Raw genomic sequence first — 140,782 nt, 5'->3', positions numbered from 1 at the left:
AAAAAAAAAAAAGCTGGAGCTAGTTCTGAAAATGAGTCAACTGCCAGTATTGATCCAAGTGTGAGTAAGTGCCAAATTCAAAGGCAATATGGCATCTTAAAAAAAAAAAAAACCTGCCAGTGATTATGAGGCAAAAAGAATATTGAAAAGTCATCACCACAGGTGGCAAAGTATACCAAGGTATAGAAGAACAGATGATATTGTTCCAATAATCAGGCTTTTAATAGGACAGGGAAAATAACATGAGCATGAAGTAATCTCAGGATGACAAAACCATGAAATATCTTAAATGTTTATTTTATAAAACTGACAAAGTGTTGAGCATTTCAGAGAATGTCACCACATAAGAAAATGGACATCCTCAATGAATAAAGAAATTCAATTTTAAAACAGTCTTCAGAAATCGTTTCTCTCTTAACTACTGAAAATATTAAACTGAGTATGGTAGGCCTCTGAGGGAGAGGCAGGTTTACCCTAGACTTTGCTGCGGGCATAGCATCAATTCAGTACATCTGCAAAGGGCACTAAGAGGACCTATGAAATCACTCACACTTCTGGATCTGGTGATTCTGCTCTGAGGCTTCTGCCTCAAATGAATAATCCAAAGGGAAAAAATAACGCAGACAAAACTATCCATAAGAACAGAAACAACCTGAGTACGCACGAGTATGGAAATGGCTAAGTGATGACACATTTACACAAAGAAACAGCACATGACAGCCGTGTGGTGTGGCTAACACTCCAGTGTCTGTCAGAAATCACTCTGGAGGAAGCACACGAATGTCCCTGTGCTGTGGTGCTGCGCTCAGCTGCTGAGTTGGTTCTGATTCTTTGTGATCCCACAGACGGCAGCCCGTCAGGCTCCTCTGTCCATGGGATTTTCCAGGCCGGAATACTGGAGTGGGTTGCCACTTCCTACTGCGGGGAATCTTCCTGACCCAGGGATCAATTTGTGTCTCCTGCGCTGGCAGGCGGCTTCTTTACCACTGCACCACTGGGAAGCCCAGTACTGTATATCATATATGATGGGAGTGAATAGCACTGTGATCTGACAAGGTGATCTAGAACCTCGAGCCATTCTAAACTCTGCTTAGTCATTACATACGACAGCTATCAACATGTACTGCCTGACGCACGGGCACTAACTATATCATCATATGCAGAAACACACGCCCATTATAATTGGAAGATGCACATAATTCTAACTTTAATCATTACATTTATAATAAAAAGTTACTTAACTACTTGTTGTTCTTGTTGTTTAGTCGCTAAGTCGTGTCTGACTCTTTCACGACCCAACGGACCATAGCCCGCCAGGCTCCTCTGTTCATGGGATTTCCCAGGCAAGAATACTGAAGTGGGTGCCATTTCCTTATCCAGGGGATCTTCTCGACTCAGATATCAAACCCACATCTCCTGCACTGGCAGGCGAACTCTACCACTGAGCAACCAGGGAAGCCCTGCTTGCTGAGTTTTAAAATATCCAACTATTTTCATTCCCATGCCCAAACTCTTCTAAATTCTTCTCAGAACCACAGGATCTTAGAGCAAGAGAAATAGCTCCCTTTGTATATTTTAAATACAAAGAAACAAACACAGAGAGGTTTCATAATTCTTTCAAAATGAATTATTTGCTAGGACCACACAGCAATTTTTATACAGCTTTTTTTCCCCAAAAATTACTGTTAATAAGAAAAAAAAATTTTTTAACCAACATGAAGGACCGTATATGGAAAAAAAGCATAGAAAAACGTAGTCAGAGCTTTCAGACTCATATCACATTTATAAGAATGTCTGGAGCTTTCTTCTCATAAAATTTTATAAAAATAATTGTCTTCTCAGAGTGAAAAAGGAAAAAGGGGTGGTGGTGGGGCGAGGAGGAACCAGTCAGGGATGGAGCATCTATCTATGCCATCATAGATATATCAGATAATTAACGACTGCTGTTCTCAAGCCTGAGGAGTATTTTGTTCTGTAAGATTACACTCCACAAAACGCAAAAATTAAAAAAAAAAAAAAAAATAGTCAGGCTCTCTTACCTGTACACAGAAGTCCATCTTTGTAGTAAAGTGCATACACTCTGGCACTGTGTCCAATTAAAGATGAGGTCTCAAAGGCTTCATGGTCCTCCAGTTGCTTCATTCTCAGAATAGCCTTCAAATAAACCTTCTTCCAGTGCAAAGCGTCCTGAACAGAATCATCTATCTGCCAGCCCAGACTTTTACAGGCGGTCTGCCACACCTCCGTGCAGGCACTTATCACCTTATTCCACTGTTTAGAGACGAGGCAGCATGTGAGTAACGTCTGAGGGTCGAGCCATTTTAACAAATAAAAACTGAGCTCCAGGGGAAGGAGTTTGAGGAAGTCCCGCTTGAGCAGAGTCTCCAGGTTATTGGAGAGGTGTCTGAGCTGGACTGCCCCACTCAGACTAATCAGGTGATCCAGAGTTTCATTTTTCTGCAAGTCCGTCAGAGAAAGAAATGTAACAGAAATGTTATCAAGCCATGTCTCAAAGTCCTTTCTCTCCATAAGGTTATGGAAAAATTTACCTGTGGCACATCAAAATATTGTATTAGTTCTGCTCAAAAAGACGGTTCAAGCAAGACTGCTAACAAATGAAGTATTAAAAATTAGTGCAAAAAACTGTTACAACTTTAGAGCTTAGTTACATTACAACTTTACAGTTAATACATTGTATTTATCGGAAATAATTTCCATGGCACAGAAGAAAACATTTGAGAAAACATACTTTAACAAATCATGACCTCCAAGACATAACTCAGTGAAAGTACTTCTGGTGTGTGCCTCAATCCTCCTGAAGTCTAGCACGAGCTACGCATCTTCACAGTAGAAGATTTACAAAGTATCCATTCTTTGTGAAACAGTGTATTCTGTATAATAGAACCCCATCAAAATCAGCATGACACCATTTTCTTAAATACACTCTATTTGGGCACGAAAATCACAAAAATAAGCACAAGGATGTGACCCCCAGAAAGTCAGTCTCTAGGCCAGTAACTTGAGACATCAGTTACCAGGCTAGGTATAACCTGACCTGTTATAGGAATCACAGAACTGACTACTAGCTTTTGCAATAGATGCTTAGGCAAAAAGGTTTGGGGAAGAAAAATAAGCAGATGCAATAAGTTATATGGCTCAGGTGTTCTGGTTCTTCCACTTCCTTTATGGCATTGCCTGTTAGAACATGAATTACCAAAAGCCTTATCTGGCCTTACATGGTCTGTTTTAACAAGGTTAACATGAGCTGGTGACATCTCTTAACCTCACGTGTCCCCAAGAGCCATGAGGGTCCTGGAGGTGTGCACAAATAAGACAAATTAGTCATCTTGATGCTTACAAGACGCACAAAGAAAGGTACCATTTCCTTCACTTAGCACATGAGGAAGCTGCAGGTCAGAGAAGGTAAGTGATTTGCCTACAGCCAACAGTGCTATTAAAATAGCAACATAACAGACCGAAAGCCAGTGCTCTCAAGATCAGGACTCTTCCAGACACACCAAGTTGTCTCTTATGAAGCCAGCTACCATCAGGAGAATCACAACCTGGTGATAAGATCTGGGAACACTGAGTCCATCAGATTATACCATCTCCCCCTTTAAAGCTAACTGGAACCCCCCCTCCCCCCAAAAAATAAAAGTATCCATCAATCCACATTATGCCAAGTGTCTACCCACTCTTAACAATGGGGACTAAACTAATGGGAAGAGAAGAAAAAGTAAAGCAAATCTGTGAAAACCATCTTTCCCAAGATCAGCCATGTTGATAGATACTAGTGCTGGGCAGTAAGTACATGGGGTTTTTTTAAAATTAGATTTTCATGTGTTGGAACATTTCAATGATTAAAAAACAAACAAACAAACCTTCCTTGTAATCTGACCAGTTTCCCATCATACTGTCATACTAATTTAAAAACCTAATGTCCAAATTAACATGAAAGAGGAAAATAAATTCATTTATCAGTTCAGTCACTTAGTTGTGTCGGACTCTTTGCAACCCCATGGATAGAAGCACACCAGGCTTCCCTGTCCATCACCAACTCCCGGAGCTTGCTCGATCTCATGTCCATTGAGTTGATGAAGCCATCCAACCATCTCATCCTCTGTCGTCCCCTTTTCCTCCTGCTTTCAATCTTTCCCAGCATCAGGGTCTTTTCCAGTGAGTCAGTTCTTCACTTCAGGTGGCCAAAGGACTGGAGCTTCAGCTTCAGCATCAGTCCTTCCAATGAATATTCAGTACTGATGTCCTTTAGGATTGACTGGCTGGAACTCCCTGCAGTCCAAGAGACTCTTAAGAGCCTTTTCCAACACCACAGTTCAAAAGTATGAATTCTTCAGCGCTCAGTTTTCTTTATGGTCCAACTCTCACATCCATACATGACTACTGGAAAAACCAAAGCTTTGACTAGATGGACCTTTGTCAGCAAAGTAACGTCTCTGCTTTTTAACATGCTGTTTAGGTTTGTCGTAGCTTTTCTTCCAAGGAGCAAGTGTCTTTTAATTTCATGGCTGCAGTCACTATCTGCAGTGATTCTGGAGCCCGAGAAAATAACATCACTGTTTCCACTGCTTCCCCATCTATTTGCCATGAAGTGATGGGACGAGATGCCATGATCATTTACCAGGTTTACACAAATAGTCAGATCTCACTGTCCAACTTCATTAATATTAAGGTATGTAAAGATCATTTTCATTAATTTCCCAACATCAAACGTGGCAGGAACATTTGTTATCAGACAAAAAGCAGTTAAAGCAAACAAACCACTTCTAATCACATCATCTGGTGTCTAATGTTATCGAATAGTGAATGGACTTATTTTAATAAGTCTCAGGGTCCACGGACAGGGGAGCCCGGTGGGCTGCCGTCTATGGGGTCGCACAGAGTCGGACACGACTGAAGCGACTTAGCAGCAGCAGCAGCAGGGTTTGGGCTAGGTAGGATTCATTAATTTAAGGATTTACTTGGCTGCCAAAAACTAATGAGTTCATGGCAAGTTATATGAACTTAACACAAGATAACAGTGTCCTAGGAATTTCTTGGTTGCCCAATGGTTAGGACTCTGCATGTTCACTGCCAGAGGGCCTGGGTTTGATCCCTGGTCAGGGAACTAAGGTCCCACAAGTTGCTTGGCACAGCAAAAAAAAAGCCACCAACAAGATTAACAAGCCTCCTTTTTCTGAATCCTAACAACCTTTTATCTGTAATATTTCTGGAAAAGTTTTACTTTAAAAAAATCATTCACAGCAAGACAAGAAAAAAGTTTCTGTGGACAGTCACAAAATGTTGCCAACAGCTAATTAATCCTGGCCAATTAAAAATATAACCAAAACACGTGCCCAGGAATCATGTTTTACCGTGAAGAAGTGGGGGGAGGGGCTTCTTCTATCACATCTGCCCGGCCACACACATCAAGTGTGCCACATACACATCTTAGGAATACTGACATTTGTGTACAATGAGCTGTTACTTAAATGGACACAAGGCAAATTTATAATACCCATGAAAACAGTATCATTACCAATAACTAAGAGACATTGTAGAGCACACCCAATCAATGAACCCATGACACCACAGAGATTATGGCATGAGTTTGCCATTGAGCACCTTTAAAAACCCAGGCATTTCTGAGATTTACACATTCTCCTAACAAGAATTTTTCTTCCAACTCTTAAAGACTGCCCTTTAAGCTACTGAACCCTTTATGGGAAGGTCTTATCCAGTTCTTCATCTCTCACTCTCATGAAAAAGGCATCTTTTAAAAATACAGTAGGACCCATTAGCTTTGCAGAATGCACTATTTTTTTTTCTTTTTAAATCAGCTTTTGTTTCTCTAAAAAATGAACTGACTCTGGAGAGAACTTTCTTAAGGTCATAGGTCTAAACTGAACTCTTAGAGAGCCTCTAGGAATATCACGTACTGGCAGCACAAGGCCCCACAGGGAATACTTCAGGAAGTGAGATTTCAATCCAACTGAAGGAGGAGTTTAAGCATCAGAGTGTCCCAATAACGGAGCAGCTGCCTCCAGGGCGGTGGGCCTCCCACTACCGGGGTAGCCAAGGGCAGCTAACTATAGAGGCGGACTGAGGCGAAGGAAAATGCTTGGAAGTCAACCAAATCTTCCGCAGATTCAGCCACTTCCTATGTGATTATGGACATACTCAACTAACTTCTGAGCTTCAGTTCTGTCATCTGCAAAATGGAAGCCAGCTCATCTTGGGCACTGCATGAATCACAAACAGTAGGGACAAGCTTAGAACACAGCCCAGTAGGGTAACTCAAATGGCACTTTTTGTTAGTTTTATCACTATGAGTACCTGGCAGGAAAGCTCCAGTAACATCCCCTTCAACCCCAGCACATTACCAGTTTCTCTTTTTGGTCTGTTCCCCCATCCCCCACCCCCATGTTTCTTAAAATGGATTAAAATATACAGGAAAAAAAGAAAAACCTTAAGTGCTCAAACTTACTGGGAATTTAATTTTATAATTAAGGGCAGTTACTGACATGAGGCTGATTTCCCAGGAGAGGCATTCTCTTTCCACCCTCTCCACACTCCATGGTGTCCCATCCTTCCCCCACAAACCCCAACTTCAGACTAAACATAAAACGTGCCCTTTGGCCCTCAGTATTAACAATCACAAAGCGCCGAAACAGATGGATGTGAAAAGATTCCTAAACTGGGAGACGGGAGACGTGGGTTTGGTCTCTGGTTCTGCTATTAAGTCCCTACGTTCCCTCAGGTAACTCTCATCTTTGCACTGGTTTGAAACACCAGAGTACTACTCATAGATGTTACCTCATGTGATTTTCATGACCTCGTGGAAGGTATGAGAACTGCCCTTAATAAATGAAGAAATTTACGGCCCCCAAAGTGGAGTGACTTTCCCTGGGTCTCACAGGAAGGAGCAGGCATATCTTGCCCAGCCCCAACCCTTCTCAAAGTAGCAAAACAAAACTTATACTTCCAGGTCTTACTAAAGATAAAACACTCCTGACTGAACATGATGAATGCAGTTTACCTCTCCTCTCTCAGGACCTGGCCTAATCAAGAGAGAAAACAAGACATTTGCTATCTTTGGGAGGGAGGCTTCATCCTCCCTCTCTTTTCTTATCAAGCACAACCAGGGTTAAAGAGAACAGAGGCTCTGAGCTTATCTAAATAAACTTACATATACATAAAATATCTTTTGAATACTCAAGAAGCTGGTTAATACTGGTTGTTTCCAGAGAATACTGGAGGGTTGAGGAATAGGAGTGAAGGTCTCTTTATGAATTTAAGACCGTATGAATATCTGATCTGTTTATATACACCTTCAGTTTTAAGATGAATTTTTAAAAGCTTTGAAGGAATACAAATAGGGTTTCTAAAACAGGGCTTTGCAACCCCACTTGTTGCTGGGTGACCCTGGGCGAATCACTTCACCTATCTCAACCCAACTTCCTCACTGGTAAAAGGTAACCACTAACAGCATTATCTCCAAGTGTTTTTACAAGGAATAAACGGGATAATGCACATAAAACGTTTAGCATAGTATCCGCACAGTGGAAGCCTACAAGAATGCTGGTTACCACCATTATTTAACATTAACCTTGCTATCTTTATTGCAAGCAGCTCTCCACATACACACCTGTTTCCATGGCATACCCACAATTATGGCGCAGTCCCGCACATTAGTACAGCGTTTAGTACTTCATAAACCGCCTCTCCACACTGCTTCATCCTTCAAACTCATTGACAGCCCTGGGACATCATGGTTAACTCATTTCGCAGCTAAGGAAACTGAGGCTCCAGGAGGCAATCACTCAATTCTCCCATCTCTAAATCAACTCCAGATCCCTTCAACCCGTTCGCCGCTCCCAGGTCCCCTACTCCCGGAGCCGTGTTCCGCGCGGCACTGACCTGAGCGAGCGCCCCGGGGCCCGGGACCTCGCGCCGGGCTCACACCAACTAGGCGCGCTCGGGCCGCCAGAGCCTCGCAGCGGCCGGGTCCGCTCCGCAGCCATGGCGCCTGCAGCGAGAGAAAGGCAAACAGCCCGAGGCGCGGCGGGTCAGCAGAGGCGCGGGCGCCAAACAACCCCCTCCGCGACCCGGCCCCGCCTAGTACACAGACCTGGACCGGCGGCCGCCGCTCCGGGTCCGCAGCCTCACAGGGGAGCGGCTTCCGGTGCTGCCTGCGTCATCTCCGCGCGTCCCTCCACCCGCGGCGCCCAGCGGACGCGGCTGCACTTCCGGCCCCGCCTTGAAGCGGAAGTGTGAGGGCAGAGGATCGTAGAGGGAAACGGAGCACGCGCCGGACGCCTTAGACCTGTGGCACCCGGCCCGAAGTTTACTTCCAGGCGTTATAAACAAATTGTCCAGTGAAGTTATGTCCGTCACCCAATCTGATCTTGCACCGACTGTGCGACACTTTTTCTCATGCTCGCTTTACGAGGAGAGGGGGAATGTAAGAGACGCGTCCAAAGAACAACTACTCATATGACAGACAGTCGTACGTGCAGTTAGTGGTAGAGCAGAGCGAAGGCTCCATGCGTCCGGAGTACATCTAGGGCACTGAACACGTGGGAAATAAAAAGTTGATTCTTTGTGGTGGTGGAAACTAAGTATGGAATTCAGAAAGTCAGGTCTTAAGAGAGTTGGTTTGGTTTGGTAGACAACAGGAAGACAGAACTTCTAAGGCAGCGGGTGACTGATGATGATATTACAGGAAAATTTAGGAAGACTTGAGTTGACATGTCAGCTTGGGTGAGCTTTATGAAAGAGAAGGCAGTGCTAAGGTAATCAAGAAAACCAGGCACTTCTATTTGCAGCAAATGATCTCAACCCTAATACCCTAAGAGTTTGCTGAATCAAACTGAAAATTCTAGATGGAGCTGGCCCAGAGATAATATTGTATGAACCTCTCATGGACAATGTAACCAAACTGTCTCAGTTTAAGTCCAGAGGATATCCTGGAGCAAAATTTATGGCTCATTAAAAAGTGAAAATTGCAAAATGGAATTTGTATTTAATGAAATCCAAGACCCATGTAATCATTCAATTTTGTATAAGTAAAAAAATTCTCATTTGAATTTTTTTAGGATATATATTCCCCACTTTGTAAAAAATCTCCAAGAATCCACAATGATTGTTGAGAAAACAGCCAGCTTTAAAATGGCAATGAATTTTTTAAAAAATGCAATGAATTATTCCTAGGCAAATAACTACAAAAACTGCTATGAATGGCAGGCAGGAAGATCAACATGCAAAAAGAGAAACATGAAACATAGCCTGGCATAGGAACAGAAGGTTCAGTGCAACTGTTTGTGACAGGAACATAAAAATATGCTGGATGTTGTTTCTTTCTTTAATACACTTGCTGATCAAATGGTATTTGGAGTAATTTCTACACATAGAGACAATAGAAATATTGCAAACATCAAATGCTTAGTTTTTCCAGTTTAGGCTAAAATGGATTACAGGTTGTTTTCTATTTTGAGATAAAGTTGCCTGGGAGAGGTAGATGGATGACATAACTGATTTAAGAACAATCTTACATGGCCTACACTAGGAATTCAAAATCCTTCCTGATGAGACATGTATCAAACTACACCATAAGTTTCTTTGGGTAGAAGAAATGCACCCACCAGGGATGACAAGGACCCACTGATGAAGAAAGGTACCCACCAGGGATGACAAGGATCCACTGATGAAGAAATACACCCCCAGGGGTGACAAGGATCCACTGATGAAGAAATGCACCCTCAGGGGTGACAAGGATCCACTGATGAAGAAATGCATCCCCAGGGGTGACAAGGATCCACTGATGAAGAAATGCATCCCCAGGGATGACAAGGACCCACTGATGAAGAAATGCACCCTCAGGGGTGACAAGGATCCACTGATGAAGAAATGCATCCCCCAGGGGTGACGAGGACCCACTGATGAAGAAAGGTACCCCCAGGGATGACAAGGACCCACTGATGAAGAAATGCATCCCCCAGGGGTGACGAGGACCCACTGATGAAGAAAGGCACCCCCAGGGATGACAAGGACCCACTGATGAAGAAATGCATCCCCCAGGGGTGACGAGGACCCACTGATGAAGAAAGGCACCCCCAGGGATGACGAGGACCCACCGATGAAGAAAGGCATCCCCAGGGATGACAGGGATCCACTGATGAAGAAAGGCGCCCCAGGGGTGACAGGGATCCACTGATGAAGAAATGCACCCCCAGGGGTGACAGGGACCCACCGATGAAGAAATGCACCCCCAGGGGTGACAGGGACCCACCGATGAAGAAATGCACCCCCAGGGGTGACAGGGACCCACCGATGAAGAAATGCACCCCCAGGGGTGACAGGGACCCACCGATGAAGAAATGCACCCCCAGGGGTGACAGGGACCCACCGATGAAATGCACCCCCAGGGGTGACAAGGACCCACCGATGAAGAAATGCACCCCCAGGGGTGACAAGGACCCACTGATGAAGAAATGCACCCCCAGGGGTGACAAGGACCCACTGATGAAGAAATGCACCCCCAGGGGTGACAAGGACCCACTGATGTTTAACACATCTCCTGCACGCGCATGTACCAGGGAGCAGAAACTACTCTGTTTAGTGTCTTGAGATACATTCCCTGTGTGATGATGCTATGGAGACGTATGTGTGAACTGTTCTTTCAACTCCCACACATACTTCACCAGGAACTCCATATAAAAACAAGGGGTCAGCTTCAAGAGGCACACAAGGTTGGAGGCATTTAAAGAGGTTTGCTTTCTATTCTTTGTTCTGGATTCACTGTAGCTGTAACATGATCAGCGCTTGCTCTCCTATAGAGCTAGATAGAAGGTATTCTGGGACAAAAGCTCAGGTTGATTGATAAGAAACCTTATCCTGAAGGTCTCAGGCACGAGGTACTGTACTTCAACTGCCGTTAGACTGAGTGATCCTGAGATACATTTGGACACACTTTGGCATCTGGGCTCAATAATTTCCGAAGCCCCCAAATTGTTCACAGAGAACATGCAGGTAAGTTTCTTATAATCTCTGTAGCATTTTATATCTACTAGAATAAGCTTTTGAGTAGGCTGAAGTTTCTTCTTTGTGTAAATCATCAGATGAACTGAAAAAAAATGGAAAGGAGTTCAGATTATAATTGTGGCAATTTGTTTTGCTTCGTTGTTGTTTTCTTATTAAAAAGACATAGGGAAGTAAAAGATGGACTTCGGGAGTTTCTAGTGGTTAAGAGTGAGCTTTGAAACTGACAGGTCTGAGTTCATATCATGGCCCTATCTCACCCTCTTCTTACTCGCTGAATGATCTTGAGCAAATGCCTTAACCACATGGATGCTCAGTTTAAGTCTGAAGATAACCTATCTGAAAGGGATATTAGCAAGACTGAAAGAGTTAAGGCATGTAAAGTGTGTAGCACAGGGCCTGGCTCACAGCCAGTGCTCAGTAAGACGTTAAGTGTCACTATGGGAGTCTTTATTGATTGAAGCTCTGATGAACAGAGACTAAATTCTTCTAATGTCTCTGGCTCTGTTATATTGCAATACTATATTGTATATGTTCTTCCAGATGGAAAGTTTCCATCTCCTTGAATGAGATGGAATAAGCTTGGCATCAGGTATGTCCTAGATCTCGGAAAAGGTTCTGCGCAGATAGCAGGAATCTGCCCATATTGAAAAAGACATTAGGGGACAGTGTCAAAACAGATAATGTCAGAATTCAGTATTCAATTGAAAACTCTTACTAGAAGAATGTAAATGTTTGAACATAGCCATTGGCAGTGGTCAACAAAAGCTGCCACTCCACTGTCAAATAGCCTGGACCTTTGGAATCAGAGAAGAAACTGACCCAAGCACACTGGTTCTGGAAAGGACGGTTGTGTATTTCCCAAAAGTTTTTAGCCTAATGACACCAACTGTTACTTGATATTCACGTGTCTACGTCTGATTCCTGTTTCCCCAGTGTCTAACACAGGTGCCTTGAGTATGGTGAGTAGGGTTTCGTCCAAGCAAGAAAACAGCCAGCATTTTGTTCCGTTTCCACTTCGTGCTAAATACGGGTATGAGTAGTACTGGAGAAGAGAGAGGCATTATGTCCAGGGGACCAAGATCTAGTGAGAGAGGTAACAGAAACACTAGTAATAAACACTTAAAATAGTGTACTGTTACGTACTTTCAGGTGTACACACAGTGTTCCGGGAGTGTACACACAGAAATGGGGATGGAGCTTGAACGAATGAATGTGTTCTTTCATTTAGGTGACTTTCTGCAGACTTCGGACTCACCAGTGGTGTTTCATCCTGTTTAATGTTATTCTGTTTCATGCCTTGCTTTTTGGGGCTGATTTTGTGGAAGAATATTTTCTGCATGCTTTGCCTTATGTAGATATGAAAATTCTTGAAATTAAGGATAAGGCAAGAAAATTGAACATGGAGCCCTTGAGAAGCAATCTTTCCAAATACTATATCCTGAGCCAGTCAGAGGTGTGTAAAGGGAAGAGTGTATTTTTGCTCTCTCTTATATTCAGTAGCCCAGAAAATGGAACAAGGCGGGATCTCATCAGGAAAACCTGGGGTAACGTGACCAGTGTCGGAGGGCACCCCATTCTCACACTATTTGCTTTGGGAATGCCTGTTTTGGTAACCACTCAGCAAGAGATAGACAAAGAGCCCCAAAAGAATAATGACATAATTGGAGGCATCCTCTTGGACAGTGCTGAGAACCAGACTCTGAAGATTATTGCCATGACGCAGTGGGCTGTGGCTTTCTGCCCAAATGCCCTGTTTGTCCTGAAGGTTGATGAAGAGATGTTTGTCAATATACCAAGCTTGGTGGACTATCTTCTCAATCTGAAAGAACACGTTGAAGATATCTATGTTGGAAGAGTTATCCATCAGGATACGCCCAACAGAGACGCTAATAGCCAAGAATTTGTCCCTTTCAGTCAGTACCCAGAAAAATACTACCCAGATTACTGCAGCAGGGAGGCCTTTGTTATGTCCCAAGATGCGGCTCGGATGATGTATGTAGTTTTCAAAGAAGTACCCATTATAGTGCCTGCTGATGTGTTCATAGGAATTTGTGCTAAGTCCATTGGCCTTATACCCATCCACAGTTCAAGGTTTTCTGGGAAAAGGCACATCAGATACAACAGATGTTGCTATAAGTTCATTTTCACATCCTCAGAAACCACAGATGCTGAAATGCCCCGGGCATGGAAGGAAATTAACAGTGGAAAAGAATGTACGCTGCTTGAAACCTATTATGGGCTTGTTTCCTGCAAACTTCTGACGTATCTTGACAGCTTTAAACGCTTTCACATGGGTACCATAAAAAATAATGCCATGTCTTATGAAGATTAGGATTTCTTTTTCTTCAAAGTGTGTTTTTTTAAAACTACCTCCAACCGTGTTACAGAAAATGTCCCTCCTTCCTTGTGTTTTTATGTAGTTTCTCTGGATCTTTAATTGTACTCAGCAAGGTACAAAGTGTTTTATTGATCTGATGTACTACACTGAATTGAGATCTCATTTTAAGAAATTTAAATTGGTGTAATGTGATTCTCTTCAAAATAAAACCTTCTGTCTAGAAAAGAGAGGACATAAAATTGAATTGTAACTCAGAAGTCTTGTTTCATTTTTATAATTAATGGGTTTCTAAAAATCACATTCTATGGAACTGTCATGACTCCAGTGATCACAGCAGTGACTGACCTTTTAGAATGCTCAGTATTAAAGAGAAATAATAAATAAGGAATTTAACAAAATGTTCATCTTGTCTGCAAGCAGGAAACATTTTTCGTAATCTGGATGGTGGGATCACATTTAAAAGTTTTAGCTATCTAGTATATATTAACCTGGAGAAGGAAATGGCAACCCACTCCAGTATTCTTGCCTGGAGAACCCCGTGGACAGAGGAGCCTGGGGTCACACACAGGTGGACACGACTGAAGCGACTTAGCACGCATGCATGCATTGGAGAAGGAAATGGCAACCCACTCCAGTGTTCTTGTCTGGAGAATCCCAGGGACGGGGGAGCCTGGTGGGCTGCCGTCTCTGGGATCACAGAGAGTCAGACACAACTGAAGTGACTTAGCAGCAGCAGCAGCATATACTAACTATTTCACTACCATAAAGACTTGGCTGTCTTGGTTAAACAATTTCCATCAAGTCCTAATTAGGCAGTGTTCTACAAATGGGATGCAACAAATACACACCTCATGTTATGTAGACACTCTATTGGGCTTCCCTGCGTGGTTCAGTGGTACAGGACCTGCCTGCCAATGCAGGAGACGGGGGTTTGATCCTGGGTTGGGAAGAATCCCTGAAGAAGGAAATAGCAACCCACTCCAGTATTGCTGCCTTGGAAATCCCATGGACAGAGGAGCCTGGCAGTCCACAGGGCTGCCAAGAGTTGGACATGACTTAGCGACTAAACAACAACCATGTACTCTGTTAGTTTCCTAGAGGTGCTAAAAGAATGCAACAAACTAGGTGGCTTAAAACAGCAGGAATTTCGTGGTATTAGCAGCAGGAAAATGGCCAGTATGGGAGCGTGGACAAACGGAACTAAGGGACACCAGAGATGGTGGAAGACAGATAACTAATCTGGGACAAGAAAATTCCAGTCACTTGAGAATCATTTTGTAACAGAGCAGGGCTGGTTTATCTATGTCACCATGGCTTGAAAGAAACCTATTTCTACATTCTGAACCATCACACTCCGATAACATATTCACATAAAAACCTCTGGACTGGTGACTGCTTTGCCATTTAGAGAGCAGAACACTAGAAAACAGGTGGGAACATTTTTTGTCAATGAAAAACAAGTGCATCCTTTGTTAATCAGTGAGACAGTATCCTGGTTTAGGCAAAGGGAGCCTTCCACTCTGACCCTGGTTATTAGGAGTCAGTTTCCCTCTCTTTGATCAACTCAATATTGACCTGAACCTCATAAATTAAAGGTCTCAACAACGAGGACCACCAATAACTAAGATGATAGTTTGGGGACCTTTCCAGTTTAGCATGTTATCACTCCCTCCCGCCCAAAACCACAACGGAGTAAAATGCATTGATAAACAGCAAAAAGGGCATCAAGGAACACTAGAAACATCTTCAAAAGATGTATTTTTTATTTTTCAAAGGAATAATAGTAACAAAAAATCAAGAGATCTTATTAAAAGAATTTATTCTTAGTATAGGGAACATAATTTTAAGATTGCATATTACTTGTTTTTCAAAGAACATTAAATATCCAAGACTTTGAAAGTAGAATCAGTAGGGAGAAAAGGAACCCTCTCTCCCCAAAAAAAAACCCGAAAAAAGGTGAGGGGGCAGGGATGAAAAGAATTCAGAAGCAATTTGGTTCCATTTTAGTTAAAGTGAATTTTAAAATAAGACAGAGAGTAAGTCCATGAAATTTCTTTGGGAGGAGAACAAAACTTCCATCTTCTTGCAGAGACTAAGGCAGTAAAAGGAATCTGAGAAACATCTGGTTCAATTATGACTAAGTCTGCCTGCTTTCCTGGTTTTACATTGAGTTTCAACGCGGAAAGACAACAAATGTGGGTGATAAAGTTACATTAGACACTCCATGATAGTTCTGGGGGGCGGGAGCAGCTCTGTTTTGAAGAATACAGATGGAGTCAAATGCCTTAGGAGAAATTTTGGTCAATAAAGGGTCTAGGCTCTGGAAGAAGTCATTCTGCTCCTTCCACTGCTGTTGTGGAAATAGGTTTCACGTAGTACGGACCTTCACTCAGGTAAGTTCTGAGCCTCAAGTAATTTGGGTTCCCAAAGATTTCTGCAATTGTCTTGGAATTGGCAAGTGCTTTCACCAGTTCATACTTAGCATCCTTTGAAGCTTTGTCATGCTCCACGGACCGATCCATCACATACTCTACAAAACCTGGACTGTTAAACATAAGCTTCTGAGCCCAGGGTTGGTTTGCAATGGCCTGAAATGGAAGGGGGAAAAGAACACAATTCCTCTGAGCCTTAAGAAGTTAGGTGTGTTAATGGAATGGCACAAACCTTAGAAAAAAATCTGGTAACACAAACATTAAAAATGTTACTTTTTACCTAAGTAAATTCCTCCTAAAACTCTAACTTAAGAAAATACTCAAAATATTTTTTAAAGTTTTGTATACAAACATGCTCATTACAGTGTGAAAGGTACACTATAAATCCCTTATAGTGGGAAGATGGGTTAGTAAATTATGGTATCTAGCAATAAAAAATTAAAAATTAAGTATATATTAAGAATAATGTTTATAAAGATAGGTAAATCTGTTATATGAAAAAAATAGATCCAAATTACACACATGGCATAATTACAACGATGGAAAAATTAAAGACTAGAGAAGAAAAGACTACCCTAAAGAAACTCATTCACGTGCGTAAGAGTGTATTTTCGAGAATGTTCATTGTAGCATCATTTGTGATAGATGCTATCTAAATCTTCATTTACTGGAGAATGACACATTGCGGTTACACAATGAAATGCTGATGACTTTCCAACTGCCTCTTTTAGTACAGACAAATCTTAAAAACAATGCTAAAGAGAAAAAGCAAGTTGCAGAATGATATGAAGAGCATGATAGCATTTGTAAAGTTCAAGAATATTTGAAATACTGTATTTTAAGGATATATGCATAAGCAGTAAAAGTATGAAATCACACACACACTTGTAAACCCTGAACTCATGACAGTGCAAACACTGAGAACGAGAGGCAGCAGAAGTGAGTCAGGCCGCGGCAGCAAGGTGTGACCGTGCGTCTCAACGTATCCCCAATACACAGACAGACTCTAACACCAACGCTGACACCAGCACTGAGACGAAGCACACCAAACAGGTGTGCTGTGTGCTTTAAAAACCTGCTACGTCTCAATCTTTTCCAAATTTAAAAGTAAAGAATAAGCAACTTTTATAATTAAAAATGTTTTTTAAAACCTCACTACTATATTTTAACAAGGAGCAATCAAGTTTACAGCCTGTCTCTTCCCTTCAAAAGGTGCTCCGCAGCCCATCAGCATCAGCTGGGAACTTGTTAGAAACTGAGGATCTCAGGCTGTGTCCCAGAGCCGCTGGCTGAGACTCTGCATCACAACAAACCTTTCAGTGTGAGAATCATCAGCCTGTTCAACAATATTTGAGGATAGGGGGTTTGAAATAAAAACAGCTGCCCCAACCAGTAAATCAAAAATTATTTCTACAACTATGGCTGAATAAGTGAAGCATAAGGTAGAAGACTAGGGGAAAATAAAGCAATAGAGAATGGGCTTCCCAGGTGGCTCCATCAATGAAGGAGATGTGGGTTAGATCCCTGGGTGGGGAAGATCCCCTAGAAAAAGAAATGGCAACCCGCTTCAGTTTTCTGCCCTGGAGAATCCCATGGACAGAGGGGCCTGGCGAGTTACAGTCCACAGGGTCACAAAAGAGCCAAACGCGACTTAGGGACTAAAACAAGAATACCAGTGCAAGAGCCAAAGTGCCCATCACAGTGGCTACTAACAAGAGTGAAACAGTCTAAAAACTGCATTCTTGAAGCTGGCAGGTATTCTGTGTTCTTCAAGACGCAGACTGTCTCACATCCTGGAGGACGCCTTCCCTGTCTGGCCGCCCCCTCTCCTATTCCTTCCCTCTCCAGGCCAAGCATGCTACCTGAGATGCCATTGATAAGATTACTAAAGGGCGTATTACCACATTTCCACCAGCCCAGGGAACCACAGTAAGTGCTGAAGCTACAAAGTTAAATCAGATATGGTTCCTATTTTTCAATAAACTCTGTTAACAGGTCAACAAATAAACATTTTCAACAAGTGTAATAAATAAAACACAGAGGCATAACCCTCACCACAACTATTACAATTAACTATGTATTTACTGCCCAGGTCCCTCCACAGACAGGGAGCTACACGAAAGGAAGGCCTTGTCTATTTTGTTCACTGTTACATCCCCAGAACCTAACACAGAAGCTCAATAAATATTTGCTGAATAAATTAGGAAATGCAAAGTAGGAAAGTCAGCACTGCTGAAGTCAACCTTATGAGTTTGGGCAAAGCTTGCTGAAAAGATATCTGAGCTAGCCCTTGGAAGAATAAATAGAAGTTAACAAGCAGAGTCAGGGAAGAGTGCTGCCTGCAGAGAATGTGGAGAAGGCGATGGCGCCCACCCCAGCACTCCTGCCTGGAAAACCCGTGGACGGAGGAGCCTGCTGGGCTGCAGTCCATGGGGTTGCTAAGGGTCGGACACGACTGAGTGACTTCACTTTCACTTTTTACTTCATGCATTGGAGAAGGAAATGGCAACCCACTCCAGTGTTCTTGCCTGGAGAATCCCAGGGACAGGGGAGCCTGGTGGGCTGCCGTCTCTGGGGTCGCACAGAGTCGGACACGACTGAAGCGACTTAGCAGCAGCAGCAGCAGAGAATACATGAAGGTCCAGAGATATGATGGGAGCAGTCTCTTTGTCACCAGAGCATCCAGGACCAAAAGGGAATGGCAGGAAATTAGGCTGTGGGAAGACCAGGGCTAGGACAGTAAGGGCTTGCTTGATGGCAGGTAAGGAATCTGGAGTTAATTCTGTGATCCCTGAGCACCCCCAAACATTTGCCACAGCACCTAATAGCTTTCACTGAAACCATCTGTTCACACATTTGTCTCCCTCATTAGTCTGCGCTAACAGCAGGGGGCAGAAACTTATGGGCTTACTGTAAGTACTCAAGTGCTGAAGGAGCAGAGTCCCAGAAGGGCCTCTGGAACAGAAGAGGCTGCCTACCGTGAACACTTTTAAGGCAGCACAGTGTAGTTCAGGAAAGGGTTGATTACTGATGCCACGGAAGAGCTCCAGTGGGTCCCGAGATAAAGAAGAAAACCAGGACTCTGTCATCCTCAGGAGGTCGTCAGTCTGCTGCTCAGGCTACATGAAGCAAAAGGAAAATCTCAAGACATTAGGAGTGAGGAGACCTGGGTTCAGATCACACCCTGCCATCAACCAGCTGTGTGGTCTCTGCCAAGTCTGGAGCACTCTTCCCCAAACACAGCCCTGACTTCCCCAGATTTGTTTTGGCTTGCTTTTTAATTTTGTTTTGATGGGGTTGATTAAGCAATCTCTAGGGTCCTCTCCAGCTCTAATACTCTATGATTCCACTTTAACTTAAAAAATGTCACTAGTCATATAATGAAGGATATCTTCTTTCACTAAGAGTGAGAAAGATGGCATTTATTTGGTCGAAATTTAGAGTAAGTTAACTAGTATTATACAGATTCATTCTCCCCCAAATATTCCACTGTCCTTTGTTAATTTCCCAAACCACTTACTGGTAAGTAAAAAAGAGATGACAACGCATCCAAACATCTAATCTTGAGCTCTGTTGAGGCATTCTTCGCTTGATATCCTATTTTCATGAGCAAGCGTTCAAAGCGAGTTCCTGTGAAGAAAAACAAGATACTTTTTATTGTGGTAAAATACATGTAACATAAAATTTATCACTTTATCCATTTTTAAAAGGATACATTCACATTGTTGTGCAACCATTATCCCACCCACCTCTAGAGCTTTATTATCACCTCAAACTGCACTCATTAAATAACAACTTCCCTTTCCCCGCTGCCCCATGTCCCCTGGTAACCACTATTCCACTTTCTGTCTCTGTGATCTGACTATTCCAGGTACGCTGTGTAAGTGGAATCACACAGAATTTGTCTTTTGTGCTGGCTTATTTCACTCAGCACTGTATCTTCAAGGTTCCCCGTGCTGCAGTAGGTGTCAGAACTGCATTCCTCTTAAAGACTGAATGACTCTCCTTTGGATGTGTATGCACCACGTCTGTTTATCTGCTCATTCATCAGTGCCTTGTTTCTACCCTTTGTGGTTACTGTGAGCAATGCTATTAATGAGCACAGGTGTATCTATTTAAGTCCCTGCTCTCAATTCTTTTGGGTGTATATACCTAGAAGTGGCATCGCTGGGTCATATGGTAATTCCAGGTTTAGTTTTCTGAGGAACCACCATAGTTTCCACAGCAGCTGCACCATTCTATATTCCCACCAGATGTGCACACGCTTCCCATTTTTCACATCCTTGGTATTTTGTCAATACTCATTTTGTTTAAAAAAACAACAATACAATAGCCATCCTAATGGGTGTTAAGTGAACAATGAGATCTCATAATGCAATAAAAGTACAGAGATCTGGGATCAATGGACCTGGATTTGAGTAGCAGCTGCCCCACAATCTGAATGATCTGAAAAACTTTTCTCAACTTCTCTGAGTTTCAGCTACTTTATCTGTAAAATGAGAGTGACAGCAGTGTGTTCTCTGCACTATTGTAGCAGGATTGTATGTTACAGGTACAAGCACCTAGAAAAGGACATATAACATGGATACTAGCTATGAAACACAACAGCACATGTACTAATAATTTTTAACATCTATTTCACAAGGGCTTTAACAGTGTTGTGCATCTTTTGTGTGTGTGGAATTCACAGTACCTGCAAGATACCCATTTCACAAGGGCTTTAACAGTGTTGTGCATCTTTTGTGTGTGTGGAATTCACAGTACCTGCAAGACACCCAGGGATGTGCCAAGAAAGTATCACTCTTGGCATAAAATCTTGTAACATATTATTGTTTACCTTCCTTGACATATAAATATTAAACAAACGTGTCTTTTCATTAAATATGAACAACCCTGAGAAATATTAACAGCTGTTATGCTGTTTTTATATATGAGGAAAATGAAGCCGCGAGCAGTGAAGTGAGTACGAGAAGCTGAAAAAGCTACGTCAATGTTAGAACTGGGACATAAAGCCAAGTCTTTCTGACTCCAGACTACAGTCTCTGTACCATGAATACTACTTAAGAAGATGTAGAAGGGAAACAGTATTTGATCCAGCCAAGCTAAAAAAAAAATTCAGTAATAATTATGAGACTTTTTAGGGGTTAGTCGCAGGTCATGGTAAGAAGACTGTCCTATAAAAGCAGCTTCTACAACGAACTTAAGCATAGCAGCAAATAATTCTTATTTTTAAAAAAAGAGCGCCTTAAAGAAAACCAAAACAAGTCATACCAACCTGTTTTCTGTAAAACTTGTTTTCCTTCAACATTGGATCCCAGAATTCCAATCGTGTCCACTGCTACACCAATCATGGTGGGGTCTTGACTTTCTGTCATTTCAAAGACCTTTTCCATAAAGATAGGATAACGCTCACAGATCTGTTGAGGACTATCCATTATGGCCAGGTTTCCAAAGAACTTCACAAACCCTGAAGATATTTAGAAGAATGTATTTTAATAGAGAAAGAAGACAACACAGATTGTGGGCCCCACATTTTCTCAGGACAGTAACAACCTTCAGGCCAGAAAGCGGAGAAAGGTTATGGTGCTGTGCTGCCCAGAAATCAGACAGGCCACGAGAAGATACTGAAGGATCTGTGGGGTCCTGACGGAACAGAGACCCAGGGTGTCAGCTGATCTGAGTCTGAACACTGAAGCACTGTCATCGGAAAAAAGGAGAAGAGAGAACGAGGACCCATGGAATCAGAGGAAGGCAAGTCTGGAGTCATTTTCAGGAAGAAAATTTTAAACAGAGATGTTCATCAATGAAATAAGCAAGGCTCTCTAAAATAAACCTTCAATTTCTGAACGTGCTCAAGAAAAAGTAACCAACCATGTCCTACAATAGAATGACTAGAACAATTCTATATTAAAGACTTCAACTCAAGCTTTGACAAATCTGTGAAACATACTCTAAATGTCATTCTGGTAGTTTTATTTATGACTCTTTTGGCTGAGGGTCAAGGGAAACATCCTAATGCTCTAAATAGCAACATTTCTAGAAAATCAGAATCAGCAGCATGTGGCTCCCAGAGCAATAAATTCCACTTCATTAAGGGCCCGTGGGCATCATTTAGAGGAAACTGGCTCTAAAGAAAACAATTCTTGGCTTCCCCTGTCAAAGATTAATTCTGAATCAAAACACAGGCTGTCATTTCCACAAGTATTTCTTACCTGGCAAATAGAAGCTAGAGAAAGGGTCTGCATCTGCCCCAACAATTATGTTAGAAATCTGATCAATGACTCCTTCTTGAGCAAGGTACTGTCGTCCATGATGAGTACAGGCCAGCGATGTCACCATTTCTATACAGGTGGCTCTGAAATGCCAAGGTTTTGCATGTGACTGACAGTTTATAAACTGTTTTCATACAGGTTATTTAATTCTTCCCACCAAACGTGAAAGGTCAATGATCCTGGATCTCCTTTTCAGATGAGGACAGAAGGATGAGAAAATTGTAACTTGTCCAGAATCACAATCGTACTGTTTTTCCAAGACAGTTATGACTCAAACCGAGCTCTTCTGATTCAAGGCCCACAGCTGCTGCTTGTTTCCATTATGACACAACCTTCCTCAAAGAGTTTCTAAACCTGTGTTTTATTTTGAAATGTCAAACATGACTTTTTTTAACACAATTACCTCTACCACATATTTAAAAAATAATTCTTTGGTATCATTTAAAGCCTAACCATGAACGAATTTCCTCAATTAACTAAAACAAGTATTTTTATAGCTGATCCTAAGGTATATTAACTGACTACTTGCAAGTTTTTTTCCTATGTCACTAACTCTGATACTAAGTTAAAGAAACTTAACAAAATAATTTCCTTATTGTGAAAGCTCTGAAACAATGTAACTCCAATGCTTTGAGACAGGGTTAACTGAGGACTAGCTTATACATGTGAGTTTAACAAATTCAGTCACGTTTAAAGAACAGAGGACAATCAGAAAATCATTTAAGAAAAGGAAAACAAAGTCCTGTGTACACAAAGGTAACTATAGTACTCTTATAATAGCAAAATATTTGAAACAAACCAAGTGTTTAAGAGTGAGGAGGTACTGGTAAACTGTGGACTATCCAAGGAAACACTTGGCAGATATCAAAGGGGACTCAGGGAGGAGTAGGGAGCTGGGAATAGAGACTGGAATTAACATTTCTCAATATAGAGCCTGTATCAGCCATTGTACTGGTCTCTATGGTTAATTCACTTAATCCTCATTTTCAGAGTTGTCATTGACATTTAATGTTGTAAATGACAACATTTACAGAGTTGTCATCAAGTTCAGTTCAGTTCACTCAGTCGTGTCCGACTCTTTGCGACCCCATGGACTGCAGCACGCCAGGCCTTCCTGTCCATCACCAACTCCTGGAGTTTACCCAAACTCATGTCCATTGAGTCGGTGATGCCATCCAACCATCTCATCCTCTGTCGTCCCCTTCTCCTCCTGCCCTCAATCTTTCCCAGCATCAGTCTTTTCAAATGAGTCAGCTTTTCTCATGAGGCAGCCAAGGTATTGGAGTTTCAGCTTCAACATCAGTCCTTCCAATGAACACTCAGGACTGATCTCCTTTAGGATGGACTGGTTGGATCTCCTTGCAGTCCAAGGGACTCTCAAGAGTCTTCTCCAACACCACAGTTCAAAAGCATCAATTCTTCGGTAATCAGCTTTCTTTATAGTCCAACTCTCACATCCATACATGACCACTGGAAAAACCATAGCCTTGACTACTAGACAAACCTTTGTTGACAAAGTAATATCTCTGCTTTTTAATATGCTGTCTAGGTTGTTTATAACTTTTCTTCCAAGGAGTAAGCGTCTTTTAATTTCATGGCTGCAGTCACCATCTGCAGTGATTCTGGAACCCAAACAAAGATTCAGCCACTGTTTCCACTGTTTCCCCATTTATTTGCCATGAAGTGATGGGACCAGATGCCATGATCTTCGTTTTCTGAATGTTGAGCTTTAAGCCAGCTTTTTCACTCTCCTCTTTCACTTTCATCAAGAGGCTCTTTAGTTCTTCTTCACTTTCTGCCATGAGGGTAGTGTCATCTGCATATCTGAGGTTATTGATATTTCTCCCGGCAATCTCGATTCCAGCTTGTGCTTCCTCCAGCCCAGCATGTCTCATGATGCAGTCTGAATATAAGTTAAATAAGCAGGGTGACAATATACAGCCTTGACGTACTCCTTTTCCTATTTGGAACCAATCTGTTGTTCCATGTCCAGTTTTAACTGTTGCTTCCTGACCTGCATACAGGTTTCTCAAGAGTCAGGTCAGGTGGTCTGGTATTCCCATCTCTTTCAGAATTTTTCAGTTTATTGTGATCCACACAGTCAAAGGCTTTGGCATAGTCAATAAGGCAGAAATAGATATTTTTCTGGAACTCTCTTGCTTTTTCGATGATCCATCAGATGTTGGCAATTTGATCTCTGGTTCCTCTTCCTTTTTTGAAACCAGCTTGTTCTTTGCAAGGAATGATGCTAAGGCTGAAACTCCAGTACTTTGGCCACCTCATGCAAAGAGTTGACTCAATGGAAAAGACTCTGATGCTGGGAGGGATTGGGGGCAGGAGGAGAAGGGGACAAAAGAGGATGAGATGGCTGGATGGCATCACCGACTTGATGGATGTTGAGTTTGAGTGAACTCCGGGATTTGGTGATGGACAGGGAGGCCTGGCGTGCTGCAATTCATGGGGTCGCAAAGAGTCGGACATGACTGAGCGACTGAACTGATCATCTGGAAGTTCATAGTTCACGTATTGCTGAAGCCTGGCTTGGAGAATTTTTGGGCATTACTTTGCTAGTGTGTGAGATGAGTGCAATTGTGCGGTAGTTTGAGCATTCTTTGGCATTGCCTTTCTTTGGGATTGGAATGAAAACTGACCTTTTCCAGTCCTGTGGCCACTGCTGAGTTTTCCAAATTTGCTGGCATACATGTTGTTGTCATCAAGGAGATGAGGAAAACTCAGGTCCAGAAAGGTTACAATAATCTAAGGTCGAACAGCTACTAAGTAGTAGAGATGCATGCAAACCAAGTCTCTCCCTCATTTTTAAGAGTCCCAAGTTTTATTCTGTCATGCTGTAGTGCTATTACTTAACAATATCAAAACATATGCATGTCAGGAATTATCTGTTAGTCCAGTAGTTAAGAGTCAGCACTTTCACAGCCTAGGGCCTGGGTTCAATCCCTGGTCAGGTAACTAAGATTCCACAAGCTGCACAGCATGGCCAAAAGAAACAAACAAACAAACAAAATATATATATATGCACATGGATTCCCTGGTGGCTCAGACAGTAAAGAATCTACCTGCAATGCAAAAAATCTGGGTTCGATCCCTGGGTCGGGAAGATCCCTGGAGAAAGATGTGGCTACCCACTCCAATATTCTTGTCTGGAGAATTCAATGGACAGAGAAGCCTAGTGGACTATAGTCCATGGGGTTACCAAGAATCAGACACAACTGAGTGACTTTCACTTTACTTTCCCTGGTGGTACAGTGGTTAAGAATTCACCCATCAATGCAGGAGACTCAGGTTCAGTCCCTGGATCGGGAAGATCCCATGGAGAAGGAAATGGCAACCCACGCCAGTGTTCTTGCCTGGGAAATTCCAGGGACAGAGGAGCCTGGAAGGCTATAGTCCATGGGGTCACAAAAGAGTGGGACACAACTTAGTGACTGAACCACCATATATGCGTCTTGGCTCACACACACACACACACACCCATGTGCATGCTAACATGTTAAGCAATACAAAATGACAGTTGCCATGTGGTTGGCACCTTCTAAAGCGCACACAGGCCTAAGGACAGGGAACAGTCATTCAAAAGGAGCTAAACTGTCATGAAGGGCTTTGCTAAGTTCCAGTATGTTGTGATTGCGTAAGGTCAGCCGTGTTCTAAACGCCCCTCCTTCAGGACATACATCAGTCAGGAGACTGCAACCTGAGCATAGGATCCAGGCAGGGGAGGTCATGCTAAGTCCTGAGGTTGTCTCCTGGCCCTCCAGAAGAGGACATTCTGCTTTAAGAACTTCCTCCATCAACATACCTGACCAGCACATCCTCACCAGTCAGTTCTCGGAGGAGCTGGGTTACCAACCCACTGGTGGTACAGCAGTTCAGAGACTCTGGTGACACAGAAGAGATCTCCACAATCAGCTGAGAGAAAGAACAGAAAAGGCAGAAAGGTGAAAAGAGCACCAAACTTGTTTGTTAGATGGCATTTAAGTTAAATGCAGGGCTAGGAAGTATATTATACACTGGCACAAATTACATATATACTTAATACAACTGAATTTTTAAAAATCCGTAATTTGTCTCCACAAGTAGGACAACTTTGTTGAACTCATAAGAAATTACTCTGGCACAGAAACACTCCATATACCTGGGCATATCTTGACTTTTTCAAAAAGAAACCATTAATTGGGACAAAAGCCCCTGTCGGCAACAACAAACAGATTGTAAAAATCATTCATTCATTCATGTATTCTATCCGTCAGTAATTCCCTTACTCATTCAATAAGCATGTTCTGAGCGCTCAGCAAGAGATCTAGGACACCAAGGGTTTTAAGCAGAGGCGCGACAGAATCGGATTTCGACTTTTAAAAGGTCATTCTGACTACACGTGGCAACAGACTAGCAGTGACAAAAGAAACCGGCAGACCTGTTTGGGTGAAAATCAGTGCTCCAGGCGACAGACACTGAGAGCTTAAGACCGGGGCTGTGGCAGCTGCACCAACGAAGAGAAGTGCATGGGTTTGACTAAAACTGACGCAGTGTGATGACTGAATGGATATGTGGTATGGAGGAGATGGCCTCAGAGAATGAGCTGGAGGTCCAACATCCAGCTGTGTGGACTGTGAGACAGGGTCGATTTGTTGCTGCTGTGTCTCTGAGGTGAATGGACAGAATCAGGGCTTTGTTTTGAACATGGGCACAGCCTAGCTTGCCTTCACAAACCCCAACAATTAAAAGTTCAATAGAGGTTAAGGACTCAGGACACCAAGAAGAAATGGCTATATAAAAAGAAGGAAAACTAAGATTCTTACCTGTTAAGACATGCAAAGACTGTTCTGAAGAGGGAGTTAGACTATAGAAGGTTCATTTTGAATACACAGTCTACTAACTGAATGGTCTTGGGTAAATGACTCCATTAATAGCGAGATTAATGATAATGAAGTATAGAGTTTACTGTGAGAATTGAAGACAATATAGATGAGAGGATTTAGCACACTGCTCAGTGCAAAGCTTCTTCTTATTACCACTAGTACACTAATTTTTTCAAAGTGTAATTTCAAAGGTATCTCCTCTATCATATCAATAGTACTTAGTGAAAGTGAAAGATGCTCAGTCGTGTTCGACTCTTTGTGACCCATGGACTATACAGTCCATGGAATTCTCCAGGCCAGAATACTGGAGTGGGTAGCCTTTCCCTTCTCCAGGGGATCTTCCCAACCCAGGGATAGAACCCAGGTCTCCAACATTGCAGGCGATGTAAATATTTTTTATGTGACTGTCTCACACACTAGGCTGGGAGTTCACCTCTACATTGCTAGCGCCTAGTATAGGACCTAACACAGACTATAGACTCAATAAATACATGTCAAATGAGCCACCTTGCCTTTTATGTCAGCCCTACCGCATTCTGAACTACAGGCACCAGAGAGTATGCTTTTAGTCTTACCTCATACACTCTATACCGAACAATGTCATTTGTTTTCATGACACTTTTCAAATCATCCAGCAGATTACTTTCAAATAAAGCCTCCAGTCCAGCTTGGGTCAGTGATATTCTTGACAGGGATTTAATGGCCTTATAAGGAAAGAAAATATCTCTTAAGTAGTCAAAATGCCAAACTGTATTTTCTACTTCCTAAGATTGAAGTGAAAATTAGTGTATGGAATGCACCTTATCCAAGGAGCATTCACTACATTTTACGTATAATTACTTATCATTGGAAAAGATACACTGTATTTTCAATAGAAAATAGAAACAGTTTCTTGTCAAGCAACCCAAATAACTTATGTAAGCTCTCTGATGGATAATTTAGACATGTGTATTCTAGAAATAAAAGGGGTTTACTAGCTTTTTTTTTTTTTGACAACCATTTATTTATTTGATCCCATCGATACGAGGTTGCAAATTCAGTTACACAAATCATTAATTCTAAACCTTCACCTCTCAATCCAGAAGGCCTTTCTGTTTTTTAGGACATCGTCACTGCATGTAGCTGACTCACCGTTTTAGCTACTGACAGATTCTCTCCACCAATACAATAAACAATTTGTTTCAGTAATTCAGCATTATTTAGAATCTCAGTAACAGCATCAGAATTTTCAACAATCCTTCCAACCTGAAAGGAAAAAAACAATCAGAAATACTCTTCCAAGGCTGGGCAACATGGAAACACATGACAGTCAAATTTCCTTAGTGTACAGTTATTTTAGGAGTTACTGACTATAGCCATGAGTCATTAAAAATTCCAAATGACTCAGATTCATTAAAGTCAAACACACAGATGGCACAGTCACATCTTTGAAAGAAAAAAGCAAAACAGGCGAGTTGAGGTTTGAGACGCCTCAGTGAGTGAACACAGTACAAATCCGAGTTCTGTCGGCTTTCAGTGGTTAATCGAGAGAGCAGATTAAATAACTTCTTTGAGCCTAACTTTTTGTCTGTCAAATAGGAATGCAACACTTAGCTGCAGGATCATAATAAGGATTAAATGAAACTTAAATAGGTAAAGCCAGAGTGTCTGCAAGGAAATGGTTAATGGGTAACTTGATACCTTCCCCTTTTCCTGAATAAATACTTTAGAGGAAAAAAGAACAAACAGTAACTGAACATCTCTTGGATAACTAACTGTTCAGCTTCTGTCCCTTCACGATAATCCTCAGCAGCAGCTCTTCACCCAAACAGCAGCAAGTTTGGTTACTAGGCTGGTAAGAGTTACTGTCAGTTTGTTGGAATAGTGACCTTTATAATAGTACTTCATTCATGCCACTGTAGTAAGACTTACCATGGCAATCTTTTTTTTAAGACTTGGGGCTCCTTGGAGGAGAGAAACAGGCTTTATTTAATAGCTTTTGTATCAGGCATTTTACCATATACTAACATCATATGGTAAAACGTCTGACAAAAGCAACTCCATATTTGACGAAAAACTGATTCAGATGGTGCTTACTGGAACCTCTTCAGCTTGCATTCCCCATTTATAATCAGCTACACACACTAGACTAGACAATTCTTACAGATAGAGAGAGCATGCGTTTTCTTCACCTCTCTGCCTCTGGCACCCAGCACAGAGCCTGGCCCAGGGCAGATGGTCACTAAATGTTGATTCCATTACGTGCTAGTGAAATATTCATACCTGGGACAGAGTGAGGATTTTTACAGAATCATTAGGGTGAGTCAGTCCTCTCTGCAGGTCAACCCTGAGGTTCCGGGCCACATGAATGGGCTCCAAAGCTTGCAGCAATCTCTCCAGAATGGATACACACAAAGTAGTCTGTTCCCTAAAGGAGACACCATAGATCTCATCAGTTCCTGTCCTACCAGGTAGGAAGTAACAACCTCATGCTAAAGGAAATCAGTCCTGAATATTCATTGGAAGGACTGATGCTGAAGCTCCAATCCTTTGGCCACCTGATGTGAAGACCTGACTCACTGGAAAACACCCTGATGCTGGGAAAGATTGCAGGTAGGAGAAGGGGATGACAGAGGACGAGATAGTTGGATGGAATTACCGACTCAATAGACATGAGTTTGAGCAAGCTCCGGGAGTTGGTGATGGACAGGGAAGCCTGGTGTGCTGCAGTCCATGGGGTCGCAAAGAGTCGGACACGACTGAGCGACTGAACTGAACAACCTTAATATCTGACACCACGCTTAATAAGGCTCTCCTCCGCACAGAGACAAGACCACTTCTACTAATTTATTCAACATTTACTAAGTATCTATTATGTACTATGTTTGTGCTAGGGATATATCAGATCAGATCAGATCAGTCGCTCAGTCGTGTCCGACTCTTTGCGACCCCATGAATCACAGCACGCCAGGCCTCCCTGTCCCTCACCAGTGAACTCCCGGAGTTCACTGAGACTCACATCCATCAAGTCAGTGATGCCATCCAGCCATCTCATCCTCTATCGTCCCCTTCTCCTCTTGCCCCCAATCCCTCCCAGCATCAGAGTCTTTTCCAATGAGTCAACCCTTTGCATGAGGTGGCCAAAGTACTGGAGTTTCAGCTTTAGCATCATTCCCTCCAAAGAAATCCCAGGGCTGATCTCCTTCAGAATGGACTGGTTGGATCTCCTTGCAGTCCAAGGGACTCTCAAGAGTCTTCTCCAACACCACAGTTCAAAAGCATCAATTCTTTGGCGCTCAGCCTTCTTCACAGTCCAACTCTCACATCCATACATGACCACAGGAAAAACCATAGCCTTGACTAGACGGACCTTTGTTGGCAAAGTAATGTCTCTGCTTTTGAATATGCTATCTAAGTTGGTCATAACTTTCCTTCCAAGGAGGAAGCGTCTTTTAATTTCATGGCTGCAGTCACCATCTGCAGTGATTTTGGAGCCCAGAAAAATAAAGTCTGATACTGTTTCCACTGTTTCCCCATCTATTTCCCATGAAGTGATGGGACCGGATGCCATGATCTTCGTTTTCTGAATGTTGAGCTTTAAGCCAACTTTTTCACTCTCTACTTTCACTTTCATCAAGAGGCTTTTTAGTTCCTCTTCACTTTCTGCCATAAGAGAGAGAGAGAGAGAGATATATATATATATATATATATAAAATATATATACTCTCTAAGGCTAAGATATATTCTCTGATCTCAAGGAGATCATTTAATGGAAGACACAGAAAAATAGGCAACTATAATCCAGGTAGATAAAGGCTAAAGGTTAGGGCTGGAAGCTGAGGGAGCTCAGCAAAGAAGATGGGGTTCAGGGAAGACCTCCCAGAGGGTAACACCTAAATGAAACTTAAGAAAACATGGGAGTTATCTAAGAGAAGTGTTCCAGGCAAAGGGGGTGTGAGCACAAAGGAACACACAAAGGAATGAGACAGTGTTATGCATTCAAGGAACCACAGGTCACTTGGTATGATGGGGTGGGAGAGAAGTGGGGAGAAGGATGAATGACAAAAAGTGAAACAGGAAAGATGCACAGAAGCTGGGCTCTGATAGGTCTTTCACGTGCTGCTATGGAATTTAGCCTTTTCCTAGAAAGCAACGGAAAGCCATTAAGTGGTTTTAAGGCAGAGAAGGAACACAATGAGATCTGACTTGTAGAAATCACTGCATCAGTTTTAGAGAAAAACTTTCAGTTAGAAGTTATTTGATGGTGAGAGGTGATAAAGGAGCAAAAACGAGGAAGTAACAGTGAGAAAGGAGAAGAGGGAAAAGATTCAAGAGCTATTAAGGAGGCAAATTAAGCAGAACTTGATGACCGCCAGATGCAGATAGAGGTGTTTCACGAGTAATTTCCTTGTCTCTTAATAGGCCGTACAAATAAATGGGCACTCATATACTATTAACAGGAGTATACAGTTAAACTGTGCCTGTGTAAAAGGGAATTAAGCAATATAGTAATACACGGCTCCACAGATGGCACAGAATCTGCCTGCCAATGCATGGGACACAAGAGACACGGGTTCAGTCCCCGGGTTGGGAAGATCCCCTGGAGAAGGAAAAGGCGACCTGCTCCAATTTTTTTGCCCGGAAAATTCCACGGACAGGGGAGCCTAGAGGGCTAGAGTCCTAGGGGTCGCAAAGAGTCAGACATGACTGAGCACAGCAACACACAGCAATTCAAAGCAAATGAACATATCCTTTCAACTTGGTGACTGCACTTTGCACAATCAAGCCCAAGAGAGTAGGTAATTTTTTTATTCTCAAGATAAGTCAAAACGTATGTCCACACAAAAACCGTACACCAATGTTCATAGACCCTGCTTGCCAGGGGCTGGAGGAGGGATATGAGGGGGAAATAGAGTGATTGCCAATGGCTACAGGTTTCTATGATTAAGCCTCTGACTGTGTGGATCACATAAGAATGGAAAATTCTTAGAGAGATGGGACTACCAGAGCACCTTACCTGTGGTCAGTTAGAACCGGACATGGAACAACCGACTCGTTCAAAATTGGGAAAGGAGTATGACAAGGCTGTATACTGTCACTCTGCTTATTTAACTTATATGCAGAGTTCAGTTCAGTTGCTCAGTTGTGTCTGACTCTTTGGGACCCCATGGACTGCAGCACACTAGGCTTCCCTGTCCATCACCAACTCCCGGAGCTTTCTCAAACTCATGTCCATTGAGTCCGTGATGTCATCCAACCACCTCATCCTCTGTTGTCCCCTTTTCCTCATGCCTTCAATCTTTCCCAGCATCAGGATCTTTTTCGATGAGTCAGTTCTTTGCATAAGGTGGCCAAAGTATTAGAGTTTCAGCTTCAGCATCAGTTCTTCCAATGAATATTCAGGACTGATTTCCTTTAGGATAGACTGGTTGGATCTGCTTGCAGTCCAAGGGACTCTCAAGAGTCTTCTCCAACACCACAGTTCAAAAGCATCAATTCTTCGGTGCTCAGGTTTCTTTGTAGTCCAACTCTCACATCCATACATGACCACTGGAAAAACCATGGCCTTGACTAGATGGACCTTTGTTGGCAAAGTAATGTCTCTGCTTTTGAATATGCTATCTAGGTTGGTCATAACTTTCCTTCCAAGGAGTAAGCATCTTTTAATTTCATGGCTACAGTCACCATCTGCAGTGATTTTGGAGCCCCCAAAAATAGTCTGTCACTATTTGCATTGTTTCCCCATTATTTGCCATAAAGTGATGGGACCGGATGCCATGATCTTAGTTTTCTGAATGTTGAGCTTTAAGTCAGCTTTTTCACTCTCCTCTCTCACTTTCATCAATAGGCTCTTTAGTTCCTCTTTGCTTTCTGCCATAAGGGTGGTGTCATCTGCATATTAAGGTTATTGATATTTCTCCCAGCAATCTTGATTCCAGCTTATGCTTCTTCCAGCCCAACGTTTCTCATGATGTACTCTGCATATAAGTTAAAAAAGCAGGGTGACAATATACAGCCTTGACGTACTCCTTTTCCTATTTGGAACCAGTCTGTTGTTCCATGTCCAGTTTTAACTGTTGCTTCCTGACCTGCATATAGATTTCTCAGGAGGCAGGTCAGGTGGTCTGGTATTCCCATCTCTTGAAGAATTTTCCACAGTTTGTTTTGATCCACACAGTCAAAGGCTTTGGCATAGTCAATAAGGCAGAAGTAGATGTTTTTCTGGAACTCTCTTGCTTTTTCGATGATCCAGCAGATGTTTGCAATTTGATCTCTGGTTCCTCTGTCTTTTCTAAATGCAGCTTGAACATCTGGAAGTTCATGGTTCATGTACTGTTGAAGCCTGGCTTAGAGAATTTTGAGCATTACTTTGATAGAGTATGAGATGAGTACATGCAGAGTATATCATGAGGAATGCCTGGCTGGATGAAGCACCAGCTGGAATCAAGATTGATGGGAGAAATATCAATAATCTCAGATATACAGATGACACTACCCTTATGGCAGAAAGTGAAAAGGAACTAAAAAACCTGTTGATGAAAGTGAAAGAGGAGAGTGAAAAGGTTGGCTTAAAACTCAACATTAAAAAAACTAAGATCATAGCATCCGGTCCCATCACTTCCTGGCAAATAGAGGGGGAACAATGGAAACAGTGACAGACTTTATTTTCTTGGGCTCCAAAATCACTGCAGATGGTGACTGCAGCCATGAAATTAAAAGACGCTTGCTCCTTGGAAGAAAAGCTATGACAAACCTAGACAGCATATTAAAAATCAGAGACATTAGTTTGCCGACAAAAGTCGATCTGATCAAAGCTATGGTTTTTCTAGCAGTCATGTATGAATGTGAGAGTTGGACTATAAAAAAAGCTGAACACGGAAGAACTGATGCTTTTGATCTGTGGTGTTGGAGAATACTCTTGAGAGTTCCGTGGACTGCAAGGAGATCCAACCAGTCCATCCTAAAGGAAATGAGTCCTAAATATTCATTGGAAGGACTGATGCTGAAGCTGTACTCTTTTGGCTATCTGATATGAAGAACTGACTCACTGGAAAAGACCCTGATAATGGGAAAGATTGAAGGTGGGAGAAGGGGACAACAGAGGATGAGATGGTTGGATGGCATCACCAACTCAATGGACATGAGTCTGAGCAAGCCCCGGGAGTTGGTGATGGACAGGGAAGCCTAGTGTGCTGCAGTCCATGGGTCAGACATGACTGAGCAACTGAACTGAACCGAGAAAAGATCCTGAAGCAATATATAGCCCAGAGAAACAGAAAAATATCTAGAGATTGCCAAGTCAATATACAGAGAGTTATTCCCACCAGTTGCACTTGGTATCTACTACCCAATTTCCAGTGACACTGTTTTCTACAGTACTGTTCCTTCCAGCAAACTACCTTCCCCGAAGACCTTATTCTTCAAACTCCACTTCATTTCAGTCCCATTTGCATTCCTGGTGTTAACTTACAGTGTGACCAGTGAAAATCTCTTCATCTATGATATAAAGTGGCTGGACTAGTTGGGCTGTCTAAAATTTATGCATCTTTTATTTGGCACATATCATATTATGTGCTGCACCCTAGGAGGGATGCAGAGATGAACAAAATATGGCCCCTGTCGTCAAAGAATTTACAAACTAGAATGAAACACATATGGAATTACAACATAAGGCAAAAATATCAAGTATCCTTAAGAGAAATAATCATAATGTCCTTAAGGAGATCTGAGATCTGTCACTATAACTGGAGTGACCAAGAAAGACTTTTTGGAGGGGAAGGCACTTCATCTGGGCCCTAAAAGATGGACAGATTTGGAGAGAAGGAAAGAAGGTATTTCCGTTAGTACGACTGGCATAAACAAAGTTAGAAAAGTGCCAAGTCATGCTTAAGGAAACGTAATTAGCGCCACACGGTAGCTGCAGCAGGTGAAATATGTGTAGAGTGGAGAAAAGTGATGAGGCTGGAAAAGCAGGGTGAAAATAAACTGTAGGGGTCCAGATGCAAGACTGACAAGTCCTACTTTTACACCAAAGGCACTGGGAAACCATGGAAAAGCTGGGAGTCAAACAACCTGAGAAGTTCACCGTGGTTGCAACATTGGAGGAACACACCAGAGAAGTAAACTCAGGGATACTGAGAAACCAAACTAAGGCAACAGGTCTAGCAAGAGGGAGAACACGAGGGCCTGAAATAAAACGGACATATAAGAGGGATTTAATAAGCAGGTCTAAATAATGTTGACTAACAGAATTAATGGAAGGATAACACAAATGAAAAAGAGAGACCTCTTAGAAGGTCAGAGCCAAAAAAGTCCTCTGAAATCATCCAGTCTTGACTCAGTGATTCATTATCTTTTCAAGAAAGAAGGTCACTTTTAAATTTCTGGATCACAAACATTTTAAGTCTTTTAGGTTATCAGATGATCAAATACAAAGCATTTAAAAATCAAATACTACAGATGTACATAAAATTAAAAGTAAAATGCCTTCCTACCATGCTAAGTTCCATTTCCATATTAATAGCTTCTGATGTACCTTTCAGATATTTCTAATGTTACACTGGCCAGTGTTCATGTGGGTGTGAGAGGGTTGTAATTCTTTTTTAAAAATTACATATAATGGATTTATAAACTCCAACAATTTTTTCATTCAGCAATATATATTAAGGATCTATGTCCATGTATATAGAGAGATAGATGTATCTACTCAATTTTTCTAACAGCTGCATACTGTTCCATGTCATATGTCATAATTTAAGAATCTCCTTTTAATAAATATTCAGGTTGTTCCTAGTTGTTTGCTTTTTCTGTCAACTTCTGTTGTGAATAAACCTGTAGATACAGTACATTTTGTGTGTGAGTATACCTGCACGTTAATTTCTGTAACAAGAATTACTGGATCAAGGGTACGTGAATTTAAAATATCGACAGAGCCTACCAAGCCGCCAGGATAGGACCTCTGCTAAAGAGGAGAGAAAAAGTCAAGGACTTGGATACGCGTTGGAGGAGCCCTCCCTATAGATAGGCACCTTGCCTTTCGCCTCCTATTTCAAGGATGAAGGCAGCGAGTCCAAACGACGGTCAGGGGCACACCTCAGAGCCTGGACTTGAACCCCGTCTCTTGCCTCTCAGCGCTGGATCCTTCCTCTCTGAAATTTCATCTATTTTCAGCCTTCACTGAGACTGGGAAAAGCCTCCCCCGTCACCACCCCCCATCCCCGGCTCCATACTTGGGGTGTCATTCTCCCCCGCTCAAGCTGCAGGGTCCTCTCACCGATGGTTCTCGTTGAGGAGGGAGAAGAGCGGACCAAGGCGCAGTTCCGCCGCTTGTTCGCGGAGCTCGCTGAGCGGCACCGACTGCAGCAGCGACTGCAGAGCGCGCAGCTCCTCCAGCGGCGCCTCCAGCCGCGAAACCTCCCTCAGCAGCGCCAGCGCCTGGGCCGCCATGATGCCCCCTCCCGCCAGGGTTCGCCAGTCAGCCCGCCCCGCTCCTGGTTCGCGGGGCGCTTCTTCGAGCCTCGCGAGATCTGCCGGGCGCAGCCTCCCTTCCCTTGAGTTTTGGCTGAGCCCAAATCGCCCCGGCCGCACCAATAGCATTGCTCAGCTGCCGGGCCGCGCGCGTTCGGGAGCTGCCAAGCCTCGCGATACCGGGGCTCACTGGGGTCGCTGCTAGTTACGGGGTGGCAGCTGTGCGTCATCATGGGTGCCACTCAGTGGGCCCGAGTGTCTGGTCTGGTTGCTTCTGTCGCACTGAGAGCGAAGGCTGGGTCAGTGTGCGGCAAGCGGAGTGGTGAGAATGAGAACGAACCAAAGGTTAAACGGCCTTGTCATCGGCCCCCTGGCTCTAAAACCAGGCTGTGGTGGAGGCTTAGGCCGCCAGGGCGGAGCGGAGGCGGTGAACATCCTGCTTCCCGGCCAAACACGTATTAAGAGGAGGCGAAGGGTCAGGCCTCTGGAAGATGAAAATTCTCGAGAAGCTGTAAGAAGGCGTGAGTAACACCGACGTGGGGCCGTGCACACCCTTACGCAAAACGAGAAGGCCGTCGGGGCCAGCATGGAGAGTTTTTCGCGCGTCTGCTCCTAGGTGCTGTGCATTCCCAAGGATGTAAACATCGAGAAGATGGAAACTTCAGTTAATCTTTTGGGTCTAGGATTGGGGGCGGGGAAGGGGGCGGCGATCGCTAAAGGCTGTCTGCAGCCAGGCCAAACAGGTTTACTTGCAACTGTGGAAACCACTGGCAAGGACAACCCAGATGAGTTTTCATGCGAGCAAGGGGTGGTTTGAGTTTAGAAATTACTATAGACTGCGAAATTCGAGTTTGATGGAAGATCCGTTAAATACCCAGTCACCACCCACGTATTCCAAGCAACTCTAGAAACTGATCAGAGCTAGAGGCTTTAACCTCAATAGGCCTTCACCATCAAGGAAATGAGCCTGCTTTGGAAGTGCTTGCCTTTGTGTACTTTTGGGGGAAAAGACAGAAATCCGGGAAACTTAGAGGACGCCAAGGACAGGATTTCCCTTACATTTCGTGCCAGTGCCGCAGGCGACAAAGACCCCAAATTCCACTTGTTTTATGAAAAAAGATATGCTTTCTTGTTTTTCTGGCCATCACTAATCTTATCGTTAACAGCTACCCTCATTTTGGATTGGCTCCATAATTGTTTTATTCTTTGAGCCTGGAATTGTTTAATTCCCCCAAATCTTGCCTTCAGAGTAGGCTAATAGTGTTCCCAATCACCCAGACTCATTATTCCTTGCTCATCCCAACGTTGTTACTATGTTTCTCTGTCTGGAACGCACTAGCTATCTTTAGCCTTTGGATCAGAGTGTAATTGAAGCATTCATGGGGTACACCAAGCATATGTTTGACCATTTTGCCCATGGTATTGGAAAAAAAAACAAAAAACCTTTGCTCACTTTAAAAGAAACGTGGCAACAATTCAGCATTGCTGGCACTTTGGTAATAAAAGAGGTGATGGATGATAAACCAGATGCTCTTGATAAAGCTTGGTGGAAGCTTTGCTATGTATGCATGTTTCCCTGGAGCTAAAGAAGAAGCTGAAAAAAAATTCATAGTCTGCAAATTGGATGGGCTTTAAATTCATCAATATGAAACTTAAGTCTCAAGCTTTGGCAGTAACAGAGAGTCTGTATCTTGAGATGATAGATACACGTCTGTACCTTGAGAGGAAGAAGGCAAATCTTTGGAACCAAAGATAAAGATGAACCTAAGGAAACAATGCTGTCCTACACCAGGTGTCAGACTGCATCCGTGCTGCGATTGATATGGATTCTTTCCTGGATCGAGGTTTGGCCTTTAAAAAAGAGACTTCAATAAATTGTATACCTATAGAAGAGGTGCAGAAGAACTTTCAAAATAAAGTAGAGTTGCTGAAGAAAGAGAAGGAAGATACAGACAGTATTGCGGATGAAAGAGACGGGTTCACCTCTGAATCCAGTAAGGAGGAGGAAAGAAAGAGAGAAGGCAAGATGCCTCCAGAAGAGCCTGTGATCTCAGGCAGGGGCACTGAGGCTCTTACTAGATCTGAATCGATCTGCCAAGTTCATAAATGCAGAATTGGACGTTTGGAATCTGACCTTGGAATTGACTCTGAAGAGAGTAGAGGTGCCTGAGTTGCAGAAAGAAGAGAATCCAGAGGTGGTTTCTTCCAGATAGCAGTTCATCCCTTGCCATCCTTTGCCCCAGCATCACCTTCATCATGACCATCCTTGTCATCACCAGCCACACATCCGTATCATTTAGTCATTCAACAAATATTTATTGAACATAATCTGTGCAGGAACCTGTGCTAAATTCTGGGACATCATCTCAGGATCTAAGGTAAAATGGTCATTAACAGTGACCTTTCCTATTAATATAACGGATTTAAAAGATCACAGTCTTGATTTATGTTAGTGGACTTTGAATATAAAGGGTTTTTTTAAGGACCACTCAGCCTCATTTTTTATAATCCTGTTTCTTTCATACATGCTAAGTTCTTCAATCACAACTGGAGATTTTCTGAGTTAACCTTGTTTGGTAGTGGCATGAGAAGGCTCTTGAAATGCTGACGTGGTCTTATATTTTATAAAACACTCTTACATTTATCTTCTGTTAATCTTCACTTTAGATCTATGAAAGAGGTATTAGCTCTTTCTTTACCAAAAAAAAGCCCCCAAAGCTCAGAGAGGTTAAGTAATTTGCCTGAGTCTACACAGCCATCATAAATGATAGAACTAGGGCTACAGCTGGCTTTGTCAGGCACTTTGCTAGAAAGTGCTATCAGGCCTTTTAAGAATAATAGTCCCAAGGAATAAGGCAGACGGGTAAACAGGTAGTTAAACACAGAAGCTGTGAACTGGCAGCTTGCCCGACAGTTTGGGAACCAGGTAGGTTTTGTTTTGTCTGCCCAGTTTAAAACAATTCCTAATTGGTTTTCAGCATTCCCCTCCCCACCTGCTTTGTTTAGGGTACTATTTACATAGAATACAATTTACCAATTTAAGTGTACAATTTGTTGAATTTTTTAATGTTTGTGTAATCACCACTACAGTCAAGATGAAAAGTAGCTTTCCTCGGCTTAAAAATTTACTTAGGGTCTTACCAGCAGTGTGGTCATTTAAAAATTAAGAAGTTTCACATTAAGAAGCTGGATTAAAAACTTGGAAACCCGGACAGCAGTGGACTCTGCGTCCCCAAAGGGTAACAGTCATGAGCTTCCTGCTTTTGAGTTTGTTTTAGCAGCTGACATTGAATGCTGCCTCGGAAGTGTGGACAGAGTGCCTTAGGGGAAGTGGGACCTTGGGATTAACCTTGGTAAAGGCTGCACTGATCAGCTGGCCTTGAAAGATGGGTGGGTTTACAGGGAGAGCGGTCAGCAGCAGGAGTGTTTGTTTTAAACCAGGGAGGATTAAAATGCTGTTGGGGGACATGAAGTCAGCCACATGTGGGCTTCATTTATTTGGGTTTGTTTTTATTTTTTTTTGGTGGGATGGGCCTCAGTGGAAGAGTTTTGTGTATTTGTGTTTGTGGGCTACGGTTTCTGAAGGTTTTATATATCTAAGAAGCTTTAATCTGTACACCTCAGGGAATTTTATGGTTTTTGGTATATGTGAGAATGGGGAGGGAAAATTAGTATTTTTTTTTTTTTGCAGGGGTTGGAGCTTTGCACAGGCTGTTTGGGTTATATGTTTCTAGAGAGTTGCCCAGTGAAAAATGAGTCGCTCTTTCCCCGCCCCCTCCACCCTCTCCTTCCAGCCAGCCTGGCTGGGACCTGGCCGGGCAGTGGGGCAGGCAGCAGGTGGTAAGAGGAGAGGGGCTCAGGCCCTTGGAGCCCATCCGTCCGCCAGCGACTTTCCCTCAGGCTGCAGTTCCCATAGCCTGTGCTGGCTCAGTCACCAGCGACGCCATGGACAGGCTAGGCTCACGGTGCCCTCTGCCAGGCTCCACTCGGCCCTCTATCTTTATATGCCTCTTGGTGAGTGTTCCACAGTATGATGCTGTGAATCCTCTCGCCTCTAAACCTCCAGCCTGGGGACTGAGGGAAGAAGGGGCATTTGTGTTGTACACTCCTGGGATTTTGAGCTGGGGGCAGGCAGGTAGGGGGTGGATGGTGAAATCCCTGGGGGCACCACCCAGTGTCCTGGAGATTGTGGTGTGATTCTGAAGCTTACCAGCACCCCTTTCTGCCCTGCCTTTGAGGAGGAGTGACTGGGCTGTACTGCCCGGGAGGGTGGGGTGGTGAGGGGTGTTTGCTGGTGCGTTCTCATCTAAAGGTCCCATGCTAGTTTCTTTTCCTCTTCCCAGTGCAGTTACCGCGTCATTTTTCTGGGGGCTTTGCTGTCTCATCTCTGAAGTATCTTAACACGTGAAGGTTGGCAGTGGCTGCAGAGAGTCTGTTGGTGGTGCTGGTGGTAGCTGCCTTTTGGGGCAGGGCCAGGTGATGGAAAGGAGAACTGTCGAAGCCCCGGGGTCTAGCCCAGCTCCACTGCTCACCTTTCTGGTGATTTCTTCCCCTCTCTGGCCCTTAATTAACTGGCACACGTCAGTGATGCTTAATATTTTGGGGGACTATAGATTTTCTTTGGGGGTGTGTGAAAATTCTGGATTTGCACCCAAGGAAAGTGTATAGATAAACACAATGTTAATTTCAGAGTATTTACAAATTCCTTAAAACTAGGTATGTTATAAATTTAGAAATACTATGGGGTTTCTGAGGCCCCTTCTGCCTTAGCACAGATTGTAAAGTCAACTGTGAACTCTTCAGGACTTCCCCAATGGTCCATTGGTTAGGACTCCACTTCTAGTGCAGGGGAGTTGGGTGTGATCCCTGATTGGGGAACTAAGGTCCCGAATGCCTCGGGGTGTGACCATAAAACTAAAACAAAACCATAACCTCTTAAAGGTTAGGCAGATACTCCAGTACCAAAAAAAAAAAAAGGAAAAAGGCAGAATGAAGTAATTGAAAGGATACATAAAATATTTTGAAACAGTGTAAACTTAGAAAAGATGTAAATATGAAAATGTTATAAACTTACAGTAATAAATATGTTTCTATTAGGAAATATGTTGATATATGTATTTTGCATTCATGTAATACCACTTTCTAATGTACTGTAGTCCACCTTTGATTCCAAACTGACCTTTCATATCTTCTGATTCTTTGTTGAGATGGTCCGCAAACACTTCCCAAGTCCATACGTCTTATCAGGGCTTGTGAAGTGCTGAGGATACAGAAATGAATGAGCTCACATCCAATGAGGGAGACATATGTAAACCACTGTATTTCAGTGTGATCGATGGTACAGTAGAAGGGTGTTCAGCAGCAATTCTGGCCTCTACCAATGGCATTTCCTCCCCAGTCATGACATCAAAATTGTCCCTAGATGTGACCAGATGTCCCCTGGGGCAGGGGCAAAATTGCCTCAAGCTGAGAGCCACTAGATTAAGTGAAGCTGAAATAACCCCGCTGTGTCACTTCCTAGTGATGCTCCTTGCAGTTCAGAGAGCCCAGAATGGGAGGCAGGAGTTTAGATTTAAGTCTTGGTTCAGTCACAGAACTGCCTCAGTTACCTTATCTGTTAAATGAAGGCTTGTCTTAGGTAATACCCAAGTGCCCAGACTACCTCTGAGTGTCTCTTTCACTGTGAGTTCACACAAAAGTTTCAATACATTTTAGGTGAGTTTGTATTTAATCCTGTGAGCTCTGTGTTCCACTGATACCTGCTGGCTGAAATGCCCTAGATCTCCCCTAGGAATGGCTTTTTAGGTTGGGGGACAGACCATTGCTCCTTTTGTTTAGAGTCCGTGCTGAAAGTCACCTTACAGTCGTGTATCTGACCCCTTAGAGTGTTCTAGTATGTCCGATTCACTGCCAAAAGCTCTGTGGATGACCCAAAAGCCCTACTTACAAGACTGTTTAGTCTCCATCTCAGCATCTTGCTGGTGTGCGCATTCACCAGTCTGCAGGTTATTTCTTGAGAAGCTGCTGTGTACTGTGAACTGTCCTGGGGACACAGTGATGAGCAAAGTGTGGTTCCTTTCTTTATTGGACTAGTGGTCAAAAACTGGTTTTCCTATCTTGTTTGAGCCCATGGCAACTCTGAGGTAGGCAGCACAAATGTTGTAACCTCCAATTTCTAGGTAACCCTTATAGAAGAGAGAGGAAGTAACTTGTTGAGCTGCAGAGAGCTGTACTAACACTAGGTTTTAAATCCTGCTGTTTAGTGCCTTTGTGTTTTTATATCCTATATAATCTAATTGAGTTATCATTAACAACTTCCTTGAAAACCCTGGTTGTTTTTCTTGTGTGGTCACTGGTTTAGTTCCGAGGACTAGTATGTTGGACTGGAGGTGTTGGGGAAGGTCGTGGGAGGGAATGAGAAGCCCACCCCAGACTGAAGCTAAAGACATAAAAACGCTACTCAGGCCCTGCCAAGAAGGAGGAGGCAGGCAGGGCCAGGCGATAACGTAGGAGTGGGAGGACAGAGGTTTGTTTGAGCCAGACATGAGCCCGGGCTGGCAGGCGGGAGAAGCGTGTTCTTGTCCAGTCTTGCCTGATTCACGGTGGGGCTCCTTGCAAATTGCCTCCATCTCTGTTAATGACTCTTTTGTATCCCCCAAGCAAAGAACCCTGGAAGATGTCCTCCAATTCTTTTAATTTCCTCTTATTTTAGATGTTTTATCATTAAAGTAGCAAGAAAAATTGTATCTTGACTGTCTTTTCCTCTCCTGTTATCACTGTCATTTTCTTAGCTCAGGATCTTAATATTTTCCTGCAACATTGTACTGGCCTTTGAATCACTCTGATCACTCCCATCCTCCTTCCCATTACACTACTCAGCCTGCTCATGTTATTGCTCTTTTACTTAAAAAACCTCCAAAAGCACCCTCACTTGAGTACAAACCCCACACTCCTTAGCCTGACCCTTTATAACTCTAGCCAGACCCCTTTTCCTCCCAGTTCCATGCCCACTGACTAAGACCCATGCAGTCTGGATAATTCATCTGTCCCCAAATACCTCTTGAGCTTGTACATACTAACCGTGTCTTCTTTTTCAGTCCTACCTATTATTTCAGCTCCAAGTTGGACGGTCCCCTCTCTTCCAAGCCTCTCCTGCCCCCAAGCGGCGGAGCCTGCCTTGTGGACCTCCCCCGCCCCGGTGGTCTGTCAGAGTAGCACCGGCCCCACTGCTGTAGAATTAGGCTTCCTTTTCCACTGGACTCTCCACAGTACCTGGCATGTACACAGTTGGATGGCGGTGACATTAACTCCCTAACAGTTACATCTGGAGAAGGCGATGGCACCCCACTCCAGTACTCTTGCCTGGAAAATCCCATGGATGGAGGAGCCTGGTGGGCTGCAGTCCATGGGGTCGTGAAGAGTCGGACATGACTGAGCGACTTCCCTTTCCCTTTTCACTTTCCTGCATTGGAGAAGGAAATGGCAACCCACTCCAGTGTTCTTGCCTGGAGAATCCCAGGGACGGGCAGCCTGGTGGGCTTCCGTCTGTGGGGTCGCACAGAGTCGGAGACGACTGAAGTGACTTAGCAGCAGCAGCAGCAACAGTTACATCAACAGATACAGGAGTTTATTGTCAGTCATAATCTCCACAGGATGACAGCAGTTCCGTGGATGCCAGTTGGTATTACCTGTAGTAGCAGTTTTTTGCAATGGGAATGGATTTCAAGTTATCCAGGCTTCACTCCTATTCTTGGCTTCACCAACTAAAAGCTGTGTGATTTGTGTATGTGTGTGGCCATGCTGCATGGCTTTTTTGGTCTCACAGGGTCTTACTTCCCCAACCAGGGATCAAACCTGGGCCCTGGAAGTGAAAGCGCAGAATCCTGACCACTGGATCACCAGGGGATTCCCAAAGCTGTGTGACTTTGAGCAAGTGTCTTAATTTTTAAGCCTTTTTTTTTTTTTTTACCATTTGAAAAATGCAGAGGAAAATAATCTAGGCATGAAAACATTAAGCACTAAAGCTCAATGCAGATCCTAGGAATTATTTTGTGGGTGGGAAATGGGGATAAAATCACATTGGCCCGCGCTGGTTCCAGTCTGCCCGAGATTGCCGGTGGTGAGCTGGCCACGCCTCTGCTGATCTGTGCTTTTCTTTTCCTGCTGTGCAGATCCTGACAACCTCTCTCCTGACATACCCCGTGCTCAGGACCCTCAGCCTGCAGTTCCTTTCCGTTCTCACTGGCAGCTATGTGTCCGGCACGTACTCCATTGTTTTTGTCAACTGTCCCAACGAGCAGATCGCCAGAGATATTGCCAGGTACGGGGAAGGGGCTTACGTACTGCCCCAGGGGGCTCAGGAGCCACCAGGAGGCTCCAGAGGGGCCACTTTGGGACTCTGCTTTTGCTTTTGACAACCCCATCTGTCCAGGGCTGAACTGCACAGCTGTCTAATTGGGGCGACTGGAGAGGCACACGTGAATGGCACTTGGATGGATCCTGCTTCTGGGCCTGAAAATGTTGAGTGCTGCCTGGGGGCAGATAAGGGACCTGAGACCCAGAGTGCGAGGTGCCTTGCTCAGATGGAAGCCTGCAGGTTGGGCATTTAACAGTTCTAATTCCTGACCCAGCTGTCTTTATTTTTGGAGATAGTTTTTGCTCAGTCCCAGAGATGTGGACCGAGACAGGAGGAGGAGGAGACCAATTCCAGGTGTTTGGCGAATTACTGAAAGCAGTGGTGGAGAGAGTATGGGTACAGAGTTGAAATCTTGGCTCCGTCTCTTGCTGACTGTGTGACCTCAGGCAGGTTGCTCCTCTTCTCTAAACCTTAGTTTTTGAATTATCATTGTTGAGAGGATTAAATGATATGATATCTGTTCAGTCCTTACTCCAGGAACTCAAATGTAACAGATGCTCAGTAAGGGTTGTATCTGATTTCCACCCCCTCCCCCTCACCCCTTTTGCTTTTTGGCTGCACTGTGCAGCCTGCGGCATATTGGTTCCCGGAATGGGGGTTGAGCCCAGAGCCACGGCAGTGAGAGTCGAGTCCTGACCACTGAGCTACTGGGGAAGTTGCCCCTCCTTTATAACTGCAGCTCTGAAGAGGGTTAGTGGGGCTGAGGGGTAATAAACTTGACTCCTGGCTCCTTTTCTTGCTCGCAGTTCTGCATTCTTGAAGTTTGTTGGTAGTTATAGTGTTCTATGTGATGAATCTGGTCTTTGGGGGCACACCGCTTCCAAATTGATGGTCACAGGTTAACTTTGGATTTGATTACATCTTTCCTGCCCCTAACCAGAATGTCTGTTTTTTTCCTTATTAACGTTGCTTTTGGAGAACAGCTCTTGTCTGAATGAGCATGTGATTACTCCAGAAATAGGACCTCAGCTTTTAGCAGCTAGGAATTAAAATCCCTTCTGTGCTTCTGGTATACCCAGGGCCTGTGCTGAACTCACTGGACCCCTGGACCAGCCACTCTGGGTCCTGTCAGGAGCAACTTCAGGTGACATCTGCGAGGTGTTGGGTATTGGGAAGAAAAGGGCTCTAAGGCGTGGATTCTAAATAGCGGAAAGGCCATTTGAGGGGAATGGATTGGTTTCAGCTTGGAGAGAGGTCTCTGCTGTCTTGCATCCAGGGTTGCTGATGAAAAGCAGCAATGGATCTCACTCCTCTGTAGGGGATGTGTTTTCTCTCTGCTAGTTTTTAGGAGTGTATCTTAATGTTCAGTTGTTTACTTTTTAAATATACTCTCTCTACTCTCTATTCTTTCTGCGTCCTTTTCCTGGAACTTCTGTTAGATAGATAGATGTTGAATTTGTTTTCTGTGACTGACTTTATAGTTTTCTTTAGACTGAATTCTATAGTTTCCTTTTCAAGATTTCGAATTGTTTTTAGTAACCAAGTGCTCTTGTTTTGTAATTGTCTGATCTTGTTTTATAGATGCAATAATCTTGTCTTATCTTTCTGCAGATAGTAATTATACTTACTTCAATTTTTTGCAGCTTTATTGAGATATATTGTCATATAACATTGTGTAAGTTTAAGATATACAACATGATGATTTTATATTTGTATATATTGCGAAATGATTATGACAATAAGGTTAGTTAAAACAGCTACCACTTGGTTACTTTTTTTGGTGTGATAAGAACTCTTAAGATCTACTCTTAGCAATTTTCAAGTATACATAATTGTACTTATTTTAAAATCTTGGTTTTGATTGTTTTATTGATTTGTCTTTCTCAAGTAAATTCGTCTTCATTGTTGAATTTGTTTCTCGTGGTGTTTGACTTTCTGCAGATGCTTTCCTCTCTCATCTTCCTGGTGATGCTGACGGGGAAGTGCAGGAGCAGCTGCAGGAGTCGCCCGTGGGCAGCACTAGGCAGGCGGACATTCTGCAGTCTGAATCAGTTCCTAAGAATAATTTATCACCTCAAGAAGTATTTTTAGAAGGGTCAACCTGTATGTTTCAAACTTTGACTATGTTAATGAAAAATTATAATTTTATAATCTTCAAAATTATCCAGGTTGCTGGAGGCCAACTAAACCAGATCACTACCAGTTTTTAAAAGACCCGAAGGCTCTTGAACAAGGCAGTCCCCTCTCGCGTTCCCATGCATCTAAGTGCTGCCTGTGTTCTTCAGGGCTCCCATGCCTGTCTCAGCGCTGCCTGTACTCTTCAGGGCTCCCATGCATGTCTCAGCACTGCCTGTACTCTTCAGGGCTCCCATGCATGTCTCAGCGCTGCCTGTACTCTTCAGGGCTCCCATGCATGTCTCAGCACTGCCTGTACTCTTCAGGGCTCCCATGCATGTCTCAGCACTGCCTTACTCTTCAGGGCTCCCATGCATGTCTCAGTGCTGCCTGTGTTCTTCAGGGCTCCCATGCATGTCTCAGCGCTGCCTGTGTTCTTCAGGGCTCCCATGCCTGTCTCGGTGCTGCCTGTACTCTTCAGGGCTCCCATGCCTGTCTCGGTGCTGCCTGTGTTCTTCAGGGCTCCCATGCATGTCTCAGTGCTGCCTGTACTCTTCAGGGCTCCCATGCATGTCTCAGCGCTGCCTGTGTTCTTCAGGGCTCCCATGCATGTCTCAGCACTGCCTGTGTTCTTCAGGGCTCCCATGCATGTCTCAGTGCTGCCTGTACTCTTCAGGGCTCCCATGCATGTCTCGGTGCTGCCTATATTCTTCAGGGCTTCCATGCATGTCTCAGCGCTGCCTGTACTCTTCAGGGCTCCCATGCATGTCTCAGCGCTGCCTGTGTTCTTCAGGGCTCCCATGCCTGTCTCGGCGCTGCCTATATTCTTCAGGGCTTCCATGCATGTCTCATGTGTGTTCTCAGGGCTCCCATGCCTGTCCTGTACTCTTTCTTCAGGGCTCCCATGCCTGTCTCAGCGCTGCCTGTATTCTTCAGGGCTTCCATGCCTGTCTCAGCGCTGCCTGTGTTCTTCAGGGCTTCCTTAGCTGCCGGCGCATACAGTGTCCTTGCTGTGCTCCGGCGTGGCTACATCAGAAATGTTCTCTGCTGTCTCTGGCACGGGGTGTAAAAGGAAGATTGCAGAGTGTGTGTGTGTAGCCCACCAGCTGGACTGGAAGTCCCAAGTGGAGTCTCCCTTCAGCTGTTCTGTTCACTGATGATCCAACTGGAGGAGAAGAGAGGCAAATAGATTTCGTTTCCAGGGTTTATAGGAGAGAGTAATAGGTGTGTGGTAGGGAGGGCCCCACAGATGTTAGCTGGCAGGTAGCTCGGCTCTGCCCACAGAACTGGTGCTGGGACCAGGCCTTTCGGCTCCAGTCTGGGGCTCGCTCTTCTCAGTGTTCTTTAGAGGTGCCTCTTGGGTCTGGTTCAGTTCCATTCTGGCTCCTGGTAATGTTCTTAGAGCTCTTCGGTGACAGACACCCTCTAAACTGGAAACGTCTCTAGCTGGGGCCAGGGCGGAAACCTGAGTGCTGGACTAGGAGAGCTGGACGCTGTGTCCTCTTTGCCGACAACACCACAGATGACCTTAGACACGTCTTCCTTCGCTGGGCCTTGGTCTCTTACATAGGGAAAGGGGATTAGATCAGACCAGGGTCACAGGCACGGGTATCGACAGGCAGGCTGCTTCAGCCTGCGTGAAGTGGGCTGGGGTGTCATGAAGAAGAATGGCAGTAGTTAGCAAGCCTGTGTGCCCCAGGTGTGGGAGGAGGGAGAGTGGAAACTGACTGACCCGAGGAGCTCCCGCCATGCCTGGAGGTAGCAGCCCCTGCTCAGCTCTGGCTGAAAGTGACCTTGTAGGACTATGGGTCCAAAATGTTCTAAGATTCATTTTTTGGTGAGAAGCTAGATAATGTGTATTTTTGAATGTAAAGTACCCTAATAGTAAATATTGGTAACAAAGTCAAGATTTTTTTTTAATGCCGTGAGAGCCAAACCATGTGTTTGGTCCACGAGCCTCTAGTCTGAGATCTTTGCAGTTTCTGAAGACCCTCGAAGGCCTGCCTTCCGCTTTACTCAGACGAGCACGGGGGCTTGAGCTCCCACTCTGTGACTCACCGCTGGACTTCGGTGTGTGTTTTACCCATCAGCTTGTACATTTGTTTTCTCTCTCTCGTGTTTTTTTTTTTTTTTTGCCATAGGAGCATTTTGAATAACATAGTCCTCCAGAACGTTACAGTCTTTTTCCCAAGTACAAGTTGCTGTGATTAGTCACCAAGGAGTTCACACTGCCAAAGAGATTGGAGGCCCGTGAAGCAATGGATTTTTTTTTTTCTAAAGGTTTAACTCATTCCTTGTGTTTGCATGTCACTTTCAGAACTAGTGCAATGTGATTTCTCAGCAGACGACTTGATTGAGTGAGCAAGACTTGTAGCAGTTGCTTAAACAAATTTGGGCTGTGTGCCTCTCCTTAGAGTCAGGGATTTATTTACCACCTGGAACTTTCCAAGGGCATGAGGGTGGTGATAATACCACATTAATGTGGAGCCTTAAATAGAACACTGTTCAGCCGGGAACTTGGGAGGAGAGAAAGTAGGTCAGTTCTCTTGGCAGCGGTCAAAGAAAGGAGGGATCAGGGCTCAGGCCTCAGACTCGTTGTATTTGGCAGTGGCCACACACTTCAGAGAACTGAGACGGGCCTCCGTGGCTGATGGCAGACCCGAGGCGGGTTTGTCTGGCCTGCCTGATCCCCAGGGCTTAGGGTTTGAGCCTTGGGGACACTTCCCTGCATGGGCGACGCAGTGGTGCTTGTCTCTGTGACACTGCACACTGGTTCAGGCACATTGTACCGTGTTCACCAGGGCCCTGCACAGGAATCAGACTCTCAGAGCAAGAATTCCAGTCTGTGGTCTGTCAAAAAAAAATCCCCAGTGCTTAGAGGTCTGCAAAGGTGGAGATGGTGCTCTTAGGACTGTGGTAGGAAGCATCACAAAAATGAAAAGTGTAAAGAGCCTGTGTTTGCCAGTCGCAGGACAGGATGCCCTTTTTTTGCTTTTTTTTTTTGCTTTTCCTTCGAGTTGTATCAGTTCCACATGGTCATCAGACACCTCTGATCTGTAGATATCATGTGAGAGCCTAGCACATATCCAAGAGAGAAGAGGAAAAGAAGTTGACATGATAAAAGGAGTATTTGGTGGTGAAAAGGGTTGGAACCCATCAACTGAATCACTCCTGGTTGTATAGCAGGAGAGTCAAGTTGAGTGAGGCGGTCGTGCCTGTCTTGGATAGGTGCTCAAATACTGATCTCTGGAATGAAAGGAGCTTGCATAAGGTCACACAGCCATCCTGCTGCAGGGCTGGATTGGAATCCAGGTCTTTCTGTTCTCCTTCCAGGGCTAACAGATTCCCATTCCCCAAGCCGACTGGGCCTGTCCTTGAAACAGCCTTCGCATAGCTGCTTCCCTACTTCTCCCCCTCAGGGAAGGACTTATAAACAGTTCTGTCTGCAGAGGGTCTGTGCGTGGCAGTTATGGAACGTACTGGTTTGACTTGGGAGGGGCACTCTAAATGGTTATCTATTTAGACTTAGGTTTCTTGGGAAACTCCCAGGAACTCCTGTATCCTCTCCCATCTCTTCAGATGCTGGACACTTGCCCCAGTAACTGGCATGCTCTCTCTTTGCTTTAGGGCTATCCTGGATAAGAAGCTGGCTGCCTCTGTGAACATCCTGCCTAAGGCCTCCTCACTGTGAGTTCTGCTCTGGCCAGTGGAGGGGTGTGAGAGTGCTCCGTCAGGTCCTGCCTGGTGGAAATTCGGGCACTGAACTAATGGGAAACTGTAAAAGAACAACGCAAAGGCATTTACTTAATCAGTACTTCACTGTCGGTCTGTATTCAAAGGAAATCAACCAGTGGGTTTATGCCATTCAGCCAAAGCAAAAACAAGCTATGTTTAGAGAAGGCAGAAAAAAAATCTACAGTTTAGGAACAGTGAGTCTTGTTTCCTCATTCTTTGTTTAAATCAGTCAATCAATTAGTTTGCTGTTAGCAAAGAAGTCAGACTGGGTAAGCCAGTCTGAGTAAGCCAGCTAAGGATATCAGAGATTATAATTCCTATTGCTTTTGGATTCTCTGAAAAACTTTGAGTTTGGCATGTGTGACAGGCTGTTTCTTTGTATTGTCTGCCTTTCATTTGATCGGCTCTTTTACTTAAGCCAGGCCCACACCATTTCCCTCATCAAAATGCATCACCATGGGTGGAGGGTAGGAGACAGGTTCAGGAGGGAGGGAGGGGACATGAAACCATTTACATCGATGTTTGGCAGAAACCAACACAATACTGTAAAGCACTTATCTTCGAATTAAAAGTAAATGAAATGATAACAAACGATATTTCAGCGTCCTAGTACTACCCGTGCAGGATTTGTCTTGTGCCTTAACTCTCTCTGGTCAGCCTGCTTCTCGCCTCCTTCCTGCCCTGATGAGAGAGGGAGAGGTGCCTGTTCTACAGGTGAGGACAGAGAAGCGCTGGAGCACGAGAGCTGCCCCTGCCCAGCAGTGACACGCCGCGTGCGCCCGTCACCTGTCGCCGTGCAGCAGTGACACGCCGCGTGCGCCCGTCACCTGTCGCCGTGGCTCCCAAGCCTGGCCGTGCTTTAGATGCCTGAGCTCCATTCTGGATCTGTTCAGTCTCCCTGAGATGGGGCTTGAGTCTCTGAATTTTTAAGAGGTCGTATTAAGTGATTCACATAAAGCCAGTCTGGGAGCTAGTGCTGGGAAGCTAGACTGGAACTTCAGCCTGCCACTGTCCTCATGCTCGTCCTTCCTCGTGACTCACGCTCTCACCACAGCTCTGTGGGGTGAGGTCAGGGGCCGGAGCCTTCTTAGACCCGCCCTGGGTCAGCACAGATATTCTCAGGCCAGTTTCTCTCCCTCCCATGATGCTGTTCTGCTCTTTTTCTGAACATTGTCACTGACTCTGTTTTGAACTTTGAGACCTGCTCTGTATTTTATGAAGCTTGCTTCTTCCCTGAATAAGTCCTGCACTTTTCCATTGATCGCTCGGTGGGCACTCAGCTTCGAGAGCCAGTGATACAAGTAGCACCAGCCCAGAGGATGGGGAGGTGCACAGAAGCCAGCAGTGTGGGGTGAGCACTGAATGAGCTGGAGACGCCCACTTTGGAGGGGAACAGACAGGAGTTTCTGCAGGGCTGTCACGTGGAAGTTGGGGAAGACAGTTGGGTGGCAGATGTCGGCTGCTGCTGCTGCTGCTAAGTCGCTTCAGTCGTGTCCGACTCTGTGCAACCCCATAGACGGCAGCCCACCAGGCTCCCCCATCCCTGGGATTCTCCAGGCAAGAGTACTGGAGTGGGGTGCCATTGCCTTCTCCAGGCAAATGTGGGCACACCATGAGAAAAACCATCTCATGTGAAAACCGTTAAGGTAGATGGGCTTCCTCAAGAGACATGAGCCTCTTACTTCCAGGAAAGTTGAGTCAGGAGCTGGAGGCATGCATTAGAATGTTTAGACTAGATGGCCTGTAGGGCCTTGGCCAACTCCAGGCTTTTTCATATGAGCTTGGAAAGATTTTAAAGTTTCCACTTTAGCAAGTCAGCAAATTGGGCCAGGTTTATTTCACTGGGCTCATCTTGTAAGTGGACTTCCCTGGTAATTCAGCTGGTAAAGAATTCGCCTGCAATGCAGAAGACCCTGGTTTGATTCCTGGATTGGGAAGATTCCCCTGGAGGCGGGCATGGCAACCCACTCCAGTGTTCTTGCCTGGAGAATGCCCATGGACAGAGGAGGCTGTGGGCTACAGTCCATGGGGTCGCAAAGAGTCAGACACAACTGAGTGACTAAGCACAGCACATATTATAAGCTTGATACTTCTTTTTTTTGTTCTTTTCTCCAGATACTATTGGAATGGAGAAATAGAAGAAGCCACTGAGGTCCTGTTGGTGAGTGAAGCTGGAGGGATGGGGCCTTAATTGGGAAAGAGTGAGAGCAAAGTTCCAATTAAATATTAGCAAAGATAACTGACTGAGGTTCTTGCCCCACACAAGATGCCCTATGCCCATTTGTCAGTGACTGGGCTGGGGACCTGGGGGAGTGCTGTTTCCTAAAAAGCCAGAGGAATGGAGGGCTGTGGAGCTGGAGCTGAGATCCTAAACCAGTGTTTTTTTTTTTCTTTTACAGTTAATAAAGACAAAGACTTCCAAGATCCATATGCTTTCCAGCTACATCAGGTAGTAGCGCCATCTCCCCCTAGCCAGGGGCCTGCTGACTACTAAGTGAATGAGCTTGCGAAGTAGGTGACCTTGAGCCTGGTCACCAGCCTCCCATGTGACCTTGGCTATGACCCTGTCCCATAGACTCTATTTATAAAATGAGTTGTTGTTCTTTTTTAAATTAGTTTATTTTTAAAAATATTTACTTGTCTGCACCAGGTCTTCCCTGATATTAGGGCTTCCCTGATACCTCAGTTAGTAAAGAATCCGCCTGTAATGCAGTTCAATTCTGGTCAGGAAGATCTGCTGGAGAAGGGATAGGCCACCGACTCCAGTATTCTTGGGCTTCCCTGGTGGCTCAGCTGGTAAAGAATCTGCCTGCAATGCGGGAGACCTGGGTTTGATCCCTGGGTTGGGAAGATCCCCTGCAGAAGGGAAAGGCTACCCACTCCAGTATTCTGGCCTGGAGAATTCCATGGACTGTGTAGTCCATGGGGTCACAAAGAGTCAGACAAGACTGAGCACCTTTGATCCACTTCACCAGGTCTTCATTGCAGCATGCGGAATCTTCAGTTGACGTCTGTGAGATCTAGTTCCCTGACCAGGGATGGAAACCAGGCCCCTGCATTCGAAGTGCAGAGTCTTAGCCACTGGCCCACCAGGGAGGTTCCTGTAAAATGAATTATTACTTTCAAACCAGTGGTTCTAAAAATTTTGGTCTCAGAATCCCTTTACACTTTTAAAAATTACTGAGGACCCAAAAGAGCTTCACTTATGTTGGTTCTCTCAAAGTTTACTGGATTAGAAGTTAAAGCTGAGAAATGTTTAAGATATATAGTTTTAGTTCACTGAAAATAACAGTAATAGAATAACAACATATGAACGGAAGTAAATGCAGGCGCACCTTGGAGACATTGCAGGTGTGGTTCCAGACCACCTCAGTGAAGCGAGTGATGTCACTTCCTGATTTCCCAGGGCGTGTGAAAGTTACACGTTTACCCTACATTGCAGTATAAGTGTGTAACAATACCATTGTGTCTAAAGAAAACAAAGTACGTACCTTAATTTAAAAATACAAAACAAAAAACAGTTATAGTAACATCAAAGATCACCCCTGTCAGATCACCATAAGAAATAGAATTATCATGAAAAAGTTTGGAATTTTGCAAGAATTAGCAAAACGTGACACAGAAGCATACAGTGAGCAAAGCTGGTGTCACTAGACTTGTCCAGTGTGGGTTTACCACACACCGTCAGTTTGTAAAACACGCAGTATCTGCAGTGAAGTGTAGTGCAGTGAAACAGTATGCTGGCAATGCCTTCTTATGGGAAGTAACCATATTTTCCAAAAGTAAAGAAAGTGCGAAGAATGGCATCTTTCTACATTTTTGCAAAATCTGGCTTAATAAGAGAGCTGGATCTCCTCAAAAGCATCTCTTAAGTTCTGAGACACTTTCAAGTTATGAAAGTGATATATTCAAATTTTCCAAACTTCTGATTTTTGCTTAAAAACATGAATTTTTTCTTAGTGTTCATGGGGTTGCAGAGTTGGGCAGGACTGAGCGACTGAACTGAACACTGCACAGCACTATGCATCGTGTGGTCTGCTGTGCAGCAGAGGGGCGCAGTTGTACGTATGGTCTTCTCTTCCGTGTTCTTTCCCATCATGGTTTATCACCAGATACTGGATGGAGCTCCCTGTGCCGCACAGCAGGGCCTTGTGGTTTGCCCACCCTGCAGATAACACTTTATATCTGCTAATCCCAGACTCCCAACCCTTCCCTCCCCTACCCCTAAAACATGAATTTTTTTTAAGTGAATTTTTTGATTGGCAATAAACGATGTAAATTGTCTTCATTTGAGTGATGGCCAAATATTTGTTCATATTTGAGAAAATGTGTACCTAATACTCAAACCTGAGTCACCTTAATTTGTGAAATTGACAGACAAATGATGGTTACTCAAGCTGGAAAGTAAAAATGGTGTACTGTGGGAAGAAGGTCTGGTTTAGCTTGTGACTCAAATCAGGCAAGTTTAAGACAGCACTGAGCTCAGGTGTGACAACAGAAGCACTGTATGTATAGTTCCCATTTTGTCACACAGAATATTACAAAGACACACTCAAGAGTCAAACTTTAATAAAAATAGGAATTTTTGCCACATTATCAGAAATGTTCTTAGGTGAATTTGACTTTAAAAAAAAAATGCATGAAAAAGTAAAAAAATGCATGTATATATGCGACGGTGAAGAATATCGTGACGGCCAGTAGAGTGTGGGACTGCTGTCCTGATGCATGCTAAGGTGTGACCAGTTTTACCCATCATTGCTTTTGCACCATCAGTGCAAATGTCAACATAGTGAAAAGATAAATAACAATATTGTTGTGAAAATAGTTTTGGCCCCTTGGACCTCCTGAAAGAGGCTTGAAAGTTCCCCAGGGGTCAGAGGACCACTGGTCTAGGTCTCCATGAAATAAATTAGGAAAATTCATTCTTCTCAGGCACTGGATAAAATTACGCGACCTGCTCCTACTGTTGAAGCAACTGCGTGCACATGTTGTGATTTAGTAAGCAGCCTCTCAGGAGAGCTTTTCAGTGCCTGAAGTCAGGAGAGCAGAGGACTGTTGCCCCAGCTCAACAGGTGGGACTGAGGCCGTGTCTTTTGCTTTGTCAGTTTGCAAAGTGAAGACAGCACGTGTGCTCAGGACTAGGTGAGAGAGACGAGGAGAAGGGAGAGACTGCTGTGGGTTTGGATGGTCAAGGAAGATCCCTGGGGAGAGGTCATTGGTTGCAATGAGCCTTGAGGAGTAGAGAGGCTTTCGATTTAGCAGCAGGAGTAGAAGGGGAACAGAGAGGTGCAGGGGCAGGCGCGGTAAAGAGTGAAGGGTAGTGATAAATAAAGACAGCAGCTGACTGTTGCCAAATGCTCACAGTGCCTGTTGGTGTGGCTGCTAAGTGCCGTGTATACCTCGCTCATTTAATCCCCAGCAATCCAGTACTATTTTCACCCTCCTCTTGTGGGTGCTTCAGCGAAATGAAGAGATACGTCCGTGCTTACATGGCTAGTAAGTGGCAGACTTAGAATTTGAACCCATGTCTGTGAGACTCTAATGCCATCTGGCCTAATTTTACTTGGTGACAGATGGGTCAGAGGCTTAGGAGTGGTGGGCTGTGGGGCCGGACAGGTGGGCTGCAGGCCGACTGTGGAGGGGCTCAAGGGAGGCTGGCCAGTTGGGTTTTATGGCACAGGCTTATATGCCACTCACGGGACTCTGCTTTCTTTCCAAAGGTTGGTGCATCCTTTTGAAATCCCAGAGCTCTTCAGTCTTCCCATGGACCAAGGAGATGTGCACTATTTAAAGTGGCTGGAGGAGGGCATGGAGGAGGAGTGAGTGGGGGCTTTCATGCCTCCTGCTGGGTGCCCCTAAGAGCCATCATTATCTGTTCTCCAGCTGAAGGGCGGCTTCTGTCTCGCATCTCTGGATTCCATGCATTTCTCAGCACAGAGGAGCTAAGTAACTTGTGGAGGGTGAAGGTCCAAGACCCCTGAGGCTAGAAGAGGATGCTGTGCCAGTCAGGCCAAGCAAGGACCCGGTGGCACTTGTCTCTGAGTGCCTCATGCATAAAGGTGGCCAGGAGTGCCAAGGTCACAGTGAGGGTGCGGCTGGTCTTCCCTGTTCACTGAGCCTAAACTGAGTACCACGTATGTTATCACTCTCCTGCTTCTGGTGAGGAATCACCTGGCGGCCTGTCACCCAGGAGTGTGTGGGGTGAAGGTCACCTTCTAGGGTAGCTGGAAGCACTCTATCCACAGGATGAATCGCTAATGGTGGAATGTCAGGGACAAGCAGGATTATTTCCTCTAGCTGAAGGTGGTGGTTGTTATTCCCGAGTCCTGAGGAAGTGGGCCTGGGAAAGGGCTTCATGAATGCAGGTAGGACTGGGAGGGGAGGGCTTAGACACAGCCGCAAGGATTGAGAGTTGGTCTTGACTCTTTCCTAGCCCGAAGGTGACAGACCTCAGAAAGCTAGGGTCCCTTGCTCAACAGAGACATGGGTTCTGAGCCTACCACACTGACCTTCTGATGTGAGCATGGAAGCCGAGCATCCTAAAGTGGGAAGAACCCGCAGGAGCTGCCAGACCAGAACCCCAGGGGTTCACAGGAGGGACCCTGAGGTCTGCTCATACTTCAGCCAGCACACCCATGCTTTTATTATTAATTTTTATGTATTGAGCTAAGTTTTTGCTGTTACAAGTTTGTAAACCAGTAGCCTAAGCCAGTCTTATAGATTTTGTAATGTTCAAGACCCCTGAGGCTGGAAGAGGATGTGGGGCCAGTCAGGCCAAGCAAGGACCCAGTGGCATCTGTAAAGCCAGTTTTATAGATGACTGAAGGGAATTGAACTGGCCTGAGGCCCAGAAAAGGGGCCGCTTGTGTTACAGAGGGGAGAGCCAAGGCTGCTCATTCCATCGGCTGCTCTCCTAACCCTGCTCCGTGGGGTGAGAAGAGAGCCTGACCTAGGCCCCCCTCCCGGCTCTGCCACAGGGTGACCCCCCTCTCAGGGCCCTTCAGAGCCTTGCCCCAGCTCACTTTGCCACCGCCACCTCCACCTCTCCTCTCCTGCCTGGCACCCGTGGGTGCCAGGCTGGTGCCCTGTGTTGGGGCCGTCGCCTCTGCCCGAGCACCCTCTGCGCCAGTGCTGGAGAAGTGTGGCTGCTCCTCTGCAGGCCTGGTGTCCAGTTGGAGGGAGTCACCCCTGCCCTGGCGTCCTGTTCCCTCTGCGCATCCGGGTCCGTCTCCTCCTGGATTGTGCGTTGCACCAGGTGAGGGGCATGCGCACGGCGACTTGGTCTCCTGCACATGGTTTGGTATATATTTCCCAAATTGATGTTTCAAGGATTTGAATAACTAAAGCTTTCTCTACTTTCCACAGTTACTTTCATTTACCAGGCTGACAAAATCCAATTATTTTTTCCTTGAACTTTCTTAAAGTGGGATTAATTCCCAAGGAGATTTTCCTGTCTCTGACTATCATTGGTTCATTTTCTGTGCCGAGTGTGCTTTGAAAACTGTTTCTTGGCCTGCCTTTGCCTCAGTGTCACAGCTGACTATAGGAAATAGAGAACACCAGCTCTCTCTGCAGGTACTGTCCTAGGTCTTAACATTTATCCTTGTAACCCAGCTTACCCTCATTTTGCAGTTGAAACCTGAGATTGGAGAGCAGAGACGCTAAAATAAGTGGCAAAATGGGCTCTGAAACCAAGTGTCTGACTCTAAACCTGATGCTCTTAACGGTCTCTTTTATTTTTTTTTTTAATTTTATTTTTAAACTTTACATAATTGTATTAGTTTTGCCAAATATCAAAATGAATCCATCACAGGTATACATGTGCTCCCCATCCTGTACCCTCCTCCCTCCTCCCTCCCCATACCATCCCTCTGGGTCGTCCCAGTGCACTAGCCCCATGCATCAAGTATCGTGTATCAAACCTGGAATGGCATCTCGTTTCATACATGATATTTTACATGTTTCAATGCCATTTAAAGAGGCTGGCTATATCTCTTTGTAGGCCAGAGAATCTGCTATAGCCGTCTCTAAGGAAGAGCTGTTCATTCCTAAAACATCTGCCTTAACAGTGTGGTGAGTTGGTATGTTGTGTGGTTTCCTTCTCCCCACAGGTCTGGAGGCCAGTGATGTCGTCTTCATTCTGTAGATGAGGGAACAGCCTGAGAGGCTTGCCCAGCTCTACCACACTGCCCTCGATGTGCTGTGGGGGCGGGGGCTAGACATGAGGGTTTCCACCCGGGAATTCCTTCCTAGCACTTCTCAGGAAACACAGTTTATGACTCCAGAACCCTGGGAGAATCAGTTGAGGGAACGAGAAGTAGTAGTAAAGTATCCATGAATACTGAAGCTTAAAAGCATAAAGCTGCTACTGGTTTGAAGGAACCCATCTCCGTCAGATAAAAACTAGAGCAAGAAATGGTTGCTTATAGAGTTGAGTGTACAGTTACCTAGCCAGGACAGGAGTATAGGAGAGGAGTGGTTTCCATCTCGTTTTGCCTGGGATTGTCTAGCCCTGTCCACTGCAAACCCTGAGCTACTCCTGCAAATAAGATAAATGTGTACACGTAGTATGCTTTATACAAATCCTGTGAGTGGTGTTCTAAGAAATAAGCTTTGGAAGCAAAATAAATTCTTAATTTGGCAATTCTGATACTCGTCTGTACTCTTAACCTTGTTAGGCTATTTGAATGTTAACATTTGAATACTATCCAATACGTTCTCTGGTGTTTTCCAAGGTTTAAATATTCCCTAGAGACTGAAGTTCTTTGTAAACACTACTAAGTTTAATAATCCTATTTGTTTAACAGATTTTTTTTTCAGATTTCTGTAATAACAGGAAAAGTATGAAGAATATTTGACATATTTTAAGAGTAAGTTATGATTTAGGGAATTTGTGAGAATTCTAATTTCTTGCTCCAAAATGCTAAAGGCACACAGAAGTGTGTTGCGAGTTTGTAAGCACTCACATAAACCACGCAGAAACGGGCACCCTCCAGCCTGGGGCGAACCCACGACCTCAGAGGGGTCTCCAGGGCCCTTCACTGTGCAGCCTGGGCGAGAGCCTGAGTCTCTGGGTGCCTGGGGCCGCCCACCTGTCCCTCCACTCCACTGATCTCCGAGACTGAGCCCCCCGCCCTGGCCTCAATTGCGGTTTGTTCCCAGGGCAGTCGAAGGCCGCAGGAGGGGCAGGAAAGAGTGGGAGCTATAGTTAACAAGGGTGTCCCTGGCAGGTCAGACCGTAAAGAACTGGCCAGCAGTTTTTAAGGTCAGCCATTAACACTCAGGGTTTAACAGGCTACAGTAACTTTGGAAATAGAGTTCAGTTAGGCCCATGGCCTTCACCTGCCTGTAGCTTTTTCCTATCCCCCGCTTTTTCTCTCTCCAAACTACCCGACTTACAGAAGTTTATGTAAGGTGGCAATCTGTAGTGTTTATGAGGTTGTCCCCTCAGCATCTAGGGGGCTGAACACCAGCAGGGATTCTCCCAGGCAGGTGAAGCGGTGGGTGGGGGGTGCGGGAAGGGGACTGAAGCAAAGGAGCCCGACGGGGCGGGGCCAGGAGCACACTTCAGATTCCTGCAATCGTGTGCTTAGTGAAGCTTTACAACGCCTGTACCAAAGCATCCTCACGGGGTCACATTCGAGGTTCAGGCCCCAGCTTTTATCTCCGTGGCTCTCAGCTGATGTTTCCTGCCCCCATGGGCAGGGTCCTCAGAGCAGAAAAAAGGTTCTCTGTCCTGGCGGTAAAGGTAAGAACACTGCTAAGAGAATGTGGTGGCAGGTGCCGGAGCAGCAGGGTGATTGGAGAGGGGATAGGGTCCCACCATTCCCCCGTCACCTTCCTGATACTTCACTAAAGCAATGATAGGTCGTTTTTCAGAGGGAGCCTTTAAAATGTAAATCAGACACATTAATTATAATTTTAATATAACAAATGTTATTAAAAGCAGCAATTCAAAACCATAAATCTTTCTGAAGGTGCACAGGGTTATAAGGTCAGTTGGCAGTAATGCAGCTATCGCCAGGTAGGAATGAAAGGCTGGGGCGTGGAGTCAGGGTGGCCTTTTGCCAGGCCTCACGCTGACCTCCCAGTGGGGAAGACCCTGTCTCCCTCCTCCCCCTCTTCCGGGCCAGAGCTTCTGGAGCTTGGGGAGAGGCGGCACAGGGGCACCAACAGGCCGTGTTCGTCCCGCACCTTCTCAGAAGCCTGGGAGCAGAGCCGGGAGGTTGCTGTGCTCTGGGGCCAGGCAGGAAGCCAGGGACTGGTTCTCAGTCCCACCCCATGGCTGAGCGGGGGCTGGCTTCTCAGCTTCCTTTCCACCCGGCCCCCGTCAGGGAGCATCAGTAGCACCAGCAGTGGGGCTGAGACGGGGGCAAGCTGGGCCCAACCAGCCATCCCTGCCTGGACCAGGCTGGGAAGCAGAGGAAGTGGGGGCTGCACCGCAGGTGAAGGCCCGCTTGAAAGGCACTGCTGGGGCCAGGATCTGAAGCAAGGGGCATCTGAGCGCTCTCAGCGACCCCCACCCCAAAGCCCACAGATGGGGGGTGGCCTAATAATGGAAAGACCAGCTCCAGGCTTGCAGCTGCCCCCTTCGCCTTGCTGCTGGCAGCCTCCAAAACCCAGCCAAGCCGGAGGCCGCGGCAGCAGTTGGCAAGGCTGGCCCCCATCTGGCACACCCCTCGCCCCAGTCAAGGCACTTCTTTCCAATCAAGTGAGTTTCTAATGCCTCCGGAAGCAGCAAAAATGAGGGGTCTCCTTCCCCTCCCATTTTTGATCTCCCTCCAGATGGGTCTGAGTTTTAACGTCGGTTCTAAGAACTCTACTCCCACTGACAAAAGGCTTCCCTTTTTTTGAGGGGATGTAATGACTCAGGCCCTTAAAAAAAAAAAAGTCCCAACCTGCCCCCAAAAGTGATTGTCAGTTTCAGAGCTGGGCAGGGGGTACGGAAGAAGGTGTGAGTCCCCCTGCTTCCCTCTCGGGCCCAGGCTGGTTCACCGGCCCGAGCTGGACGTTCACATTTCGTTGCAGCACGTGGCGCCCATAAGAGGGCCCAGGAAAAGCCAAGGGCAGGAGCCAGGCTGGCACCCAAAGGGATGTGTGGCTGTGTGTGGTGTGTGTACACCTGGAGGCTGGGACCATGTGTGTGCCTGGAGGTGAGAGCGCACACACAGATGGAAGCGCGTGCGTGCGTGCGCGTGCGTGTGTGTGCGTGCGCGTGCGTGTGCGTGCACGTGCCCTCGGGCTGTGTGGCGTAGGAGGCAGAGGAGACAGTCCGAGATGTAGCAAGCAGGACACGGCTACCTCTCCTCATGCCTTCCGCCTGCAAGGCCAGGCCCCGCTCCACGGCAACAGAAAGGGAACGTGACCCGAGAAGGGAAAACGGGGTTCTCGGAAGCCGACACCGCAGCCTGCACCCCCTGCCTTCTGAAGCAGAGACCCAGCCTCCTCCTCCTCCTTGGATCCTGAGAGTCGCAGGGTCTCTGCCCTGCAGGCTTCCCAGAGGCGTTCTCCCACCCTCACCACCTCCTCCCTGGGACAGGAGGAGGGGTAGGAACGTGAGAGAGGAGCTCCACAAGGCCTCTTCTTACCCACCTTCACCCCGTCTTTCTCAAAGACTTCCGTCCTCCTCGTGTGGTCCCCGGGATAGGTCAGGTGTGAAGGATGTCCAGGGGAGGGCTGGGTGTGCAAATGCACACACCCAAAAGGGGAAAGGGAGGGGGACACACTGGGGAGCCAGGAGGGATGCTAACTTGGAGGGACAGGTGAACAGCTGGAGGGAGCATGTGGAGACAGCCGGCGGGACCGCAGAGACACGGGCGAAGGGGCGGTGAGCCTGAGGGCCCAGAGCAGACGGGGCAGCAGAGGCACAGGCGGGCAGGCAGAGCTCAGCCGGGCCCTCAACTCTGTCTTGTCCCTCCCTCCTGCAGCCTGGGGAGGACCGGGGAGCCTGTGGCTTCCACCACCTCTCCTTTGGTTTCCAGGGCTCCGGGCCTCCTTGGGGGGCTGGTCAGTAAGGGGTTGTCCCTTCCCACTCCACCAGGTACTGCACCTTGCCCTCTGGTGTGACCCTCCGAGCCAGCACCTGGTACTTCTCCCCACAAGCTAGCCGCCCCGCCGCGCCAAAATAGTTGGTGATGGACGACTTGAGGTGGGACAAGGACGAGTCGTCCTCACTGATGCTCTCAAACGTGTGGCTGTCGACGCCCTCGTCTGGCCGCTCGGGGCCTGAGGCCCCCTCTGCGCTGCTGTCCGAGGCGCAGCGTCCGCCCGGCTCGGCTGCCCGGCGCTTGGCCCGCAGTGGCACGTACGCTTTGGCTGCCAGCTTCCTCTTGCGGCTGCCCACCGTCCGTCTGCGTGGGGAGGGGGCGAGGCGGGGAGGATGGAAATGAGATGGGATCACCCCCACCAGTCCCTGTCCCTGAGCTCCACCGGCCCCAGGCCCCAGGTAGCTCACTGAATCCTCATGGCAGCCCTGAGGAGACCCCAGAGGGGGAAAGTGCCAGCCGGGAGTGGCAGAGCCGGGACCCAACCCTAGCTGCGTCCATCTCCAGAGCCTCGCTCTTTTATACTGAGCTCAGCGCTGCCTGAGTCCAAGAAACAAACGTGTCTCCACTCCCCCCACCCCCACAGGGCAGAGGGGAGAGAAACTAAAGAAGAGTACACATTCACAGACACTTAGAGACCCAGATCCAAAGCACCAGTAAGAACCTAAGAAGCGAGAAGGACATGAAACCACAGAGGCGGCAGCAGAGAATGACACCCAGAGGTGTTTGGAGACGACGGACTTCGACGGGCATGATGCTTTTAATTCCCCTCTTGCAAGGGCCACGAGTGCCCTGAACACCGTTAAAGGAGCCTCGGTTGAGAGCAGGTCCGTGCGCTTTGCAGCACCCCCCTGCCCTTTGCTGTGAGGACCTGCTGTGGTGAAGCACGTGGTACCCTTCGCGAGGCTCCTGGGGACTCCTGTCCCCTCTCCCAGTCCTCACACTTTGCAGGAGAACATTTCCCCTCTCTGTCAGGCTCTGCTCCTTAAAGAAAGACCCCCAGCAGGCAGACACAGTTCAGACAGCCAAGAACCACGGCCAGGGACCTCACAGGCAGAGGCACAGATGTCACAGAATCCTGGCACATGACGGTCAGAGCCCGAGAACGGCAGAACCCGGATCTGAGACTGCCCAGCAAGAGGTGCCACACACACGGCAGCAGGTGAAGAGGAGTGGGAAAAAGCATCGGGTCTCAGACCCCGACGCCCACACGGACAGAAGGCCAGGTCCCGACACAGGAGCGCGGGGTGAGCCCCTCGTCACAGGTGGGGTAGGGGCGCCGGGGCACTCACCTGGAGTCGTAGGAGAGGCTGGTGGAAGCAGAGCCAGAGGTGCTGGCGGCATCGGTGGAGTCCACGTCCGAGAAGAAGGTCTGGCCTGAGCTGGCGCTGAGGAGGAGGAGGGGTGAGCCTACGGCCAGCCCTCAGCGCCCCAGGGCTTTCCTGGGCATCTCTGGCCCCTCTGCCCGGCACCCTTCCTCTCGGCCGAGCCCCTTCCCCCCGAGCTGCCCGCCACCACAGCGGCAGGTGGGCCTCCTCCCCCATCCACTGCCTGCCCACCAAGCCTTCAAAGCCCCGGAGGCCACAGAGGGCTTCCCTGACCACCTCCCCGGTCGGCAACACAGCACTGTGACAACGAGAGACGATAAAGAGGGTTCTGAGTCTCCTAACAGCCAAGCAGCAGCCACAGAGGAGGCTCAGGGAGGTTAGAGAACTTTGCCAAAGTCACATAGCTGGCAGCTGGCAAGTAGGGGCTGGGGCCCAGGCCTCATTGACCGAAGTCCTTGCCCCCTCCTTCGTGCCTACAGGAGAGCCCGAGATAACCTTCAATAGTCAGGAGAATAAAACTGCTGGATGCGGCCCCACCCATAGGGGCACCGAGGACGAGGTGCCGTGGGGCAGAGGGAGCATCCGCCAGGGCCCGGGGAGGGTCAGGGGCGGCTCCGCAGAGGACCGTGAATGTGGGGTGACCACAGCAAGTCTGGTGCCAGGTGTGAAGCAGTGGGGAGAGGGGGCAGGAGGTGTAGGGAGGGCTGGGCTCTGGGGGCTATCCCCGGGAGCCCCACAGGCCTCCGGGGGTGGGGGCGAGGTGTCAGGCTGAAAGCCCTGATGCAGAAAGACCCTTCCGGCAGCCTTCTGCAGTGCAGAGCCTTTAACTCAGCGACCCCAGGAGAGTGTCTCCATCCTCCAAGGCTCTGTGTTTCGCCCCCTGCAGGGCTGGGGGAACAGGGGGCATCTGTCTCCCTGCTCAGTTCTATTCCCGTCTCCAGAGCAGCCCTCTCTGCCGGGCCCCTCACTGTTACCTTTTTAAACTCTGGATCTCGTCCAGTGTGAAGTCAAATATGCTGGCCAGGTGGTGATTGGTGCTCCAGGCGGAGGTGAAGTCGCTCTGTGGACACAGGGGGCGGGGTCAGCCGGGAGCAGCACGCCCCGCCCCCAGCACACTTCTCCCCGCGGCCACGCCTGTCACTTCCTCTCTCTTCCGGTCCTGCCCGGGGAGGCGGGGCACGCCGGTGCCAGTCCTGACTGTCTCTAGGTGACTGCCCGACCGGCCCATCTGTGGGCTTCGGTTCCCTCCACTCAGAGGTGGGTAAGGACCCCTACCGAGCTTGACTCCCAGAGGTGTCAGCATGGCAGAAGGCAATGAGGATTCTGAAAGTCACTCAGGCGTGTCCGACTCTCTGTGACCCCACGGACTACACGTTCCATGGAATTCTCCAGGCCAGAATACTGGTGTGGGTAGCCTTTCCCTTCTCCAGGGGATCTTTCCCAGCCCAGGGATCAAACCCAGGTCTCCCACATGGCAGGCGGATTCTTTACCAGCTGAGCCACCAGGGAAGCCCGAGGATCGTGAAAGCGCCTTATAAACGGCCTGGGGAGATGTGAGGCACTGCTCATATTACTGCCCACAGCGAGGGCCCCAGCGTGGATGCAAGAGAGCTCCAGAGCCCTGGTTCCGGGCCGGGCTCTGCCACCGCCTGGGGTGTGACCTCAGCAGAGTCACTGCTCTCTGGGGCCTCAGTTTCCCCACCTGGACAGCGGGGCAAGGCTGCGACCCACCCTGGCCCAGCCCCGCTCTGGGTTCTCAGGAGAACTTGGGGAGACAAAGGAGGAGCACCTCCTTGTGTAACCAGCTGTCAGAGGAACCGGTTTTCTCCTTTCAGGGACGTGGGTGAGTCCCTGGGTCTGGGAGACCCGGTTTTCTGTGCCAGGATCCCTAGTGGGTGTGGCCCCTACGTGTGAAAGTGGAGAGTGAGAAAACGAGCAACTAACACTGGGGATAGCGTCTTCCAGCAAAAACTTTGATCTTTTTCTTCTATAAACTCGCCTTTTCTGCTGCTGGAATTCATGAGGCAACAAACTGTGGAGACAGAAAAAGGAGAGGGTAGCCCGGTCAGAGCCCGAAGGCCCAGGGGATGGGTGGGGTCAGCGTGGGGACAGGCTGTCCTTCCGGGGGAGCCCTGGGGAACTGGGGGCTGCAGGCGTGGGAGGTGGAGGTGGGTATGGTGGCACCGCTCCTCACCCAGGCGTCCAGGAGCTCTGCCCGCCACCCCCCAATGCCCGGGAAGCAGGGCTGGTCTCAGCCAGGAGCGCTGCTGCTGCTAAGTCACTGCAGTCGTGTCCGACTCTTGGTGACTTCATGGACCGCAGCCCGCCAGGCTCCCCTATCCATGAGGATTCTCTAGGCAAGAATACTGGAGTAGGTTGCCATGCCCTCCTCCAGGGGATCTTTCCCGATCCGGGAATCAAACCCTCATCTCTTCTGTCCCCGTGTTGGCAGGCAGGTTCTTTCCCACCAGCACCACCTGGGAAGAAGCCAGGAGCGCTAGGGACCCCTCCCCCACTCTCACTGCCCCTCGCCTCGCTGGCTTGGCCCTAAGCCAGCAAGACTGGGTCCCGGCTTCCCCTCCGAGCAAGGCCAGCGAGAGGCTGTGGTGGAGGCAGTGGGGCCTGGGTCAGGCCCCGGCCTAGCCACGGACTGGCCCACGAGGGCGCCTCCGGCTGGGACTAACTGGCCGGAGTCCTGCCCTCGCTCCCTCGGATGTCACCGCACAGCCCGTCGGAGGGGGCTGGCACTGGAGCGGGGCGCAGAGAGCCCAAGGCCGGCCGCGGCTCCGCCCTGGGGTCCCGGGCACTGACCTGGGCTTGCTCTTCCCTCTCCTCCGCAGCTCGGAGGCGGCGCCGTGCTCGGGGGGCGCTAGGCCCTTGTCGGGCAGCAGCTTCCCGGGCGGGTTGGGTGGGACACGGATGCGCAGGCGGAAGATGCACTTCTTCTTCTTGATTTCCTTGCCGCAGAGGAACCTGGGGGTGGGCAGGGAGAGGAGAAAGCTCTGGAGCCTGTCCGTCCATCCTCCTGGGGAGGAGAGCCAAGTGTTAAAAACCTCCCTCTCTGCCTTCCCGGACCCAGCGCTAAAATCCAGAGCGGCCCGTGGAGACACTGAGTCCGCAAGGCCTGCGGGATCGGGGGCTCAGGTGGCTCCTCCCTGTCCTTCCTCATCTCGGGCGTCGCGCTCCTCTCCCCTTCTCTGCCTCAACCAGCCCCCGAGAGCTCGGCCTGCAGGACAGCCTCACCCCGCCCCCAGGGGACCCTTATGGTGGCAACACAGGGTTCCACAGCAGGCAGTGCCCTCACCCTTCTGTGACGGGCTGAGCTGCGTGGGGGCCTCAGAGGGGCCTCGCTGCAGTTTACCCCCAGGAGATTGCCCATGGAGAAGGCAAGAGGCCCCTTGTGCTCAGGCGTAGGTAGGGCTGTGTCCAGGCCCCAGAGTCGAAGAAGATGGAAGACAGAGTGGATAACCCTCTCTAGAGAGGCCTGGGGAGGTCTCACAGCAGTCAGGGACCGTGTCTTATTCGCTGTGGCCTCAGCACCTACACAGGGCTGACACAGTTCAACAGACAGTCGCTGATGGAGCAAATGGACGAAAGGGACTGAAGAGGGTCTGGGGTGAGGAGTGCGAGAAAAGCACTGGGGAGGGAAGCAAAGGGTTCAGAGTGGGTGGCACTCAGGAAATCACGCACAGGGCCCATGGCGGAAGGTGTGGGCAGGATCTGATCATACCGGGCCCAGACTGCCGAGCTCAGGAGCTTGGGCACTCCCTGTGGTGGGGACATGTGTGTCCCAAGAGGAACTCAATAGTCCAGGTGGGAAGACACAGGCTGGGGACAGTTAGGAGGCTGCAGCCCACCCGAGACGATGAACCAAGGCCTCAGGGCCTGGCCCAGAACCCCAGATGGCTAGAGCAGGGGGGCAGCCCCCTATGGAGCTGAACCCAGCAGCAAAAAGGGTCAGGCTGCTGGAGTGCTCAGGGGAGGCATCCCAAAGAAGATGAGTACTCCCTGGACCTTGAAGGATGGGTGATGCAGTCACAGAGAAGCAGGGGGAGACCCAGATGGGAGCACAGCTGGTACGAGGGTAATGCGGCAGGAGGACACTTTACATACAGCCCATCAGTTCCCACCCCCCACCCCCACCCCCACGCAGCACTCCGTCCTTCCCTGTACGCACCGGCTCTTGTAACTATTCAGTGCATTGAGGAGATGTGGGCCTCGGTCCGTCACAGGGGTGCTGGTGAGCTACGGGGGAGCAGGACAGTCAGACCCGGCACCTGGCCTCCGAGAAGTCCTCAGTCCCCGTCCCCTCCCTTCCCCTCAAGCCCTGGATGCTCTGACTCCTCCAGGTGAGGACCACTGACTTGTTCCATGATCTCAGACAAGTCTTTTCACCTCTCTGACCTCACACCCCCATCTGTAAACGAGGAGAATAACTCCTGTCGTAAATGTACCAAGAGCTTTAAAAAATGTCCCTGCCCTTGACCCAATAATGGTGCTTCATGGATCCTATCGTACGGACACGACACACCAACAAAGTTTTATATACAAAAAAGTTCACTGCAGCATGTTCCTAACGATGGGCAAATATGAAAAATGTGGGAAAAAAACTATGTGCCCAGCAGGACGGAGACAAGTAAATAAACTATAGAGGGAACCAATGCAGCCGTGGGAAATGTTGACAAAAACTCCCGTGATATGGAAAAGTATTTATGATATAATGCACGCTGAAAAACGTGACTTAAATTTGTATATGAGTCTGTTTTATATACAGGCTTCTTTATGTCTTAGATTCTACGCATAAGCGGCGTGTTTGTCTTTCTCTGCCTGACTTCGCTTAGTACGATATTCTCTGGATCCATGCATGCTGCACTGCACACGGGAATATTTCCATTCTTGACATTTGCACATCTTCTTACACCAACCATCCGCTGGTGGGCACTCGGGTTGTCCCTCTGCCTTGGCCATTGTGAACAGCGCTGCTATGATCACTGGGGCACATGTATCTTTTAAATTTAGCGTTTTCATGTTTTCTGAATATATGCCCAGGACTGGGATTGCTGGATCATATGGTGGCTCTGTTTTTAGTTTTTAAAGGAACTTCCACACTGGTTTTCATAGTGGCTGCACCAATTTACCTTCCCACAAACTTATGGTTGGGCTTCCCAGGTGGCACTATTGATAAAGAAACCTCCTGCCAACGCAGGAGGCATAAGAGTTCGATCCCTGGTTGGGAATATCCCTTGGAGGAGGGCATGGCAGCCCACTCCAGTCTCCTTGCCTGGAGAACCCCCTGCCATGAAGAATCCCTTCTTCATGGACAGAGAAGTCTGGTGGGCTACAGTCCATAGGGTTGCAAAGAGTCAGACACAACTGCAGGACTTAGCATGCATGCACACAAACTCACGGTTACCAAAGAGGAAAGGATGGGGGAGGGATAAATTAGGGACATTGGATTAACAGATACATATTACTATATATAAAACAGATAAGCAATAAGGATTTACTGTGCAGCACAAGGAACTATATTCAATACCTTGTAACAACCTAAAATGGAAAATAATCCGGAAATACATACATAAATTATAACAATCACTTTGCTGTCTATACCTGAAACTAATACAATGTTTTAAATCAACTCTACTTCAATAAAAAACTGCAAATACCGTATAACCTCATGTAAAAAGAAAAACAGATGCAGAAGAAAGAACTAAACGATGTGTGCCTGTGCGCATTACTAATAGATGTCTCTGAGCGGCGTGATGCAGGCATATGGTTTTAAGTATACGTTCTTATATTTTTTGGTACTTTGAGAATTTTCTACCAGGCACATGTAGGACTTTTTTATGTATATAGATCAGAAAAAAAACTTGTTAAAAAAATATCAGCTCTACCTATCTTTTAGGGCTTGACATTAATAATATGTATGTCATTAATAAATTATCAAACACTGTAAATGAAGATGTTATTACACGAGGAACTTCTGCCAAGAATAAAGATTACTTTAAAAATCCCCGTTTCATGAAAGGATTTGGGCAGTCAGTGAAGACGCCTCCCTCTGGATATGGTGGAGGGGGTCTGAGGGTGTCACGGAAGGCGGCATGGCCCTGCCAGGGAAGTGGTTGGGGAGGCCCTGGCTCAGCTCCAAAGCTGTGCGGTCACCAGCAAGCGGCTCTCCACCTCTGAAATCCTGTAAGTCTCTGGTCTGTTACTGCACTTGGTGACTCCCAGCTCGCGGGACCCCTGGTGAATACCCCTGAGAATTCAGAGTACTCAGAGTACTCTGAATATGCTGCTATTCAGAGTACGGCCAGCAGGGGGCAGGCCCACTTCACTTTCCATCCTAGCCAGGTAATTTGGAGTGGGTCACTGCAGAGAGGCCTTCTCCAGCCAGACTTGACCCCCAGCTCCCTACAGATGAGTCGGTGAGGCCCTAAGCCACCTACTACCAAAGCCTGGGTCAGGAAGCCCCTTGCAGGGCCCAGGCTCAGAAGCCTGGACTCAGGAATACAGCAGTTCAAAGACTGGACCTTGGTACCCGCTCAGCAGCCCTCACAGACAGGCAGTGTTCTCGAAAAGCTGTGCTCAGAGACCCAGACTCTGGTTCTGCACTGTGTGACCCTGGGCACAGCCTTCACCCCTCTGGACTCAGGGCACCCCACTGTGGAGAGGATTCCCGCCATCCTCATCATGGCCCACGGCTGTGCATACCTTCCCAAGCTGCAGGAGCTCCCAGTGATGGTTAACGAAGGCCAGAATCTCCTCAAAGTCGAAGTACTTCTTCTTGCTCTGCACGCCCAGGTTGTAGAGGGCCAGGTGAACCACATCGACCCTGGGCAAGGGTGCACGGAGGTGGGGCCGGCGTGAGGCGGCAGCCTGAGCAGCCAGGGTCGCAACGCCCTGGACCCAGGCTGAAGGGCGGGGGCAAGGCTGGGACCTGGGGGCTGGAGGCAGAACTGTTCCCGGAGGGACGCAGAGGGGAGACACTGAGAGGGGCCAGGAGGGGCCTGGGCCAAGCCCCACCCTCTCACCATCGCAGGGGCAGCCTCTCAATGTACTCTGGGCCCTGGTTGCACACGGAGCAGAAGAACAGGTAGAACCTGTGGGGGTGAAAAGGGGCCCAGTGGTAGGAGGGGCTCTGCCATCCCACCCTAGTCCTGCACCCTCGCCCCCGACCTACTGTTCACAGTCAGCACTGTCTTCATCTCCTCCTCCGAGGGGACAAAGATGGGACAGAACAGGGACCAAGAACTGTTCCCCCACCCCTTCCAACCGCTACCTCAAACCCTTTCCCAAACAGCATTGCCCTGGACTGTGGCTGAGCTCAGAGGGAGCCACACACGGCTGGGCTGCAGGGGCCACCTCTTCCCCTCTGCCTGAGAGAGAGACAGAGACAGACACACACACGTGCACACGTGAACGCACGCACACCTACTTTAGTCGCAAACCTCATGAGGCACCAACCAAGACACGCACAGTATCTGGTTTGACACACATACACCTTCCACTAGCTTAGCCCCCTTGTTAGAGGCCAGATCCAGTCATCCATCCCCGCTGTGGCTCCTCCAACAATCCTGGGCAGGGGTGGGGCAGGCCTGTGTCTCTCCCGCTTCCCAGACCCTTGAAGAGACTGGGGCTTGGGAAAGGCAGGGCTTTGTCTAAGGTCCCCCGCAAGTCAGTGGAGACTGGGATGTGGTTCAGCTGGTCCCTCTACGGGGAAGACCTCCCAACCCTGAGCAGCCTCCGTAGACAGGAGGCTACGCTGTCCCAGAGCCCAGGGTTCTGAGGTCTGGCAGGCAATCTGAAGGAGTTGCTGTAGCCTCTGCCCCCATCCCCCGCCACAACCCCGAGGCTGAGTCGGACCAGACAAGCACCTACCGGTCACCGAACATCATGGGCTCATTGAGACACTGGGTGCAGGCCTCGTGGAACCACTGCCTGCAGCGGTAACACTGCAGCATCCGCAGGTACCATCTGGAGAGCCAGAGGAGCCAGGGTCAGCCAGGCCCGCACTCCCAGCCAGGAATCGGCCTCAGCAACCTTCCCCAACACAAACTTGCCCTCCAGCGGGGGAAAGGGAAGAGAACTCACAGTTACCAAGCCCTGGGCTGTGCCAGGGGAGGCCCGAGCAGCAGGACATAACATGGTATCATTTGCTCTACCCAGTTGGTCAAACACGGGCCTCTGTTCCCATTTTACAGATAGCTTGTTCAAGGTTGCTCAGGAGGCAAGGGGTGGAGAGTGACTCAGATCCTAGCCTCCTGACTCCAGAGCCCATGCTCTTTGTCACCCACTGGAGCCCTCTTCTCGGGTCTGTGCCCCACACGTTGCTTCCCAAGCACCACTGATGGGCAAAGGTTTGCCCAGGGCATTTCATGGGAAAATAAAGGCTCCTGTGAGCCCCTCACCTGAGGCTGTATCCATCCTGTTAAAACCATTCAACAACTACTCACTGAATAAGAATGAAAACCAAAAAAGGTATTTTCTTAACTAACACACTTGACAGGTGTGGTCCATGGACCACCTGCGTCAGAATCACCTGGAGTCTAGGTTAAAATGCAGAAGATTCCTGGACCTGTTCCAGGTCTACTCAGTCTTGGGGCAGCCCCAGGGAGATGCATATTTGACAATCGCCCGAGCAACTCTGCCCTGTAAGCATTGAGAACCACCACCTCAGTGCTGCAAAGGTCTCTATAAGTATGTCTCCACCTGTAATCCCAAAGGCCACAACACCCACAGAAGGTGATGGGCCAAGGTTATTAATCTCACTTGAGAGATGAAGCACTTCATGTGATTTGCCCAAATCACCCAGCTAGGTCGTAAGCACGGCCTTCAGACCCCCAGGGCTTGTCAGCAGAACTGGGGGCTGAGACTCAGGGCTTCAGGGCGCCCTGTGGGCTGTTCCCTGCAAGCAGAGGTTCCATCTCTCACTCCTGTGGTTCTTCCCACAAGGTTGGTGCAGTCAACCCAAGGGAACCGGCTCAATCGCCCACAGCTACACGCAGGCCCAGGCCACAAGAAGAATCAAAGAAAGGCTCCTGTTCTATAGTCAGGGTGAGAACACCCTCCAAAGTTCCTCACACATGCCCAGCCCGGCTTGCACACCTCCAGGGAAAAGGACCTTCATCTCTCACCAGCAACCTGTTTCACTGCTTCTGATGATGGAAAGGTTTATCCAAACGTCCATGCACCAACAGGAAGAGCTCACATTTATTAAGTGCTTGCCAAGTGCCAGGCACTGTGTGAGCCTTTACATGAATGATCTAAATCACGCTCTACTCACAACCCCCAAGCCACGGGACAGCTATCATGAGAACGGAGCTCAGGGACAGCATAGCTGTAAGGGGCTGGGAGAACGTGGACACTCGGGACCAGGCTGTTAACCGCTGTTCGACACTTCCTTCTCTTCCATGGAGCCCCAAGAAAACCTCCACCCCCAGCGCCCCCCCTCCCCCTAGTGCTAGCCTCTGGCTCTCCAGAGCCTGTGGGAGGCTGCGGGCTCCTCTCTGGGGGTCCGGCTACCCCAGCCAGCCTCGCCCCTGCCTCCCTGGAGCCCCGCCCACCAGGGAGACCACGCCCATCGGGGAGGCCCCGCCCCGCCGCGCCCCGCCCCGCCGCCTTACTCTCCAGGACCGCCGCAGTAGCAGTAGCACTGCTGCTGGTTGGTGCGGTGGGGGGAGTCCCACTCGAGCTCCTCGGGCTGGTAGGACAGCACCATCTTCACGGCCTGCAGCGTCCTGGCGATGGCGCCCTTCTTCAGCGCGCCGCCTTTCTGCGGGGAGATGAGGGCCCGAGTCACCCCCCGGGGGTCCCGGTTGGGCCACACGTGGATCCCCATCAAAGCTATCAAGGTTGATGCCGGACCAGGTGGGACAAGCGTTTCCAATGTAGTCAGAAACGCACGGAGCCTTTTCTCATCGATCTCAGATCCAGCCTCTCTCTATCCCCAGGGATCTGCATTTTCAGTAGTATTAACAGGAATAAGCACAATAAAAGTCACAAGAGCCAATATGTATCGACAGTGGGCACTTACATGGGTTTTTCTGTTATTAGCAAAGCGCTATTTGTTGGGGGCCTCCTACACCTGACACCAAACCTGCATCCATTTAGCAGCGGACGAAACAGGCTCAGGGAGGCTAAGGAACCGGGCCAAGGGCATACAGCCGGTAAGTGGCAGCCGCTGTCGGCCTCCAAAGCCAGGCGCTAGGACCAGGAGTCAGGCCTGAGTCCAGAGAGTCTCTGGGCTTCCAGACTGGACGGGGGCGGGGAGAGGGGGCAAGGTGGGAAGAATGGAGGGCTCACCCGCACAGCCAGCGCGAAGATGCAGCGTCGGCAGAACCAAGGTGTGAGCAGGGGCCGGTCGGCACTGCCCGCTATGGGGATGTGGCACTGCTGGTGGTAACCTAGGAGCGGGGCAAAGGAGGGCGGTGAGTGCCCACGAGGGAGCAGCGGCCCCAGGCTGGGGAGGGCGGCAGCGAGTGCTGGGAGCCGTGTGCCTGCCAGCTGCCAGGGTACTTACTGGCTGGCACAGCAGCCAAGCTGGGGTCCAAGCAGGCCACCCAAAGCTGGCATGGGCCCCGTGCGGGAAGCACACAGGGTCTGACTTCAGCCTCTGTGCTCCATCTCTGCTACCCATCCTCTCCACCTGCAAAGCGCCTAACTTCTCTCACTTTCCAGAAGCCCAGCTCTCCCCCAGGATCACCTCCCTGGGCCCCCATTCCCAGAGACTGGCCGCCTTGTCACTCTGCCCCGCCAAGAGAGAGAGGAAGCCGGCTGAGGCCCCGAGGATCGGACGTGGAGTGAGTCCTGAGCCAGCGGGGGCCGGGGACCCCCAGGTCTGGTCACACTTACCCAGGCCGCACTTCCCACAGATGAGGATCTCGTTCAGGGGCCCTGATGTCTTCCCCAGGCAGATGTTGCACTTGGGCTCCTCCCCTGGAACACCAGCTGAAAGAAAGGCGCCCTGTGTGGTCAGCTTGGGTTCATGGGAATGACCCACGGTCTTAAAACCAGGCGCCGCGCCTCTGGGTCTGAGTGTTGGGCTCCAGAGGCCGACTCACTGAGCCTCTCCAACCATGCTGAGCTGCCTGTGACCAGCACCCCATTCTAAGATGGGGAAAACTGAGGCTCAGAGCGGTTAAGTCCCTTGCTCAGCTAGAAAGCAGAAGGGGGATTCAAATCCACCACTGTTTGACATCAACTTGTTTGATTTTTGTTTTGTTTTGGCCACACCTCAAGGCATGCAGGATCTTAGTTCCGCAGCCAGGGATTGAACCCACACCCCCTGCATTGAAAGCCCAGAGTGTTAACCACTGGACCACTAAAGTGAAGTCGCTCAGTCGTGTACGACTGTTTGCGACCCCATGGACTGTAGCCTATCAGGCTCCTCCATCCATGGGATTTTCCAGGCAAGAGTGCTGGAGTGGATTGCCATTTCCTTCTCCAGGGGATCTTCCTAACTCAGGAATCGAACCCGGGTTTCCTGCATTGCAGGCAGACGCTTTACTGTCTGAGGCACCAGGGGATGCTCCTAACTAGACCACTAGGGAAGTCCCAAATAATTTTTCTTTTTTTTAGTATTTATTTATTTGGATATGCAGGGTCTTAGTTGCAGCATGTAGGATCTTTTAATACTCATTGTGGCAAAGGTTCTCTTTTAGTTGAGGCATGTCAGATCTAGTTCCCCAACCAGGGATTGAACCTGGGCCCCCTGCATTGGGAGCACAGAGTCTTAGCCACCGGACTGCCAGGGAAGTTCCCCCAAATCATTTGTCCTTTTGACAATACCCTTCTGCCTCTCCTGCTTAATTTAACTTGATTTGTTAAAGTTTTTATGTTAAATAACTTTTAAACATTTTTTATTATTGCATAATAATAGTTATAATGAAACTCCATGTTCTTATCAACAGTCACGAATTCACAGCCAGTCTTGTTTTGACTATATTCCCACCCACTACCCCTCCTGTTTTGTTGTGAATCAAGCCCCAAATACCCAATCATTTTCCATAAATATTTCAGTAGGCATCTCTGAAAGATTATACTCTCCTAAAGAAAAAAAAAAAACTAGTACCTTTATGGAACCCAAATATTAAAAATAATTTCTTAGTATAATCAACAAATTCAGCGTTCACATTTCAAATTGTCTCAATGGTCCATAACAATTTTCAGTTTGTTCAATTGCTGTTGAAGAATAAACATGTGTTTGTGTGTGAAGGCTTTGAATGAATAAAGTATGTTTTCATGTGTGTTTCAGTCTCATTTCCCTCAGCAGATGGAAAGTTCCGTAAGGACACAAAAGGTATCTGTTCATCTGTGTCCCCAGGACCTCACGTGGGTGTGGCACATCACATGTGTTCAAGACGTGTTTGTTGAATAAATGGTCTCTTGCCTCTTATTCCTGAATATGATCCCAGGAAAATATAGCAGTTACTTAAAAAATGAAAAGTTTGAATCTCAGGAATTCATGTAAACTCGCATTCATATGATTAGAAAAGGAAATAACAGGTTGGCTTATTACAGTAATTGTGTTACTCTCCATTCCTTTACTACTTATTAGATACTAAATGACCTTTTGCCAGTTGACAGCAGTTATATTTCTTAAGAGCACCAAGAGCACCGTGGTCTCAGCAAGTCTCCACTGGCTTAATGAAGCCGTGGGTCGGCACCTACAGCAAGCTCAGCCTTGTGCTCTCACCGGGTGGACGCAGAGGGCCTGACCTCCGTGAGCAGCAGTGATCTGGGGTCCACGCAGCTCCTCCGCTGAGCACTGCCGCACCTTCTTGGTGCCCGGCACACTCACAGTTTGCTAAGGTGAACTGTCTTTCCTCATCAGCTGGCTCCTTCTGCTTTCGATAAGCAGGCAGCCCAGGAGAGGAGCCCCTCATTGCTTTGGATCTTGAAACAGTACATTTAGGGTGAGAAGGGCCTGGAGAAGCATCAGTCTGCATTAGCCACAACATCTTGGAGAAAAAGGCACCCTGGAAACTCTTCTAACTGGCTGGGTCCTGTGGTCTTTGCTTGGCAAGCTCCTGAAATCATCTCTCAAGGTAACAGATTCTTCAGAAACTGACTCCCTGTAACTCCACACCACTGGTGGTGCTGTAGTTGCTAAGTCGTGTCCGACTCTGAGACCCCATGGGCTGCAGCCTGCCAGGCTCCTCTGTCCATGGGATTTCCCAGGCAAGAATACTGGAGCAGGTTGCCGTTCCCTTCTCCAGGGGATCGTCCTGACCTAGGGATCAAACTCATATGGCCTGTGTCTCCTGCATTGCAGATGGATTCCTTACTGCTGAGCCATCGGGGAAGCCTGGTCCAAGGCGGGCTCCAAACCCTGTCTCTTCCTCACATACCACCATGTCAGTCCTCCTGTTAGAGCATAAATGGTAAAAAGGTCTGTTCTCACACGGTAACTCATTGGGAGTGGCTGCCTGGTGCTCCGTGTTGAAAATGAGTGCTCTGATTGATCAGTGACGTCTGTCATGCACACGGCAGGGGAGAACGGTGGCAAGAATGCCCCCAGTTCGTCATCTCTGTAAGACAGTGTCAGCCGTCTGAGGGCAGGGATGATACCCAACCCAGCTCCCTTTCAGCCCTGGAAACGGGCCCAGCTCCATCCCGCTACGTCATCATCACGCTGCCTGCTCCAGGCTTGGTGGGTCTCTCCCCCATGGAGAGAGCTGCCTCCTCGTTTTTTAACATGCTGATAGAGGACACTGTGCTTACACCGAAAGGTTTCAATTCCGATTGCCTGGGCCCCTTCTGTTCCTAGCCCCAGAGGGACCCAGAGCTTTGGGCAGCCGGGAAATACACACAGGCCTGGGACACAACCCTGCTCCCACCCCTCCTCAAGCTGCCTTCTCCATCTGCCTGCCTCCCTCGTGAGGGATGAATGCTCAAGAGGATGACAGGTGTCATAAATGAGTTCTCGTGTAAACGTACAACTGGTAATCTCCAAGGACACGGCCAGATGCCGGAAGTTACGAGACAGAAGGAGAGCAGGAAGAAAATGGAGGCAGAAGAGGAGAGTGGGGCAGGGGTGAGGAGTCACAGCAATACTCACCATGCTGTATGTCCTTCCATAAGACCCAGTATTTGGAATTATCTTCAAAAGTTACGAGGCAGCTCTGCTTAGAACTGCTGACCTGGAGCAGAGAAAGGGAGGAGCAGGGTAAGACGGTAGCTGGGGAAAAGCCACTTGAACATGGTCTTCCTCTCCCATCTCTGCCCCCACAGGGCAGAGAGATCAGACTCCCTCCTTGTGCTCCAAGAATCCGCCTGCAATGCAGGAGACCTGGGTTCGATCCCTGGGTTGGGAAAAGCCCCTGAAGGAGGGCATGGCAACCCACTCCAGTATTCTGGCCTAGAGAATTCCACGGACTGGAATAGTCCATGGGGTCACAAAGAGTCACTCTGTGCTCCAAAAAGTAGAGCCAGGCCAGAAGGAGAACGGCGGTCCTGAAGGCTGTGCACGCCCACTCCCTGGAATTGGGCAGCGAGGGGCTAGGTGACGGCAACTTGGTGGGAATACCGAGGCCAGATGATCTCTCCAACCTGATTTTGTTTTGTTTTGTAGGCTCACAGAGCACTTGTCTAAAGATGTCCTTAGGTGCCCTAAGGATGGCACCTGCTTTTGCAGGCTCCACCTCCTTCCACTTTCAGCTTTGGAGCAGGAGGGCACAGCAGGAATCTGCCAGCAGTCTCCCATCCTCCACCCCTGGTCTGAGGCTGGCACCAGGAATGAGCAGAGAGATGCTGAGCCTGGGGAACTGGGGCCAGGGAGGAAGGGTTTACCCTCTTGATCTTTCCAAGATAATACAGTCCATCTGTCCACCGGCACAGCACATACTGGCCCTCCGTCAGCTTGGACATCAGGTCTTTGAAGTTGTTCTTGGCTTTTGCCAGGGCCCCCTTGTTAGGGAGGTGGCTGGTGGCACCATAGGAGTCCCGAGTCCCTGGGTCCAGAGCTCGATTCTCCATCAGCTTCCACTGACACTGGAAGAGAAAGGAACAGGGTTTTTACTCCTTACTTCAGGAGAGAGGGGAGAGAGGAAAGCAGCTACCATTTATGTAACCTGTGCTGTGCCAGATGCTTTTATCATCTCACTGGATTCTCGTGACAACCTGTGAGGTTGTCACTGTTATTCCCATTTTACAGGTCAGGAAACTGAAGTCTGGCAAGGGGAAGCGGCTCTGGGTTCAGAGGCAGAGCCATGGTCCTTAACCAGGTGAGCCGATTCGCTACTCTGCACTTGCTCCACCCCTACCACGCAACCTTGTACAGAGAACGGCTCTTTCAGCCAACCACAGAGCAAAATCCCCCTGCCCAGGTGTGTATGAGGCAGATCTGAACCATACCCCGTGGCTTTGGAGCCAGAGGTTTTATCCCTAAAGCAAACACACCCTGTGTTTTCTGAGTGGAGGGCCTTCTCCAGGACAGCAGTGGGGGGTTTTCAGACCCCTGCTCCCTCCCCTGAGAGCTGGCTGGAGAAAACTCACCTAGAAAGGAAAACTCCTGGTGGCTTATGAACTGGTATAGACTTGGCCATCTGGGTCTTCTGTAATCTCCTTTTCTGTTCTCAGTTATGGGATGATTTAATGGAAACCAATTCTGGGACATTTAAACTCACTTATGCTTTTACTCAGATGCAAATTGGCTCCAAGCAGTGAAGTCATCGCCATGCCAACCTCTCTACATCTGTCTCTCACCGTCCTATGAAACCCACTGCTCCTGCTGCTTTCCCACTTCTGCTAGCGGTTCTGCTCTGGTCCCCAGAACACCCCAGCATCTTTGACTTCTCCAACCGACGAGTTGCCTGCCACAAGCAGCCAACTTCAAGCACAGTGATTTTTGGCTTCCTCTTGTCCATCTCCCTGGCCTGGTCTGAGTTCAGGCCTCATCTTGCCTGGGACATTCATTCAATAACTGTTTCATGCTCACTCAGCTGCTGGGCATCTGGGATGCAGAATGGTACCACCTAGGCACAGCCCTAAACAGGCCACTCCCTGTCTTCCTGCCTCCCCACCAGACTCCTCACCAGGGCCAACAATTCCCATCTTCTTCTCCCAGAAACCTTCTGTGGTTCCCCAAAGCCTTCAGTGGCATTCAAAGTCCCCTACCCCAAGGCCCCCTCCTCCTCAATCTGGGCTCACCTGGCTCCAGGCGGCTCCACACTCTCCACTAAGCACAGCCCCCTCTGCTCCCTGCACCCACTATTCCAGTCCCCTCCTTCTCTGCCCAGGCGCTGGGCACCTGGTGTTATGATTACCTGTAGATTACAGGGAGACAGTCGTGTGTTTTTCCGTGTGAGTGCGTGTGTGCTCCTGTGAGACGGTGTTTGATGTCTACAGCTTTGTGGCAGTGAGTATAGGAAACAGAGCACATGTGTGTGCATGTCAAGGGCCCCGGGGCACGCAGGGCATTGCTGGGGTCTTCGCTCTCCAGATGGTGGCGCGGCCGCATCCTCTTCCCTCCACCCGCCCCCCCACCCCCCAATTCCTCCCTCCTCTCCAGGGCACAGCGCACAGGCGCTGGGCAGGGTGTGCGGTCCAAATCTCTGCCTTCTCCCTGCCACCTGGCTGCCGAGCGCTGCAAGGTCCTGCCCCGCCGGGCCTGGCCCGGGCCCGCGGCAGGTTCACAAACTGACACTTCCTCCCCCGCCGCGCCGTTGGGAGCAGGCCCAGTCGCCGCACCCCCCTCCCTGACCGGGCGGGGGCCCTCGGGTGGCGGGCCCCCCCTCCACCCGCGCCTCCATCCTCCCGGAGCGGGCCCCCGCGGGCTGTGATTGGCTGATTCAAACCCATCTGCAAAGAAATGCCTGTTTGCGGGTTCTCGTCGGCGTCCAGTTCAAATCCGCGGCACCCGGAGCGCGGGGCCGGGCGGGGGCAGGAAGCGAGGATGATTCATGCGCCGGGGCCTCTCCCAGGGCGGCCGTTGGCTTTTTAAAAAGGGTGTTCGGGAGGGGAAAACGCTTGCAGAAGGACCCCCCTTCGGGTTCAAGCGCTCTGATCTTCAATCGCTCCGACGCCAGGCCTCCCCCCATCCCCATCCTGCTGCAGCCTGACTTCGGACGTGAGCAAAATCCCAAACGGCCCCGTCGGTCTCCAGGCCCGTCCCCCCACCGAACAGGAAAAGTAAAGATTTGGGGCACGGGAAGAGCGACCTGTCACACACGCCCCCCCCCCAAAGGCTCGGGAACCCGGGCGGGGCTCCCGCCGCCCCACAGACACCGTTCACCCCTCTCCACCACCCCGCGCCCCCCCAGGCGTGCATCTCCCCAGGACTCCAAACCCCCCTCCCGGCCCCGAGGCGTTTGACCCGCCAAAGTCCAGGGAAACTTCCAAAAGAGGGATGACTGCAGGGAGAGGCGAGAGTGGCGAGGAGTCCCCGGCCGGGGCCGGCCGCCTGCAGCGCTGAACTTACCGCGAGGCTGCGTGTCCGCCGGTCCCACTTGGAGTCTGGCCACCAGGCGCATCGGCGGCGGAGGCGGCTGCGCTCGGCCCGCGGCTGCCCGGCCGAGTGTCCGCCCGTGGGGCCGGGGTCGGGGTCTCGGCGGGGGCGGGGCGGGGCGGGGGGCGCCGGGGGGAGGAGGGGGGCCGGAGGAGGAGGAGGGAGGGGCCCGGGCGCTCAGGAAGGGGCCCCCCGGGCGCGGGGCGCCATCTTTTTCGCGTTTTCCCGCGAATTATTGACGTCCCGCTTATGTAATTAGCGGGGGCCGCGCCGGCCTCGCCATTGGAGCCCGCGGTCGCGGGGCCCCGCCGCACCGCCCGCCCGCCGGCTCGCCCGCTCCCGCCCCCGGGCCGCCCCCGCGCCGCGCCCCGGCCCCCGCCCCCGCCCCCGCGGGCGCGCATCCTCCGCCACCGCGCGCCCGGCGCAGACACGCGGCGCGGGCGCACACGGACGCGGGGCCCCGGCACGGCCCCTCGGCGGAGGCGCGCGCGCGGCGCCCGGGGCCGGCACACACTTGTTGAGGAAACCCAGCTCTGCGCGCCGGGCGCAGACGTCAGCCGGCGGGGACACACAGCGGGGAGGTGCGGAGGCGCAGGGACGCGCTGCCGGGACAGACCTGGAACAACCCAAACGGGATTAGCACAACAGAAACACACAGACGTCCGGCGCTTGCAGCGGAGACGGCCTGCGTAGAGACACAGCGCACGGCACAAACGCAAGCTGACCACACACGATCTACACGACACAGCACACATTAGAGAGTCTCGACACAGATACGCAAGAGTGTACACAGCGTAGACACACAGCAAAACAGACATATAAAGCGGACAGGCACAGAGTCACAGCACAGTAACACACACCAGCAACAGATTGCACACAAACGCGAAGCGGAGAAACACAACACAAAGATACAACTGGAACCCCCCCCCCACACACACACACACACAACATTTAAATAAGTGGCACACGGCGAAAGAGCATACAGAGTCATAGGAATAGCGGGTTGAGGCTGGGGGCATGGCTCCAGTCATTATCGGCCCTGGCCCTGGGGAGGATGGGCAGAAATGTCCGCATCCGGACTCACTCTCTGGGGAGGACCTCGGGGTACGGTCTCTCTGGCTGGCCGGGTCTACCCCTTGTTATGCATAAGGCACTCACGTCATAGGCCAGCTCCACGGGGTGTGGGACCCTGAGCAAAGCATTTCAACTCAAACTTCAGTCTCCTCATCTAGAGTTGTTGGGAAGGTTGGGGTTAATGTATACAAACCCCTCAGCAGCCAGTGGGTGTGCAATAAGTGATGATTGTAACTTTGTCAAGAAATCATGTACTCACTGAGTGCCCCCCCTCCTCCCGCAGGAGTGAGACTAGAACTGGGGGCAGCGGGACTCACGATCTCAAGGGGGAGTCAGGGGTTGGCCCAGGCAGCAACAGCACGGATGTGAACAGGAGGGGCATGCTGCGTGGAGCTGGCCGTGGAATCGGAGGAGTCCTGGCTTCAAGTCCAGCTCTGTCTCTGAGCCAAAGGGAGATGCTGGGTGAACTAGTGCCCTGGTAAACCACCTTCCCTATCTGTTCAAAGAGGGTAAATGACTACCCTGTCCCACAGGACCACTGCAGAGATGAGGCCAAAACAGCACAATAAAAAGCTGTGCTTTTGTAAATGAAAAAGTAGTGGGCAAAATGCAAAGTTGTTTAAACATGACAAAAGGAGAAATAATAAATGCCACTAGAAAGGTATATTTTCACCTGTGATTCAGAGGCAAATCCAGCTTTGAGTTAAGAAGAGAGGGGAAGGATTGCGGAAAAGGTGGCATTCAGATGGAATGTGGAGATAGGAGGGAGGCATTCCAGGCTGGGGGCGTGGTGTGTGCTGGAGGCCTGGGACTGAGCGAGTTGGGTGTCCTTCAGGTTGGAGTTCAGGGCAAGCCTGGAGGAGGAGGAGCTGAGTGTCCTGGGCTGAGTTTGGTTTTCAGCCCACAGGCGAATCAGGGCCACTGAGCAAGGCCCTGTGGCATATTCTAGAGTTGTGCATATTCTAGAGAGAGCCACAGGGAGTTTAGAACAGAGAAGGACCATGAACAGTCTGCTTTGGGAGGATCTGGCAGAAGTAGGTTGAAAGTATGGACAAACGAAAGAAACACAAATAATCACTTTTAAAAAATGGGTTAAGGGTATCAACAGGCAATTCACAGAAGAGGAAACCTAGGTGGCCAAAAATACGAAAAGATGTTCAGCTTCACTGGTCATGGGAGAGATGCAAATGCTAAGAGCTGGGAGACACCATTTCGCATTCACCAAACTGGCAAGCAGTCAGCAGTCTCTCAGTGGGGGCAAAGGGATGAAGGGAGTAAGGATGTGGCACCCTGGGAACCCTGTACCATCTTGATGGAGAAGCAAAAGGATACAGCTTCTCTGGAGAAGAAGTTTGGCAAATTCTATTAAAGTTGAAGATGCTCTTATCTACCGTTCAGTGACTTCCCTCCCCTCACTCAGCGTGTAGTTGTAAAAACTGAGGAATTGATGAATTGTCCATCAACAGATAGATAGACTGTGACCTATTTGTGCAATGGAATAATCTACGGGAGGGAAAAGAAACTCAGGCTATTGCCTCAACATAGGTACAGTCTAGAAAAGTGGTAGAGTAGTGTGATACAAAAAGGTTTTTTTTAATTGAAAACTATGCTGCATATGTATTTTTAGGGATATAGTCAGATAGTAAACGTTAAAACATGCATAGGAAATCAAAGATACTAAATTTAGAACAGCAGTTACCCCTGGGTAGGGAGGGATGGGAATGAGATCAGAGAGAGGAACACAGAGGATTTAATCTGTACTGTTCTATTTTTCAGAAAAAAAAAAAATCTGAAGCATGTATGGCAAGGTGTCAAGACTTGGCAAAGTTGGGTGGCTTGTCTGTAGTTCTTTGCATTGATCCTTCTTCTCAGGTCTAAAACTTTTTTCCTCTATTTTCTGTATGTTGGAAATACTTGGTAATTTTAAAGATGGGATGTGCAGAGAGATTACAGCAAAGAAGGTTTGGTCTCAGCACTGACCTGTCGCATGTGCTGGGCCCTCAGAGCTCACAGAGTCCTGACATGTCTGGTCCCACAGTTTGGTGACGCAGGCATGGCAGGCGTTGGATCTGTCCACTGGCGAGGGGACAGAGGCTTGGAGAGATGGGGTGACTTCCGCAAGGCCACACACAGGAGGGAGGAGTCCTCTAACCGTCAGCTGTGTCTCAGGGGAGACCGGCAAAGGCCGAAGAATGTCAGGAAGAGGTCCCCCACCTTGCAAAAATCAATCTTCTTCCAACTGCTGGCCATTTCTGTTTTTGCTTTCAATTAAGGAACCTCAGAAAATATAAAAAAGCCCAAGGGAGAAAATGAAAGTGACGTGTGCTTTTCACTGTCTTATTTTTTAATTTATTTATCGTTTTTGGCTATGTTGAGCCTTTGTTGCGACGTGTGGGCTTCTGTAGTTGAGGCACCCAGGCTTAGTTGCCCGGAGGCATGTGGGGTCTTGGTTCCCCGACCAGGGATTGAACCCCTGTCCCCTGCATTGGTAGGTGGATTCTTTACCGCTGGACCACCAGTCAGGTCCCCGCACTGTCTTACATTTTAATTCAGCTTTATTGAGGTATATATCACAGACTCAACGGACATGAGTTAGAGCAAGCTCCGGGAGATGGTGAAGGACAGGAAAGCCTGGCGTGCTGCAGTCCATGGGGTCGCGAAGAGTGGGACATGCCTGAACAACAACAACAAATAATTCACATAAAATAAATTCACCTACTTTAAATGTGCAACAGTCTCTTCATTCTAGAGGACATGATTGGTTTGGAAATATTTGAGTACTAGCCCACTTAGCATGTATGGCAGTGCTCTTACAAAGAAGAAAAATGCTTTTCATGAATTCGAATAATTATGATTCTAATAAAAGTTTTGGAAATAATTAAGATACAGGTGTTTCCATCGTTGAAAGTGAGTGGCCAGCGGGGCGGGCCTGTGTTTTATTGCCTGAATTTAGGGGTCAGTTTATAATGGCCTCGGCAGGGAGGTGCTGAGAGCTTTCAAATTATGATAGAAAGGATGATTGTTAACATAATTTAAATTCTTTTTTTTTTTAAGAAAGAAATAGTTGACAGGGTTAGACTGTGGCCTGTGGAAGTGCTTGTGGCCTTGGTTGGCTGCCAGGCCATAAACAGCTTTACCTGTGGCTTTTGTGGGGGAAATGAGAGACATCAAGTGTCTGTCCTCTCCATGAGCCCAGGAGCGCCTCCGCTGGGATGCAGGAGATCCTGGTGGCCCCACCCCGTGCCTCCCATGCTTGCAGTGGAACCAGGGGTGGGTCCCTTCTCTTCTCTGGATTGATCTCCCTGTCTGTTAAAGAACAGCTTTATTCACATTTGCAACATTCAGCAGCCCGTGAGGCGCAAGCATGCCAAGTATTCCTAGGGGCAGAGGGAGATGTGCCACAGAGATGGATAAATCCCAGTCTTTGGCTTTCAGAAGCCCAGATCCAGCCATAGGGTTGGTGGACAGACACATCAACAGGTCACTGTGGCTTTGCTTTGTCTTGGTTGGTGGTGTTCGATCGCTCAGTCAGGTCCGACTCTGCGACCCCATGGACTGCAGCACACCAGGCTTCCCTGTCCTTCACCAGGCCTCCCAGAGTTTGCTCAAACTCATATCCACTGAGTTGATGATGCCATCCAACCATCTCATCCTCAGTCAACGCCTTCTCCTCATGGCTTCAATCTTTCCCAGCATCAGGGTTTTTTCCAATGAGTTGGCTCTTCTCATCAGATGGTCAAAGTATTGGAGCTTTATTATCAGTCTTTCCAATGAATGTATGTAACCAACCAACACTCAGTGTTGTCAGAAATTTTATTTTTTTCCAAAAAAACTTTGTACTTTTACTTCTCATTATGTTTTCATTTTTATTTCTATAAAAATACTGTTAAAATGAATTTTTCATATAAAAATTATTAAAAAAAAAAACAAAATGGGCTCTTGACAAGGAGTGGTCAGTCCTGAGTAAATACCAATGAGCTCTAAGGTGCCTCTGACTACAAAAGTATTTGATTTTATGAACTTAATCTAAGCTTTGTTTCTCCCTCACCCTGAGTAAGTCACTTCTCCAGTCTCTGCTTTAGATTTTCTCACTGGTCAGAACATAATATTTAGAATAAACGAAGAGTTTCTACTCATTCTCTGCAAATGATCTTATATAAAGATCTGATCCATGAAACACCACACTGATTATTTAAGAGTTGTTTGGTCTTCTCTTTTTCACGAATTGGCTTAGTCACTAAGTTTTGTCCAATCCTTTGCAATCCCATGGACTGTAGCCCACCAGACTCCTGTGTCCATGAGACTTCCCAGGCAAGAATACTGAAGTGGGTTCCCATTTCCTTCCCCGTTTTTATGAATTAGGTCCATCTATTACTCCCACCGACAGAGGAGCCTGGAACACTGTTGCCCATAGGCTCGAGTCAGACTCGAGTACATTTCATTCAAGCAGAACTTCTGATTGGTATGATACAAGAATGTGATTATAAAACATAGGATTAAATAGATAAGTACATGGAATTCTAGTCCAAAGCTAGGGTGCTTGTTCTTTTGTTAATCTATGCCATTGTACAGCAGATACTTCTGTGGGGGGAGTAAAGATATCTTTCAAATTATCAAACATTAAAATACAGATAAGCATTTATTAGTGAATTCCAATAATTACAAGGCCTCTTTTCTGGAATCAAGCAATCCATGAATCTGTCAACTTGGTGGCTGAGCACCCAGCTCCACGAAGAGCAGATGGGAAACAGACAGGACCTGGTCCCCGGGAGTCAAACCCCTTGCTGGGCATTTCATGAAGGAGACAAAATATAACCACCTGAGTAGTATAGACATTTAGATAATATTAATTCTTCCAGGACATAAACACAGGAGGACTTTCCATATATTCGCGTCTTTCAGTATATTCGCTCATCAGTATTTCGTAGTTTTCCATGTACCAGTATTTTACCTCTCTGGTAAAGTTTGATTTTAAATAGTTTATTCTTTTTGATGCCATAATTGGGATTGTTTCCTTGATTTCCTGTTTGGATAGTTTATTGTTAATGTATAGGAATAAAACTGATTTTTTTGTGTGTTGAAAAAAACAATTGTAACTATATATGCAGATGGATAGGGCTTCCCTGGTAACTCAGCAGGTAAAGAATCTGCCTGCAATACAGGAAATCCCGATTCGATTCCTGGGTCAGGAAGCTCGCCTGGAGAAGGGATAGGCTATCCACTCCAGTATTCTTGGGCTTCCCTGGTGGCTCAGACAGTAAAGAATCCACCTGCAATGCGGTAGACCTGGGTTCAGTCCCTGGGTTGGGAAGATCCCCTGCAGGAGGGCATGGCAACCCACTCCAGTATTCTTGCCTGGAGAGTCCCATGGGCAGAGGAGCCCGGCAGACTGCAGTCCATGGGGTCCCAAAGAATCAGACACGGCTAAGCACAGCGCATGCAGATGGATGTTAACTAGACTTACTGTGGCGAACGTTTCACAATATATACAAATACCAAGTCATTATGTTATACTCATGAAACTAATACAATTTTATGTCAACTACATCTCAATTTCTAAAAAAAACCACTTCCTTTTGTGAACACAAGTGTAACAAATGTAATAAACTGTTCTCCCCCCACCTTTATTCACTTTGTAATTTATAACAGTGTTTTCTAGAAACATTTTGGGAATGTTTCTATATCAGTTTGTAGATATCTACATCATTAACAAAAAGCAAAAAGGAACTAAAACTATTGCAATGTATTTCACTGTATATATTGTTACATTTGTCTGATTATATTCCACTGTATGGATTATTACAGTTTAACTAGTCTCCATTTCATAGACATTTGGGTGATATTTAAATAATTGTCTAAAACAAAATAACTCCTTAAATATTAGTCTTGTGAAGGGGTAAATTTCACCTTGATGTTATTATTTTAGTAACTTTGTGGTTTCTAAATTAATGGTTTACAATTTAAAATGATTTTTTCCACAACACAGGACTTTTCAAGTCATGTTCCCAACTCCTCATGTTCAGATGGGCAGATTGGTATGGGGAGAGAAGGTGAGGCTTGCTCAAGGTCATCCAGGAGAAGACTTGTTTAAGGTCAAGTGGTAAATCAGTCAATGAGCCATAATTTGATCAAAGTTTCTGCCTCCCTGCTGAAGAGATTTATGTCTTGTTGCTTTTGTCAGATTTCCAGTGGTCCTCTCGAGTTTTCCTACTGCCAAAATTTATTTTTAAACCCTTCTGGTTGAGTGTTCTGTGATATGCGACATTCTTGCGAATTTTTGAGGGTGTCCCTGCCTGGGTGGGGGCATGTGTAGGTGACAATCAGCTTGGAGAGGCCGTGTGTCTATTATGGTCTAAAGGGCACCTTTGTTCTTTTGCTGTCCTCACAAGAAACTCTCATTCACTCTGTGATCTGTTCTGCTCCCCAATCTTCGGGCCTAAGCGGGGACCACCTGGATCTGTGTTTTACAGCTGCCCCTTTCAAGATTACAGTTCAAGATCCCATATACCTCCTGCCATGGACAGGAAACACCTGGGCCAGAGCCGCGTGGATGCAGACCAATTTGTGTGGGAGACGCCCTGAGTAAGGAGCCTGTGAGCCAAGAGCTGTTCATTTCACTTTAATTTTTAAAGAAACCTGATTTTTTAAAGTGTATTTTTTTTTTTTTTGGGCTGTACTGGGTCTTTGATGCTGTGTGGGCTGCTCTCTAGCTGCCATGCTCAGGCTTCTCACTGCGGTGCCCTCTCTCGTTGGGGAGCACAGGCTTCAATCGTCGTGGGCTCAGTAGGTGTGGCTCCCAGGCTCCAGAGCACAGACTCCATAGGTGAGGTGCACGGGCTTAGTTGCTCCGCAGCATATGGGATCTTCCCGGATCAGGGATCGAACCCGTGTCTTCTGCAATGGCAGGTGGATTCTTTACCACTGAGCCACCAGGGAAACCCAAGAGCTCTTCATTTCAGACGTGGTTCAGACCACTGCGGTCTGGATCCCACCTGTGACGGTTCAAAAGGCCCAGGGTGTGTTTTGGGGGCCAGGGTGGGGAGCAGCTAGAGAAAGGGGGGAGGGAATCCAGAGCAGAGGGCATCCAGGAAAGAGGCCCTAGGACCTAAGTTGGTGCAGATGGCAGGCACAGGTTGTTTGAACAGGCAGCTGAAATAGAGATGCCGAGGCAGCCAGACATAAAGTGGCCCGGTGGCGGGGATGGGGGGCGGCAGGGGGACAGGAGTGGGAGACGCAGGGACGGGTCTCTGCAGCAAGGGGCTCTGTGTGGCTGAAGGGGAAGCAGAGAGAACACAGACTCAAGCCAGGAGGCACCTGTGCACAAACCCTTCACCACCGACTCAGCTTTGGCAAGGAACCCTTGGTAAGCCCGAGGAGCCGTGTCCTCTTCTGCACCCAGGAGACGACCCGATGCCACCCTGAGTGTCTCTCACTCCAACTGCTGGTCCTGTCTGCAGTCATCCTTCTCTGACAGTCCCAGGAGGTACCAACCTGGGATGACCCTTCCAGGGGGGTTAATTCTGGCACACAAGTGATCAAACTCAAGTCTAGGTGCGGCTGTAAAGGGATTTTGTAGGTGCAGTTAACATCGAAAGTCAGGGAAGGCACTGCCCTGGCAATCCAGTGCTTAAGGCTTCCCCTTCCAATGCAGCAGGTGTGGGTTCACTCCCTGATCAGGGGACAAAGATCCCACATGCTTCATGGCTAAAAACCCAAAACAGAAACAACAGAAGCAATATTGTAACAAATTCCACAAAGACTTTACAAAGTGTTCATACATAAAAGGAGAAGGCAATGGCAACCCACTCCAGTACTCTTGCCTGGAAAATCCCATGGTCGGGGGAGCCTGGTGGGCTACATACAGTCCATGGGGTCACACAGAGTTGGACACCACTGACGCGACTTAGCAGCAGCAGCATACATTAAAAAAAAAGTCAGTGAAGATGACCCTAACAGTGTGTTGGGGGGCCTCGTTCTAATCGTTTGGAGGTCTGAAGAGCAAATACTGAGGTTTCCCGCAGAAAAAATGCTGTCAAGACCACAGCATCAACTCTTGTCTGCATTTGAGTCTATCCACCTGCCTTATGGATTCTAGACTTGGCAGTCCCACTATCCCATGAGCCAGTTTCTTAAAACTAAGGTATTTCTTTTTAAAACTGTATATACATATTTATTTTATATCTATCATTGTATCTATCTGTGCTCCCCTGGTGGCTCGGTGGTAAATAACCCGCCTGCCAGTGCAGTAGATGTGGTTTTGATCCCTGAGTTGGGAAGATTCCCCTGGAGGAGGGCATGGCAACCCACTCCAGTATTCTTGCCTGGAAAATCCCATGGACAGAGGAGCCTGGCAGGTCCATGGGGTCACGTAAGAGTTGGACACAACTTAGCAACTAAAGAACAACAACAAGATGTATCTCTCAATCATCCATCTATGAATCTATCTTTGTATCTATATATGTATGTATCTATATGGGCTTCCCTGGTAGCTCAGCTGGTAAAGAATCTACCTGCGATGCAAGAGACCCCAGTTTGATTCCTCAGTCAGGAAGATCTGCTGGAGAGGAAATAGGCTACCCACTCCAGTATTCTTGAGCTTCCCTCGTGGCTCAGATGGTAAGAAAATCTGCCTGCAATGCAGGAGACCTGGGTTCAGTCCCCGGGTTGGGAAGATCCCCTGGAGGAGGGCGTGGCAACCCACTCCAGTATTCTTGCCTGGACAATCCCCATGGACAGAGGAGCCTGGTGGGCTGCAGTCCATGAGGTCACAAAGAGTCAGATATGACTGAACGACTAAGCACAGCACAGCATGTATCTATCTATATATATATGCATCTATGCATCAATAGCTATTTATCCCCATCAGTTCTGTTTTTCTGGAGAATCCTGACTGATGAACCCTCTTTCAGAGCCTTGAGAACAGAGATCAGGCCCTTCCCAGCCCATGTCCTGAGCATCTCCTGGCACATACTCAGGTCCCCTTATTCCCCTCTCTCCTGCCCTTCTGTGTATTCCAGCCCATTGCTCCTTCAGCATTTCATACCCATGGGTTTTCCCTTAGCCTCTTTCTTTACACTCTTGACCCTTAACAGGCTGCTGCTGCTGCGTCACTTCAGTCGTGTCCGACTCTGCGACCCCATAGACGGCAGCCTACCAGGCTCCCCCGTCCCTGGAATTCTCCAGGCAAGAGTACTGGAGTGGGGGGCCATTGCCTTCTCTGCTTAGCAGGCTAGAAGGACCCAGATGGGAATGGAATCCCATGGAAGAGCAAGCTTGGTGTCAGCTTGAAGGGCTGAGAGGTCTCAGAGTCACAGGAAGTCAGCCAAGGGAATACTGCAGACAGTCTGATCCAGGGTCCTTACTGAGGGTGATTTTGACCTCCAGGCGTCATTTCACCACTCACTCAAGAGTCAGTCCCAGGAGCGAATGTCTGGTTGGCGGAGGTTGTGTCTTTCACGCCCACTGTGCAGGCGGGAGGTGCTGGGGAGGCACTGGGCTTCGCTAGGCTTCTATGGCGATGGTGCAGCGGGAGGTGGGTGCTACTTTTCTTCTGGCCTCACAATGGGGGAATTCCCTCAGAGGAGAGAAATCAGGTTCGAAAACAAGGGCAGATACTGGACAGATAAGTGGCAGCTAAACCTCTTAGAGCCGTCGTTCAACCTAAGCTGATAACTGTTGGATGGTGTTGCTTGGAAAGGGCAGGGAGAAGTGGACAGAATGTAGGTTCTGAATGTGGCTGTGCTGTGCTTAGTCACTCAGTGCCCAGTCATTCCTCGGTCCATGGGGATTCTCCAGGCCAAAATACTGGAGTGAGTTGCCATGCCCTCCTCCAGGGGATCTTCCCAACCAGGGATCGAACCCAGCGTCTGAGCTTCCAAGGAAGCCTGAATGCGTGTGACCCAAGGTCAAGTTCTACCGCATACTATTACTGTGACTCTGGGCAGGTTACCTAACCTCTACAAGTTCTCCTCTGAAAAAAATGGGAATAATAAGAGTACCTACAGCTCACAAAATTACACTTGAAAACACGTTCTAAATGACCGAGCGTTTTGAGCTCCAGAGGGTCCTGGGGATGGAGTAATTGTGCCTGAGGCACCTTCTGATCTTGGGGCCCTGCTCAAGTCTGGGTACCCAAAAAATACCCCCAGTGCTTGTTAAGTGAATGGATAAAGTGATCAAGGGATTAACATCATCTTCTGACCTGAGTCTCAGCTTTGCAGAAAAAACCAGGCAGATGCTGTTGGACTCCAATGTGGGTTGTGTGAGCTGAGCTGCATTTTATTTTTTTAACAACCTTTTGACGTTTTCATTTTAATATGTGAAACCTGGCTACTTGTCTCAGGGAGAGTTTATGGAAAAAAAGCTTCCAGCTGGCTTTAGGATGGCCCATAAAAATGTACTGAAAGCTTTGACCAGTTAGAAATTAGGAGCTGTTGGATGATAGAGCTCAGTGACGCCATAAACCCTGGTGAGGCCCACAGTATTTCAATAATTAGCTCTCTGGGCAAGAGGATGCGTTCTTCATTCCTTTCTGGTTCCTAGTCAAAGGATGGGGCCCAGAATCAGCTAAAGAGAAACCACAGCTTTCAAATAACCGACAAACACATCTTTAAACACAGACAGCTTGTGATTCAAACGGTTTCAAAGGCCATGGGGGAGGGAGGGTTTTGAAGAGATTTAACTGTAACAAGTTGATCAGAATAGGCACACCTCTCCTTCCCTGCCAGCTTTCCAAATCCTCCCCTCCTTCAGTTCAAGTCTGACCTCCTCCAGGAAGCCCTCCTTGATAACCCCAGCCTATTATGGATTCGTTCATCCATATGTTGCCTGGACTTAAAACCCTGCAGAAGTTCCTCTGAGCCTGGGGCCAAGTTCCCTCTCCTTAGCTTGGCATGCAAGGCCTTTTGTGATTTGGCCTCTTCCCGCCACCGTGGTCTTGTCTCATATCCTTCCTACCCTTGTCTGGGCTGCGCCAGACCGCCTTCCCCTCTGTCTCCTCCCAGCCTCCCTTTGGGCCTCTCAGAGCCTTGGATTGTACCGTCACTTTGGCTGGGATGTTCCTTCTTCTTCTTTATGTGGCTGGATGGTATTTATTCCCCAAACTCAGCCCAGGCCTCTCCTCCGGAGGATGGGGTGGTGGAGGGTTTGAGTTCCCCAGCCTCGCTTAGTGGGTCTCTGGGGGATCCCAGAGAACATGTCGCATTTACCTGGATGATCCACCGACTTGCCTCCGCCCTCTCCTCTGTCCCCGGCGTCTTCCTCGCCTCAGCGTCTCTCCAGCCAGCAGCAGAGCTATCCTGGGGAAGTGCTCCTCTTTAAGCCAGGCCCCTCACACCTGACAAGCACCACTGTGGCTGACAGCACCTGACTCAGGACTAACCCCAGCGACTCAGAAGAGCATCTGCCAAGTTCATGATCTTGAACTCGCCGCCCCACTGCCTTCGCCAAAAGTTGAGTTGGAAAGAACACTACTCATCCTTTTATCTGGATTGGTGATGTTGAACAGCTGTACAACCGCCCTCGGGTGCCCCCCAGGCTTCCAGCTTCCCAGGAGAGGCCCCTGTACCTCGACGCCTGTCAGACTGTCTGAGCCTGCGCCCCGCACGCGCTCAGATCCCAGAAGCCCGGCCCGAGAGCCCCCACTGTAAACCGGTTACCGACTGCTTCCAACACGCACTGCAGGGACACAACTCAAACCCCCAACCTAGGCTGCAAGCTCCTGAAGACTTGTAAGCCAGGCGGGGACGTTGCAAACAAAAGGGCCTTCAGGGAACCATGGGGGCTCATTGGAAAACTACTCAGCTTGAGCCAGTTCTTATCCTTAGGGAATGTGGGCCCCGGGTAGTCAAATCCTTTTTTTTTCTTTCCAATCTGGCTTTTTAGGTGAAATTTCCTAACCATTTAAAGTTGACAACGAATCCAAATCATTTAAATATACTTCTCAAGCCAAACTAGAGCTTACCTGAGGACTGCGGGCAGCTAGTGGCATGCCAGTTTGTTCTAAATGTTTCCTATAAAGGCTGCAGGGGGATTAAACTGGAGGGTGGAGAGGGGCCGCCTCGCCCTGCGCTGTGATCTCTGCTCCGAGCCGCTCTGGGACCCGGGCCAGCACGGAGTGGGCAGAGGAAACAGCGCCCGGGGCCTGCGCTGTAGGGGCAGCAGGGACGCCGTTTGGGGACGTCGCTCCTGAGGGTCCATGGTGTGCTTTGCATGCCCGCACCCCAGGAGAAGGCCTCTCTGGTCTCAGGGCCCCAGGAAGGTCTTCCTTCGCGGTAGCCCCTGAGTCATGGGTATCTCACAAACACTGAACCTCGTGGATTCGGTTTTGGCCGCTGGAAAGCTCAGGACAATTTGGGGTCTGTCCCCCGTCACGCAGAGGACCCCGTGTGCCCCCTTCGGTCTGCCTGGCTCACTCCTGGATTCCTCAGACCTTCCCAGCTTCTGTTTCCATTTGTTCCTTGTCACATGACCATGCCTCTAAAATTTTATTCCCTTGTATATCAAGAAGTTATATTAAGTGTTTTCTGGAATAAGGCATGCTATAAATACAGAAGCCCTTACAGAAGAGTAGGTGCTCAATGAGAAAAAAAAGAGCTTGCTGAATTGATAACTACTTGAATGATTCATCTACGGTCCCACCCAGGCCCGGCTCGGAGCAGGTGTTCAGGAAAGGCGGGGCAGGACAGTAGAGAGGAAAGCGACCGTTTAGAGATGGTGAGACAGGAGCCCCGTCATTTCCTAGCGACTAGGGTCTCCGCCAAGTTCTTTAAGCTCTCTCAGCCTCAGTTTCCTTGTCTGAAAAAAGGGGATAATCTCAGCACCCACGTTCTGGGAGTCATTAGGAGACCTGATTGAGGCTTTATATATAAAGTGCCTGGTACATAATAGACACACTAAATGGCAGTTGTGATGATTAATTATAAACCCCCTCATGTATCTGTGTCTTTATTTAATAGTCTAATTAAAATGTGTGCAGCACGGGTGGGGTACTCTCGCCCTGCTCAAGTCTGCTAGACTCTGAAAAAGAAGCCACAAGTATCCACTGGGGAAATAAAATGGAGTTTCCGAGAAACCCTCCATTTCCTCAACTCTCTGTCCCAGCTCTCTGCTGACCAGGGTACCCTGCTTTCAGCGGTGACACACTAGCTTCCTGTCCAGGTCAGCAGCTGCCCCATCACCTCTTCCTAGAATGCTCGGCCCCTGGCATGCCTTCCCCATCACTCAACTCCCCAGCCCTACTCCTGCACATCCTTTCTTTTGAAAGCCTTGGGCAGTTTTCTCCAAGCCGTCCAGCTCTTGTTTGGCTCTGACTAGCCTGTCTCCCAGGGGTCACTTACAGAAGAAAATTCATCATCGACAATCACTTGTTCTCATTGCTTGACGGGTGCACCCTCCCTTGAGAAAGTCTGTGTCCCCCAGCGTCCAGGAGGAGCGCTTAGAGAACTGCGTGTAGCGCTGTGTGTTGTGGGGGGTGCTCCCCAGAGGGCGAGACAGACCAGAATTCTCTAATATGGGTATAGGGATGGCAGCCCATCTCACTTCCAGTGGTGAATGTCAGGTCTCCCTAACCACTAAATGTGTATTCAGAGGGGGTGCCATAGTGTAGGCAGCGTTCCCAAAGTGTGTCCTAGACCAAGGGCATTGGCATTAACTGGGAACATGTGACAAACGTAAATTCTCTGGCCCCACTCCAGAAATACTGAGCTGAAAAAAAAAAAAAAATCTGGGTGGACCAGCACTCCTTTCCCCTTTTTTGGCCCAGCTAAATGGCTTGTGGGATCTCAGGTCCCCAACCAGGGATCGAACTTCAGCTCTGGTAGTGAAAGCATGGAGTGCTAACCTCTGGACTGCCAGGGAAGTCCCCCAGCACTCTGTTTTAACAAGCCCTCAACCTGGTCTGGATGCATGGCAGCTTGCTGACCTCTGGAGTGGAGGGAAGGATGGAGCCTGGATTCCAGTTCTGAGCCTCCGTTGTCTCCTCTGTAAATAGAGACCATGCCTAAAGCAGGGGCCATCTGTCAGGGAGATGAGATTGGCCTGGGACTCGTGGCCACACAAAGTTGGTGCTCAGCCATCCCTCACCCAGTCATTCATTAAACCAAGCCCTGAGGGTCAAGGATGAGCTGACATTGTTCTGTGACAGGCCCAGAATCAATGCCAGACCCCTAGAGTCCTGACTCTCTCAAGGATGGGAAGGGAGACCTGCTTAGAAAGTTTGGGGGCACCCTACATGACCACTTCATGATTTTTATTTTATTTCCTTTTTAAAAATAGAAGTATATTTGATTTAAAATGTTGTGTTAAGTACTGCTGTGCAGCAAAGTAACTCAGTTATATGTCTGCAAAGTGACTCACTTATATACATATAAAGTGACTCATATATATATGTATAAATATGAAATATGAAAAATAAGATGAAAGAAAAATCTGGATATTCTTTTCCATTAGGGTTTATCACAGGATATTGAATAGAGTTCCCTGTGCTCTACCGTGGAACTTTTAATTGAAATATTTCTATTAATTTTCTGGGCTTCCCTGACGGTAAACAATCAACCTGCCAATGCGGGAGACTCGGGTTCGATCCCCGGGGCGGGAAGATCCCTTAGAGAAGGAAATGACAACCCACTCCAGTATTCTTGGGACTCCCATGGACCAAGGAGCCTGGCGGGCTACAGTTCGTGGGGTTGACTCAGTTATTCAACGTTACTTTCCTACAACAAAGCAACCCAGCGCTTTGGTTCCAGCGGCCCCTGGGGCCACTGGCCCTTTCTCTCCAGCCATCCCCCGGTCCCTGGTGGGGCTGTGGAGGGAAGAGACGGAGCATCAAGGACACCCCTCCCACCTCCCCCGCTGGCCTTGGCAGCGCTCTCGCTCTCGCTCTCGTGGAAGGCAGCCGCGGGAGGCCCTCTTATCAGGCGCTGAGGCCCTGGCTGCCTGCAGAAGGCCTAGTGAGGTCCAGGAAAAGGCGCCTGGGAGAGCCGAACCGCGCGTTTGGAATGCGCCAGCCGCTCAATGCATTCCATATGGGTGCGGGTGCAGGCGGGGCCGGACCTTGGCAGTCAGCTGCCCCCGCGTTAGGCCCTTGCCAGCCCCGCCCTGCGGGGAGGCACGTTTATTTGTGCTCATTTACTGCCTGTCTCCCCTCCGCCCTGCGCTGGGATGTGGAGCCCCGATCACAGAGCCTAGCCCGGTGCCAGGAACATAGACGTTGGGAGGATTTGATGAGTGAACACCTAATAAACAGCTTCGTGGTAGAAGGCTTGAGGGATTCTTCCTCTTACGTAAACCCAGCACACAATCCCTCAGCACGCTCAGCTTCAGCTAACATTCTGGGGACTCTTCTGTGTGCCTGGACTTTCCATGTGTCATCCCAGCTGCCCCTCATAACCCGGCTGGTGGGGACTGTGCCACCCGGCTTTGCCCATGAGGATGGTGGAGCTCAGAGCTGGTGATGGGACTTGCCCGAGGTCTCACAACCAGCAAGGAGCTGGTCGGGATCTGCAAGCCAGTGAAAGAATTACAGTTCCAGGGCCCTTTCTGTCCAAACTCCAAAGGGAACGAAACTCCTTTGAAGGTGCTCTGACCTCCTGGGCTTTGTCCTCACTCAGGTCCTAAGACCCCTGCAGGAAGGAACTAACACCTTAAGAAAGCAAGGCACGGAAACCTCCAGCAACCTTAAAAAATGTTTTTGTTTCAACTTTATTTATTGATGTATAAATAACAGACTTGTTAGAGGTTTTGAGCTTTCAGATTTAAGGTTGCCTTAAAGAGGAGTCTGTGGTTTTCGTGTTGCATTTATGTAACGGCTTTAGAGGCACCATTGCTTGATTAACAGGCTCTTTGGGTAAAACCCTGGAAGCTCTCCAGTCAAAATCAGGAATTTGATAGTGAATGAAACCCAATACCATTATTCAACATTGATCTGAAAGTTTTAGCCACTGCAGTAAGACGTGAAGCAAGCACTTAGCAAAAAGATTACCACTTCTTAAGGACTCTGAAATTGGAGTAAATATCTTATTTTACCGAAAACTCATAGCACCTTAACAAGATAGTTATTTTATATATTAGCATTATTTCCATTGTTTTCCTTGTAAAGGAACTGAAGTAAGATAATCAGAAACTTTCTTATATTATATATATATCCACCAAATGACCCTTGTGGCTATAGAGTGTTACTGCCATTGTAAAGGAGACAAATTATGCTGATTTAAAGAGGGTCTTTGTCCATCTTGAAAACCAAGAAAATTCACTGAAAAAGCTACTAGAATAAATAAGAGAATTCAGCAAGATGATTGGATATAAAAGACAGCCACTGTCCTGTATATCTATACCATCTACATACCAACATTACCAATTGGAAAACATAATTTTAAAAAAATGTCAGTCATAATACATCAATAACTAACCTTAACAAGAAATGTGAAAAGCTGAGAAGACAACAGCAAATCTTCTCTGAGAAACAAAATAAATTAAAAAATAAATGGGGCTCCATGGCTATTGTGGTCTTGGATGGGAAAACTGGATGTTGTAAAGATGTCAACTTTTCTCAGGGTAATTTGCAAGTTTCATGAGACTCCCATAAAAATCTCTGAAATATTTTTTATTGTGTTTGTTCCAACTGGAAGAATAAGAATTTTAACATGTTGAAGAATACGAGTAATAAAAAAGGGGTACTCTGATGCATGAAGGAAACTGGCACCCATCACGTCACATTATAAAATACACTCTGAAGCTGTAGTAATCAAAACAGCAAGGCAAGGGTATAAGGAATGGATAAGGCATCAGAATCCATTATCAATGTATCTGGTAATGCATCAGAACAAAAACGCCCAGAAACAGTCCTTATCATTTATGGGCTTCAGTGTATAATAAAGGTGGTGCCCAAATCACCAGGTAAAGGAGGGATGATTCAGCCTGAAGGCTAAGACAGTCGGCCAGCCATCTGGAAATTAAGAATTACATCAGCATCTCACCTCTCACTTAATATCAAATAAATTACTGATGGAGCAAAGAGTTTAAATATGAGTCCATAAACCTTAAACGAAAATCTAAATGAACATTTTTCAACTTAATTATTTTTAACCTTGTGTTTGGAAATAATTTAAGACTCCCATAGGGACTTTCCTGATGACTCAGTGGTTAAGACTCTGCACTCCCAGGGTAAGGAGTGAAGGTTCCATTTCTGGTCTGGGAACTAAGATCCCATATGCTGCATGGTGTGGCCAAAAAAAAAAAAAATTAAGCCTCACATAATGTTGCAAAAATAGTACAGAATTCCTGTGCACGTCATCACATGGTTCCCCCTAATCATAACCTCTGACGTAACTATAGTACACTTTCAAAACAAAGGGACTGAAGGCAGTGTGACACTGTTAACCAACTATGTGCCTTATTTGGATGGGATCATTTTAAACAATAAGAAATATAACTCTATTCAAAAAATTAAAATCTTTAGTGTATTAAAAATCATGAAAGAAATCAGAAAACCAAATAGCAAAGTGAGAAAAATACAATAAGTATGACAGTTATTACCATGTTTGTGATAATAAAAAAATACTAACATGTATATAGAAATTTGGAAACAGGGCACGTGTAGACAATTCACATGAAGTGTAGATAGTTACTGACCGTATGAATCAGGTTTATCCTCCCCAGATACAAAGGCAATTGAAAATGCCATTTTGCATCTAGTATATTAACACATACAGCAACACTTGGATGAGATATATATACCTCAATACAATATAGTACTTGGGAAATTTTAAATTAATATATCATTTCTGGAAAACAATTTTCAGTGTGTAAAAAGAGCCCCCAAAAATAAAGTCTGCCACTGTTTCCCCATCTATTTGCCATTAAGTGAGGAACTAAAAAGCCTCTTGATGAAAGTGAAAGTAGAGAGTGAAAAAGTTGGCTTAAAGCTCAGCATTCAGAAAACTAAGATCATGGCATCTGGTCCCATCACTTCATGGGAAATAGATGGGGAAATAGAGGAAACAGTGGCAGACTTTATTTTGGGGGACTCCAAAATCACTGTAGATGGTGACTGCAGCCATGAAATTAAAAGAAGCTTACTCTTTGGAAGGAAAGTTATGACCAACCTAGATAGCATATTGAAAAGCAGAGACATTACTTTGCCAACAAAGGTCCATCTAGTTAAGGCTATGGTTTTTTCCAGTGGTCATGTATGGATGTGAGAGTTAGACTGTGAAGAAGGCTGAGCACCGAAGAATTGATGCTTTTGAACTGTGGTGTTGGAGAAGACTCTTGAGAGTCCCTTGGACTGCAAGGAGATCCAACCAGTCCATTCTAAAGGAGATCAGTCCTGGGTGTTCTTTGGAAGGACTGATGCTAAAGCTGAAACTCCAATACATTGGCCACCTCATGGGAAGAGTTGACTCATTGGAAAAGACTCTGATGTTGGGAGGGAATAGGGGCAGGAGGAGAAGGGGACGACAGAGGATGAGATGGCTGGATGGCATCACTGACTCGATGGACGTGAGTCTGAGTAAACTCCAGGAGTTGGTGATGGACAGGGAGGCCTGGCATGCTGCGATTCATGGGGCCACAAAAAGTCGGACACGACTGAGCGACTGAACTGAACTGAACTGAACTGATGGGACTGGATGCCATGATCTTAGTTTTCTGAATGTTGAGCTTTAAGCCAACTTTTTCAGTCTCCTCTTTCACTTTCATCAAGAGGCTTTTGAGTTCCTCTTCACTTTCTGCCATAAGGGTGGTGTCATCTGCATATCTGAGGTTATTGATATTTCTCCCGGCAATCTTGATTCCAGCTTGTGCTTCTTCCAGCCCAGCGTTTCTCATGATGTACTCTGCATATAAGTTAAATAAGCAGGATGACAATATACAGCCTTGACGTACTCCTTTTCCTATTTGAAACTAGTCTGTTGTTCCATGTCCAGCTCTAACTGTTGCTTCCTGACCTGCATACAGATTCCTCAAGAGGCAGGTAGGGGATGGCTAAATTTCTTCTGTCCCCTCCATATAATGGAACACAACAGTGTCATGATAATAATTTTTCATAGATCTTTAATGGTATGGAAAAGTGTTAATAATAATAATAATATGAAATGGAAAATGAAAGATAAAGATTGGTATACACATATAATACCAATTTGAAGATTGTGTGTGTGTGTGTGTGTATTTGGTATATATTTATCTATCTGTATCTGGCAAGAAATGCACCACTAAGTGAATAGTATTTATTTCTGAGCAGTGAGACACTTTTCTCTATTTCTCTCTTCCATTTAAAAATAGTGAGCAAAAAAAAAAAAAAAAAGAATAAAAATAATGAGCAGCTATCACTTTTATATTATTATTTTAAATGGCTTTATTGAAGTATGACTTACTTCTCATAAAATGCACCCTATCTTTATATAATTTTAAATGATCATGTATTTTGTCCATTTAAAAACAAATTTATGTTTAGAGAACAGAACATTATTTAAAACTGAAAACAAGTCTTCTAGACTGTAGCTGTATCAGTTAGGGTTCCACCAAAGAAACAGAAAAAATATATATAAATGCCACTGACTTGCACATTTAAGTGGGTGAGCTGTACGCTATGTGAGTTATATCTTAATTATACCTTCCTAGGACTGTTACCCAAAACTTCCTAGCTCTGCCCCTCACCAGCCGTGGCTTTGAAGACACCTCACCTCCCTCCGCCTCGGTCTCTTCCTCTGTTGAATGGTGATGATGAGAACAGTGACCTCACGAGCTGTGGGGTCTTTTGACACGAGGACTCTGAGCCCTGGGGAAATACTACCAATAGCAAGTGTTTACCCAGGAGGGCTCCTGGGTGCCTGACCCAGGGCTGGGCACTTGCGCCCAGGACCTCACCGTGCCCTCTAACTCCCCCTGTTGCCGATGGCGCAGTGGAGGAGGGGGAGGAGGGCCCCAACAGATGGGCAGCAACGGAGCCCAGCTGTCCTGGGGGCCGGGGCCTGAGTTCTAACCAGAAGGCAGCCCCGGGTTTCGAGCCGTGCTGCCTTTCGCTGTGTGCTGGTCCTTTCAGGATCGGCTGTGTCAGGAGAGGTCAGCTGCACACCCTGGAGCTAGGCTTCATCCACCTTCCTCCCTTCTTCCCTCCCTCTCCTTTTCGTTGGCTTAAAATACTTTCCAAGGTAGAAAATGCTCCAGAGAAAGGCCCCCTGAGAGGGGTGACTGCCCGCCTCCCTGGGCAGGTCTGGCCTTGGGGAGGAACACTCAGACTTGCCCTGCCCGCTCCCAGCCTGGAGAGCCTCTGAGCCCGGCCTCATGACAGACAACATGAGAGGAAGACAGTCTTCATTTGCCAGAGATGCCGCTAGGCCAGCTTCTGTGCTCTGAGAGGCCCCCGCGCCAGGGAGTCGGCTTCTCCTGAGACCCCCGTTGGCGGGGAGAGGGCAGACCTGGGGCTGGCCCCCACCCAGCAAGCCTTGGAGCCAGCTGTGCAGAGGCAGTGAGTACAGCTGCTAAAAATAGAAGTCACGTCTAGCAGGGACATGGGCTGGCCCGGAGGCAGGGCTCAGCCCAGGCAGGTGGGAGTAGGGGGGGCATGGCCGGGACTCTTGCCCACCACCAAGGTCCCCAGTCTGCAGTGTGTGTGTGTGTGTGGGCGGTGATTCCCTTACCCAGCGTAGGGCCCCATCCCCAGCTGCAACAGCGGGGTAGGGCCTGCCCCTCACCAGGGCAATGAGAAGAGCCTTCTAGGGATGCTCAGTAGACGTATCACGTGAGCGGCACGTATAATTTCTCAATATCCACACTAAACAAAGACCAGGATAAATTAATTTTAATAAATTTTATTTAATCTAATATAATGAAATGTTGATTGTTTCAACGTGTCATCAACATAAAAAATATTAAGGAGATCAATGAAATCCTCTCATCATACCAAGCCTTCGAAATGTGGTGTGTATTTTAGACTCGTGGCTCGTCTCAGTTTGGAGTTGTCAATGTCAAGTGCCATATTAGTTTCCAATTAACACCTAATACTTTGAAACAGCACAAAGTCATTATCTTACAGTGCCGGAGGTTAGAAAGGTTTGGAAATGAGTCTCATGGGACGAAAGTTAAGATGTCATCAAGTGCTGTATTTCTTCCTGAGACTCCAGGGGAGAATTGGTTCCTTGTCTTCTCCAGACTGCCTTTCATCCATCCACCCACCCATCCATCCATCCATCCACCCACCCATCCATCCACCCATTCACCATCCACCCACCCATTCACCCATCCATCCATCCACCCACCCATCTATCCACCCACCCATCCATCCATCCATCCATCTACCCATCCATCTATCCACCCATCCATCCATCTATCCACCCACCCATCCACCCACCCATTCACCCATCCATCCATCCATCCACCCACCCATCCATCCACCCATTCATCCATCCATCCATCCACCCACACACCCATCCATCCATCTGTCCACCCACCCATCCACCCACCCATCCATCCACCCATTCACCCATCCATCTATCCATCCACCCCCCCATCCATCCATCCACCCACCCACCCATCCATTTATCCACCTATCTGCCGGGAGCCGGCATATTGCATATTGAGTGCATATTGCATATTGAGTGCAACACTTTCCACAGCATCATCTTTCAGGATCTGGAATAGCTCAACTGGAATTCTATCACTGCCGGGAGCCAGTGTGAGGAACTCCGCCCATGACAAAGGTCATGAGGGAGGAGGCTCGGCATACGCAAAGGCGGGATCGAGCCTCAGGAGTCCCCCATCTATCTATCCACCCATCCGTCCATCCATCCATCCACCCTCTCATCCATCCATCTACCCATCCATCCATCCATCAACCCATCCATCCATCCATCCATCCATCCACTCACCCATCCAGCCAGCTATCCACCCACCCACCCATCCATCTACCCTCCCACCCACCCATCCATCCATCCACCCACCCGTCCATCCATCTACCCATCCATCCATCCATTTATCCACCCATCCACCCACCCATTCATCAATCTATCCACCCACCCATCCATCCATCCATCTACCCATCCATCCATCTATCCATCCATCCATCCACCCATCCACCCACCCATCCATCCATCCATCCATCCACCCATCCATCCATCCACCCTCCAATCCATCCACCCACCTCCCATCCATCCACCCATCCACCCATCCACCCATCCATCTATCCCTTTCTCCATCTTCAAAGTGCATAATCCAAACTCTGATTCTGTTGTCACATCTTCTTTCTCTTTGCTTTAGTTGTCTCTTTGCCTTCTCTGACTCTAAACCTCTCAACTCTCTCTTATGAGGACCCTTGGGATGATACTGAGTCCACTCAAAAATCCAGGATGACCTCCCCTATCTCAAGATCCTTAATCACACCTGCAAAGTCCCTTTTGCCATGTAAAGTAGTGTGCTCACAGATCCGAGGATTAGAATGTGGGCACCTGTGGAGGGCGTTATTCCGCCAGCCACACACACTTTACAGCCACATGTGCCAGTGGCTGCCGGACTGGACAGCACAGATCTAGGGAAGATGGGGGGAAATCTAGTTGGATCTCTTAGCTTCACACTCCATTTTAGCCACTGACTCCTGGTGGGATCTCAAGCAGTCTCCTCCTGCCCCTGGTTGCCTGTACTTGCCTTGTATGTAAAATGGGGTTGATAATAAGCCATGCTTGGAAAATGCCACAAGCTGGGAGGGACACAGGAGCTTATTCAGCTGTAGAGGCATGGGAGCAGTCCAGTTAACAGGCTGTTGAGGGTTGTTGCCCTGTGGTGGGAGAATTGAATACTAGGAGAGTCCTCAGAGGCCATTGGGTTCAGCTGTCTCATTTTGCAGATGGGAAAACTGAGGCCCAGAGTGGAGAGGAGGCTTGCCAGAGCGCCCCATGAGTTGGCAGCTGAGCCAGGGAGGGGATCCAGTGGGACACTGTTCCCTGCCCACCCCCTGAGTTTCCTCAACTATAAAATGCAAATAATAATGCATGTTTTCAGGCTTTGTGGAGGTGAAAAGAACTCTCAGGTGTGAATATGCTCAAGAAGCAGCTAGAGGGTTGGGTAAAGGAAGGTCACATGACACCTGAGCACAGGTGATTATGGCCTCCCTCCAGGGCAGGGCTGGCTGCTCCCTCTACCTACCCGGCCTGCAAGGCTCTGGGCACCTTGGAGGGTGTCAGTCCTGTTTATCCGTCCTGGTTCTCACTTCTAGAAGCCAGCCTCAGACAGGCAGGAGGCAGGCTTTCCGTTGGCTGACTAGGGCCCACAGCCCTCTCCCGAAAAGTGACCTCCTGTGGGCATGGCCCTCCCTAAGCTCTGTTCCTCCTTGGGGGGAGGTGGGGGGTGGTGCTGTGCTCTGGTTGGGGCAGGGGGCCAGGTGAGCACTCTCGCAGGCCTGGATGGAGGAGCTCCACTCCCCTTTTGGCTGAGCAGCCTTTGCACGTTCCTGGCCTCCCTGTGTCCGATTGCATAGAGGGTGGGAGGGGACAGAGATGCCCACAGCCCCGCGAGCCTAGGATTCTGGGGCTTCCTTCACTGTCTTCACAGGAGCCGAAAGACAATCTATTCCTGACTCCAACTCCCAGCTGCACAGGTGAGCAGGGCTGGCGGGATGGCAGGGGCCCCGGGGAGAGGCAGGGTGAAGCAGGAACGCAGGGGGCCTCCATCTGCGTCCAGCTCTCTCCTCCCACCAGCCTTCTGGCTCCAACCTGAACCGAGGCCGGGGGCAGCGGGCAGTGGGCAGGGGGCAGGGCTGTCCTGCGGAGCCGCAAAGAGGCCTCTGTGTCAGGAGGAGTGGGTGTCGGCATCAGTGGGGAGGTCTGAAAAAGCCTGACTAATGAATAGAATGCTAGATTGCTAATTTACAAAAATAGATATGCACCAAGCAACAAAGGTTTACTGCGTAGCACAGGGAACTGTGGTCAATATCTTGTAATGACCCATAATGGAAAATAATTCAAAAATAATATATGCGTATATGCACAACTGAATCACACAAAATCAGAGTTCTGCTTTTTGAAATTTAGTCATGTTTATCTTTTTGCCAATTTTTCTAACTGTCCTATGGAAATCTAATAACAATGTATGAGCCACAAAATTTTAAATATATTTGTGTAGACTATAATATAAATTACTATAATTATAAATGTATTATATTTAAATTATCAGAGAAATGTTAATATGTCTCACTATGATTATATATATATTTTTTTCTTTCCCCTTATATTTCTTCTGATTTTTGCTTTATGTATCTTTGTTTCTTTGTTGTTAGGTATCTAGTGGTTTATGATGTCTATCTTCTTTGTGAATTGTACCTTTTATCATTAAGAATATTCATCTTTGTTTCATTTAAAAATAAAGAAAGGAAAAGAAAACACCTGACTGCAGCTGAGAACGGGTCTCTCCAGGTCTTAACAACCCATCTCGCTGTTTAGCGAAGTTCCACGCTGGAGGGAGTACCGGGTGGGCATGCCCCGGCCCCCTGGGGTGCTGCAGACCCGGGACTTTGCAGAAACAGCCCCCGAGGGGCAAGGGCGCCTGGTCGGCGGATCTGTTCACTGTCTCAGTGCCAGCTCGGCTCTGTGTCTTGGGACCCAGAGTGAAGACACCGTGGTTCCCGCCCTCTTACAGTCCGAGCGTCATTTTCTGGGCGGGGTCACCCAGGCCCCACGAGGGGAAGGGGCTGGCCCCAGCTCCGTCAGTGATCCGGAGGCAGCCAGGGCTGGTGGGAGGAGAGCTATACGGCCTTGACTTCTCGGGCCCGCGGGTCAGGACCCTGACGATGGCTGTAGCAGGCATGCTAGGTACTCCTCACCCTCGGAGCTCCATCCAAGTTCCTCCCGTGTGTTGGTCTGCTTCATCCCCACCACACCCACACGAGGTAGGAATTTCGTATCTCCTTTTTACCCCTGGGGGAATGGGGGCACAGAGAAGTTAAATGACTTGCCCAAGGACACGCAGCTACTAAGTGACAGAACCAGGACTTGAACTGGACTGCCGGACTCCAACACCTGCTCCTGACCGAATGCACGCAGGTGTGAGGCTGGGGGTGCGGTCTGAAGTGACCTGCATGCCCTGACCCGTGCATGGGCATGCTTCTCCTGTGCCAGGGGAAGAGGACCTCCGTCGCTCTCTTTGTCCCAGAATCCCACATGGTCAGCCTTGCATCTCTCCCAACCACCCATCCACTGTGCGGATGGGAACGTGAGCTCAGAGGCGGCAAGTGACTGGCCCAAGGTCCCACAGCCAGAGCATGGAGTCCCCGGCCGGCGGGACACCGGGCACTCGATAGTCTAGGGGCTTGGGAGTGTCCTCAGGCCCCCACCCTGGCCCCAGGAGATGTCCACAGGGCAGGCAACCCTCCAGGGGGCACAGCAGCAGCAGAGAAGAGCTCTTCTCACTCAGCCCAGTCTCAGACGCCTGTGTCCCACGTGGATGCCCCTCCAGTGCTGGTCCTGGGCTTCCTGCACCAATGGGGCCGTGCTTGTGAGGGACAGAAACCAGCTGTCCCATAAAGAGACTCTGCAGTATTGACATCACCACGTTAGGGGTGCAGCAGGGGTGTGTGTGGCAGAAGATGCCGGGGCTGGGCGGCTCTGCCTCTAGGCACCTGCTGCCCCAAGGGAGTCTCTTCTCTGAGCACCTTCTTTTCATTTGCACAAAGGTAGCCGGGGCCCTACTGCCAAAAGAATGGATCCGGCTGCCCAGAAGTTGGCAGGAGGGAGAGAGCAATGGACAGGGAGGGATGATGGCTCAGCTGACCTCTTCCCACCAGAGAGGAATCACAGGCCACCGCAGCTGAGCCCCTGACCCACTGGGTGACCTTCCTCCCGGCCTTACCAAGATCAGCTGGGGCGGCGATGATGACTTTAGCACCTGACACCCCAGGTTTTCTAAGGAGGAAAATGCCTTGAAGTGGGTAGGGCTTGAGGAAAGGACCAGAAAAGGGAGAGCTGGCATCACCCAGACGACTGTGACACCCCGGCCCCTCTGGAATGGTCCCTACCTCTGTGCCACCTAACTGTGCTTTGGTTAAAATGAACTCTCAGGTCCCAGACGCCGAGGCAGCAAAGGAGATCCAGCTACTGGCAAAGGCTCACTGGCCCGCCAGTGGCCCCCCCACTTCGTCCTTCATCCCCGTGGCCTGTGTCAATCCCACCCAAAGGGGTCCCGCCAGGCTGAGCACTCCAGGCAGGGGCATCTCCCCTGGAGGAGAAGGGCTGACAGTCGGTCCAGAAGGGACATCACATCCATTTGACCTTCTCCTGCTCCCAAGGCACCGGAGAGGACCCCGCCATCCGGTAAAACCTCTGACTGTCACGGATAAAACAGAGGTCTGCCTGTTAGCTGTGTGACCTTGGGGAAGTGGCCTGACCTCTCTCAGCTTGTATCTTTATCTATAAAGTGGGGAAAACATGCCTTCCTCCCAGGTCAGTCACCAACTTAAGGGTGGTGCTCACGAGTGAAGCAAGTGCAGTGGGCGCTCAGTAAACGGGAGTTCTCATCATTTCATGGTTGTTTAAAAATGGACCTGCAGCCTGTGCAGAATTAAAAGCCATCTCATCTTTCTGTACTGTTTCCACAATATTACGCTGATGACATCAGGGGATTACGGGTCTGAATCTGGCATTTCGGTCTAAGTCCTGGCTTCCGGCCCTGGTGTGACCTTGGGTGAGTGATTTTTTACCCCTCAGAGCCTGGGTTTCCTCCTCTATAAAAGAGGACGATCATAATCCCACCTCCTCGTGGGGTTTTTTATGCAAGTTTCATGAAATGATGCCTGTGAGCGCTCAGCTTGGTGTCTGTCAGTTGGCCAGGCACTCCATCACTGTCTGGGATTCTTGTTTCTGTTATTACTAGACTGGGACCCCACAGGATACAAAGTGAGTGGTTTCCTGGACCCTGGCACCCTCAGAGCAACCCTGCGAGGCTAGGATTTTCACCTTCATGCCGAAGAGGAAACCGAGGCTCAGCAGGTCTCTGGTCTGGAGGTCCGTAGGGAGCAGGGGCCATGAGGGGTGGTGCAGGGCCTGTCTGCTCTCCTGGGGTACAGCTGCGGGAAGGCAGAGGACGTCTCTCTCCTGCTGCCCGGGCGGGCCCAGCATCCCACCCTCTGGCTCCTGCACACACCATCTCCTCCAGACCCAGAGGGCAGATCCTCTCCTGAGACTTCCCGGGGCGGGCAGAGAAGGGTCCAGGAGCCCCACAGTCACGTGGCCTCGAGTGACCTCCTCTTCTCGGGGCCTTGGTTTCTCCATCTGAGTGTGACTCACACCGGAAGAGTGAACCCTGACCCCACCACTGACCCGGATGGGGCTTGAACACATCACTTCCCTCTTCTTAGCTTCCGTGTCTTTGCCTACAAACAGGAGCCAACGGATGGGTGTGATAAGGGGGTGTTAAGTGAAAAAACGAGAGTAAAGCTGTAATTAGTATGATTTAAACGGATTTTTTTTTAAGTCTCTCTCTGTGTGTGTCTGTGTATGTACTGTTTCAAAACGACAAAGAACATTTACTAAAATGTTCCCAGTAGCTCTCTCAGGACACTGGGCCCACGACTGGTTTTTTTTTTTTTTTTCCTTTTTGTACATCACTTTTGTAGTTATCCAGTGTTTCTACCAGAGGACATGTCTCTTCCCATTAGAAATGGACAATTAAAGGCAGACCTAATAGCTGCCCCTATGGCTCAGGGTGGTCCGAGATGCCCTGCAGACCCCACTGAGCTGGCCTATGAGTGCCCAGTGAGAGTGAAGTTCCTGCGGTTGTGCCCACATGCCCCTCCTCACGGGCACCGTTGGGGTGACAGGGTGGTTCCCACAGGCTGGCCCTCAGGCTGGGAGCAGAGAGACCCATCTCCTCCCAAGGCCCCCCATGAAGATGTGACCTCATCTTGGCTGAAGACACAAAAGGAACGGAAATTCCTCGTTAGTCTAGAAGGAGAGCAATTAGAAGCCAGAGACCGGCTCCTAACTCCACTGCCTCCCTTGTTCCCACTTGACCTTAGGGAGGGCACCTGGTCTCCCCGCCTCAGGTTCCCAGTTTCTAAAAGGATATTCAGCTCTGCCTGCCTCATAGGGGTTTATGAGGAGCCAGCGAAAGAGTGGATTTGCCTGCGTCTTGCCTCCCCGCCCCTGAACCACCTGTAAGTGGTGGGGCCTCTGGGCACGGCGCATGTAACACAGGGCTCTGGTGGAAGATAAATGAGTGAAGGCTTAAAATCACCATCTCACCCTGCTGCCAACTGCCTGAAGGCCCACACACAGGTGATTGGAGGCCCTCCCACCCTGATAATGCCAGGCAGTTGGGACCACCTAGGATGCCTTCTACACTCCAGCCCATCCTACATTCTTGCCTCTTCCTCTTTGGTTCTGCCTTCCACACGTTACCTGAAGGCAAGACAGCATCCCATCTCTGGGCGTTTACTCTTCCCCACACCCCTATCCTCTGCATCTCCAAATATTTAAAGGCTGAGTTTACACGCCACCTCTTCCAGGGAGCCCTCCCTGCTTCAACCAATGGGTCTGGACTTCCCATGCTTTCTCCGAGCTTCTCTTATGTATCACTTTCATTGATCTTATGGATCTGTTTTGCCCACTGAGCTAAGAGTTCCGTGAAGATAGAGTGCACCGCTTATCTTTCCCCGCCCACCAGGGTCCAGCACCGTAGGTCTCAATAAAGCTCGGACGAAAGAATGGCTGCGGCTCACACTGTCAGAAGAGAGCGTGTCTCCTCCCATCAGACACAGGTGGTGAAAGGCACAGCGTGGCAGTTGTCTCTAGAAGTGCTCGTCCCACAAAGCCCTTATTAGCTCAGCGAGCAGGCATGGTTATTCCTTTGTCAGGACACCAGCTTTGAGACAAGTGTCCCCATCACTCGTCTCTGGTTTCCACACGCGTCAAGGAAGCAAGTCAGCCTCATGACAGGTTGTCAGCACTGGGGACGAGAAAAAGAAGTCCTGACGTGTTGGTAGCCTGTCGTGTTTGGCGAGATGCCACTACCCTGGAGCTCTGGCATTGTATTTCAGCCTCGTGAAAGCCCTGTGGGCGGGGCGGGGCCAGGCAGGGCGCTTCTCCGCGTTTGTAAGTGAAGAGGCTGAGGCAAGATGGGATACCGGGTCTGTCCTGGGGGCTGGGCTCTTGGTTTTCTGATACACTGAGCCCACTGGGCCGTGCTGCCCCCTCACCTCCCAGGGAGGGCCAGCCTCAGAAACATCGGGCTGGAGAGGACAGGCAGGGCTGCTAACCCATTTCACAGATGAGAACACTGAGGGTCTGAGGAGTGATTCACAGCCTCAGCAGGTACAGGAGGAGTAAGCTGCAGAGAAGGCTGGAGGGGGAAAGGTGAGGGGGCTGCTCTGGAGCTCTGCATGGCAACATGAAGCCTCAGGGCTCTGGGAGGATGGGCCAGGGTCCTGCAGCAGGTTGCGTAGCGACCTCCAAGGTGAGAGGACAAGCGAGCCCTGGCCCAGCCAGCCAGGCAGCGTGCCCCCGCTTCTTGCCAGCCTCTCCTGTGTAGCATCTCCTCTGAGGTCAGCGAACTTGGTGAGTGAGGCAGGCGGGGCAGTTCCCCCGTTACAGACAGAGGACCAAGGAGGAGAAGCTTGGGTACCACCTGCAAAACTAGTCCACCCCGAGCTCAAAAGTCACCACCAACTCTCACAACCCTTCATGAAAACTGCAAACGAGATTAAAGAACGGTTCTTTCTCTGGTTTTATACACACAAAAGGACAGCATCTGCGGGTGGCTCAGAGGTCCTGACCCGTCAACCAGAGATGTGGTTACCTGGGTTCAGCAGGTGACATAGGATTCTGTGGCCGAGGGTGGGGCCCCCAGGCAGGAGCACAGGGAGTGTGGGTCCCTCTCCTTCTCCACGCTCCTGGGAGCTCAGAGCCCCGGTTTCACCTGGAGGAGGTGGAGGGGCCTTTGGCTGGGGGAGGCGCAGGACACAGGGCCTGCGTGTGGCTCTGTATAGAGGGGAAGCCGACTGCCAGGCCCAGGAGGGGCAGTGCCATGAGGGCCAGCTCGCCCACCTCGAGGTGCTGAAGGTGAGTCAGGACACTGGAGGGCATGGGGCTCCTGAACGCTGCAGCTCGTGGCCTCAGCTGGCCCAGGGGGCCAAGAGTTAGAGACTTTCTGGGCTTGGAAGGAACCGTGAAGGTCTTCAAATCCACCCCCGTTTGATGCCCTCCCCAAAGCGTAGCCCTCTGCGGTTGCTTGTTCACCTCCAGTGCCGGGGAACTCAGTCCAGCCTGGGACAGACTGAATTACACTGGGCTCCATCCTTTCCACCCCTGGTTCCGGTTCTGACCCCCGAGCAGGAAGAGAGCAAGCACGGTCTCCACGGTGACCCGCAGAGGCCTCCCCATCCCTGGAGCCCTTGGCTGAGGTCCCGCATCTCCAGCTCAGCATCCACGCCCCAGCCTGGTCCCCACACCCTCCCGCTCTTGGCCAGAGTCCATGTCCACGTTCAGGGCTGGGGTGGCTCTCGGCCTCCAGTTCTGCGTGGTGAGTGCTGGGGGGTCAGTCCTGCACCACCTCCCTCTGGACCTTCCGCCTTCATGGGTCGGCCCCAGGGTCCCGCCACTAAGTTGACGGCGAGTCCCAGCCAATCTGTCAGCCGGGCTCAGGTGGTGCCAGCCCCGGCCCGTCATCATGCCCTGGGGTCCTGGGCACGGGGGCCGGGACCTCGGTCATCGTGCAGCCTCTTCCGAGCGGGTCTCCCGAGGACTCGGGCGTGGATGGCTCGGCCCGCCGCTCTAAGTGTTAGTGTCCACGACGCACTTGACGAACATGGTGTCGTCCTTCACGTAGGCGTGCTTGGGCGACTGCAGCTTGTTGAGGGGGAAGAAGAGCGGGCAGCCGCTGGCCACGTTGGTCTCGCTCTGGGGCCGCTGGAAGGAAGCGGAGTTCAGGTCGGGCCGGAAGGCGTCGATGGCGTGTTCACGGTTGTTCTGGTCCAGCAGCATGAAGGTGACCTGCCGGGCAGCGTGCTAGGTCAGGCCCGGGTCTCACCCTGCCGTCCCTCTGATGCTGAGCTCACACTGCTGTTGCTTTGATTTAGCTCCTCCGGACTCTTTTGCAACCCCATGGACGATAGCCAGCCAGGCTCCTCTGTCCACAGGATTTTCTGGGCCAGAATACTGGAGTGGGTAGCCATTCCCTTCTCCAGGGCATCTTCCCCACCCAGGGATCGAACCCACATCTCCTGTACTGAAGGTGGATTCCTTACCACTGTGCCACCGGGAAAGCCTGAGCTCACGCTGAGCAGAAGCCAAAGAAAGAAAGAAAAGCCACACGTGGCACGTGGTGAGAGCTTGAAAGTAGAAACTCCTGGTACCATGAGTAGGCTCCAGGGGTGTTCTACGATCAGGGCTCAGACGTTCTATCTGACAGGAAGGGGCAACTGTCAACTGTGGTTGGCTGTTAGGGGCTAAAGGCGAGACTGAGTCCTGACAAGGAGGCTGGACCCCTTAAGCCAAGATGCCCCTTTCTGCTCGGAGAGGTTGACCCTTCAACCGCAGCTGGATCCTCTGGGACAAGGCAGAGGGGTAAGAGCAGCCAGGCCTTCCACTGAGCGGATGTCAATTCCATCCTGAAACACAAACCCAGCTTCTGTTCTGCACAGGGGCCCTGTGTGTCCCCAGGAAGCCAGTGATCTTGAAGTGACATATATTCTCCCCTCCGGCCCACACCACTGAAATACCCGTCACCCCCGCCGCAATGGTTCTCAAACTCGGCTGCACTTTAGAATTCCCTGGGAAGGTCTGAAAATTCCCAGTGCCCAGGGCTCACCGTTTACGGTAGTGGGGCCCAGTCATTAGAATTTTTAAAACTCCCCCAGAACGTATGGGAACCGGTTTTGACCTACTGACTCATACCCAGACCCCGTGGTGCCCCGCCCCCAGCCATTTGCTCTCCCTCATCCCCCTTCACCGCCGCTGAGGTCTGGAGTCCACACTCTCCCCCACCCTCTTGCTGCTGCTGCTCACTTTTGGGGGAATGCCTGCCACACCTCCGCCTCCGGCTGCCCTTTGAAACATTCTTAACAAACTTTATATTTTAGAGCAGTTTTAGGTGCATGGCAAAATTGAATGGAAAATACAGAGATTTCAAGCCTCGCCACACTGCCTCCTACACTGTCAACGTCCCCCACCCGAGAGGAACGTTGGCTGCAACTGATGAACCTGTGCTGAGACATCATCTTCACCCGAAGTCCCTAGTTTACTTTAAGGTTCACGCCTGGTTTTGTACATTCTCGGGTCTGGAAGGTGTATAAGGACAGGAATCTGTCAGTATCATATCAGAGTATCCAGTAGTGTAGTGTTAGTGGCTCAGTCGTGTCCAGCTCTTTGCAGTCTCATGGACCGGTGCCCTCCAGGCTCCTCTGTACGTGGGAGTCTCCAGGCAAGAATACTGGAGTGGGTTGCCATGCCCTCCTCCAGGGGGTCTTCCTGATCCCAGGGACCGATCCCGGGTCTCCTGCACTGCAGGCGGATTCCTGACCGTCTGAGTTACAGGGAAGTCCCTCAGAGTATTTACACTGCCCTAAACCCTCTGCGTTCCACCTATTCATCTCTCCTCTCCTCCATGAAACCCTGGCAACCTTTGATCTTCTCACTGTCTTCACAGTTTGCCTCTTCCAGAATATCATATAATTGGAATCCTACCGTATGTGGGCTGCCGTCTATGGGGTCGCACAGAGTCGGACACCACTGAAGCGACTTAGCAGCAGCAGCAGTATGTAGCTTCTTCAGATTGACTTCTTTCACTCAGTTAACATGCATTTAAGGTTCCTCCATATCTTTTCGTGCTCCCTCGCTTATTTCTTTGGAGGCTAAATAATACTCTGTTGTCTAGACGGGCCGGTTTATCTACGCATTCACCTACTGAAGGACATCTTGGCTGCTTCCAAGTGTTGGCAGTCATGAACAAAGGTGCTATCAATATCTGTCTGCAGGGTTTTGGGTGGACTTAAGTTTTCAACTCATTTGAGTAAATGCCAAGGAGTCACATGGTAAGAGTATGTTCAGTTTTGTAAGAAACTGCAAACCGTCATCAAAGTGGCCGGACCATTTTACACTCCCACCAGCCATGCGTGAGGGTCCCTGCTGCGCCATGTCCTTGCCAACACCTGGCGTTGCCAGCACTGGATTGTGGCCATTCTTAAAGGGATACGGTGGCATCTGCCTCTCGCCCTTTTTCTGAGAGTGCTGCTGGCAGGCTAGACCCACAGTACCTCCTATAGGAAGTTTTCTTTATTCACCCCGCTGTGTGAACTCCATCTCTACATGTCTTCCAGGGTGGCTGGTCCAGGCATTTCAGCTCCTGGACTCATGCAAGCAGCAGCCTTGGCTACTAGAGGGGAACTCAGACTCTTGTTTCATAATCGGGGAAACTGATAACACAGAGGGTGAAGGGCTCTCTGCACACAGATAAGCTCGTGGCTAACCCAGGAGCAGGACCCAGGTCTCCTCCACCCGAGGAAGCCCCTCGTTTCCCAGTCCCGTACCTTGTTCCTGAAAGGCCATGGCAGCAGAGCATCATACTCCCCTCTCATGATCACGATGAAGAGGGACAGGTGGGTCCTCTTCCCCGTCCCATCCCCATTCAGGTAGAGCCGCAGGCACAGCTTGTATCCGTACTTGGCGGTGTAGAAAGCTGAAATGCGGAAGCCAGAGTCATTGCCAGGGCAGCTGGCAAGTGCTAGACTTTGCAGATGAGGAAACTGGGGCTGGCAGTTAGGCAAGCCCAGGTCATGGCCCCAGACTGTGACATCTGGGATTGGAGCCGCTTCTCCACCATAGAGCATCAGGGGGCTTCCCCGGTGGCTCAGCGGTAAAGAATCTGCCTGGAAGGCCGGAGACGCGGCTTCAAACCCTGGGTCAGGAAGATCCCCTGGAGAAGGAAATGGCAACCCTCTCCAGTGTTCTTGCCTGGGAAATCCCACAGACAGAGGAGCCTGGCGGGCTACAGTCCATGGGGTCGCAAAAGAGTTGAACATGACTTAGCGACTCAACAATAAACAAAAACATAGAGCATTAAATCTTGGAGACCACCTGAACCGCTGGATGTCAAGGGCCACCAGAATCACAGACTGCCAGGACCCAGGCCTGGAGTTTCTGACTCAGCAGTGCAGGGTGAGGACTGAGAATTTATGTTTCTGCCAGGGCACAGAGGCGCTGCTGGCCCCACCACACTCCCGATTTAACCGACGTGCACTTCGTAGTCAGGAGCCGGAGCCCAGCAAGGGGAAGTGACCGGCCCACAAAGTCACAGCGAGCTGGGGTCAGGGCCAGAGTGAGGGGCCCGGCCTCCTACGTCCCAACACGCAGCTCTTTCTGCAGCCCCAGGCTAAGCGGCTGGGGTCTCCTGGGGGCTGGGAGGGAGTGGGGAGACTCACAACCTGCCTCGGCACAGGCCCCTGGGATGAATCATCCCCTGGTGATTAGGTATAGGGCCTGTGGGCTCTCTCCTGGGCAGCTGAAAGAGCCATCTGAGTGTGGGTTCCAGCAGCTGTCCCCATGAGGGCCCGTCTGGGAGGGGCAGAGCGGGGACAGCTTGTGCAGGGCAGGAAGGCGTGGAGCGGGGACAGGCTGACGGTCTGACTCATCTCTGCCCTCTGTGCTTTGGTAGAACAGGAAGCCAGAGACACTGCTTGCTTTTTCCCTCTTTGGAAAGCAGCCAGGACAAAAAGCTTACGTGTAGAGGGCAAGGCCACCCCACGAAGGAGCTGCCCCGGTTCCTGAGGCAAGGCGCCTGGCTTGGGGGCCCACCTGCCCTGTGGGGTGGGGCAGACTCCCATGCCCCCTCTTAATCCTAGCGCTGTTGGGCTTGGGTGAGTCAGAGGAGCTGACGGACTGGAAAGGCATGAGGTTGGAGCAGACGTGAGTGGGGGTTAACACTGCCTTCAGCAGAAATCCTCCTTAACAACCCACCCATTTTCCTTAGATGCACACGAGGGAGGCAAGGGGGAAAGCACAAGGTCTGAGCACAGACACACACAGCGTTACATAAGCAGGTCTCAGCTGAGGAAGAGCAACACCGACCGAGTAACTGCCTGCTTTACGCAAGATGGTGTGCCAGGCCCCGGGATCCCAGGAATGAGTAAGAACTGCCCTGATTTACACAATACTCACTCACATGCTCCCCACAATTGTACACAGATGCCTGTGGTTTTACCTAGATCTCCCCTTGTCTGATTTCAGGTCACTGGGTCTCGGAGGGCTGGGGCCCCTGTGAAAGCCATCCTCCACTCCCCTCGAGTCTGCACAGACTCGGGTTCACAGCGCACTCCCTTTCAAAACCGGTATCCACACAAATGACTCAGGTGACTTATTCCTAGTTGCAGAATGTAACTGGTGTTCAGGGAGGCAGAAGGCCAGCCTGGTGCCCACAGCCACTGCTCCACACGGCAGGGTGGGGAGGAGCCCGCCACCTCCACAGGCCTGGCAGGGCCGGGCCTCTGAACGGCCGCAGGCCTAACCGTATGCAGCACAGCTGTCAGAGCGGACCACCCCCTACCCCCGGCTTGTCTCCTGGGCCCCGTGGGGCCTGCCTCCCCTGCAGGTGCCGGTACCGGCCGCCCCGCGCTTGCCGTCCCGGGAGGAGTTACCTGGGGAGAAGAGGCTGACGGTCCTGCCACAGGCCGACTCATGGCATCGGCGGGTAACGTTGGTGATCTTCCAGAGGAAGGTGCCGTCGTAGGAGGCCTCCTCCACGAGGCGCAGGCTCTGCTCCAGCTTGCCCAAGGCCTGGTCCTTCTGGGCCAGGGTCTGCTGCAACTCCAGCACCTGAGGCGGGGGAACCCATTTAGCCAGAGGCACAGAACCCAGCCTGAGCGTGAGGTATGGATGGCGGGATGTAGAGACAGACACAGCTGTTCCCCAGATGGCCTTCCTGACCTTGCCTCCCTCAGCTGCAGGCGTCTCTCTCTGCATATGCTGCCCTCCTGCCTGGAATTCTTCTCCCTCCCTTCCCCACTGGCCAACTCCTATTCATCCGTCAGGAACCCGGCTCACATAGCCCTTCCCCTGGGAAGTCTTCGACCACTGCCCTAGTTCCGCTGGTTTCCCTCTTCCCTCTCTGTTCTTACAAGCGTCTGCGATATATTTTTCTGCTTTTCCTACAGGATAGATGGTCTCCCCTATCAAGGGCTGGGCCCATGCTCATTTTATCTGTGGCCATTTGGCTCAGATGGTAAAGAATGTGCCTGCAACACAGGAGATGCAGGTTTGATCCTTGGGTTGGGAAGACCCCTGGAGAAGGGAGTGGCAACCTACTCCAGTATTCTTGCCTGGAGAATTCCATGGACAGAGGTGCCTGGCGGGCTACAGTCCATGGGGTTCCAAGGAGTTGGACGTGACTGAGTGGCTTCCACATGAGTTGCATAGTGCCTGGCATGTAAGGGTTGAGCCACAAAACTTGTCAAGGAACTGAAGACATGGTCACTGCCCTTGTGGGGAGCGGGCAGGCACTGCCTTCCAACGAGGGCAAGAGTTGCATAAATCAATTCTTCACTCTGTCCCTCAAAGCCCGTGTTGGGCTCTTCTAGTAGTTCCTCCATTGACATTTGAAAAAAAATACAAATTTATTCCCAGGGATATTCAGGTAGGGAAGTCAGGAATGGAAGTGAGCATCCTTAAAGAAAATCAAATCCCTAATTTTACAGATGAAAAAGTCACAGTCCTGTGACTTGCTCAGATCTACATAGCAAGTGAATGGTGGGCCTGGAACCAAAATCCAGGCTGAGCTCAACATAAGATGGTGATGTAATATTGTTGCCCCACAAGAAGCAACACAGCATTGTGACTGGTCATATTAAGAGAAGTATAAGCTCTGCAACAAAGGAGGTTACAGTCTGACTCAACCAAGAACTGTCAGATAAGTGAATTATCTGGTGGTGTGGTACCATCATGCTGAAGGGTGGAATTCTTTAGAGACTGAGCCAGAACACAAGAAACACAGTCCTCTGAAGAAGTGTGGACACTGGGGGTGTTTAGCCTAAAGAAGGAAACACTCAGCCAGGGCATTATTACTGACTTCTCATCTCCGAAGAACTTCCATGGGGGCTAGAAGTCAGATGTTTTGTGGGCCCCAAGGAGCAGGGAAGACAGAGGGACTAACTTTGGCTTAGTATGAGGGAGAGCTTTCTAAGCGTGAAAAGTGTCCGACAGTGGAATGAGGTGCTTGGGGTGGGAATAGTCTACTGCAGAAGAATTGACGCAAACAAAAGGAGGCGCTGGATGGGGGGTTGAACTATCACTTCTGCTTCAGTCCTCTTCCTAGAAGGTCTCAGGACACAGGAGAGAGATTTTTGATGAGGGCACGGCTGGTCTGTACAGGGAGGAGGCATAGGAGGAAGGCTGGTCCATTTGCTCTGGAGACCAGATGGGGCAAGGGGTAGGGGGGCCCTGAGCTGCCTTGAAGGTGAACTTGCCTCCCAGGCTCACCCTCTGCTCCAGGCTCAGGATGTGTTCGCGGTCCAGCTGGCTCTGGTGAATGGAGGCGGCCAGGGCCAGGTGGGAGGCCTCCACCTCCTTGTTGAGGACAGCGACAATGTTCTCGAACACACACAGCTTCCCTTCCAGCTCAGTCAGGAGCTTCTCCTTCATGAAGTGATGCAGGGCCAGCTCGTCCTGGCTCTCGGAGCAGGGGGCCCGGTAGCAGTCCACCTCCAGGTCCCCGGCCACCTCCACGGCCCCCTGCAGCTGCAGGTCTGACAGGTTCCGTTCCAGGGCCATGGGCCCGTACCCCAGGCCAGAGCCCAGCTGGGCCTTCCACTGCTTCATGAACCCCAACAGCAGGTTCAGGTGGGCGGCCTGGGAGGTGACCTCATGCTCCTCCATGAACTTTGGGCTTCCCTGCCGAAAGAGTGGGGCTGATCAGTGAAAACAGAGGAGGAGGAGGAGGAGGGAGCACCAAGGAGCCAAGGAGAGTCCTGCCATCACAGGTTACCAAGGGATGTCATATCCATTCACCCAGCAACGGGAAGTACACAGCGAGAGGGACGTGGAGAAGGGCCCTGGCGTTAGACACGCCCGTGCTGAGCCGTGTGCACTCCAGCTTCCAGAGCAGCCGTTCTGTCCTGCCCTCAGCACAGTGATGATTCAGGACCATGGAGAGAGGCACAGGGGTTGGGGGTAGTGGGGAGGGGAGGGTCATTTTTGTGATGCTACTACAATGCTCAGGTGAGACTTTAAGAAGAACTCCCCTGAATACAAAGATGATTTACTAGTGATTTTTTGGCTTGTGAGCCACGTAAGGTACATCCAGAGCAGCAGCTAGATGTTGGGGGAAAACCCGAGGGGCTGAGCAAGGAGGTCTGAGACTGCAGTGTACAGACCTCCTTTCTCACACCTAGATACTTACCTTGAAGGAGCAGCCAACACCTGCAAAGGGGCACCCAACTCCAGCCTCAGCCACCTCGGGGTGATCCTGGAAATAAGAACCACGTCACTGGATGTTGTGGGGGTCCCAGTGGCACGGGCGCTGTCTGTGAAGCACCAGCATCCACCAGGCAGGGGCTGGGCTGGGCCACGAAACTTTGCACAAGCTGTTCATTCTGCCTGGCTGATTTCTTTCCACCCTTCAAGCTTCAGCCCTTCTGTGACCCTCCTTCAAAATGAGATCAGAGCTCCTGCTGTGATCCTGGGAAGCACTGCCGCCCCTCTTGCTGGGACAGGTTCCACCCAACTCACTCTTTGGTTGCCCCCACTGGTCTGGGAGCTCCCCGAGGGTCCCAAACAAGCAACCTGGCAATACCGTTAACCTATGCATAGGTCTGAGGAGTTTGGAAAATGGCTTTCATGGTCATAGTTCTTCTGAGGGCCCCAAACAACACTCTGGGATGGCAGGGTAGGTTTTCTGTTCCCATTTGATTGATGAAGAAACTGAGGCTCACAGAGCGGAAGGGATTTACTCAAGGAGGAACAGCTAGGAGACTGCACAGCTCAGGACTCTTCCCACCACATGTCTCTTGTTGTCGTTCAGCCGCTAAGTCGTGTCGGTCTCTTTTTGACCCCATGCACTGCAGCACTCCGGGCTTCCCTGTCCTTCACTATCTCCCAGAATTTGCTCAAGCTCATGTCCATTGAGTTGGTAATGCCATCTCTGTCTCTTACCAAAAGCAAACCCAAGAGAGACTGGGAGGACTTTTTTCCCCCAAAACATACACCTATAAAGGCCTTAAATACAGAATATATAAAGAACTCTTACAATTCAATAATAAGACAGAGAGCCTAACACAAAATGGGTAAAACACTGAACAGATACTTCATAAAAGGAGACACATAAATGACAAGCCTATGAAAGTAGGGTCATCATCACCAGCTGTCAGAGAACCGCAAATTATTATAAAATGCCATTGTCTGCTCACTAAATGGCTAAAATTTAAAAAGAATGGCAATACCAAGCTTTGGGGAGAATGTGGAAGAACTGGAAAATACTTGCAGGTTGCTAGTGGGAATAAAAGTTATGACGAACCCAGACAGCATGTTGAAAAGCAGAGACGTTACTTTGCCAACAAAGGTCGGTCTAGTCAAGGCTATGGTTTTCCTGTGGTCATGTATGGATGTGAGAGTTGGACTGTGAAGAAGGCTGAGCGCCAAAGAATTGATGCTTTTGAACTGTGGTGTTGGAGAAGACTCTTAAGAGTCCCTTGGACTGCAAGGAGATCCAACCAGTCCATTCTAAAGGAGATCAGCCCTGGGTGTTCTTTGGAAGGACTGATGCTAAAGCTGAAACTCCAGTACTTTGGCCACCTCATGCGAAGAGTTGACTCACTGGAAAAGACTCTGATGCTGGGAGGGATTGGGGGCAGGAGAAGAAGGGGATGACAGAGGATGAGATGGCTGGATGGCATCACTGACTCGATGGACGTGAGTCTGAGTGAACTCTGGGAGTTGGTGATGGACAGGGAAGCCTGGCGTGCTGTGATTCATGGGGTCGCAAAGAGTCGGACACAACTGAGCGACTGAACTGAACTGAGTGGGAATGCAAAACGGTGCAGCTGCTTTGGGACAAACTATGGCATCATCTCATAAAGTTAAATCATAAAGGAACCTACAGATCATGCTTACCAAGCTAGCAGATAACCCACACATTCCACTCCTAGGGATTTACCCAGGAGAAACTGAAAATGTTTCCATGTGTTATGTAAACGTTCCACAGCTTTACTCGTAACAGGCCCACACTGGAGGCTGTCCGAGTTTTCATCTGCTGGTAGATGGGTGAACAAAGTGTGGGGTGTTCATACCCAAGGACACTCACCACTCAGCAACTGGATGGACTAAATTACTAACGTGTGCAGTAACAGAGCGACCTCAAAACATTCTGCTGAATGAAGAGTCAAACACGGAAGACCGCATACTAGAATTCTATTCCAAGTTAATTTTTTCTTCTGATAATAAAAAAAAATTGTTTTGGCTTCACCATGCAGCATGTGGGATCTCAGATGCCTGACCAGGGATCAAACCTGTGCCCACTGCTTTGAAAGTGCGGAGTCTGAACCACTGGACCGCCAGGGAAGTCCCTAGGATTTCATTCTCATGAGATTCTAGAAAAGGCAAAACCGTAAACAGAAAGCAGATCGGTGGCTGCCTGGGGCTGCAGCTGGGGGAGGCTGACTAGCCAGGGGCGCAAGAAAGTTTTATCTGGTGCAGAAGCACTCACGTTCTTAATTGCAGGTCACATGATTGCAGGTATTTACCGGCATCCATCGATCTGTACACTTAAAATGAGTGAATTTTATTACACATAAATAATATACTGACTTTCCAAGAGCTTTGTTGCTGTTTTTAATAAGCTCACGGGGCGATGTGAGGGGAGATCTGGACGGGATGACAGAAGTCTTTGGGCAAATATAAAGTCATACTAGTCATCCTTCCGTACAAGTTAAACAAGAGAGAGCTGTGGGTTTCACGAGGCAGTTGACTGGAACACAGAGCACAGCCCAGCAGAGGGCCGCCCCACGGGGCCCCACTGCCTCAGGCTTCGGGCACAAGATGTTCCCAACAAGGAACAGAAAACAGATGTTTTCTGGGAGGGAGGCAGCCTTGGCAGGGAGACCAGGCGGGCTCCGCAAAGTACCCCGCGATGCAGCTTCTCCCAGCAGGTAGCTTCCTGATGTGCAGGGAGGGCAGAAGACCCGAGGCCGATGGGGACCTGGTGATGGATGAGGGGTGACTGCTCAGGCCCTGAAACTGCCTCCAAGCCCGCGATTCGAATCCTCTGCGGCTCGAAGTGAGAGGCAGAGGGAGGTAAGAAGGTGCAAGTGAGAAGACTGATGGTGTGGTCCCAGAGTCGCACACGGGTGGAGGCAGGCGTCCCTCTGGCAGCTGAGCCTCATGGCGTTGTGCTGTGCATGAGAGCCCAGGCGGACCGGCAAGCGCTGCGTGCGCGGAGCAGGCATCCTGGTTACCACGTGTGGCAGAGGAGCCTGGGGCCGGCCGCTCATGCAGGCAGAGCAGAGGCTGCTGGGGGCCGGCCAGACTGCCACCGCCAGCACTGCCTCTCGCTCCCTGGGGTGCCTACAGGGGGTGGCTCTGGAGCCGCCTCGTTGGGGTGCAAAGCACGTTTCTGTCAGTTCACACACTTAGCTGTGTGGTCCTGGGGGACTTATTAACTCCCCCACGTCTCAGTTTCCCAATCTGGAAAATGGAGACAATAATAGAACCCCCCCACCCCATGGAGTTATGGTGAGGATTAAATGCCACAATACACATAAATTCTGATACGAGTGACCTATTCTGTTATAATAACATACCACAAATTTAATGGCTTAAACAGCCCACATTTATTATCTTACGGTTCTGGAAATCATAAGTGCTAACATCAAGGTGTCAGCAGGACTGTGTTCCTTCTGGAGACCAGAGGGGAGAACCTGTTTTCTGATCTCTTCCAGCTTCCAGAGGCTGCCTGCATTCCTTGGCTCATGGTCCCTCCCTCCAGAGTCAGAGGCAGCAGCAGAGCATCTTCCAGCTTCCCTCTGATTCTGCCTCTCTTGTCTTCCTCTTTTGAGGACCATTGTGATTACAGTGAGCTCACCAAATAACCGAGTCATCTCCCCATCACAAGATCCTTAACTTAGTAACGTCTGCAAAGTACAAAGACCCTTTTGCCATTGCCATGGGCTGAGCAGCGTCTGTGCGTACTAAGTCGCTTCAGCAGTGTCTGTCTGTTTGTGACCCTATGAACTGCAGCCCCCCAGGCTCCTCTGACCACAGGATTCTCTAGGCAAGAATGCTGGAGTGGGTTGCCATGCCCTCCTCCGGGGGATCTTCCCAACCCAGGGATTGAACCTGTGCCTCCTGCATTTGAAGCTCAGAGTCTTAACCACTGGACCACCTGGGAAGTCCCTGGAGACCTGGTCTTTAACGAGGTGATTAAGTTAGAATGAGGTCATTAGGATGGGCCCTGCTCCAGTGTGACTGGTGTCCTTATAAGAAGAGGAAGCGAGGACACAGGCATTCAGAGGGAAGAGGATGCGAAGATGCTGGGAGAAGACGGCATCCACAAGCCAAGGAGAGAGGCCTCAGGAGAAGCTGACCCTGCCTGAACTTCTTGCCTCCAGAACTTCGAAGAAATCCATCTCTACTGTTCCCACCACCCAGTCTGTGGTCCTTTGTCACGGCAGCCCGAGCAGACTAATAGTTACAGAAGCCAACGTATTCACAGGTTCCCGGGATTAACACGTGGACAGCTCTGGGGAGCATCATTCTGCCTGACACATACTTGGTTTAGCCCTGATGAGCAGGGGCAGACCTGCTATTAGGATAATTATTCGTGTGGATGAAGCACTGCCCGTGGGACATCTTTCTCCTCCCCCTTCATGGCTGTCACACACGCACCTGTTTAATCTTCACACCTCAAAGTTGCAGGAATTCTGTAAAACCCTGTTTCCCCATTGGATTTCTCAGGGGCTGGTCGAGGCGAGGAGCATCCCTACATGCACGTGTATTTCTAGAGAACCAAAGCATTTTTGCAAGCCACCTCCTAGGATCCCTGCAGTCATCCTTCAAGGCAGGCAGGGTGGAGTTGGTTTCACCTCAGTACACGTGGGAGACCTGGGCGAGTGGCTCAGCCTGGGTCATGCGGAGCTTGTACTAGAGAGGGGCCCAGTGTCCCGCAGGCACGAGCCCTTCCGGGGCCGCGGCTTTCTCCACCCCCGTGTGAGCACAGCCCTGCTGGGCCTCCCAGGACCACCCAGAGGAGGTCGGGGCTCTGAAGTTCTGCTTCTCTTCACGGAGGTGACGAAACTGAAGCTCAGGGAAGGCTGCTGACTTACAGGAGACGATGCAAGTTTGGGGCAAAGCTGTGGTGGAGGCCAGGCGCCTGGGATCCACGTCCAGGGCCCTTCCTCCCCACTGGGGAAAGAGGGGTAGCTCATCTGAAGGCAGGGCACTAGAGAGGCAAGCGGGCTGGAGCCACGGAGGAAGAAGAGGGCATCCGTCCTGGGCCAAGCCTGTGCCACAAGCGGCCCCTGTGTGAGCGGCCTCATGGCTGGCAAACCGCTAAAAATAAAACTTGCGGTGGAATTTCCTCTGAGGAGGAAACAGAGAAAACACAATCCCAGCCCTGAGCGAACACTTGTCCTTCTGTCCACGTCCGAGAAGTCAGGGGGCGTGGTGTTCCCGGCTGCCTACTGACCCAGGCCCTTTGGGACGGGGTCAGCAGAGGGCTGTTGGGGGGCCTCCACTTGAGGACCCGGGGGCCTCTGATAATGTGGGTGTTAAGAGGATACTGGGGGCACGAGAGAAACCTCCGTGAAGCCACCGCATGGAAGAGAGGGCCTGCAATGTGCCGGGCACTGCCCACACTGCTGTGCTGGGCACAGAGGCTGGCCAAGGTCTTTGAGGGCTGGACGGGGTGTTTTTGCTTACATCTCAGCTAGCGCTGAGGGAGAGGCTTTCTACCAGGACAGGGTGGGCCCGGTCCACCCGCCAGGTCCTGCCCTCCTCTGCATCTGAGCCAGTTTCCTTTCTGGCAACCTCTGCTTGGCTCAACTGCCACCTCCTCCAGAAGTCCTGCTTGATTCTCCTGGTTGAAAGGAGTCTTGCCCATTCCTGTTTTCCCAGTACTTGCTGGATTCCAGCACTTAAGACTGACTAGGTATTTAAACCTGTGTAAACAAAACACTTGGGGTGATCCCCCCTCTGGAGGCAGTAGAGAGGTGCCAGGAGGCCCGGGGGCAGGAAGAAGGAGGCTGGCTCTGCTTCCCCTTTGCGCTAAGACTGGTGCAGGCACGCCTCTTCCCTGAGCCTCCATATGTCACCCATTGGTATCGCCACAGCCCATGACGTAGGATGTCATGGGACAGATGAGGTCACAGATGCAACTGCCAAGCTCAGAAGTGTGAGGGGCCTCATTTCCAGGGGCTGGATTTCAACAGACACAATCAGCATGGAGGCCGAAGACGGATTCGAGAGGGAAGCAGTCAGCGTCCTCACACAGACGCAGGACGGCCTCGGGGCGCAGGAGGCTGACGCCTTGCCTTTTGCGGCCCGAGGGAGACACGTCAGCTCAGTACAAAGGGAGAAGAAAATGCACGGCAGTTAGTTCTTCACGGTGGACACGGTGCTTTTGTGCAGCGATGAGCTGCCCGTCACTGCAGGGACACCAAGCCACTTGGCAGGAATCCAGTACAGAACGGAAATGGGACTAGACGGCTCGATCTCTGATGGTTCTCAGATTCTAGGATAATTTGAGGCATTCTTGTAAGCCACTGGCAGCAGAGGCCAGCCTGCTTTCGATCTTTTCGAGTGGCCTCAGAGGGAAGAGACAAGAGCAGCAATCCCGTCCCCAGGGTCTCCCGCAGCCAGGACTGATTGCTATTTCCCAGGCTGTCCCGCCAGGCAGTCCCGACTTCACGGTCACTCCTGGAGGAAGGTCATTCCAGCCAGAACCAAGTCTCTAACTGGCTCAACAACCATCCTTTAACGTCTGCCTCTTACAGGAGCTAATCAGTCCAGGGCTCTGAGCGCTTAACAAAGCCGGAGGAGGAGGACAGACTGAGGAGCGCAGAGAGGGCTCAGCTCAGCCGGCTTCCGGCCCCGCCCCTCCGCCCCACCCACCTCCACTCCCAGGTTTCCTCAGACACGTGTGCAAAGTGTTGCTTTATCATCCGCTGCTTTCCTTTGGTCAAAAGTCCCCCCAAAGTTCCCATCGGGCCAGGAGCTGGCGGAGTCCCTGGTCTTTCCACTGTGGCTTTGTGCAGGTGTCAGACCACTGGCTCCCGCCGCCCCAGCTTTCCACGGGGTGCACCCCCCACCCCCTGCGCTGTAGCCTGCTGAGAGCCTGTAATTCCATCTCTGGAGCCACTCCACTGGGTCAAAGGCATCAGGTTTCACACTGCACCCTGCAGGGCCCTAGGAATCTACAGTCTCCGGGGGCTGGGGCAGGAGAAGGAAGAGGGGTGACCGCAGGGCCAGGGGTCCAGGCTCCCCTTCTACTTCCATCTGATTTCACACTAACAAGGATGAAAAAATTAGAACTACTGAATTGGGAGATATTAAAATATCTCTGCTTTATGTTAGCTAGGATTTACACAATGAATCTGGATTCATTCCGTTAAGAGGCAAGACTAAAGCAAACCAGAAACAATCGTCCTGATGCCTTCAGGCAGGTAGTTGCCTTTGGAGGGTGCAGCACAAAGGGTGGAGGCCCACTGAGCACAAAGATGCCCTAGAGGGAGGTTTGGGAAGTTATTCCAGGGGTGTTAATCCTATCAGCTCTCACCAGTGGTAGAGAATAAAGTTCCGGGAAAATGCATTAGATCCTTACTGTGATTCCCTTGAGGGTCTGTGGGGCAGAGGGCTGCTGAAGAGAAGAGAGGAAAGCCCTCAAAACCAGCCCTGGTGGGACAGGCGTCCCCCCAACTTTCTGGAGGAGAGGGGGCCGGAGCGGGGAAGGGGGAAGGAAGCATGGAGACCTGGACAGCAGGAGGGAGAGCGCCCCGCCAGCCAGTGACTGGCAGTGGGACATTGCGGGCACTGAAAAGGCCGTGTCCAAGGCAGCGTCTTCATTTCACAGGGAGACAAACAGGAGCCATCTCAGCCGTGCGCTGAATTATATAGCCATCCTTGACACCAGGCTCCTGATGCCCCCTACCCCCACCCAGGGCCACAGTTTGGCCAAGGGAAGAGCTTTGGTCCAAAGGAGCCGGGTGCCTGGCAGTGTGGACAGCTCGGGTGGCTGGGCTGGTGAGACCTTGGTCACCAGGGAGCTTTGCAATGAGAATCCCCAGTGGGTGTCGGGGCCCCACATGTAAGAAAAGGGGGTTAGATTTAGAGCCGGGGTTAAAAGCTCTGGATTCACAGACCAGTACCAGTTTTGTTTGCTTTTTAAATTAGGAGATCAACATAAAGATTGCCGCTTTTTAATTTTACCCCAAAAAAGGCTTTACCCCCAATTCCATCATCTGTCACGATCATTTCCTTTATACAAAGACAAGCACAGGAAGGGCATCGTCTCAGAGTAAAGGGTGATTCTATAAATGCAAAGAACTTAGTTTTGTAAGAAAAAGTCATGGCAATTTTCTTTCTTTTTTCTTTTTTTACCTTTTTTGTCATGAACTGGTTTGGGAATGAACCAGGGTGGGTTGCCATGTGGGCACCTCTGGGCTGGACAGATGACCCGCAAGGGTCTTTCCAGCTCAGAAGGGTCGGGGTTCTAAAACGGTGCCTGAGGATGTCTCTTTGGCCCCTCTTACTCCTTCCACACAGCTTGGGGAAGCCGGAGTAGTGAGCTGAGGCTGGCCTGACCCTGTCAGAGAGCAAACAGGGTCAGAAAGAGCTGTCTGCACCAAGAGTTGGCAAACTCTTTCCGGAAAGAGCCAGAGAGTGAATATTTGGGGGCTGGAAGGCCTCTGTTACAACTATTCACCTCTGCCTTCTCAGGGCCAAAGCGGCCACAAGACATACATGACTGAGCTGTGGCTGTGACCCAATCCAACTCTATTTAGGGATCTGGAAGCTTGAAGGCTGGATCATTTTCATGCGTCACAAAATCTCATTCCCCTGTTGACTTTTGAAAACCCTTTACGTGTAAAAACCATTCTCAGCCCGTGACTGTGTTCAAACAGGGGGCAGGCCGGGCTGGGCCCGAAGGCCGTGGTGTGTGGATCCCCGAACAGACTCCCACTCTCACCCTGAACCTGTGGGTCAGCCAGGAGGCGTGGGACAAGGGGCTTTCCCGCTGTGAACAGTCTAGACTCAGGACAAGCAGGGAGGTGCCTACCAGCGCAGACAATGGACAATCTTTCCCGGCAGCACCAGCTTACCTTCTCCTGAGACAGAAGGCTTCCTGGACTTTCAGATGGGGTGTCATCCCCTTTGCATTTGGGACAGATCCGATCCTCGTCATTCCTGGGAACACGAGAACGAATGCCACTGAGCAAAGCCTTCAAGACTCCATGACACCAACCTCCATCCCCAGAGCCCCAGAGGCCTGGGCCTTGCCCAGCATGGCAGCTGATACCCATGAGCATATGGCTCCATCCCAGACCCACCATTCCCACACCTCAAAAACACTGGGCACCCAACGTCTTCCCATAGCTTGCAGTGAGCTTCTCTGGCAGCCGAACCTGATTTGAACTGACTAGGCTGTTAAAGCCCTTCTTATCCCACTTAGTATGAATATTTACGTTTGCAGAAGTATCACAGCTTGATGCTTGAACATAAGGCATGTCCCCAGTCCCTGCCGGGAGAATGGCAGAGTAATGTACTGACTGGCTTTTCAAAAATCTGAAAAACTTTCTCGTTTTTTTCTTCAATACATCTGAGCCCAGGGGTTCGGTTAAGGGATTGTGGGTGTGTACTATTTAAGTTCTTTGCAGGTTCCTCTATTTTATTCTGGTCTCTTATTTTTAGTAATTACAGATGACTCCGGCCTTTCAGAATAAGAAGGGGCCTCCGAGAATGCCCATCCTGGGATTCCTAACCAGGAGTGGGTGTCAGATTCTGAATGCGATGACACATGGGCTTACATGCTTTTGTAAAGTGATCTGTTGCCCAGCAAGTGCCCCCGGTCAGGCCCATTTCACAGGGAGGAGAACGAGGCCTCAGAGGACGTAGGGGTGGCCCGAGGTAGAGAGATGCAGGGCAGACCTGGAACCCTTCCCCGCCCCACCACGTTTTGGAAGAAAAGGGAAGGAAACCAAGAGACCCACTGCCAAAGCCTGAGACGAGCCCAGGATGGTAAGACCAGTCAAGCTCTGCTCCCCGCCCCATCTGCCCTTGCCAGCATCACCACCTCTCTTGTCTTTCTCTTAGCCTTCTCCTTTGTCAAAGCATTTGAACTTCTCAAGTTTGCCTCAGAAGTTTCCCAACCCCTAACCTGTAAAGTCCCCAGCAAAGGTCACGCTGGGGGCGCATGGCCGTTTAAGAATACCTCTGCCAGGAAACTGACCTCATCTCTCCATTAGGCCTTGCTGTCCTCTTATAACAGTGTCCACCTTTCCAAGGCTCTTCTGAGGAGTGTTTGGCACACAGCTGGTACATAACAGTTGCATAATAAGGTGGGATACTGATGATCATATTGATGTCGCACCTCTTTGAATTATTTATAATATACACATTTTAATATATATGGTGTATATTGTATATTTTTATACATACGCCAAATGCATGTATTATATATAAAGATGCGTTCACTGCTCAATTGCATCTGACTCTCATTGCAACCCCATGACCATAGCCTGCCAGGCTCCTCCGTCCATGGGATTCTCCAGGCAAGAATATTGGAGTGAGTCACCATTCCGTTCTCCAAGAGATCTTCCTGACCTAGGGATCGAACCCAGGTCTCCTGCACTGCAGGTAGATTCTTTACCATTTGAGCCACCAGGGAAATATAAAGGTATTTGTATACAATATAAAATATAAAGACATTTATGTACAAATATATGGGAGATGGTGAAGGACAGGGAAGCCCGGCGTGGTGCAGTCCATGGGGTCGCAAAGAGTTGGACATGACTTAGCAACTGAACGAAGCCAATATACACATATATAAATCCGTAATACATGAACATACAACAGTGTACTAGATACTTCTGTCCCCTTTGGAAGACTTCTCAGCACAGTCCGAGGTGACGGGTGATACTGTGGCAGGAGACACATCTGTCCAGCGGTTTGTCATTTACCCAGGAGTTTATAGATAAATTCCCTATCATAAGAATCTTTTGAAATGTTACTGATTGGGCCTTGTAACAATCCTGGGAGGTAGAAAATCACTTTACGGGCATTTTATTGACAAGGGGGCTGAGGTTTTGGGACATTAAGCCATGCGCACAGGCCATATAGTAAGTAAGTAGCCCAGCTGGGCTCAGAGGCTCTGCCACCCTTGACGGCCTTCAGCAGAGGGAGCTGAGGGCTTTCTGTGGCCCCTTCTCCTTCCACCAGAAGTCAGATGGGGTGGTATCGGGGAAGCCGAGGCCAGAGAGATGCAGTCACCTGCCTGAGAGCCAGGGGTCCGCTCGCCCTCGCCTCCCATCAGGAGTCCCTCCCTGGCGCCTCCTCCCCACCCGCCCCTTCTCCTCCGACCCCTCACCTCACTTTCTCAGAGAGACAGACGGTGCAGCAGAGAGGCCCGGGCTCTGGGGGGTCCTGGCAGGCGGTGGGGGGGCACCCAAAGGGGAACTCGTTCTCATCGGGGGCCGGGCGGGGGCTGCTGGCTGAGCCAGAGGCCATCCCGGGGTCCCAGGCGGGCCGGGGGTGCAGGGCCTAGTCAAAGCTCCTCAGGGCAGGGGCCCAGCCCTGCGAAGTCTGTGCTGGAGAAGTGCTCTCTGCTGGGCCACCGGCTCTGATATGCGGGCGGCTGATGCCTTTATCTTCTCGCTGGCTTGTATGGTTTGACGTCACAGCTGAGTCACAGCAGGGAAGAGACAGGAATTACCCTTGGTGGTGCAAAAAATCCCCTGGATGGTAACTGCAGGCTTCAGGAGTGTCCAGTCATTCTTTCGAGTGAGAGGGAGGTGAAGAGCAAGTCAGACAGAGAGAAGAACCACGTCACGGACTTTCAGGGACGGCAGTTCAGAGTTTCCCCTGTCGGGGGACCTCAGGCTGCCACTGGCTTCCTCCACCTCCTCCCCAGGGACAGGGGCAGAGAGAGCTCCAGTCCCTGACTTGTCTGTGTTCCCTGGGCCCTCCAAGCAGTCTGGGATTCTCAGTGGGGGTGATCACCACTCCAGTGGAAATCCCCAGGGTTCTGGAGGCAGGTCCAAATATGAAAGTTCCCTGCTTACGAGCTCTGCCTCATCCAGAGGTGAAACTCACTTCCTCACAGTGGGTCTCAGTTACCCCATCTGTAAAAAACTAAAAAAGGAATTGCAACAGGGCGTCTCCAAGCCTTCTGTGGGCACTAAAATTCCAGGACCCCATGGCCAAGGTAACCAGGGGCAGCAGGAAGGCCCCTGATGGCCCAGCCCTGCCCAGGGCATTCTTTATCAGCACGGTGATGACACCATGGACTGCTCAGGGCCCTACCCCCACAGCCCCACTAAGGAAATCATAGGTGGCCACAGACTCGGGTCAGCCACCACCACTTCCTGGCACTGAGGAGAACAAAGGTCTAAATAAATACAAGGTCACGGAGACTTGGTCTCAGCAGCCCAGTGGGAGGCAGACCCACGGCAGTGTGGGAAGCATGGCTCCTGGCATACCTCCTGTGCCCCGGGCAACGTTTTCCTTCCTATTCCTTAGAGCAAGCTGCTGGGAATTCCGCAGGTGCACAGAGGCACAGAGAAGCCTGGTCTGGAGTCACACAGCAGCCGGTGGCAGAGCGCGACTCGTGCCAGGTCTGTGTGGCTCCAAGCTCTGTGCTCCTTCTCCCGCTCGAGAGGAGACAGCAAGGCAGCGTGGAGCCTGCAGAGCCCAGGACGGAGGGCCAAGCTGCTAGCCTCTGTTTTCTATCAAGTGGAAAAGACGGGCTTCCCTGGAGGCTCAGATGGTTAAGAATCCACCTGCAATATGGGAGACCTGGGTTGGATCCCTGGGTTGGGAGGATCCCCTGGAGGAGGGCATGGCAACCTACTCCAGCATTCTTGCCTGGGAGAATCCCCATGGACAGAGGAGCCTGGTGGCCTGCAGTCCATGGGGTCACAAAGAGCTGGACACGGCCTTCCCTGGTGGCTCAGACGGTAAAACGTCTGCCTACAACGCGGGAGACTTGGGTTCGATCCCTGGGTCGGAAAGATCCCCTGGAGAAGGAAATGGCAACCCACTCCAGTATTCTTGCCTGGAAAATCCCATGGATGGAGGAGCTTGGTTGGCTGCTGTCCATGGGGTAGCAAAGAGTCGGACACGACTGAGCGACTTCACTCTATCAAGCGACTGAGCACAGCACAGATGGAAAAGGCAATCAACCCCTCCACATCTTTCTGTCCTGCTGGGCTGCCGTTACGGGTAATGCGAACTTTCACAGCAGTTTCAAATCATGGGCTTTGAGTTGGGGTCCTGAGTTCATCACTCACTAGCTCTGGGTCCTGGGGCAAGGTCAGTAACTTCTCTGCATCTCAGTTTTTGCATCTGCAAAATGGGGATAATATTAATACCTGCCTCACCTGACTGTCGTAATAACCAGATGAGACTGTGGGTGAAAGTGTGGCATGGTGCACAGCCCAAGTGAAGTGCTCAGAAGGCTTTGATATTGATGGCACAGCCCTTCCAGCTCCTCAAGATCAGGAAAAAAGATTAAAATGGTAAATTATGCTTATAGTGTTTTCACATTCATTAACTTTAGTGGAGCCTCACAAGTGGGCAAGGTAGGTCAGATGTTATCCTCTGAGTCTAGTAAATTCAACTGCCCACCTTCCCTGGAACGATGCTGAGTCTGCCAGGGGTTGCTGGCAAAAAGGGCACGACATCCTACGCTACTGCTGCAGTGGAAATCAGGTTCTCCAGCTTCACCCGGGCCAGCCCTGGCCTGGCCCTTTCAGCAAATGATTCTGAAGGTTGCTTCATGGAGACTGTCCAAAAGCCACTCACTTAACCATACACCCCAAACCTGCCAACTTTTCTGCATCCCCAACTGTTCCCTCCTTCCCTTGGTTCGGCATCCCAGATTTCTCTCTCTGTCCAAGTTCTTGGGTCCCGTTCTCTCTCCTCTGCCTTCACCGCCTCCCAGCTCCTTCCTATCAGCCTCGACATGTGCCCAAGCTGCTCTAATGATTAAAAGCGAAAAGTAGCAGGTGCCGTGTTAAGTGCTTTTACAGGCACATCTCATCTCATCTTCACGGGAACCCTAGGAGGCAGGCATTGTCATCTTCAACCCCATTTTACTGAGGCTCTAAGAAGTTCAGTGACTTGCCTAAAGGCTCACAGATACTGAATGGGGACTCCGGATCCCTGTGTTCTAACCACACGCGGTGCTTTAAAACGCATTACACATTCCTCTCCAGCATCTATCTACACGCTCTCCTCAGTTGAACAGAACTTTGAGAACACACTGTCTACAAAGGCGCTCCGCTTCCTCACTCCAGTCGAGGCTGCCCCAGGCCCGCGGCTTGCCCCAGTTTCTATCCACCTGGCCCTGTGGCCAGCCCATGCCACGCCTCCGGGCGCCTCCTAATTCCCTTCCCTGCTGGGGCTCCCCACCCCCACCCTCGCACTTCTTGACCCCTTTCTCTTCCGAGGATTCTCGGCGCCGCGCACTCGCGTCTGCCCGGCCTTCCCTTCGTCTCTCGGGCCGCAGCTGGACCAGACCACTTCCCCCCGGGAGTCCCCGTGGGCCGCCCCAGGGATGGGTGGACTCCTGGCTCTGCGATCCCACTGCACCCCGCCACCGGAGCCCAGTCCCCCGCCTCCTGGCTCCGTGAGGCCAGAGGGCCTGTTCGAGCTCCCAGCCCGGTTCGTGCGTCCCCCCGAGGGCGGCCGTCACCCCCCGCCGCATCTCCAGATGCGCGCGCAGCGCTGCGAGCAGAGCCGGGCCCGGGCTAGTCAAGGATGAGCGACCGCAGCGCGGCCGCCGGGGGAAGGGCAGGGGGCAGCGAGTCCGGGGCAGGGCTCGGCAGCCCGGACTCCAGGTCCCAGAGGCGCGGGGAGGCTAGCACCTGGGGAGCCCAACGGGGAGCGGGGGTCCCCGGAGTCCCGGGGCAGGCGGGGGGCGGGGTGCGCTGCACCCACCTCGCTGCCGCCGCCGCCTCCCCCGGCGGCCCGGCCGGAGCTTCCGGTGGCGGGAGGACTTGGCCCCGGCGGCGGAAGCCGGGGAGGGCGGGCCCGGGGCCGGTTCCTGCAGCCCGAGCCGCCTCCCGAGGCGGCCCCGGGGCGGGGCGGGCGCTCCCCGCTGGGGAAACTGAGGCGCGGGGCGGGATCCATGGTGTGGCGGTCTGTTTTTGCACCGAAAACCCACCTGCTTCCGTTCCCCTTCTCCCGGCGCGAGTTCATGGCACACGTGTGGGACTCAGTATGAAGTATTCGCGGAATAAACGAATGCAGACTTGGGACTCGAACTATCCCGGCCCCTGCCTGCCTGCAGCCCCTTGCGGGGTGGGGCGAGCAGTAGTAACACCCGCGTCTTAGCCCTCTTGGGTTCCGGCAGAGATCCTAGCTCAGCGCTTACTGAGTTGGACGCACTCAGCAAAGAGATGTACAAAGCGGTTCCGAGCGCTTGGCGCTTCCACAAAACTCGGTGTTTTCAGGAACTGAGACTAGTTTTGTCTAAATACACGCGCGCGGGCGCGCGCGCGAACGATCACTTATTCCCTATGAATTTTGTGTATATCAATTAAAATAATTGTACTTAGCGTTGGGATAGAATTTTTGTTTAAATATACAACTTTATTTTTGCGAATTTGATAAAGGCTCCTCCATCAATATCTGCAAGACTGTTAGCTAAGGACCAAGTGAGCCTGCCTTCTTTGCTGGTTTTGTTTTCGTTACTCGGAGCCATCCATTACATTCTCTACGTGTTAGGATCTCATTTTTCTGTCCTGACACCCAACTGGAGTTGGGAACTGTGTGTTCTTGTTTGGTTTGGTTTTAACCTGGGATGTGTTTAAGCCTCTAGCTCACCTGGGGCGGAACTCCCACCTTCTGCTGATGCTGCAGGACAGTCCTCCTGGAGAAAGGAGGGCCCCCAGTCTGTCCTGGAGGGGAGACACCTGCCTGCAGACAAGCTGAGGGTCTAAGGGGCCTCCCGGCTGGCAATCTGTGGGACATTGACCAGAGGTGGCTTCTGTGGTCACTCTCAACTCTAAGAGAAAAGGATTTAGAGCTTAGAGTCTCTGATTTAAAAACTCCTTGGTTCTCAGTGCAATCCGTGAAGGCTTTGGGACCTCTAACAGCCATTCTCTGGTCCCATCTCTGTGCCACCCACCCCTTCCTCTCTACCCCAAGCCAGCCTAAGTGAGCAGTCAACCTGACCTTAGTCTCTTCATGTGCCACATCCTGTTTTCAGATTAATGAGCTCATTTGGTGGAAATTTACCAAGGGAAATAGTTTAATTTTGGAAAGTACCAAAAACTCATCTGTAGTCACTCCACTTATTTTGGGGGGCTCTTGAAATAGAGGGGGCATCACCAGGGGACCTCTGAGCCATCAGGGAGCAGCATATTGAAAGCAGAGCCCAATGAGGCTGAACGTGACTCAAAAAGGAATCAAAACCTTTTGGAGACCACTCATCTCTACCCAGTAGAAAAAAAAATTGCAAAAATAAGTTGAAGAAGAAAAGTAGTGCATGTGGCCAAGGCCTAAGATCTGGTGGTATGAGCCTGGGCCACGACTGGGAACGAGAAAGCTCACACAGGGAAGTAAGGGGGTGTTTGAGCCTCAGCGTGCCTCTCACATCCCTGTCTGCTCTCCTGTTCTAAGAGGCACCAGAGGGTTTCCGTTTTCCAGCCTTCCCCCGTCCTTTAGCTGTCAGACTCTTGACCTTGAGGTTGCCCGCTAGCCTTGTAGCCTTTTAAGATTGTGGCTCCTGCAGGGAGCTAAGGATTGAGTAGTTAGGAGGACTCTGGAAAATTAAAGTTTTTTGTGCCGTTCTGCATTGAAGATGCTAGAGCACGGGGGACCAGCCCCCTAAGTGTCTGATCGCCTCCTTGGCCTGCCCTGTTTCCTAGAGGAGAGACTTTTCATCCCTTCTAAGAGGCAGACTAGAAAAATGGTGAAAATTGACAAGGCGCTGACAGTTTAGTACTGAAGTGAAATTGTGTCTTCCTTCTCTCTGCCCCGCCTCCCCCCAGCTGAAACCTGTATAGATATTTTGGAGGATATATGTATATTTTGGAATGAGCACTGGACTAGGAGGCAGGACATTTGTGTGTGTTTTTTTTCTCCCTGTCACTAAAGCAGTTTTGGGGAGAGTAGATGAATAAATGAGTGCTCAATAGTTCAACAAATTATAGTCCATAGTGTTGTTTTTGTTTTCTAAGTGGAAAATGACCTGGGTGGAATGCCGTGGGTTATCTCAAAATTTGTATTAGCTGTGAGACTGTCTTCAAATGCTTTTTCACCTAGAGCCCAAGGATGCATGCTAAGTCGCTTCAGTCGTGTCCAACTCTCTGGAGACCCCATGGACTGTAGTGTGCCAGGCTCCTGTGTCCATGGGCTTCCCCAGGCAAGAATACCGGAGTGAGTTGCCATGCCCCCCTCCAGGGAGCCTTCCTATCCCGGGGGTCGAGTCCATGCCTCTTGTGTCTCCTGCACTGCAGGCCAGTTCTTCACTGCTGGTGCCACCTGGGAAGCCCAGAGCCCGAGCCTACAAACCAGCTAGAAGCATGGATTTTCTGTTCAGCAAGGAAGACAGCTAGGAGTCTGTGCCTTGGGCTTCTTTGCTCCCCATCCTGACCTCTAGGCTCTACGAACATGGTTTAAAAATGGTGGATATAACGAGTACTCCCAGATCCCAGAGGTGGAAACTGGGATTCTCTCCTGAGCTGGCTTGCCTCTGCTGTCCCAACCATTCAAACTTTTTTCCCCAAGAACTGAGCCTTTCTAGGTGTTATAGTCCTGATGGGCATCGGAGGAGAAAGAGATTGCACTGCCAGGGTCATTAGCCTTCCAGAGGGTGGGAGGCGGGACGAGACTGGAGCCTAAGCATTTGGAGGACTGAGGCTGGTGGTCCTGGTAAAAATAGCAGTGAAAATATCAGTGGTTACACTTGATTTCGTAGCAGTTACTGTGACGCTGCTCTCACCTGAGCACGTCACATGCCTCGCTCGTTTACTGGTATCATCGAGAAGAGGTGAGAAAACTATTTTCTCCTCTCTAAAAGCCAGGCCCCAGATTATAGCAGTAAGTGAAGCAGACGGGGCTGCTGGTCTCACGGCCACTGGCTCCTAGAGGTGAATGCATGAGGTGTGTCCACTCTCCTGATGCCAGTCGTCCATGCTGCTTCTGTTTGTGCGTGCGTGTGTGTGTGTGTGCGCGGGGGGTGGGGTGGGGGGCAGGGGCCTGGGGGTCGGGGCTCAGTCGTGTCCAGCTTTTTGCCACCACATGGATTGCAGCCTGCCAAGCTTCTTTGTCCACGGAATTTTCCAGGCAAGAATACTGGAGTGGGTTGCCATTTCCTACTCCAGAGGATCTTCCTGACTTAGGGATCGAACCTGCATCTCGTGTGTTTCCTGCAATGACAGGCAGATTCTTTATCACCGTGGCACTTGGGAAGCAGCAGAGTTGGAGGTGACTGAACATATTAAGTATATGCTGACTCCCTGACTAGGAATCAGACCTGTGCCCCCTGCAGTGGAAACGGAGTCTTCACCCCGGCCTGCTAGGGACAGTCCTGTTTCTGTCTGTCAGCTCTTAAGCAGGGGCCCAGAATGGGCTACTGCCTCCTCTACTCATAAACGCCAGACATTCCCCTCTTTGCCCCTATATTTCTTCTTTCCACTGCCAGCTGCAGGCTTTGTCCCTGTCTCTGTCTTTAGTAAAAACAATTAGTGAACAGCTTTCCTGCGAACATCATCTATATCTCCTCTGAAAACTTCTGATTCCTGGGCCAGGAAATTTAATTAGACAGATGATTACATGTTATCAGACATCTAGTATTGATAGCTTAGAAGAGCAAATGGTCCCGAGTTCCTCAGCCCAAGTTAAGCACCTCCCCATGGTGACTTATACACAGCTGATATCAACAATGAGACAATCTACCCAATGATCTGGTAAAACCTTTAGCCTATAAGACACATTCTTTGCTTTGATGTGATGATTTAAAATGTCCCAAGCTTCCTTCTGTTACTCTCCATCTTGTTCTTTCTATACTTGTTATAAGTGGCAATTTATAAACTATGCTTGTTTACAGGTTTTTTTTCCTGTATCACTAGAATTTGTGAATTATATGAATATAAGGAATTAAAGGTGTTAAAGTAAAGCTGTGTCTGATTTCTTTGTTATCTTTTCCCCTGACTCAGCACAGAGGCAATCAATAAACATTTGTTCAATCAATGGCTAATACTCAAGACACCATCCATAATCATTTTTACTTGAGGTAATGATCATTAATGATGATCTCACCATCGTCACAAAATATTATGTATCTTTGGCCTGATTTTTTAGGGTGTTATGAAATTAGAAATAGCATTCTAGTGAAAATTTGATAAGAAATTTGGGGTTCTTCTCTGAAAGGAGTTTCTATGCCTAGTGATTTTTCATATCTCAACAGACTTCCAGATTTTAAGGAAAGAAACAAATCACTTCAGAAGTTCTTTGAATTGTAGGCTCCAGAGCTGTCCCTAGGGGTTTTCCAACAATTTGTGGGACTGGCCACTTTGAGAGTGCCATGGAGATTCCAGTTTGTGATGGGGGTACCAATGACGCTCACGGGGATCTCGATGTGGTCCAGGCAAAGAGCTTGGCAGATAGCCCTTTGATATCGACAAGCTCTTAGGAGGCCAATGATGAGGAAGGCAGACAACTTTGGGTCTGTAATAGTCCACCTGCTGCTTCTCTTCACCACCTCTGGCCACCTGGGTGCCTTGTTCTACAAATTTGGTTTCTGTACGTGTCAAATCCGTTCTTTCAGGGACTCTTGACAATTACAAATGCTTCTGAAGGTGGATGCCCAGCCCTCCAAGGGCTTTTGCTGGGCTACAGAATGATTGCTCTTCCCTCATACTTTTGAGAGGGTGGGTTTCCCAGGCTCTTGGCTCGAGTGGAACAGGGATGACTCGATGTCCTAGCTGCAAAGCAGTCGACATCTGCCTGAGGAGGGATAAGCCTGGGGATCCTTCTCTCACTTTGTCCTGACGACTCAACCTGAGAGAGAAAAATCAGTGTGTGAGCAGAGCTCACACTCAGGAGTCAGGAGACCTGCCTCTGACGTTGATCTCAGGACAGTGGGGAACTCTGCTCCACTTTTGGGCCT

General features: G+C 49.3%; 6 protein-coding genes across 24 annotated transcripts in view; 2 read left to right on the top strand and 4 right to left on the bottom strand.

Moving 5' to 3' along the window:
* FBXW2 (F-box and WD repeat domain containing 2) overlaps nt 1–8,226 on the bottom strand; it is a 31,310-nt gene extending 23,084 nt beyond the window's left edge. Inside the window, exons 1-3 of one of the 6 annotated variants that reach the window (XM_070374999.1) lie at nt 8,129–8,226; nt 7,918–8,026; nt 2,040–6,239 (exon numbers count right to left, since the gene is read on the bottom strand). In XM_070374999.1, the coding sequence (XP_070231100.1) occupies nt 2,040–2,529 (490 nt within the window). In that variant the 5' untranslated portion in view covers nt 2,530–6,239; nt 7,918–8,026; nt 8,129–8,226. The other 5 variants (XM_005889483.3, XM_070374998.1, XM_070375001.1 and 2 more) reach the window with 5 other exon arrangements.
* Nucleotides 8,227–10,691: 2,465 nt separating this feature from the next.
* On the top strand, nt 10,692–13,739 carry B3GALT9 (beta-1,3-galactosyltransferase 9). The gene is made up of 2 exons (XM_005889502.3): nt 10,692–11,028; nt 12,269–13,739. The coding sequence occupies exons 1-2, from the start codon at nt 11,023–11,025 to the stop codon at nt 13,370–13,372; spliced, it is 1,110 nt and encodes a 369-aa protein (XP_005889564.3). The 5' UTR covers nt 10,692–11,022; the 3' UTR covers nt 13,373–13,739.
* Nucleotides 13,740–15,160: 1,421 nt separating this feature from the next.
* PSMD5 (proteasome 26S subunit, non-ATPase 5) lies at nt 15,161–36,479 on the bottom strand. The gene is made up of 10 exons (XM_005889485.3): nt 36,210–36,479; nt 29,219–29,363; nt 28,088–28,201; nt 27,532–27,660; nt 25,897–26,006; nt 22,023–22,165; nt 21,086–21,277; nt 19,331–19,440; nt 18,789–18,929; nt 15,161–15,966 (listed from the first exon to the last, which is right to left on the bottom strand). Exons 1-10 carry the CDS (start codon nt 36,380–36,382, stop codon nt 15,709–15,711), a joined length of 1,515 nt encoding a protein of 504 aa, XP_005889547.2. The 5' UTR covers nt 36,383–36,479; the 3' UTR covers nt 15,161–15,708.
* Nucleotides 36,480–36,612: 133 nt separating this feature from the next.
* On the top strand, nt 36,613–59,259 carry LOC102287010 (protein CutA homolog). 6 transcript variants are annotated; one of them, XM_070374996.1, is made up of 6 exons: nt 38,834–40,417; nt 44,575–44,723; nt 50,502–50,561; nt 52,725–52,770; nt 53,009–53,058; nt 55,542–59,259. In XM_070374996.1, exons 1-6 carry the CDS (start codon nt 40,349–40,351, stop codon nt 55,606–55,608), a joined length of 441 nt encoding a protein of 146 aa, XP_070231097.1. In that variant the 5' UTR covers nt 38,834–40,348; the 3' UTR covers nt 55,609–59,259. The 6 variants fall into 6 exon arrangements, 2 of the variants coding, with proteins under 2 accessions (XP_070231097.1, XP_070231096.1); XR_011465022.1 differs by having other exon boundaries at nt 38,838–40,417; nt 53,009–53,120; nt 56,330–59,259; XM_070374995.1 differs by having other exon boundaries at nt 38,848–40,417; nt 56,330–59,259.
* A 2,601-nt stretch (nt 59,260–61,860) lies between these two features.
* PHF19 (PHD finger protein 19) lies at nt 61,861–81,557 on the bottom strand. Of its 2 annotated transcripts, none has more exons than XM_070374993.1 (15): nt 81,401–81,557; nt 78,772–78,972; nt 78,041–78,122; nt 74,833–74,928; nt 74,284–74,384; nt 73,605–73,753; nt 71,860–71,955; nt 71,013–71,081; nt 70,693–70,813; nt 68,159–68,226; nt 66,793–66,954; nt 65,926–66,013; nt 64,956–65,041; nt 63,946–64,041; nt 61,861–62,959 (listed from the first exon to the last, which is right to left on the bottom strand). In XM_070374993.1, exons 2-15 carry the CDS (start codon nt 78,955–78,957, stop codon nt 62,617–62,619), a joined length of 1,743 nt encoding a protein of 580 aa, XP_070231094.1. In that variant the 5' UTR covers nt 78,958–78,972; nt 81,401–81,557; the 3' UTR covers nt 61,861–62,616. The 2 variants fall into 2 exon arrangements, with proteins under 2 accessions (XP_070231094.1, XP_070231095.1); XM_070374994.1 differs by lacking the exon at nt 81,401–81,557 and adding an exon at nt 79,477–80,087.
* A 28,380-nt stretch (nt 81,558–109,937) lies between these two features.
* On the bottom strand, nt 109,938–136,048 carry TRAF1 (TNF receptor associated factor 1). Of its 8 annotated transcripts, none has more exons than XM_070374988.1 (8): nt 135,830–136,048; nt 132,032–132,437; nt 129,768–129,852; nt 120,860–120,925; nt 119,941–120,351; nt 118,104–118,281; nt 116,001–116,149; nt 109,940–113,466 (listed from the first exon to the last, which is right to left on the bottom strand). In XM_070374988.1, exons 2-8 carry the CDS (start codon nt 132,169–132,171, stop codon nt 113,248–113,250), a joined length of 1,248 nt encoding a protein of 415 aa, XP_070231089.1. In that variant the 5' UTR covers nt 132,172–132,437; nt 135,830–136,048; the 3' UTR covers nt 109,940–113,247. The 8 variants fall into 8 exon arrangements, with proteins under 8 accessions (XP_070231093.1, XP_070231092.1, XP_070231089.1 ...); XM_070374990.1 differs by lacking the exon at nt 135,830–136,048 and adding an exon at nt 135,604–135,631; XM_070374986.1 differs by lacking the exon at nt 135,830–136,048 and adding an exon at nt 133,143–135,596.
* Between the last annotated feature and the right edge of the window lie 4,734 nt (nt 136,049–140,782).

This window comes from Bos mutus, chromosome 8 (assembly GCF_027580195.1).
Source record: "Bos mutus isolate GX-2022 chromosome 8, NWIPB_WYAK_1.1, whole genome shotgun sequence".
Lineage (NCBI taxonomy): Eukaryota > Metazoa > Chordata > Mammalia > Artiodactyla > Bovidae > Bos > Bos mutus.
Note: the sequence above shows the minus strand (reverse complement) of the source record. Positions and strands in the feature narration are given on the sequence as shown.

Coding starts and splice junctions, on each gene's coding strand:
- PSMD5 (XM_005889485.3), bottom strand. CDS start 36,382: ATGGCGGCCCAGGCGCTGGCGCTGCTGAGGGAGGTTTCGCGGCTGGAG. Junction 27,661..28,087: donor ATCTGTCAGTAGCTAAAACG/GTGAGTCAGCTA, acceptor TTTCCTTATAAG/GCCATTAAATCCCTGTCAAG. Junction 18,930..19,330: donor CATCTCTTTTTTACTTACCA/GTAAGTGGTTTG, acceptor TGCTTCATGTAG/CCTGAGCAGCAGACTGACGA.
- LOC102287010 (XM_070374995.1), top strand. CDS start 40,349: ATGGACAGGCTAGGCTCACGGTGCCCTCTGCCAGGCTCCACTCGGCCC. Junction 44,724..50,501: donor ATCGCCAGAGATATTGCCAG/GTACGGGGAAGG, acceptor TCTTTGCTTTAG/GGCTATCCTGGATAAGAAGC. Junction 50,562..52,724: donor CTGCCTAAGGCCTCCTCACT/GTGAGTTCTGCT, acceptor TCTTTTCTCCAG/ATACTATTGGAATGGAGAAA.
- PHF19 (XM_070374993.1), bottom strand. CDS start 78,957: ATGGAGAATCGAGCTCTGGACCCAGGGACTCGGGACTCCTATGGTGCC. Junction 71,082..71,859: donor CCCATGATGTTCGGTGACCG/GTAGGTGCTTGT, acceptor TCACCCCCACAG/GTTCTACCTGTTCTTCTGCT. Junction 66,955..68,158: donor CTGAATAGTTACAAGAGCCG/GTGCGTACAGGG, acceptor GCCCACCCCCAG/GTTCCTCTGCGGCAAGGAAA.
- TRAF1 (XM_070374988.1), bottom strand. CDS start 132,171: ATGGCCTCTGGCTCAGCCAGCAGCCCCCGCCCGGCCCCCGATGAGAAC. Junction 116,150..118,103: donor CGTCAGCCTCTTCTCCCCAG/GTAACTCCTCCC, acceptor TCCGCATTTCAG/CTTTCTACACCGCCAAGTAC. Junction 113,467..116,000: donor CATGGCCTTTCAGGAACAAG/GTACGGGACTGG, acceptor GCTGCCCGGCAG/GTCACCTTCATGCTGCTGGA.